The 121,896-nt window shown below is 40.3% G+C and overlaps 3 protein-coding genes, 1 long non-coding RNA gene and 1 pseudogene across 11 annotated transcripts; 4 read left to right on the top strand and 1 right to left on the bottom strand.

Moving 5' to 3' along the window:
- Positions 1 to 2,895: 2,895 nt before the first annotated feature.
- On the bottom strand, positions 2,896 to 73,867 carry LOC134068923 (complement factor H-like). 8 transcript variants are annotated; one of them, XR_009936736.1, is made up of 11 exons: positions 73,668 to 73,866; positions 73,203 to 73,394; positions 73,012 to 73,120; positions 72,820 to 72,890; positions 72,492 to 72,689; positions 50,794 to 50,856; positions 42,314 to 42,370; positions 27,284 to 27,314; positions 10,466 to 10,723; positions 8,797 to 8,867; positions 2,896 to 7,750 (listed from the first exon to the last, which is right to left on the bottom strand). XR_009936736.1 is itself a non-coding variant. In XM_062524739.1 (10 exons), the coding sequence occupies exons 1-10, from the start codon at positions 73,804 to 73,806 to the stop codon at positions 7,740 to 7,742; spliced, it is 942 nt and encodes a 313-aa protein (XP_062380723.1). In that variant the 5' UTR covers positions 73,807 to 73,865; the 3' UTR covers positions 2,896 to 7,739. The 8 variants fall into 8 exon arrangements, 5 of the variants coding, with proteins under 5 accessions (XP_062380723.1, XP_062380721.1, XP_062380722.1 ...); XR_009936737.1 differs by lacking the exon at positions 50,794 to 50,856 and having other exon boundaries at positions 73,668 to 73,867; XM_062524739.1 differs by lacking the exon at positions 10,466 to 10,723 and having other exon boundaries at positions 73,668 to 73,865.
- LOC134069046 (uncharacterized) lies at positions 22,361 to 25,321 on the top strand. Its single transcript, XR_009936758.1, has 5 exons — positions 22,361 to 22,793; positions 23,369 to 23,457; positions 23,593 to 23,674; positions 24,022 to 24,096; positions 25,086 to 25,321. It is a non-coding gene; the product is annotated as an uncharacterized LOC134069046 (long non-coding RNA).
- On the top strand, positions 36,758 to 38,622 carry LOC134069439 (E3 SUMO-protein ligase ZBED1-like). Its single transcript, XM_062525404.1, has 2 exons — positions 36,758 to 37,602; positions 38,115 to 38,622. The coding sequence occupies exons 1-2, from the start codon at positions 36,758 to 36,760 to the stop codon at positions 38,620 to 38,622; spliced, it is 1,353 nt and encodes a 450-aa protein (XP_062381388.1).
- On the top strand, positions 72,549 to 95,952 carry LOC134068922 (uncharacterized protein K02A2.6-like; annotated as a pseudogene).
- On the top strand, positions 80,964 to 82,652 carry LOC134068644 (piggyBac transposable element-derived protein 4-like). The gene has a single exon (XM_062524330.1). The coding sequence runs from the start codon at positions 80,964 to 80,966 to the stop codon at positions 82,650 to 82,652; it is 1,689 nt and encodes a 562-aa protein (XP_062380314.1).
- Positions 95,953 to 121,896: the final 25,944 nt, after the last annotated feature.

Below are 121,896 nucleotides of genomic sequence, written 5' to 3'. Positions count from 1 at the left end.
AATGTTCTTCAAATGAGTAATAACATACATATATAACATTAACATAGTATTTCTTACTCATTTACAAATATTTGTACATGTTTTGTTCATGATTAGTTCATTATTTACTAAGTGTTACTAATGCTTTATAAGCGACCGTTATTCTAAAGTGTTACCCTTCAATTAATACTTGTAATGTGGACAACTGCCTGATCATGTTTTCATTGCAATCTAATGTATGTATACATAATTGTGGAGTAAGAACTGCACGGGAGAACTTCAGGTGGTAGACACACCCACACCAAACCCACAGAGTTGGGGGTGACCTGCATGACAGTTAAAGTTGAGATGTTTCTCACCTCTGCCCCTCTTCCTTCTCTCTCAGCTCTGGGCAAGGAGGTCACTCTGATCTCTGGTTCCTCTCTCTAGCCCCTTTCACATTCAGAAACGATACATTAGCGTTTAAGAAATAGCGGGTTCAGGGGATATCGCAATGTGAAAGGTAGACGTGTTGTGAAGCCGGTTTCAGAGGCGAGTTATGGGAGGCGTTGCCTAGCAGCACGTCACACGCAATTTGGGAGTGAACAATGACGTTAAGCATGCCTTGGACCTCGGAGATAAACTGATAAACACAACTGTCATGCTAGTTCTACGTGGTTTAGCTTCCAAATGATGGCGGGCCACTTGTTATGTTATTTGAATGCCAAATGAGGTCCTTTTGTCTGTCGAAGTCATATTTCAGTGTGCTGAGTCCGCTGAACAACTTCTGCTCTGACAGTTAGCTCGTTGGCTAGTTAGCTATCATTAGGCAAACTTTCTAAAAAGACGTGCTGCTGCTGGCAGCAGACGGTTTTGGTAACCTAGCAACAATAAACACTTGACCGAAGTGCTGAGAAAAGGAGGTTCAGGGCACTCTCAGCATAAAAAACGTGATTGTTGGACACACATATATATCTATGGACACAGCAGCTAAAGTTATCCTAGTCTCTTGTGTGTTTCCTGTATTTTAACCTCCTGCCTGGCCAAATACGTCATCAGTCACACACCCCTAATAGCGGGGTTGACCTCTGTCCCTTTCATATTCAACACGGCTCGGCTCTGATACTACCCCCCGAGATGGGTTGGATTGCCGAGGCGGGTTGACTCCCCACCCCGTGTCGTCATGTGAAAGGAACAGCCTTAACGTTAAATTCGGCTGATTTAGCGTTAAATTCGGTGAATGTGAAAGGGGCTTCTCTCTCTCTCTCTTTCTCTCCCTATCTTTTGATTTCCTTATGGTTTGTTATTTTCATTATTTGATATATTGTTTTATCTGGTGCATTGTAACTTGGTAACTTGTTAAGGTTTAAGTCCAAGTGTATTGTTTGTTTTGAGGTTAAGTTACTTTCTCATTTTAGTCCAGGGCTCTATGTTCAGACCAATTCATTCGTTAAATTTTTTTGGGGATTATGAAAACTATATATTTTTGCAATCCTTAGAACCTGAAGAATCAGGAAATCTTTGTTTGACAATTTTCAGAAGTCAATAGGGTAACATTTTAAACTTTTATGTATCACCACAAAACTTTCCCAGTTATTCACTTACATTAAGACAAGATTTTTTTGTATTACAAGTTTTCTGAAATGTAATGTTTAAATATGCAAATGAATATGCAAATGAGGCTTATACTGAAATAGGCGTTAATTTGCCAAACTTCCAAACCTGACATGTACATGGAGGTGGAGACCGTTTTTATCGCGTTTAACCCCTTCCTTCAGTTGCAGTGTTCCCCTTTGCTAACACTGGTTCTGAGCTAACGCATTTCAACGGTAACATCCAAAACTTACCAAAACCGTCTTACTCACTCCACAGCACACCCGAGACAAGTCAATGAAAACATCAGACTATCGATATACATGTCCGTGTTGATAGTTTTATTTCTAAAATTATTCTAACCTTGCAACTCAATGATTTATTACATTTTGAGGGACAAGTTTCTCAATATTAATCCGCCACTGCCATACAGGGAACAAAGTAGGCTATTGCAATGCGATGCAAGGTTAGTTTTATTTCTAACATTGTTCTATCAACACAGGCATGTGCATCGATAGTCTGACGTTATAATTTATTTGTTTCGGGTGTTCTGAGGAGTGTTTTTAGTGGCAGGCTGGATGTTACCATTGACTTGCGTTATCTCAGCACCAGGTTAGCACGAGATGAAGGCTGCAACTCAAGGAAGGGCAGAAATTCACTGAAAATGGTCTTCACCGACCTATATCACCCCGACTAAGTTGGAAATGAGGTCCTATGTCCAAAATTCCGAACTATTCCTTTAACCCTCTAACCGCCCAAGGCGCCGTACGGCGACAAGCAACATCACTGATTAAAACAGACGGTAGATCCGAGTAGGGTGACAAATCGCCTTTGTACTCTCCACCACTAGTTGGCAGACATCCAGAGCTTCGATTCAAGCCCAAATTCGAGTAAGAAAGTTTTCAGGAAGTGCCTGTATTACTCGCGAGAAACAAAAAAAAAAGACGCATTTCCTGTTTATAACGCGGAAGTGAAATGCGCGATCGCTATGCACAAATTGAAGCAGAAAAACGGCAAATGTTAAAAAACAAAGTCGTGTGTTATGAAGTCTTGGGTCTGCCATTCACCTACTCTGATTCTGAAGGAGAATATCTGCCTTTTGGAGATTATGATCGGTCGTTCATTGGCAGTGACAGTCAAGATGCGTCTGTGAATGGAGGTGGGTCTTTGCGTGTGTACGTCAATGTTTACCTGCAGCAATGTTGACCAAAGGGTTCAAATAAGCATGGTGTGCTTGGTGCCAGTGATAATCATGATGATAGTGTCTGTAATTGACATGGTACAGACAGCAGGTCTAGTAAAAATAGGGCTCTGAAGAACTACAAAGTCATCCGCGATAGGAACTGATTTGACCAGGCTACTTTATTATATAGTAACATAGGGATTGTGGTAATACTAATAGTTTACTATTGTTGGTTTACATGTGGCTGTGGTCCTGTTTGTTTGTTATGTCGGAGAAATTACAAAAATCAAAGTAAAACTGCTCAAATGTGTTCAACAATCAGTATTTACTGAAATGTGCATAATTTGACGCTATTGCCAATCTGTGACGTCATAATATGCAAATTAGATGAGTAAATTTACTCCCTTTATAAACTTTAGTTCATACTCAATGATTTTCACATTTACAGTAGGACTTTATCTCTGACCACTTTTAAGCCATGGCCTTTTGAATTTTTTATGCAAAAATCCAAAAAAACCCGGGCGGTTAGAGGGTTAAGATATCATTTTTTACAAATAGTCAGATAATTTAAATTCTGAGTCCATCTTACAAATGGAAATGAAAAGAAGGTTAAAAAAAAACCTATTGTGCAGCCACATGCTGCTAATGATATTCAGTTCAGCTCATGTATTGTTCTGAACCACTCTGCAATGTGACAAATGGACCGAATAGAGTCTACCCGATCCTTACAGGTAGGTGTAGATAATAACTGTCCAAATCTCGGTAGTTGAATTCACTTCTTATACCCTTACACACCAGAGATGGGGGACTCGAGTCTAGTGGCTTGACTGGAGTCAGACTTAAATCGCCAGATTGAGGACTTGTGACTTGCTTGATCAACAGTGAGAAAAGACTTTACTTGGACTTGCTACTCATGACTTGAGACTTGACTTGCATGCAATGACTCGACAAGTCATTGCTGTCTTGGTTAATTGGTGAATAATAATAATAAAAAATATTTTCGATTGGATGTTTCCTGTTGCATGTTATTTTACACACACACACACACACACACACACTCCAACACTACTCTTCTAATCTCATACACTAATGCTGACAGACTTGGTTGTCTATCAGCCATTTTTATTATTATTATTTTAAATGAACTATAAGAACTGGACTCTCTTATGTTTTGTGGGATTGCATTCCACTCACCAGCTGCTTTATAAGGAAAAACTGACTGTCCAAAGGTTGTTTTCTTGTAAGGCACTGCACAATCACCTCTAGCAGCCCCTCTAGTAACACTGGTTACAGAAGATCTAAATTGCAGTAGATGGTGTGGTGGTGGAGCTAAGCTGTTTCAGATTTTATATACAGTGTAAGACAACAATTTCTAAACATAACATTCCAACTTAGAAGCCTATATTTGTTAAGTATTAGACAGTGATGAAAAGATCTTGTTTTTTTATCTAAAATCTTGACAGCTTGTTTATATAAGGATTTTAACAGCTTTAATGTCATGAAGTTTGCAGTGGCCCCTGTTTGTAGACAGTAGTTGATATGTGACATTATGAGAGAGACCATGTATGTTTTTGCAGCCTCTGTTGACATATAATTTCTAAGATGCCTACAATTTTGAAGTGTAAAGTTTGTGATCCTTCTCAACATGTTGCTTGGAAGTCAGGTTACTGCATTTCCAAAATAATTCCTAAATATTTATATTTATTTACAATTTGGAATTATCTGCCCTGAAATAAAAACATCAGGCTCTGTATATTTTTTTTTTTTGTTTTAGCAAAGAACATGGCAACAGTTTTAGAAGTGTTAAGTTGTAAATGACAGTTATTCAACCAATTTGAAACATTAATCATAACTTCCAAGCTGTACTGCAACCTCAGAATGATTTTTACCTTTAATAAAAATGACAGTATCATCTGCATATATAAGGATCTCACTGCCTTGGCACACAGATGGAAGGTCATTTATATAAAGACTGAAAAGAATTGGGCCCAAAATTGAACCTTGGGGTACTCATGTTACAAGATCTTTAAAGGAGGATCTTGTATTTTGTATTTTAACACATTGAGAGTGGTTAAGTAAGATATTTAAACCAGTTAGATGTATACTGAGAAAAATCAAGTTGAACAAATTTTGACTGAAGAATATTATGATTAACTGTATCAAATGCTTTTCTTAAATCCAGAAATATCGCCCCAACTACACTCCCTGTGTCTAATAAAGACTTAACTCTTTCAATAAAAGAAACAGTTGTCCAACGACAGCTGCAGGCTTCCAATATTGGGGGAGGCTCCCTCGACCTTGAGTCAGAGATATTTACAATATACGTGATTGGTTTAATCAATGAGCCTGCACACTCCCTGATCATAGCAGAGTCCATTTCATAAACATCTTTTGAAGATTTAGGTTTGAGTGAATCAATCACTTTTAATACTTGCGCTTCAGAGACTCTTTCAAAATTAAAAATGGATCCTGGTAAAGGTTCTTTGATATCATATTGCTGGAGCAAGGAAAAACTGTTGGCAATAGTAGCTACCGAATCTACAGAATAATGATTTAATGCTTCAGCTATCTATTGCCTCATTTGTTAGTGTGTCATTAATCCTCAGTTCGATCTGTTTTCTAGCATTGTTTTGTCCAGATAGTTTCTTTATTTGCTGCCATGTCATTTTAGAGTTTCCCTTATTACTTACTATTATTTCAAGGAAGTAATTTGCCTTGGCTTTTCTAAGTTCTTTTGCAACCTTATTCATTATGGATGTAAATTTAAGCCTGCCAGTTGTCAATTTAGACTTCAGTGATGCTCTTAGGATATGATCTCGTTCTTTCATCATTTGAAGTACTTTCATTTATCCACGGGAGGGAAGCCCTTTTGTTTTTATTTCTAGACATTTTTTTTAAAGTCTTTGATAAGTTTGCAGTTTATCCACAAAATACTGGGTAGTCCAGATTATCTGATTTCATAATTTTTAAAATCTTCCTTTTTATTCTTTGGCATTTTCATATAATCCATGCTCTGCGCAGAAACAGAGCCTTTCTTTCCATTTACTTTCTAGCCATTAGTATAAGATTATGATCAGAGTCCAGTCAAAGTTATACGATTTTATTATTCTTTCAGGTTTATTTAAAAAGTAGATCAATCTGTGTACTAGAGGAATTGGTCATTCTGGTTGCTCCGCTTGATAAATACACTTAAGGGTGCCTTCCTCAGCTACCTTAGCAGGTAGCTATCACCTCTCTATTGAAGTCACACTATTGCAACATTTCTCTAAATTGGTCATAGAAACCGACATTTGATGAGGGCGGACGGTAGATTACAATTAAGGTTAATGACATTTCTGGCGAGAGTACAATATTTAAACCCAGACATTCTAGTTCACATGCCATGTCTTTGATTACATTACATCTAATTGTGTCCTTTACGTAACACATAACTCCCCCACCTTTTCCATGTTTACTATCATTCCTAAAAAATGTAAAACCAGGCACATTTATAGCCGTATGTGGCGAGTTTGCATTTAACCATGTTTCTGACATTGCTAGGAAATCCACATTTTATTCTTGTAAAATATGTTGTACTTGTTCACATTTAGAAAGAGAATGCACCTTTTCCCGCGGAACTCCCGAAGAGATCCCGCAGGCTGTCAAGCCGATTTTTTTCGAGGCTAAGGCAATGTACCCAAACAACCACCAGGTGGCAGAAAGTTTCAACCCGCATTTCAACTGCATTTAATGATGAAGACCGCATATCCGTCAATTGTCGACTCCTTAATCTCATTTAATCATTAAAATGAAGGTGATGACTGGCGAAATTAATCAAACGACGTTTCAATAAACCATTGTTGAAATGAATAAAAATGGTTACAGAAAATCGCCTGCCTAAAGCCGACACAGCTGATTCTTTGATTGATTCTAAGCTGTTTTGATGTAGGGGATGGATAAACTGGCGCGATACAAACATGCTACCAATCAAATGTAATATTAGTAGGACTAGCCTACTTATACACTTTAGTCATAGGCAACGTTGCCATGTTAATTTGGGCTAGAAGTGCTTGCTTGTGGTGGCGCTCCTGTCCGCTGCTTCTCACGAATTGTGTTTGGCAAATTTGACAATCAGCTTAAATGTCAAATCATATTTATTTATCTTTGTCGCCATGGTATTGGGGAAACGCGGAGAAACGAAATGGTCAGTCCTCGTATTTTTTCTTCACGTTTCGTTATAAGAAATATATAGGCAAAGTAATATGTTAATGTCTTCTTCCGTATTGAACAGACGCTCGGCATGTCAGATTGCAGTTGCAGAGTTTTCAAAGCTGGTATCTGCTGTTCATTCTGACATATCCCCAATCGGCGGTATTTTTTTTTTTTTTTTCAAACAACGTGCCATTCCGACATGAGGTCATTAATAGGCTATTAATGTCATAACTATTAGGCTATCATTAGGCTTACTATGCATGGCTGTAGGCAGCTATGAGGCCACTGAGATCTGGACCTCATCGGTTTTGAGAGCTGGAAATACATGTGTTTGCTAAATATCGGTATATTGTTGTGCATGTTGCGTTCGCGACTCGGGGAAGTGAAAGCAGTTCTGTATAGACATTCTCATGGCGCTTTACAGATTGTTAAACCTTCAAAGAGAGCCCATGAGCAACAGGGGCAAGGAAAAACTCCCTAGAATTGGAGATACATATAGGAAGAAACCTCAGACAGATCCACAACTCAAGGGCCCAACCCATCTGCCTAGGGTCAGTTAAGTAGAGTAAAGTCATTTGTAGTATCAGAAGGTTCAAACAGTCCAGTATAGGGAATAAATAGTCCATCAGCAATCCATTAGTAATTTTGGAGGGTAATGGGTCGCTGGGATGCGTGGGCCGGGGGTCCTGGCAGGGAACCACAGCAGGTAATGGTAGGGCAGTCATAGGGATGATGATGGCAATGGCACTCAGGGGGATGGGACTTCAGGTGTGATGAGGGCCAGGCATAAAGATGGCTGATGACTGGTAATGGTTCACCTCACAACTGAGGTATCGGGGAAAGGGAAGAGAAATAAAGTGTGTTAGTATTACTATAAGTCATGATTGCTCAAGATCACTTCAGCCGTGGATGTGGGCGTGGGAGAGCAGTGCTCAACCAGAGAGGGTTAAAGTGGAGCAATGAAGGATCTTTGGCTCAACTACTCAAATTAAATAAATGTAATTGGCAGATTTAAATTCTGCAGAATAAAGTTGAGAAATTGGGCCACCCTAGCACCTTGCCATATCCAGCCATGCTGTGACTACTGATTTGCCTTCCTCCTCTTTGGGTGGAAGAAAGTAGTGATGTCCCCATTTCTTTTCACTTTGTATAGCCAACCTCTCAATAGTTTCTGAAACGCCGATTTTACAGGGCCATGCAGAGACCTTTTGAGGGGCAGGGGCTCAAATTCATAAAAGGGCTCACGGAATATGTGTTGACAATATATGGCATCTTTATTTTAAATACTGAATCACCCTTGTTCGAACAAAATGCATTGTGTAATCTTATGGCTCATTCTGTAAATTGTTAAATGTGGGAATTGGAATATACGGGCTATCAAACAATGTAATCACAATATCAGACCATGAGTCACTTAATACTAATGAATATTAAATTGTTAAAACGGGAGTGGTATTATTTGCTAAAATTAAGAAACACTTTAATTAGGCAGTCTTTGACAGAGCTTACATACTGGAGTCCCCTCCCATCAGAACAGGCAAGCAGCAGATAGATAAACACTTTTGCTACAAAAATGCAATATAAATAAATAAAAAAACATATACATTTAAAGTCTTACTCTAAATAATCTTATTTCATTGTACAATAATTTGAAAAGCAATTGATAATGGTCACTGTTAGTCAGAATAATGTGTGATGGCCCTGAGGTTTCCCCCTATAAAGGATGTGTGCACATTTTCAAACAGCAACCAAGTAACCTGCCAATAAGAAAGAGGGCACACACATTTATGGTAATGTATTTCCAGACTGACATGTGTATGTTTCAAGACAACAATCAGGAAAAATACTGAAATTATCCAACATAATAGTACCTTGGAGGGAGTCCAACTTTCTTTCAGTGACATCACCCATCTTGTGTCTCTCCTCTTGTGTTTCATAAGAACTGTGCAGCATTACAGAATGAAACACTACATTATGATCTTCAAAATGCACAATTCCCTTTTGCAGTGTCTTCAGACTTCTTAAAATGTAAGCATATATTAGATGGTACAACACTGCTCCTTGCACTAGAAAATGCACTGAAAATGGCATACACTATATTGCCAAAAGTCACCTGCCATGGGGGTCACCTGCCTTGACCCCCATATGAACTTCAGTCACATCCTGTTCTTAATCCATACGGTTTGATAGATAGATAGATAAATAGATAGATACTTTATTGATCCCCAAGGGAAAATTCAAGAATTTGGTATGACCAGAACCCATTTATGGAGAGCCGGTCCACTCGCTATTAACTCCATTGTACCTGTATTGTACCTGCAGTTCCTGTTGCAGTTCCACTAGGGGCGATCACGAGCAAGTGATCAAACAATGGTGGTCTATGGTAGCCTGACGACGTCATACTCAATTCTTGTCAGAATATGAGTCTGAAACTGCTCCATTCAGCTGTGATTATGGGGCGTGATTCAACCGATACAGGGCGGGGGGGATAGCTCTGCACTCATTGGATAGATCAAACCAAACAGAGCAAGTTATTGGCTGTCAGTATCTATCTTGTACAACCCCTGATAGCGAAATTTAAGACAACGAAATATGTAGCAGGGAAGGCTATATGAAAAACATCCTCCTTCGTTTTTAAAAATAATTCCTTCAAACTTTATGCAATGAACAGCTGGGGAAGTGTGTTGTTAACCCAACGAGCAAACAGACATTTTTAAACAAACGGGAACAACATCACTCACCCATGCTGTTTTAACTTGGTGAAAGGGAAACCAAAGTTTTCCCACATATCCACGTTGGTCTAAGTGTTCAGAAATAGTTGTGTGAATCCGTGATAAAACCTCCGTTTCAAAACCTCCGTTTCAATAGCTAAGCTAAACGAAAGGCCAAACTGCATGAACAAATTATGCATTCATAGCCATAGCGTTTCTGTTGCAATCAAAAAAAACCTAAGCCAACATGGTCTCACACCCAACTCGTCGAACGAGGACGCATGCAGCCGTGAACGTCAGTGCTGTTCATCTGTCAATCATCACGTAAAGCCCGCCCTGACAATGTGATTGGTCCGAACAGATCTGTATCTCGAATAGTAGCAGCCGAACGGAGCAGTGCCAGACCGAAGTTCCCTGCAGAAAAAGAATGTAGGCGGGGCTAAACTTCGGTCTGGCATCCAGGCTAGGTCTATGGGGCTAGACGGCTAAATTGGTCTGTTTCACCTGACTGTCATTAAAAAATAGAAGATTGGATTTTAGTTTCTGCAAGCTCAATATGGGCTATAGGTCGAAAAGTGAATGAACAATTACTTATGGCCCTTTGGTTTCTCACAGGCTTGGTCGTTGTTGCCCATAACACACTAGCACCCTGCTAATGAATGACGTCATTGACACATTTGAAAGGCTTTTTAGAGCAATTAAGGGACTTAAAAAATCTAATACTCAGCCGTGTGTATTTTCCTTGACCCCCCTTTCACATGCAATATTCCGATTTCTACACAAAAAATATATCCAGAGAAAAGTGGATTTTAGGAGAAACTCAATTCACCTCCATTCATTCTCCACTTGCTCGCGATCGCCCTCTAGTTGCAGTACCATGCGGAAGTATTCAGCGAGTGGTCGTTCTCCCCTTATTAGACATTCTCTGGTATGACGTTGGTCCACTCCTTGTAGCTATAACAGCTTCAACTCTTCTGGGAAGTCTTTCCACAATGGGAAACGATGGGTTCATCCTTGCCTTTGTGGACCTTGTGTAGATGAACTTGACTGGCCTGCACAGGGTCCTGACCTCAACCCAACAGAACACCTTTGGGATGAATTAGAGCAGATCCTGAGAGCCAGTCGCCTCGTCCAAAAAAGGGTGGACCAACGTCGTCATAAACCCAATGGATTAAGGATGGGGTGTGACCGAAGTTTTGGCAATGTAGTGTAAGCTTGCAGCTACCTCAAATATTACTTTGAGTTTTGGAAAACGCTATACAGCGCCCTCCACAATTATTGGCACCCCTGGTTAAGATGTGTTAAAAGCCTTAAAATAAATAATTTTTTTTATTGTATTAGCATACTCTCACACTGAAAGTTGTAGAAAAATGTAACCTTCAACTCAGGTGAATTCTAAGGTGGGAAAAAAATCCCTGACTGAGAAATAATTATTCTTCATAAAATCACCTGTTCCACAATTATTGGTACCCCTAACAATTCCTAGGAAATAAATGTAATTTAAGTATTTCTGTCATTTCTACAGTAGTTTACAAAGTCAATCAGAGTATGTAGGAACATTTAATTGGTAATTCTTAACATCCTGTTTCTCTGGGCTATAAATATGACGTGACATAGAGGCCATTTCTCTTCAACATGGAAAAGACAAAGGAACACACTGTTCAAGTAAGGCAGATGTGTGTCGACCTTCACAAGTAAGGCAATGGCTACAAGAAAATAGCCACTCGCACACCTGCCCATATCTATGGTCAGAGGAATCGTTAAGAAATTTAAACAAAGCCAATTTAAACAAGCCTGGAAGAGGACGCAAGTTTATTTTGCCACCATGCACAGTGAGGAGGATGGTAAGAGAAATAAAAAAATCTCCAAAACTCACTGTTACAGAATTGCATCAAATGGTTGCATCTTGGGGTCACAAAGTCTCCAAAACAACCATCAGGCACCATCTACATACCAACAAGTTGTTTGAGAGGCATGCACGGAAAAAAACCTTTCTCACTCAAAATCATAAGCACAAACGTCTAAAGCGGTACTGGGCCTTCAACTGGGACCGTATGCTTTGGTCAGATGAGACAAAGTTAGAGCTTTTTGGCAACAAACAGTCTAAGTGGGTCTGGCGTAACAAAAAGATGAGTATGCAGAACAGCACCTCATGCCCACTGTGAAGTATGGGGGAGGATCGGTGATGCTGTGGGCCTGTTTCTCTTCCAAAGGGCCTGGGAACCTTGTTAGGGTGCATGGCATCATGAATGCTTTGAAATACCAGGACATTTTAAATCAAAATCTAGTGGCCTCTGCCCGAAAGCTGAAGATGGGTCGTCACTGGGTCTTTCAGCAAGATAATGACCCTAAACATATGGCCAAGTCTACACAGAAATGGTTCACCAGACACCGTATCAAGCTCCTACCATGGCCATCTCAGTTCCCAGACCTCAACCCCATTGAAAACCTGTGGGGTGAGCTGAAGAGGAGAGTGCAGAGGAGAGAACCCAGATCGTTTGATGATTTGGAGATTTTGTGCGAAGAGGAATGGTCGAAGATCCCTCTTTCTGTTTTCTCTAATCTTGTGAAACATTATAAGACAAGATTAGGTGCTGTTGTATTAGCAAAAGGGGGTTGTACAAAGCATTAACATCAGGGGTGCCAATAATTGTGGCACACATGATTTGATGTATAATAACTATTTCTTAATGTGGGATTTGTTTCCTTCTAAATAAATGCACTTGTATTAAAGGTTGTTTTTTTCATTGTGGTCTTATATTATTTGGAAAAAAAATGAATTTATTAGAAGCTAAAGAACACATCTTAACCAGGGGTGCCAATAATTATGGAGGGCACTGTAAATCCATTTATATCAAATCCATTTATATCCAATTATATATTGTTATGGTTGTGTTTACTGCACAAGACTGAAAGATTAAAGGCTCAGGAAAACTGACATTTGTGTGTTACAACCTCTTTATTCTAATATCTTAAGATACACATGTCTTTGCATGAGCTGTAATCCATAATCATCAATATTAAAACAATTTGAATAAATAGGCTATTTAAACTCAAAACATTTTTGGCATAAGCTATTCAACATTAAAGTGTTTGTGAAATATAATTATCTGAAATGTACAGTGGCCCTGAAGTGCAAAACACAACTGCAAATCACACAACACAACACAAATAAGACGACACAAAAAGACAAATCACGGCCCCGAAGTGCACAACACAACGGCAAATTACACAACACAACACAAATAAGACAACACAACACAAAAAGAGAAAACACGGCCACAGCACAAAAAGAAACAAGACAACGACATTAACCAAACGGAAAAGGTATACCCTTGGACGACATGAATCATCGCTGATTGGACAAAAGAACTGCTCTTAAATAAGCAAATTAATGTGTGAAGTTATCATTTTTCTTTGATTCTATGACAGTCAGTGTCATGCAAGTGTGGATATCAATAAAATCTCCAGAACGTTAGCTTTCATTTGACACCAATATTATGCTTCTACTCAAAGGGGTTCTTGTGTAATAAGAGTTTTATTGTCAGTATGCACCATTAAATCTTCAAATTATTTCAGCCTGCATGTCTCTTTAAATCTTTTAATGAATGTTACGGGGACTTTACTAGGGTTTATAAAGTAAAGTCGCATATCACTGAAATCGTCTACCCCTTGGCTTCATTATCCGGTTTTCAATGACGAGGCATGTGGCTGACTAGTGCTGTCGTCATTCAAAGCTTGGGAGCCTGATTGACAGCTCTCTTGCCCAATCTCTCTTGCCCAGCGAACTTTCTGTGCTAGCCTTGCTGACTCTGTGTCATCCACCGCTCCCCTGTCACAGGGGATGCCACAGGGCTCTGTGCTTGGCCCTCTCTTATTTTCCCTCTATCTACTCCCACTTGGTTCAATTCTCAGGAAGCATGGTATCTCTTTTCATTGCTATGCAGATGGCAGTCAGATCTATGTCCCTCTTAAAAAGGCAGACTCCTACAGTGTAAAGCCATTGCTAGAGTGTTTACATGACATTAAGACCTGGATGTCCCTTAACTTTTTAAATTTTAATGAAAAGAAGACAGAAGTCATGGTCTTTAGTGGCACTTCTGTGACCCCCCTGGTTGATCTGGGCTACCTAGCACAGTATCGCAGGCCAATCATTAAAAATCTGGGGGTAAAGGTGGACACTGACCTTAAATTTGACACCCAGATTAAACCTGTGGTGAAGTCCAGCTTTTTTCAATTAAGGCAGCTGGCAAAAATTAAACCAGTCCTTCAGAGACAGGACTTTGAAACAGTAATCCACGCCTTTGTGACCACTCGTCTGGATTACTGCAATGCACTTTATATGGGGGTTAGTGGGTCCTCCATTGCCCGTCTGCAACTTGTCCAAAATGCTGCTGCTCGTCTCCTAACAAACACTAGAAAGTATGAACATATAACACCTATTTTAGCCTCCCTTCATTGGCTGCCTATTCAGTTTAGGATTCATTTTAAAATTCTTTTGTTTGCATTTAAAGCCTTGAATGGCCTTGCCCCACCGTATCTCTCCGAGCTGCTATACCCCTACACTCCCAGCCGCTCTCTCAGGTCAGCTGACCAGCTGCTTTTGACTGTGCCTAAAACTAGGCTAAAACTCAGAGGAGAACGAGCTTTTGCTGTTGCAGCTCCAAAACTGTGGAATGTATTGCCACTCCACATCAGACAAGCCCCTTCACTAGCTGCGTTTCCATTACAAATATGCGCAAAAACTTTGTCGATATTGTCTTAATGTCGAATATCACAATTTTCGCAATTGCGGTGTTTCCATTACATTCGGCTAACTAAATTAAAATCTTGTGTATTCTCGCGTGCTGTAAGTCATTAGGAGACATGGTGGTTATCAACATTACCCAGATTTACACTAAATGCATTCAAATTGCCACCACGGCACGCTGATTATCAGTCATTAGGCTATAAGCCATCAGCGGAGGAGGCATACGTTTTGGTGGGGCAGAAACATAAAATTAAAAATGACATATTTCACAGGAGTTTGTTGTAGTAGGCCTATGCTTAAATCATGTCACACCCATGTCAGTGGAATATTTCATAGATCAGCTAGTTGATTAGTTTCTAAAACTAGAATCTAGAATCTAGATTTCTTTCAGCACCGTTCTCATCACGTTAAACCCAAGGGGGCAGGCATATTCCCGGAAGTAGAAACACGAAATGAGCTGGTGATCAACACTCTGCTAACTCCCTTGGACGGCCATAGATTTCAGATTTTTTTGCGATCCCATAACTTCATGTAGCATGTGCCCTTTGTCTCCCTTATAGCTTCTGTGTATTCTATATAGGGTATCGAAGGCAAAATTAATTCACTTCTTCCCCGTATATTACGTTGGTTTCCCGTAAAGAAGTATTTTAGCATGTCTGTTGTAGGGAAGCTAACGTTCGCCCGTAATGTTTGGATAAGAAGCTGAGTGAGCCTGCACGAAAACCATGACGGAGAGTCATTCGCAAGATCAGTGAAAATGCGTGTAGCCTACGGTAGCCTACTGTTTTATATGGTAAAGCATTACCTAGAGGCAAGTACACATAATAATAATATTAAAAAACGAACGTTAACAATTTCAGTGGTTTTCGATCTATCAGACGAGTTACAGCAGGCTAATGAGTTTGAGTCTGCGCAGTACGATGAACAGGAAACGAATTTTTGTTTCAGCCCCCTCTCATTGAGAACGACGGAGTCTGTTTGTCCATTTCTTTTAGGTCTATGGTTAAACCAGCAAAGCATAGCAACGTTGTTGCTATGGGTAAACAAAACTAGTTGAGCGGTTGCGTAGCCTATGCAGCGTTTTTGAGAAAGTGTTGTCGGCGAGTTCACAGCTGTGGATTCAACATTTTAGAATGACACGAGCCACTTTTAATGAAAAAAATATTATTTTTTTACATTATTCTCCCGGTGCCACTTCCTGTCGACAGTCTTCTTCGTCGGCTTCGTTCCTCCTAACATCCGGTTGTTGGATCACGTGACTCGTCAGATGCGAAAAAAGTGTTTCCATTGCAGTTTTGCGAAATATACAAATTTCGATACGCTCGAAATACCACCTCACCCAAGCGCAAAAACTTTTTATCGAAACATGTGAGTTTTTTCGAAATGTGTGTGTTTCCATTAAGCACATTTCTTTTCGCAATTCTTAATTTGCGCAATTTAATGGTCAATGGAAACGCAGCTACTGTCTCTTTTTAAATCTCTGCTAAATCTCTGCTAAAGACCCAGCATGCTATTTTCTGCGGGCTGTACATTACGTGTCCCAGTTCTTTTGTCCAATCACTGACGATTCATGTGGCCCGAAGGCACCTACCTCTTCCGTTGTGTTGTCTCTTTTTGTGTTGTGTTGTGTGATTTGCCGTTGTGTTGTGCACTTCGGGGCCGTGGTTTCTCTTATTGTGTTTTGTTGTCTCTTTTTGTGTTGTGTTTTGTGATTTGCCGTTGTGTTGTGCACTTCGGGCCGTGTTTTCTCTTTTTGTGTTATGTTTTGTGATTTGCTGTTGTGTTGTGCACTTCGGGGTCGTGTTTTCTCTTTTTGTGTTGTGTTGTGTGATTTGCCGTTGTGTTTTGCACTTCAGGGCCACCGTAGAAATGCAATTTGCTTTCAATTTGTCATTTCATATTTACTTTGTGTAACACACAGTTGATTTGATATCCATAGCCTATAATCAATAGGCTACATGAAGCGGTTTCAATTAATAGTAACCTATAAAGGGTACAGAATTAGGCTATAGGCTGGCTTGCATCAGATAATATCTATATCTAGATATTATATTATAGCCCACTGACATAGCCTACTGTCACTGAACAAGGTACTAAATGTGCATGACCCTTTATCAATAGTGGACATGCCTTTCATTAAAGAGTAGAACTAAACATGGCATTAATGTGTTAACATATGTTAAATGTAAATTCATCGCATGGGAACCGAACCCGAGAACACGCAAAACATGTTTTCCTTGCTAACCCATCACACTGCGCATGACACCATGGAAGACGCAAATTACGCATGGACCACACACATATCAAGTTCAAACATTTTAAGTTGCATAATTTTCATAAATTCTTTGAAACTAGTGAATAGGTTGCCTAAATCCATGCTTTGTAACACTGTCGGAAAAAGTTTCTCCTTCTATTTTTGAAGTTGTAGGCTACAGGTGATGAAAGCACAGGTTGACGGAATCATCTTTTGGGACTCGTTTTCTGACTGATGGTTTTTTTTTTGCAACACAGATCAATATAGCTCGAGAGTTAGCCTGCCACCGACCAGGTAAGTTCTGTGGCACAAATTCCCATGGTTACCAAGCTGGGATTCACGTAAACCACATTAATGGAACAGAACTCTCACTAAAATGAGTGAGGCTTATCGAAATGAGCCAGGTTTAGCCTTTAGGTTGATGGAATACCCCCCTGGAAGGATCCTATGAGGACAACCCAATCACAAAATACAGTATCAGAACTACGTCAAGAGACATTTAGATAAACAAGGTCATGTGAATGAGAACTGTGAAAAGATAATATTGTGGTGTTTGCCACAATTGCCAAAAGTGTGAGCAGCATTTGATATGATTCTATAAGCCTCTAGCACAGGAAACATACAGATAAAATGGAGAATGGAAACTGAGGCCAACAATATGTTAGTTTCTACAACAGTAAATTGGGTAACACTTTATTTGAAGGGGTCTACATAAGGGTGTCATGTAACCGTCATAAGAATGACATGACACTTGTCATGCACATTAATGGTTATGATTATGGTTATGGTTATGGTTATGGTTATTTAGCAGACGCCTTTGTCCAAAGCGACATACAAATAAATAACAATACAAATTAAATAACAGTGAACAATTACAAAAAGGGGGAATAGCAATATTATCAATAAAACAATCAATTAAGCACTAACCTAATGAGAAGTAAAACAATGAAATGAGAATAGCAATCAAATAAGTCACTCAGTTAATTATATAATAACAATAACTATAGCATGGTAAGGCTAAATTTAAGGACAATAGCAGAATAAATGTCAAATTCTAACAATGGACAAATTATAACAAAACAATACTATTATACAAACCATAACACATAACAAACGCTCAAAAGACTAAGTGCATATTAAACAAATATGCCTTAAGACCCCTCTTGAAAGATCCAAAACTGTTGCTGGAACGGAGAGTACTGGGCAACTCATTCCACCAACACGGAACCACTGAAGAATAGGATCTACAGTTTGACCTAGCATGAATGGTTTGTCGACATAACAGACGCTCCTCAGAAGATCGCAATGGGCGGTTGGGAATGTACATCTTGATCAAAGAACTGAAGTAGCTAGGAGCAGATCCAGTCAGTGTCCTATAGGCCAGAGTGAGAGATTTAAATTTAATTCTGGCTACTATAGGGAGCCAGTGGAGAGTAACTAGGAGAGGGGTTACATGTGTCCTCTTTGGCTGATTGAAGACCAGTCGTGCTGCAGCATTCTGAATCAACTGTAGTGGTCTTAATACGCAAGCAGGTAAGCCAGCTAACAGGGAATTGCAGTAGTCCAGCTTGGAGATAACCATTGCCTGTACAAGAAGCTGAGTGGAATCTTGTGTCAGATAAGGTCTGATCTTCCTAATGTTGTACAGGGTATACCGACATGACTTTGCAATTGAGGCAACATGCTCAGAGAAAGTAAGTTGGTCATCAATTATGACACCCAAGTTACGTGCCGATCTAGTTGGAGTCAATGAGGATGAATCAAGCTGGATGTTCATCTGTTGGGGAATGGCTGTTTTTGCTGGAAACACCAAGAGCTCAGTTTTTGAAAGATTAAGCTGAAGGTGCTGATCCTTCATCCAGATTGAAATATCCTTCAGGCATGCAGAGATCCGATGGGAAACACTAGAGTCCTCAGGTGGGAGGGATAGGAAAAGTTGAGTGTCGTCCGCATAGCAATGATATTCAAATCCATGAGAGCGAATAATCCCACCTAAAGAAGTGGTGTAAATAGAGAAAAGGAGGGGCCCTAATACTGATCCTTGAGGGACTCCTGTAGTGAGGTCATGAGACTTTGATATCTGTCCCTGCCAAGACACGCTGAAAGAACGCCCTTTAAGGTAAGATTTGAACCAGTCAAGAGCTTTCCCAGAAATTCCCAGTTCATATAGTGTAGAAAGGAGAATGTCATGGTTAACCGTATCAAAGGCTGCAGATAAATCTAACAGAATTAACACTGATGACTGAGCAGAGGACTTAGCTACTCTCAATGCTTCAGTCACAGATAGAAGAGCAGTTTCAGTAGAATGACCACTCTTGAAACCAGACTGCATAGGGTCTAGTAGGTTATTCTGATAGAGGAAGTCACACATTTGCTTGAAGACCACTTTCTCCAAAACCTTTGACAAGAAAGGAAGAAGGGAGACAGGTCTGTAGTTCTTCACATCAGTTGAATTAAGTGTACTTTTCTTCAGCAAAGGTGTAATTCTTGCCTGTTTAAAAGAAGAAGGAACTATTCCAGAACTGAGTGAAGTATTAAATACATGTGTGACTGCCGGTATAATAGCGGGTGCTATAGACTGCAGGAGAGTAGACGGGACAGGATCCAAAGGGCATGTTGTTGGACGGCTTCGCTGAAGCAGTTGAGAGACCGCTTCCTCATCAAGAGGAGAGAAAAAGTCCAATGATGGCATCATGTTAACACCAGGCAGAGTCCTTCTTACAGGGTCATCAAACTGAGCACTTATCTTAGCAACTTTCTCAGTGAAAAATGTTGCAAAGTCATCTGCTGACAGTGAAGTAGCTGATGGCGGTGGTGGAGGATTGAGAAGAGACTTGAACGTAGAAAAAAGTTTTCTGCTGTCAGTGGCGTTCTCAATCTTACTCTGATAGTATGTTCTTTTTGCAAGTGTGACAGTGGATGAAAAAGATGAAAGCATAGACTGGTATTTACTAAGATCATTTCTATCTCCAGATTTATGCCATTTCCTTTCAGCAGCTCTAAGTTCCTTGCGAACTGAGCGTATACTGTTTGTCAGCCATGGATGGCGAGGTTTAGAACGAGTGGGTCTTGTGGAAAGAGGACATGCTACATTCAGACAGGATGCCAGTGTAGAGCAAAGAGTTTCTGTAGCGTCATTAACCTCAAGTGATGAGAATGAACTCGGAATAGGTAGAGCAGAAGTTACTAATGTTGCAAAATGTTCACTTGAGAGGCTTCTGAGGTTCCGTCGGAATGACATCGTCGGAGCAGGAACTGTAGGGTTATCAAGGAGACGCACAGAGAATCTAATGAAGTAATGATCTGATACATGTAGAGGATTAACCCAAACGTTGTCTGCAGTACAGTTACGTAGCAGAATCATATCAAGATCCTTACCAGCCTTGTGAGTAGGAGGACTGTGAACACGTGTGATACTAAATGAGGAGAGTAAGGACAGGAAGTCAACTGAAGAGGAATTGTCCACATGACAATAATGACACATTATTGATGTTTATGACTGTTGTCATAATGTGTCATTCGGTTTTTGTTATGTCAAGTTGACATTGTTTGAGCGTCATCATTATGACAACTTGACATTAGGCAAGATGACATTATCTGATGCCGTCTTTGTCATGACAACTTGACATTAGGCAAGAAAATGTAATCCGTTTACAATATTGTCATGACAACTTGACATATAACTGTGTTTGGCCTGACTTATCTTCTAGGTTTTTTTAAGTGATGAGCCTGAACAATTGGCTGTCATGACACCATTATAAATTAGTCATGAATACTTTTCTGACCTCAACTACAGTGGTACAGTTTTGACTTGTCATTAAGCTGTCACAAAGAACTACTACTGACCAAAATAGTTTTTTGACAGTGTCATGAATACTTACCTTTGACCTCAAGTACAGTGAACCATCTGAGATGTTTCCTGAACATGTCATGAAGTGTCATTACACTGTCATGTAGGTTTCATTTCTGTACATTTTACATTCCTGGAACATTGAGTCTAATTTCAAGTATAGCCTAATAAGAACAAACACCATACTCAAGTCATGACTTCAAAGAGTTTATTTCAGCAATGAATTTTGCAAAACATATACATTGTAGCGCCTCGTTGCCATGGGTAGCTATCCTGAGTTCTTTAAAACACCCTTAGCTTAGTGATCCCACAATTATGCAAATTCTATTCACTCTTATTTATACATTCATCACACACGCATTACACTCAATCTTCAATAGTTTTCAATAGGCTAACTTTCAGTTTCAGGTATCAAATATAATACAAACTAACATCCAAGCAAACAATGGTTTTCTCTTTCATTAAGATAAAATACCAAACCCTATACTATGGCCGGCAGTTATTAAGTAAATAAATAAAAAATGAGTAGGCTATCCAACCGGTTGTCAGAGTTCGCGTGGCAGGCCTGTAAACGTTGCTAGTGTGCATTGATGCCTAAAACCAAAACGGCTCTTTAACGCCACTCCAGCAGCGCAACAAAGAAAACTCACAGACGTCTTCAGCGAGGCTCGTGGAGGTTCCGAGGATAAGTAGCCATGCAGGCTATCTCACGCAAAGTCAGTGGCATCGTGTTAGCAGCTAGCTAGGTCTTGCTGACTAGCTGAAGGCTTTATACTCGTGGGAAATTCTCGTCTCGAAGTTTTCACTTTCAACACAACTTCACCGTCTAGCAGTAATGTTTAAGTAAGCGTTTTACCCACTAAACACAAGTAGTGTTCTCTCTTCTTCTCCCTGGTGTTGTTTCTTATTTCCTGATTACCCTTGACCTCTAGCTCAATTCTCATTGGCTCAAAGATAACAAATGTAACATAAACTACACATTTCTATCCTTTTCACTTACTAGAATCAAAAAAAAATATCTTGACAACATTTCAGTAACTAGGAAATTATAAACAAAATATATTAATCTCTAGCCTACTGGAAACGTTGACTCTTGTGCACGCAAGTCATGTTTATTCAATTTCATGGTTATGCATTGCTTTAAATGAATATATTTTGTTTATAATTTCCTTGTACTTGAAATTAGACTTGAAATTAGACTCAATGTTCAAGAAATGTAAAATATACAGAAATGAAACCTACATGACAGTGTAATGACACTTCATGACATGTTCAGGAAACATCTCAGATGGTTCACTGTACTTGAGGTCAAAGGTAAGTATTCATGACACTGTCAGAAAACTATTTTGGTCAGTAATAGTTCTTTGTGACAGCTTAATGACAAGTCAAAACTGTACCACTGTAGTTGAGGTCAAGAAAAGTATTAATGACCAATTTATAATGGTGTCATGACAGCCAATTGTTCAGGCTCATCGCTTAAAAAACCTAGAAGATAAGTTAGGCCAAACACAGTTATATGTCAAGTTGTCATGACAATATTGTAAAAGGATTACATTTTCTTGCCTAATGTCAAGTTGTCATGACAAAGATGGCGTCAAATAATGTCATCTTGCCTAATGTCAAGTTGTCATAATGATGACGCTCAAACAATGTCAACTTGACATATCAAAAACCGAATGACACATTATGACAACAGTCATAAACGTCAATAATGTGTCATTAATGTGCATGACATGTGTCATGTCATTCTTATGACGGTTACATGACACCCTTATGTAGACCCCTTCAAATAAAGTGTTACCGTAAATTGATTCCAACTCTAAAGTACCACATTAATGCAAATAAATAGTGTTGACACCCATACAGAAAAATCCATGGAAAAAATATATGCACATATATGCAGCTGCATCCAGCATATGTTTAAATAGATGGCTAAAATATATTGAATACATATATAGTACCAATATGTATATATGCAAGTATATGTGGAACCAAGCACTGTAACATATATGTGGATATCTTACATGAAAGTCTATGTGCTGAATATATTCACTGAATAGATGCAAGTATATGCGGAACCCAGCACTAACATATATGTGAATATCTTACATGTAAGTCTATGTGCTGAATATATTCACTGAATAGATTTTTTAAAAGTGCATGCGCACACACAGCAATTCCCATCCCCCACCCCAACTGACTTTTCAACTCCAGCCACAAGTCACACTTCAACTGTCACTTTTCTGTCATGAAGCTTGCTGTATGTAAGCTGAACAAACTCTGCCGTCATCATCATATTCAAGGTAAGAATTACAGTACTTTAGTATGCCAATTGAAAACGGGAATCTATTAGAAATGTATTGTTTTCATAATGAAATCTTAACCAAAGTGATTATGATTTGATAGTGTTAGATTAGAATCATAATTAGTTAGCATATAGCTAGCGAGCTAACATCACTAACGTTAGCGATGTTAGCTGTTAATGTTAACGTTTACAGTAACCAACTTCATTATGAGGAATATCTGGAATGGTAGTTAATATATCTAGCAATAATTCAGTCAGAGATGTCTTTATGAATGTACAGCTTTAGTTTGAATTAAATATCAGGCGCAAGTAGCTTAGCCAACAGTACATTTAAAGTGGCTATTACCATGCAGGCTGAAGTATGAAAGTTGTTATATGTTACTTAATAGAGTTACGTTGCAAACTTCCATGGGACATGGGTAGTTAACATTATTTAAAGGTAATACATGTAGTGTTGATGCATAATATACATAGTGTTGCTATACGTTATCTCACCCCCTGATTTCAGGAACTATAGATCTCTGTGTTTGCAACTTATTAATTTTAGCCTCCTTCTGTTCCTTCTGTTTGCAGGCGGTGTGTTGTGTGGAGGACTGCTGCCCTGAGACCGCTGGGTTTATTCTGGAATATTGTCACTTCCAAAGCCCATTACAAGCCTGCAAGTGAGTTCACTCACCAGACACACACACACACACACACATAATTGCATATAGCATTGGTATGTGTGCATATATTTGTGTTTGTAAATGTTTAGTTTAACCCTTCCTTTCATGTGTCTGTTTGTTATGACTTTGTAGTGGGCTCTATGAACTGTCCAGAGCAAAATCAGTCTGTCCTGATGGCACTACCTGCTACTATGGCTGCTGCTCTCAACCTGGTGTAAGTGTTTGTGTTTTTATCCTTTACAACATTAGGAAGATCAGACCTTATCTGACACAAGATTCCACACAGCTTATTGTACAGATTATGGTTATTTCCAAGCTGGACTATTGTACACTGTTACCTGGCCTGCTTGTGCATTAAGATTGTTACAGTTGATTCAGAACGATACTGAATGCTTTATCTGTGTAATTCTCTATGTCTCTCCTGTGTATGAGTTAGTTGTGTTGTCTCATTTAAAAATGTTAGGCTATCTGTGTGGACTGCTTCACATTTTCACCTCACCATCATAGATCTTTTCAGTAGTAAACTATTTGAGGATCTAATTGATTGTGCAATTTTTTCAGGGGGCAAGTCTTAAGAGTTGCAGACGGGGGAGCAAAAGGAGTTCCTGGACCCTTAAAGGGTTAAGGCCATAATGGGTGAGTTTGTTGTATATCTTTCTCTCCAACTCACTTTGTATTTCTATGCAATATTTTTTTGAAGTGAGATAACCTTAAGTGAATATACAGTTATGAACATTATTCATATTCATATCGGCTACAGTCATATGCATAAGTTTGGACCCCCATGCTGAAGTTGAAATCATCTTTTGGAAATTGATCTCAATGCCTTAATTTAGGAAAAGTCCAACCTTTAAAGACACCCCTATGTTAAATTCCCATAGAGACAGGCAGATTTTCCTCATGATTTTGCCTTATTGACTTGCAGTTATGTCATGGATCCTGGATACTGCTCATGGCAAATATCGATTTAATGTTGATTTCCTCTTGACCAATATGTTTGTTCTGACTGAACATGACACTGCCACATGCCATTTATCATCAAAATGTAAAAAAAGTTCCATGTTTCTAGCACATGGTCTTACAACCTTTTGGCATGTGGCAATGTCATTTTCAGTCAGAACAAACATTGGTTAAGGGAAAATCAACATTAAATAAATAATTCCAGGGGTATGAATCATTTTGTTCCCAATTGCGTGTTTATTTGATCTATTATGTGCATATATCAATACATCTTTAGACATTTTTGCACTTGATGTACACTTATTTGACCTTGTTATAAGTGAAAATCTACTTCTATTGGCGAATCCTGCAAATAAAAGTTTCTTGTTTTGTGGAAATACCACTTTTGTAAGATAAACTAAATTATCTTGCAAGATTTGTCAATAGAGCTGATTTTCACTTATAACAAAGTCAAACTAAACTTAAATGTAAAAAGGTATTGCTGTAAGTAAATAATAGAAAAAAGACTATAATGGATGAATTTATTTTATTTTACATAACGTATGTCTTTCTCTCCAACTGGCTTTGTATTTCTCTCCAATTATTGTGATTCTGTACTTTAGCATCTGTGGTTGTCACTAATATTTTGCATGTTCTATTTGTATATGTTCTGTCTTTTCCATAAGCCACCTAGAAGAGATTCAGGCACTCCCTCAAGATTGCTGGGCCATGCAATTAATGCCAAACTTGCAGAACTGTGATGTCAGTACAAAAACAAAAATGGCCATTTTTAAATAAATTCAACAAAAGAAAACAGAAGAGTTGTGTGTTTCTTCCTCTTTATAATGATACTATGGTTAATTTTAAGTAAATACTATAGTGAAAACAATTGTAAATGCAGAAAACATGAAACCATAGTAGAATATGCCCTATAATTGAACAATATATCAGAATATATGTGAGAAATATAAGTCTGAAATATATAGGTCATGTGATCACAACTTTCATCAAGGGTCACGTGATCATTCTTCTTAGTGCAATATATTTAAATATATTTAATTATATGCAGAAAATATAAGAAAGTGGCCAATTTCAAACATGTACTTATATGTTGACATATATTGATACATATATGTAAATATATGTATTTAACATATATGTAAATATATGTATTTAACATAGATGCCCTTATACTGGAATATATTCAAGCTGCATATATGTCAATATGTTATTTTTCTGTATGGGTGAGGGGAGTGTTAATTTATTTTCACTGTGTCCTCTAGGTTATAGTTGTGGCCTGAAATACCTTATGCAATTACAATAAGAATGATTATCTATGGCGGAAGAATGATTATCGTTACTTTTTTGTTGCTGTGCCTTTGTTTCATTAAATCTGGCTAGATTGACGTAGCAACCGTTTTAGAAAAGCAATAAGCCACTCGAGTCTGTGCTTCATACTGTATAATCGAACAGCTAAGGGGGTTTTAGGCACTCCGCTTCGCGTTGTGCCTAACAACGCCCCTTAGCTGTTTAACACTTGACACTTAAACTTGATGAAACAGAAATAATTTTTTTACTAAAATCAGTGTTTTCTGTGGGATTTCTTAAAAAAAAATTTAATCCCACAAATGTAATACTTATTAGGCCTACATTTGAGGGAAATTGTTTTTATCTTTATGGACAACTACTATTACGTTTATGGAAAGTTCTAGAGCTTGTGGAATTATTATATTACATTTCAAAAATGCATCTTTTTATTACTTTTTTGGGGTGTTACAGGGGTGTGCAAAAGTGCATACAACTAAAAGTCTTGATGGTATTTTCTGATTTATTACCTTTTCCATAATATATCATGTTTACGTTTAAAGAGACTCTATAGAGAATGGGAATGTGACGTCGTGGACATTTCGGGGTTGCGCCGCGGTGGCGTCTGGGATACATAAGTGAGGCCACTTGTACGCTGCTGCCAATGCTGTACCATTGTAAACATTGTAAAACATTGCTAACTCGCTGTTTCTAACACTGTTTTTCACACATCATGGGACGAACCTGTTGTGTTGTTGGATGTAACGTCCGTGCCTACGATCGTCAAGTAAAAAAAATCAACAACGGAGTGTCTTTGTATTACTTTCAGGGTCTCACGTCCACTCTCCAGACAGTCCGTCATAGGGATCCATGTTACCGATCAAAGACATCTTTTCTATATAACGTTTCCTCGCGTCCGGCAGGAGCTTGTCTCTGTACGGTCCATTACTACTTCTACTACTAGTTTTTAGCATAGTAGCCTAAATGTTTACATCTAGTGTTACTGTTTTGGCTAGCCGATCTTGTTCGAAATACCATAGGTTTCTTGTTTATAATTCGCGCCGCGGCCTCACCTAATGGAGGAAAACGCCCCTTTTGTCCCAGAATGCATTGCGCCGCTGACTTCCATTCCCATTCTCTATGCAACTTTCTGCAGGAGACGATCGCTCCTTGTTTACATCTGGAAGTCTGAGACGAAGAACCACGCTTGCAATTTATATATTTAAATATAGCCTATACATGTATAAATATACACGCTAAAGCTGTCCGGAAAGCTCTGCAGAGAAAATGCAAGCATAAAACGAGCAAAAATGAAAAACGAAACCGAAACCAGAGATGAAATCGCCAATCCTGCATAGTTCCTCTTTAAGGAAGATATGTTCTTCTGATTAAAATATATTTCATGGGGAATTCAAAGTGGACGGGATCACAACAAGAAGATCTTGACTTGACATGACCAAAACATAAATTAATTGCAATTTATGTATTGTATAAAGATAAAGTGTTTCTCTTAGTTGTGAATTGTAGACATACTAACTTGTGTAATGTGATGAATGACATAAATGTTCATTGCACTCACCCTTTGTTCTTTGCATAATGCCATATAAGACCTGAAAAATAAACACCAAGTAATTACATCAACAGACAAACGTATGTTTGTTTGTAACAATAATGGTCAAAGGAATATTTGGTAAAGTTTTCCACTACCAAATGCCTATAGGTACATCCAAAAGACAAAATACATTTCTATTTTGTAGTTTCAACCTTAAACTAGAAAATGTAATTCCATGGAAGGAATTACCATTGCATGTAATTGATGTAAATGTAAAAAGGTTGCTGTGTCAAACATTGTATTCGTTAAAAAGACAACATATGACACAGTAGGCTAGAATAGATAAATAACTAGATGTACCGCAAAGCGATACACAATATGACTGCCACTCAGTCCTGCACATTCTCTCCGCAAATATCAATCACGCTTTTGTTTCCATCGCCTACTCCATCCCCTATTGCAACTTTTATGTATGTTAATGAGTGTGTGCATGTGCGCTTGCTTTTGTGTATGAGTGCTTCTCTGTCTATGAGTGTGTGTGTGTGTGTGTGTTTTATGTGTCTCTATGTGTATATGTTCACTGTGTTCTCTGCCGTCACTGTCACTCCAATATCAGATCACACACACACACACACACACAGGCACACACTCACACACAGGCACACACACAGATACACCCATACACACACACACACAAATGCGCACGAGTGCACATACACACACACACACACACACATACGCAGGCACACACTCACACACACATACACACACACACCCACACACACACACACACACACACACACACACACAGGCTATAGTACATCACACACACTTCTCAGCTTCGGTGGTCTCACAAAACTTACTCAAAGATGTGTGTGTGTGTGTGTGTGTGTGTGTCAGCCACGGCGCCAGGATTTTCATTTTGGGTGGGCCTGACCAAATATGGCTGGGCCAGGTAATGAGAAAACCTGTCGTGCGTTTTTACGCACAGAGGCATCTTACTGGCAGGAGTTTGGACGGCCTATCAAATCGTTCAGCGCGAATGCAAGACAAACCTGATATCATAAGTAATCTGTGAACTATGTCGCAGCTAAATGTTATACGTTTGAATAACCTGGCGATGATTTGCACGCCTATATAAGCAAAGGCCACTTTAGAAATTCTGTCAGAATTACCTGCCTATTTCTTCCTGTCTCTTTCGTTCTTCGTTATTAATGTTGGCTCATGCAGCATGAGCTCCATCTGAACAGCCTAGCATTTTTAATCTATTTCTGTATTTACAACTAAAGCCATAATGTTTTGGTTTTTACAGATGGCTACTTTACATAAAAATAGGAGAGGCTTATATAATTTCAATTATTTTTTTCTGTGTCCCAGTGTCATAAGAATTTGCGCAAAATAGCTATAAGCCCAACATTCCTCGACAAGATAGACAGAAAGATTAATGAACATGGAGCTTGTTTTTATTTGTTTCAAATCATGTCAAAGGCTATTTCGTGAAAACTGTGTCATAAGCTACTGACAAGAACATTGCCATGACATTTCCAACAGGGTAGGCTACTGATTTTCTTTTCGCTTCAAATGCAGACTGAACTCGGTTTACGGTCATGCTAAGCTGTAAAATACTATAGATAAGATGTGCATGAATGTACTGAGGATTGGTACTGTGATTTAGTATGAGGTGTGTGTCAAGTTGGTAGTGCAAATAAGTCCAACAGTGCAAGATTAAATTCTAGTGACGAGCAATAAATATGTACAGTGCAAAATGTAAGCATAGTAATAATAATAACATTACTGGTATAAATATATGGACAATTAAAATAAACTTAACATAGTAATAATATAAGAGTTAGACATGAGGGTAGACATGTAAGCCATGCCATGTAAGTGTAAGTGTATAAGAGGGTGGAGGTGCAGATATACTATGCATAAAAGTCCAACTCTCCTTTTCCCTTCAGTGAAGCATTGTACAGTTGTATGGCCCTGGGTACAAAATGACTTCCTCAGTCTGTCTGTTGTGCATGTCATGGAGCGTAGTCTCCAGCTGATCAAGCTCTTCTGCTGTATGATAGTGCTGTAGAGTGGATGACAGTCATTGTCCAGGATGCTGTGTAGCTTGTTCAGGGTCCTTTTGTCTGATACTGAAGTGATGCACTCCAGATCAGCTCCCACAACAGAGCCAGCCTTCCTTACCAGCCTGGGGTGCGTTTCCCAAAAGCATAGTTGCTAACTAACATAGCAACTAACATAGTTGAAACTATGTAAGTACGACACAACTGTTTCCCAAAACGTTAGTCTGAACTATGTTGGTGGAACTTACATAGTACGATGCATCGTTGACCTACGTGGGTGTTTCCCAAAAGCATAGTAGCAACGAACGTTCGTGACCACCATCGTAAAGTTGTGTAGTTCCAACTTCACCTCTCGACCTGTGGTAAGTCGGCCCTTGTGGTTAGTAAGTACATGACATGCAGCGGACAGATGGACATGTAGCCATCGTGGTAGCCAACGATCCCACTAACATTTACTGTGGTAGGATATATTGCCGGAGGCTATACGCGCACAACATCACTGGAGAACATTATGGGGTACAGTGGAAAGTGAAATGTTGTGGAGTTAGCCTACTACACGACAACAGTGCGTGGTGAGGTACTGCGACCGCAGTTAGCTAACTGTGTTGTTGTTATTCGTGAATTGGTATGTAGCCTAATGCTAATGTGTTAGCGTGGTTTCTTTCGAACATCTTACGTTATCTTACTGTCTATGAGTGATAGACCTTTTGAATGCTAACGTAAATGTCATGTGAGCCTGTAATTGTTATGAACAGTCAACGTTACATTGTAATCGTATGTTAACGTTACATTGTAGTGTCTTTGGCACATAATAACGGTCTGTGTAATGTACGATGGATGCCTCTCATGCAGCGTACGTCCTCCCTCACTCCTCGATGCCTCGATCCTCATGGATCTACATAAAGAATGATGGGGGGGAAACAATGGGATAGTCTATCCAGTGTTAGTTATAGATCAGTGGGAACGCCCCTCGAGGATCGAGCATCGAGGATCGAGGAGGCATGTTGAGAGGCACCCATAGTCTATCTTCTAGGACAAAGACCGTGCAGTGGCGTAGTGAGTAGTGCGTGAGACTGGCGTGTTCGAGGCTGCAGGATCAAGACCCAAGCGGAGGGTGCTGGTGGAGTACGTCTGTGAAGTAATAGTGATTTATTGGTGTCTTGTTATCCACTAAGAGTGTCTCTTAATCACTGAAGCCTACGTTTTTGACCTTTGAACATAGGTAAATTATTTTAAATTTTTAAATGATGTAGCTACACAGCTGTCAACTTGAGTAGCCTCTTGCTTGGAGAACTTTAAAGAGCAACTTTCAAGTAATTGTACAGTATATACTTGTACATTTATACCTATGAGGCTCGTTGGATAAGCATATTGTGTATAGTTGTGTGTAACAGTTTGCAGTGGTTAGTGTGAAAACATGACATGAATTTCACTAATTTAACTAATTGCTTTTGCTTTGTGACCTATGTATTTTGATGTCATGCCTCATGAGGAACATATGTGAAACAGGGGTCCAAACATGTAAGCAACTATTTCCCGGCATGCTTCCAGGCCATCAGGAAGGTTTGCACTATAGCTGCTGGAATGACCTCTTCCACCAACATCATCATCTGGCAATGGGACGTCATCCTGAAGGGCCATGTCGTGCAGTAATGGCATAAAACCCACCACTGACTTGGGTGATGTCGTCTGGTGTAGTCGGGAAGGTCATCCTGTCAGTGAGCTGCAACAGGATCTGTGTGACCACTGTCACAGCTCTACTGACTGATGCCTTGCTTAGCCCAAGGCCATGCCCTAACACCTCCAAAAAGCTGCCAGTAGCATAATGTACATAATGATCAACATGTATTGCACTGTATTGCAATTACCCTTCATTGATTTCACACACCTGTTCTAAAAAGAAAGGCATGACTTGTCATGTCATATGTATGTAGTCCATACATTAATGTCTCAGGACTGTGAATGATCATTATGAGCTATATGGAGGAGGCAAGGGACATCAGAGATGTTTCATTACAGGAGTAACATCATCCATTTCTTAAACACTGTTGTGTTGTTTTCTGGGGGCCCATTATGTTGTACTACATGGCTTATTCTACTTCAAACAATATGCAGTATCCTCATAGTTACATGTCTAGGTTTCAGAATTCAGGACTATTTAGTTAACATGCTTGTGTTATCATAGGAGGTTGATGGAATAAAGTAGGTGTTGAAATGTCAGTCCACCCAGGGAATATAGATATGCTTTACAGTAACAGTAGCCTAACAGTAACAGCAGAGAGGGTTAAAGCGGAAAGTAATGAAGGATCTTTGGTAACAGTATAGACTTTACTACTATCTCAGCAGCAGAAAGGCAACAACAGCAACACATATAGTAACACTGTGTGTGTGTGTGTGTGTGTGTGTGTGTGTGTGTGTGTGTGTGTGTGTGTGTGTGTGTGTGTGTGTGTGTGTGTGTGTGTGTGTGTGTGTGTGTGTGTGTGTGTGTGTATGTGTGTGGCTATGTTGGTACAGCTGATATAGCTCCTTCAACGCTTTGAGCAATAGTATGCCTAATATTTGTGAGATATATATATATATATATATATATATATATATATAACTTCATAACTGAATGAATAATAATCATACAACATTGTGTCTGTTCATTTCAAATACTTGTGTGTGATCACATGCTCAACATTCTATATTTATTCTGCTCTACTGCTAATACACTGCACATATTATTTTCTTTTATATTAGTCTAATCCACCTTCTGTAAACCAATTATATACTGTCTACACTGCACTATATTTCTTGTTCTGTCTATGCACCACCTACACTATGTCTATGACACTATATTTTCTTCTTTTCCCCCCACTTCTGGTTAGATGCAAACTGCATTTGGTTGTCTTTGTACTTGTGCTCGGCTCAACGACAATAAAATTGAATTGAATCTAATCTACTCCAACCATGGTAGTTTTAATAGAACATAATGTAATTTTTTTTATTTAGCCAAGGCCCTGAACAACAGACCTAGGCTCATGTTGGCCTATAAGGTAGGTAGTAGGCATATGGTTAGGGCTCCAATTATTAGTTAACACCAGGACTATAGTTTGCAATCAATAGACCTTTTTAATTATTGAATGAAAATCAAAATTCCAACATCATAGCAGTGAGCATTGTCCAGGATTGAACCCACGATCATCGGACTCGTAGTATTAGTGTCTATCCTTTTACGCCACCGTATGGAACTTATTGGCGTGGAATCGGCTAATTATTTATAGGCCAATGTATTCGGTGTGTTTCAATAAATGCGTAACTTATTTGTTTACATTTCCTCTGTTTGGCGATTTGAAGGCGTCACTGATTAATTAGCTTAACCTAAGCTAGGCTACTTTAAATAAGATACACGCTGGGGTTATTATTATTTATTTTAGCCCATGACTATTGGCGATTATTAATTATCATCATCATCCATAATAATAATGAAAACGTAGCATAGGCCTATTAAAAATACTAGCTCTTATAATAGCCTACAAATTATTTTAATGATTATTATTAATAATAGACCTATGATAGGCCTATCATAAGGCTGGGCCCAGGAGTGTAGGCTACAGAAATCATAACTCATGTCAGGCAGTGTTAGCCTACAATTTAGACTTCATATGCGTTCGGCTCTAGCCGACAGGACCCGACATGCTCCGAAAACATCTGCTACTATTGTAGTCCGAACTATGTTGGTAGCAACCAACTTGGTTCAAACTAACAAAGTACTATGTTGGTAGAGCAGTTTTGGGAAACAGTCGTAACTTGGATGTTGGTTAGTTGAACGATGCATCGTACCATGTTGGTAGAAAGCTAACCTACGTAGTTGTACGGGAAACGCACCCCTGTCTAGTCGCCCAGCATCCCTCTTCCTAGTGCTTCCTCCCCAGCATGCCACAGCATACAAGAGGACGCTGGCAACAACATTCTGGTAAAACATCCAGAGGAGCTTGCTGCAGACATTGAAGGACTGCAGCCTCCTGTGCATCTGTGTGTGTGTGTGTGTGTGTGTGTGTGTGTGTTTGTGTACTGTGCATCTGTGTGTGTGCATGCGTGTGGGCGTGTTTGTGCATGTGTTTGTGTAATTTGTTATGTACATGTGTGTACTGGTGCGTGTGTGTGTAGGTATGTGTCTGTGTGTGTGTATTTATGTGTGTGTGTGTGTGTGTGTGTGTGTTTGTGTGTGTGTGTGTGTGTGTGTGTTCCTGCATGTGTGTGTGTGTGTGTGTGTGTGTGTGTGTGTATGACCGTAGCATCCAGCACCCAGAGCAACCATTCTCCTTTAAAACATATTTGGAAACTAGTTCATTAAAGGTTTCTAATGGTGTCACTTATATGTTTCTAGGACAAAAACTAGCAGAGATTGAGATGTGTGTTTGGAACAGTTTTTCCAATCCCCAGCGGGGGATTTAGACTCCAGAGGGTTAATACCACCATCTACAGGCCGATGGGTATACAGTCCTGAATGTACACATAAATCCATTTATTTTATAGCCCCCCATGGATGAAATTCCACAAAACTTATTCCCAGGGGGTGTCAGGTTCATCATACACATGAAATTTGGTGCAGTTCACAACATTTCATCTGAAGATAGGCGCAATAATATCCTGCACTTTCAGTTTCACTTTGGAGTGAGGATATTACTGCACAGAGTCTAAGTGCTCCCAATGTTATTGCGCCACACAATATAGTTATCCCTCTTACCTGCTTACAAATGCACCATGTTTTATTTTGTCTCACCATACTTGGTCGTGTGACTAGTGACTACTCGTGTAACTGTATTTTAAAAGGGAAAACATGGAGGTGTTTGGTCGCTTCTAACTTCATCTCTGTTTGGATCCTAATGAATGCATTGGGCTAGCTAAGTGCTATCAAAGTTGCGCCGTGCACCAGAGCCAGTGAGTGCACGCATTGAAACGTGAGAGGTATGTATCAACTCATCTTAGTTAAGGGAATAATGTAGCTTAATATGAAAAAACGGTGAAGTGTTTCTTTAATCCCAAAGTAGGTAAAACCAAATGAGAATTCGTTCCATCATTATTGTAAAGATACTGTATGCACGACAATCTAAACATCAAATCAAAACAACACACCTGTCTATATTGACTGTCTGCAGGCAAACTTGAGCCAACATCCTCATTTGTTCAAGATCAAAATTGATGTTTCAGGGGTGGAGCGATGGAGCAGCATATTGAGAAAAGACTCCTTGTTTCCTTTCTGTTTTAGCCATGTGGGAACAGAGACGTCTGCTTGACCTCAGTGGTTTAAACAGTCCATGCGTCGGGACAAAGCCTACTGTTTCGAAGTTTTTACCTCCACTACGCACCTTAACAATTTCGCCATCTGACATAGCTTCTTTGCTTTGGCAAGCTCAAGCGAAACAGCAAAAGATGGATTCCTGTGTAGTTCTGGCTGTTGTTGGTGTAGGCTAGCCTACTTTTGATTTGAGGTCGGCTATGACAGCGGCCCTATAATCTCTGTGTGTGTAGGCTACTTCTGATATTCAACTTATTTGCGCAAGGTGTTGTAGTGGCGACTGAAGTTTAAGTCTTTCATGGCTGATATAGTTTCTAAGCTAAACTTGACACATGGGTTTGCCTTACCATTCTATGAAGAGACACTCTGCTTCCGATTTTGACTGAAAGGTAGCCTACAGTTTTATTAATGGAGTTTTCTTTAATTTTTGCACTGTTTTCCCATGGCGATGGTAAAGGTCCGTGGCCCCGAGATTGTTTGCATAGGAAGCGCTATCTATCGGTGAACAGTATAATTACAATGACGGGTGCGGTTAAAAAAAAAACACATTTTTATCACAGTAAAAATTATTATCTGCGGGCCGCACTGAGTGAGGAGGAGGGCCGCATGCGAACTACAGAACTTCAGCCATGAACAGGTCAGGGATCGAACCGGTCGGGAATCGAACCAGCAACCCTTCGGTTCTGAGACTGAAGCCCTAACCAGTAGGCTACAGCTCTGCCCCACCAATATGAGAAAATGTGTGTCTCAATGCTGAATCACGAATTCACATAGAAGTTAGCTTAAAATGTAGAAACAATATAGCTCTTTTCAGCAGACATCGCAAACATAATCTACAACATTCGCAAAACGGAGAACATATTTCACTCATCATTTGTAATTACTTCTCGCGCCTATGCCTGCTCAGCATAGCTGCTCTCTCTATCTCCCTCCCTCCGAGGTAGACCCTACAAGATGCTTCTCCCTAAATGAATGAAAATTATTTTAGAAAGTAGCTGCGGAAGCCTGTAAAATGTGGCATGAAATCCTGGCTACTGTGTAATTGAAACCAGACAAGGTTAGGCTCTTTGTTCCAGGTCCGATCATTTTCGGCTGCGCGAACATAGGCTACCTATTAAATGAATAGAAGTGAATTTGGGGAGTGAATTAGAACTAGCCACCCATTCATTTTAGAGCTTAGATTATCTGCACAAACCCGAACTGCGGGCCGGTGTTACGGATCTCGAGATCCAACAACACCGGTTAAGCCTACTATGAAGAAGTTGAAAGTCAAGTTTGCTTAAGGTTTGTTCAAGAACTCTTCCAGAGTTTTTACCTCAAACAACACAAATCAACACAAATAAATGAACAGATAACTCCAACGTGCTGTAGCCTATGTCATAATGAAACAACCACAGACTATCAACACGGTCTGACACGAATGACACATGGCTTTGTGCAAATTGAATTTATGACCAAACGATTTGATTCGTGCACGAAGCGCCATCTAGCTATCATTATGTGTAAGTAACAGCGTCCCAGTCTGAAGACTCAGTGGTCTTTTGACCACCTCAGCCGCGCTTTAAGTAGTTCACACCAGCACGGCGCTTCTAGTAGGACGTCAAAGCGGATGACAGATGACCGGGGCGCGGCGCTTCTAGGTATAAGTGGGTCAGAACGGCACGGCTCTTCTAGTCTTAAAACTAGGGCTGTCAAAATTAGCGCGTTATTAACGCGTTAACGCAATCTAATTTTAATTTGATTAAAAAAAATTAACGCATTAACGCACCTTCTCTTTGACCCCTTGAATGACCCGTATTGAGGTGTTGCGCGCAGGATGCGCCACACTGACGAACAAGAAAATAAGCTTTGCCGCCAAGTGGGCGTTCAGGTTCATTCAACAGTAGGCTATCAGCACAGCAGTTGTGCATCATCATGGAGACTAAAGGGCTCATGGGTGGGAAGTTTAATTTCAAAACATTGCCAGATGGTTCACTTGACAAAACGAAAGTTGTGTGTAGTTTGTGTCGAGCTGAGTTCAGTTATCACCGAAGTACATCCAGCATGAAGTATCACTTGCAATGCAAACACACGTCTTCCAGGTCAAGCTTGGCTTCTGGTAACGTACGACAAACCACACTTGACAGCAGTTTTAAAAACAGACCGATGGATGCGTCGACGTCCAGTAAACTGACACAAGCAATCGCTAAATGGATAGCCACATCATGCAGACCGGTGTATGTAGTGGAGGACGAAGGTCTCTGCGATATTATCCGGATTGCCTCCGGTGACCTAACGTACGAGTTGCCATCCAGGGCCACAGTCATGTCCAGGATACACGAGTGGTATGACACAGAGAAGGCAAAATTAGCTACGAATTTGGAAAACACAACTTCTATCGCGCTCACGGGTGACTATTGGACATCGCTAGGTAATCACAGTTATCTTGGAGTCACAGCTCATTTCATTGATCAGGAGTGGAAACTGCATTCACATGCATTGACTGTGATGAGAACTGATGACAGACATACGGCTAATGCATGCGCGGATCATTTTATGGATGTGGCCGGCCAATGGAACATTCAAGAGAGAGTGAGCACGCTGAATACCGACAGTGCTAGAAATATGATTGCCGCTTCGAAACAGCTACCATTCGAACATCTGCCGTGTACCGCTCATAGTATCCAACGCTCAGTCACAGTGTCTCTACAGAATAGCACATTTGAGGGTGTACTGGCTAAATGTCGCAAAGTGGTAGGCCACTTCAAACATAGCCCACCAAATACTGCTGAACTTCAGAAACAGCAAGTTGCTCATGGGCTAAAGGCTGAGACACTCGCTCAGGATGTCCCAACAAGATGGAACTCGACTCTAGAGATGATTAAGAGAGTGCAAAGAAATCAGGAGCCGCTGAGAGATGTCCTAGCCCAGCAAAAAAACAACGTGACCATGCCAACAAAGGCGGAGCTGGAGAAACTTCAGAAGCTGGAGTTATTGCTGGAACCATGCAGGTAGGCTACGTTCTTTTCTGATCAAATGCCATTGTAAGACTAGATAAATGCAATAATTTACCATTTACATAAAACAGTGTTCCACTTTTTTTTTTTATTAGACTGACTACATTCTCTTGAGCACTGCAGTGTGCACTCACCTCTGTGTAACAGCTAAGGCCCTATGAGTGTATAAGGGGAAGTTTAGTGATACTTGACCCATAGCCCTGTTGGCCAAGATCAGCTTGTGCTGTCCATAGGGAAATTACTAGTAGCCTAATTTTGGCATAATGTTGACAGAATATGGACTGCTAAAACTGGCCTAATGGGGCATATAGCCTTATGTTTCTGTCTATTTCATAGCACCCCATTGGTTTAGGTTTAGCTGCCTTATAGTTTGTTGTGCCAAATGTTTTTTCTTTTTCCTATGTACAACACAATGGACTAAAACAATACCTGTAGGTCTACAAGTCAACTACAGTAATACCAAACTTTCAGCTTGAAGTCCCTCAATTATATTTTCAATTTTGCAGATACTTTACAGAACTCCTTGGAGGTGAAAAGTTTGTGTCCTGTTCAGTCGTGCTGCCTGCATTATGCCACCTGTCTCGGGTGATGGAGACTTCTGAGGATGATCCAACCTATGTTATCAAGTTCAAGCAAACCTTCAGTGCAGACATGACAACCCGCAAAGACAAAACCAATCTTACATGGCTGAAGATTTCAACTGCCCTCGACCCAAGGTCAGATGAGGAGGAGGATGGTGTTGAAAACTGCCTAGCACGCTATAGGGCTGAGCCAGTCATCTGCAAGGATGAGTGTCCCTTAGAATGGTGGTCCAAACATGCTTGTGTTTACAACAAGATAGCATGTCTTGCCCAGAAATACTTGGCAACACCTGCCACATCTGTACCCTGTGAGAGGCTATTTTCCCTCTCAGGTCATGTTGTTCAGAAAAAGCGAGCTGCCTTGTCATCTGGAAATGTGACCAAACTAGTGTGTCTTAGCAGCTGGCTTTGGTCAACTAAAGAGAAAGTTTAGAGAAATAACAATCTGTAATTCAAAATAATGCGAATTGGTCCCATTTAACTAGTCTCTCAAAGTTCTTCTCACTGTGATATTGAAATGTCTACTTTCAGTTTTAGTTTTTTCTTCAACTTTTACTTTACATTAAATTACACATGCAGTAAGGGACTACAATTACAATTGCAGTAAGTGAGAGCCTGTTCATCATTTACAAGTCTGTGGTCCAACTTATTTGGATTTAACTGTACACTTTGTTGGTTTACAATTGTACTAAGTAACTGCCTGTTTACAATTCCCAAATCTGTGGTGTTCTGTAAGTTTCATATTCAACCTGCACTGAGTGAGTCAATAAAACTCCTTCAAGATCACTTGGTCTATTTTTTTTTTTTTTTTTAAGTATATTTTTTGGGCTTTTGTGCCTTTAATTATGACAGGACAGTAGAGAGAGACAGGAAGCGAATGGGTGAGAGAGTCGGGGTGGGATCCGGAAAGGACCTCGGGGCGGGAATCGAACCCGGGTCGCCGGCGTGTGGTGCAGGTGCCCCAGCCAGTTGTGCCATGGCTGGGGCCTTGGTCTAGTTTTTTATTTTTAAAATGTGATTAATCACGAGTTAACTCACCAATACTATGCAATTAATCGTGATTAAAAATTTTAATCGCTTGACAGCCCTAGTTAAAACATATCTCTTTAGTGCTTCCCATAGTTAGGTATGGTGCAGTGTGGAACTTCAACCACTTCAAGGTCTTATTGGAACGGACCACCTCTGCTGTGGGCTTGTGTGACTGGTGCCCCAGTCATGCGTCCCATGGTGGCTACTGACCACACCTGTGCTGGTGCTGACTACCCTCCACCATGCCTCAGTTATGCTGCTTTAGCATAGCGCTGTCATGGACTTCTCATGTGTCATGCCGTACAACTCTTCTTCTCCCCTCTCCCTCTCTCCCTGTCCTGTCTTTCAACTCCCTCTACTTCCCTCTCCCCCTCTGCCTTTTCCCTCTATAGTATAATAATTTATATCCCCATTGATATGCTCATTAATACCAACCATCATGACTTATAGTAATACTAACCCACTTTATTTCTCTTCCCTTTCCCCTATACCTCACCTATACCTCACCATTACCAGTCATCAGCCATCTTTGTGCCTGGCCCTCATCACACCTGAAGTCCCATCCCTCTGAGTGACATTGGCATCGTCATTCCTATGACTGCCCTACCATCGCCTGCTGTGGTTCCCTGCCCGGATCCCTGGCCCACACATCCTAGCGACCCATTACCTTCCGAAATTACTAATGGATTACTAATGGACAATTTATTCCCTACACTGGACTATTTTAACCTTCTGATACTACAAATGACTTTACTCTATTGTAACTGACCCTAGGCAGATGGGTTGGGCCCTTGAGTCGTGGATCTGTCTGAGGTTTCTTCCTATATGTACTGTATATCCAATTCTAGGGAGTTTTTCCTTGCCCCTGTTACTCATGGGCTCTCTTTGAATGTTTAACACTCTGTAAAGCGCCATGAGACATGTGTAATGTTTTGGCACTCTATAAGTAAAATTAAATTGAAATTGAAATTGAAATTATGTTGCAGGCTAAGGTTCAGTCTGTAACACCTTGTTTAAAGCAATTCTATTCAATAGCGTTTTACATACAGGCTGGGCACTGGTCATCGTAGACTGCCGAGATAGCACTGCTCCAGTCTTCAACTGAACGCCAAGTTAATGAAGTCACTCTATTCAAAATGTGATGACCAGAGAACTCATTTTGAATCATAGTGTTGTGGCATTGTTCCAAAAAATAACTTAAGCCAATTATTGGGCGACATGAGCATTGTTGAAGTTCTACATGTATTCGTGCAAAGCGCACAAGCCCGTTCATGTCGATATTCAGCCATTCTAGTATACGAAAACTGTCACTGAGCTAGACAAATTCTGTGGGCAAGGCCTCAACTGGGCGAGCTCATGAATAGTAAGTAAGCAGTGTGAGACTGCAAACACTCAGCATGAGACTTACATCACACCTTCAGCGCTTTATTTGAAAAGAACTGACCCTTACTTTCTTTTTTTTCTCCATTTCCATGTCTGATCTCTGAATCCACTACAGCACATGCACTCACACACATACACTCACACACTCACAGGCACACACACACACACACACACAGTGTTGGTCATCTTACTTTAAAAAAGTAATTAGTTACCGTTACAAATTACTTCTGCCAAAAAGTAATTGAGTTAGTAACTCAGTTACCACACTGTAAAAGTAATTAGTTACTCAGCAAAGTAACTGACGTGAATTTTTATGTTCTATAACGCTATTACGTTCTATAACATCTTTTTATTCTGACTGAAGAATAAAAACAATTATTCGGTACAATTAGTGGGTGGAAGTCAGAACGTGCGCATGGCATCCGCCCACCCAGCCCAGGCCTGGGGTGGCTATCGGGAGATGCGGGAGGATTCCTGGTGGGCCGTTAACGTTTTGGGCCGGTCTGATTATTGTGAGCTTAAATATATTGTTTCTGACGATTTGCTGCGCTCTCGCGGCACTTCAGCAGCCAGGGCTGTGCGGTCGCGGCCCCTTACTCGCAGTTTCTGAAATATTAACAAAGTGCACTCACAAAACTGTTCGGAAGTCGCAACCAAGTCTATATTTGCAATCTACAGGAGTAAATGAACAACCCCTTCTCTAGTTGAACGGCCCTGACGAAATGTAGGCTATGCAGCAGAGACGTGTAATAGGCTAATAATTGATTTTACTGTAAGGTAACCCCCGATATCAAAAGCCCTCAAAAATAAAATAGGCTATCTTTAAAATGTATAGGGTCCTCCTTTGAAGATAACGTTCAGTTTCAGTGAAGTAGCCCTGTGAGAAACTATAGAAATCCAACAGACAGAGAAAGTGCACATTTACTTGTCACTATTATGCCTATAAGCTATCGTGGCAAGTTCGCTACATATGTGCAAATGAAATGGCGTGGATTTGGTGAGTAGCCTATTCAAGTCTTTTTTCCCCTCCTGAAGTTGGAAGTGGGCCTATAATGAAATTATTTCCAGATTCCACTCTGATGTACAGTATCTTGGTAGCTAGTCTGCCTAGTCTGTCAAGGGTGATTAGGCTAATATACATTTATTTATTAGCTCAGGGGAGGGTAATCCATCCTATATGATCCTATCCAGTGAACGCGCTTCATTCAGCCAAATTGTAGTAACGCGACGCTTTAAATTCTCAGTAACGATAACGGCGTTGCAACGATGAGAAAAGTAATTAATTAGATTGTTTCGTTACTGACAAATTAACGCCGTTAGTAACGCCGTTATACTTAAATGCCGTTACTACCAACACTGCACACACACACACTATACATGCATGCACATGCACACATGTACGCACAGACTCATAGGCATGTACACATGCACGCACACACACACACGCGCGCACAAATACATAAAAACAGGCAAGCAGGCACACACACACACACATACACACAAGTGCGCACACATAGACACACCCATGTGCATGCACACGCGCATACACACGTAAGCATGCACACACACACACATTTTTTACTTGTTTATAAGGTTTATGACACGTTCATGACAGTGTCATGTCACTCTTATGTACAGTAGATACCTTCAAGTAAAGGGTAACCCAAAGGTCAGTGAATTATGAGAGGAAGTTAAACACCCTGATAACTTACCAAAGACAATGACAAGTACAGACACTGCAAGGGCACCTATGATGGCTCCAGTTGACACTGAGGAAGAAAAAAATATATCTGTAGACATGATATTTAGGGTGCAGTAATGAAGAAACACTATACCTGTCAATTAAACTGTGGATTCCACTAGTGGCTAAATTGCACACAGGATTTCTAAGCTGTTATGACTGAATTACAAGATCTATTTCATTTCACAGTGACATTACAGTTTTTGCCTATTGCTTACACACGTTTTGCAGCATTTGGCTCATTACCGTAAAACTCCAAACAATAGCCCGGGCTTTTATTTTGCCAAATTGCCAAAATGCACCGGCGTGTATTTGAGACAGGCGTCTATATGAGACAGGCGTTTAATTTAGTGTTGTTAGTTGAGTGTAGGTTTATTGTAGGATTAGAAATAACTACCCAATAGCATAAGCAGACGGAAAGCATGACAACAGGAGGTTACCACATTATATTACGGTAGGCTACTTTATTTAGCCTATAATTCGAATGTGTTTCACAAATCAGATCATATTAGAATTAGCCTACTATATTAGATATGTCTTAAATTATTGGCAGCTTAAAATAACGAAACTATGTGACAGCGGGCTGAACAATTCAAGTTACCATCGAGCCTGTGAACTTGTTGCCCCTGATAACACATCAACAATAAAGACTGAATGCTACCCTGTAAAACAACTGCAATCGTGTGATTAAAAATGATCCTATTAATCGCTATCACCGTGATCCTCAACTAGACTACTACAAGTTGATTTGCGAATTCCTCCTCCTCGTCGCTCTCCTCCATTTGCCTGCCTTGCTTGCGTAGCTCCCGATGCGCAGGTCTCTCCCTCTTTCGAGACAGACGTTACAGCTCAGCCTTTACGCACCCTCTTTGGATCAACCGAGAAATATCTTGCCGCTGCTTCTCCCGAATTTTGTTAGGCACATTTGACAACTATCAGCTTAAATGTCATTTAAATCAAGTCTTTTTCTTTTCCGCCACGGTATTGAGAGAAATGCGGAGAAATGCGGAGAAACGAGAGAAAGTGAAACTAAACAAAGAAAGTTCGTGATAAAATATGTTGTCTAGTGCGCAAATTAAAAAAATGGCATTAATTAAGTAATGCAGGACATAGGAAAAAAGTTAAGCATTTGGAACTCTGGCTTTCACCTCCGCAGTCATGCAATTATAAATTTAGTGTGCGCAATCTGCACCATGCTGGCGATCTGACGGGTATAAGAAGAATATATACAACCCGAAACTAAAAAAACAGACCAGGCTTCTGTTGGAGACCGGCCTTTACCCCAAATCTGTAGCCACACCGGGCGTTTAAAAGAGACATGCGTCTATTTGGGACTCGGCTATTGTTTGAAGTTTTACGGTATGTCAAAACTCTACACACAGCTATAAGACATAGCACTTGGGGATAAACAACTCACATCTATGCCAAAATGAAACACTGCAATCAAAACATAACACTCCTTTCTGAAAACTAAATTCTTGCAACAAAACTAAACACACAAGCACCATTTCAATTACCCTACATATCACCAGTAACACACTGATGCACTATATAAAACACCGCCGTCTTTGTGTTTCTATTTTTTTCTCTCAAACTCTCTCTCATTTGTGATTGAAAAAAAGCAACATATATATTTGTTTTGTGTGTATCTGTGTGTGTGTGCATGTGTCTGTGAGTGTGTTTACTGTACGTGCATGTGTGTGTGTGTGTGTGTGTCTGTGAGTGTGTATATGTGCAGGTGAGTGTGTATGTGGTGGGGGCTGGGGGGGGGGGGTGCAATACTGTATCACACACACAAACAATGGGTGGGTGTGCAGAAAATAATTCCTTGCAATGCAGAAAATACTGTAATTCCTCGATTGCATTTAGAAAGGGGCTGTAAGAGGGTTGATATGGTTGTTGAACCAATCTGAGACCAGAGCAGCCCTGATGTCATCTGAGACACATCTCTGCACTGGTCCTCGTCCTTGTCCTTGTCCACGTCCGACAGCTCTGTCCTTGTCCTTCTATAACTCTTACTCTCATTGGGTGCATATAATTTGCTCTTTTATACACCCTCCTTCCTTCCTCGATCATTGTCCTCACAGATCTAGATAAAGAATGATGGGGCGGCAACTACGGGATAGTCTATCCAGTGCTAGTTATAGATCAGTGGGAACGCCCCTCGAGGATCGAGCATCAAGGATCGAGGAGAGATGTTGAGAGGCATCCATAGTCTCCATGCTTGCAAAGTTCTCAAAATGGCTTACTGACATACTACCTACCTTGTTCACAGAGAAAGCAAAAGCCAGATGTGTCTTGTATTCATACCATCAGTGTGTAGTTGACACATTGTGTGCTTAGTAGATGATGGCATGTGTTTACTGTTTGATACAGAAACACCATTTTTACAAAGGAGTGGAGAGTAAATCAAGCTGTGATTGCTTTTGCAAGAGAACTACAATGTTTTGATAATTTGGTGAAAGGTTTTGTTATTTGTGTGTAGAGTTTTCCAAAAATAGCTAATAGTTACAAAAAAATGTGTTTAAAGGTATACTATGCAACGTTTTTCAGTTAATCAATTCGTTCCATACTGTTATATGATTAAATGAGTCATTCGAACAATGTTATTTTCGGCCGCCCTAGTGGTCTGTAGCGGTAGAACCACGCTTGCAACTTCAGGAGTCCTCGGGCACGCACCCATGCTCTACTCCAGGAAGTGTCATGTAAAGTCTCATGAAAAGGCACGGCAGACTGACCGATTGAGGAGTTTTGTAAAATATACACGCTAAAGCTGTAGGGGAAGCTCTGCTCTCAAACGACGTTTCAATAAACCATTGTTGAAATGAACGAAAATGGTTTTAGAAAATCGCCTATTAGGCCTATCAGAAGGAAATAGCCTTCAATTCAACCTGAAATACTCGAAAGGCAACCTTACAGTAGATTAATTCATGAATTCATTACGGTTACAAGACCGCATTTCCGTGAATAGGCTATTATTGTCAATGTCAAGGCGAAGACGAAAGAGATGGACAAGATGGACATTTTGGCTACATTTACATGCTAGGAATACTTAGAAATGTGTATAGGCTATTTTAAAACGGAGGCATGTTCATTTTAACCGGCGACGCTGGGTAGCCTACAGTACATGTACCCAGCACTTGTTATCACAGATTTTGTCCCCACCACTTTTGGCAACACTGCGACCATGAAAACAGAAAATGTCGGAGTGGTGGGACCTTTTTCCATAAGGAGAAATGCCTACACTACGACAATTGGACGTCAATGTCGGAGTGGGGATATGTCGGAATGAACGGCAGATACTGAGAAGCATATTGGTAGCGCACTAGTCTCCCCATCCCACATATCGGAGAGGCGCAGGTTCTAATCTATAGAGTGGGTTTTTTTGCCAAAGGCTCATGTTGCCTGTTGTTTATGGACAGTCAAAAAAGTGCACAGAAGTACTGTAGGTTCAATTGGCTCAACGCAAAGTTAGTGTGGTTAACGTTACCATTTCTAGAATCGGAGTCACATCTGCAGTAAATTAGGTAAAACTGCCTGCTCGTGATGAAGTACTAATTGTTTATCCCCAGGAAACAGGATCCCATCGATCGAGATCCTTAACACTGGTCCGCAGTTCAGGTTTGGGCAGAGAATCTAAGCTCTAAAATGAATGGGTGGCTAGTTGTAATTCACTCCCCAAATTCACTTCTGTTCATTTAATAGGTAGCCTATGTTCAGGCTTCGAATTATGACTTTGACCCTAATATAAGGGGGTCTCTTTTTTTTTTGTTGAATATTTTTAAAAAATAGGTAAAATAAATAATAGGTCAAATAATAATAAGTACTAAATAAATACTACCAAACTAGCCTAAAAAAGACATAGGCGCTCAAGTTCAAGAGGGGGAGGTTTTTTTTGCGCACGGCACAACTTCGTGCATGCAAATACACAGCAGACAGAGAGGCTACATATATATTATTAATAATAATTTGCTATTGAAAGTATTGTTTTCCATTTGCACTGGGTTAGAATTCTCAATAGGGGGTCCATTCAAGTCGATGAACAACAAGGCAGTGAGGCTCCGAGCACGCAGTCTATTTCTAGTTTTATCGTCTGTGTCATTGCAAGCGGGGGAGCGTACCTATGTTCCCCAGGTCCTATGTTCCCCGGGTCCTATGTTCCCCACTTTCTATGGAACCGGGGAACATAGGACCCTTTTTTTCTTTAAGTTTATAAAGGGTCCTATGTTCCCCGCTTTTCCCAAAAAGGGTCCTATGTTCCCCGGTATGTATTGCAACCGGGGAACATAGGACCCTTTTGGGAAAAAACGGGGAACATAGGACCCGGGGAACATAGGGATGACCCCGCAAGAAGGGGAGTCCACAGACGTCGGAAGAACAGTGATGCTTAATTAGCTCTTTTCACGTGATGTCAGACGAAGCGTTGCTGGGTATCCTCCGGCATGTCCAACCGCCAAATACTACAGAAGAAGAAGAAGAAGTAATCATGGGTTTCATCAGGTCCCTTTCCACAGGTGTATACAATCAAGCACCATGCAGTCTGCATTGATAATCAAGGTGCTTGATTGTAATATTGGCCAGAGGGTTCATAAGCATGGTGTGCTAGGTGCCAGTGATAATCATGATGATTGTACCATGTCAATTACAGACACTGACAGCAGGGCTAGTAAAAATAGGGCTCTGGAGAACTACAAAATCACCCGCAATAGGAACTGATTTGACCAGGCTACTTTATTGTATAGTAACATAGGGATTGTGGTAATACTAGGGTGACCAGACGTCCCGGTTTTCCTGCGACAGTCCCGATTTTGAGTGGCGTGTCCCGAGTCCCAACAAAAGCCCGTCGGGACGCTAATATGTCCCGGTTTTCACCAACCACAGTTGAAGTGTGGTTTTAATATAGCCCGATCACTACCTAAACCCATGTAGAAACTAGCATAAAGTGTCCGACTTATGATTTGTGTGTGTGTGATCGTGTGCCAGTCAATCGCAGTCTGCACAATCTTTGCAGTCAACGTTACATTGTTTCATTGCCTCGTTTTAATGGCTAGCAGTACGCTACGACAATGCTGAAGAGAAAGTCATCATTCTCAATAACCTAGTCCGTGAGCCAGAGGGGTTGGTCGTTATCAAAAAGGGGGCAAACCATACCTTTACTGAACGCCTGGAATCTCCGCTTTTCAGTGATGTATAATGGCCATCTGACAAGAGTAGCTGTTTAGAGTTATCATGTAAACTAAGGTTGAGAAAATATTAGTTTCGTTTTCAAAAAATCTTTTCATGCATAGGCTATAGGCTATAATGTTTAGGAGTCAGACAGTGCATGCCCTAATCTCTGACTGAAAGTGCACAGAATTTGTGCATTTACACAGCAATATTTAAGAAATTTTCTCGGGGGTGACACCCGAACCCCCACTACCGTTTGGGCTTAAGGACGGCTACGAAAAAAAAGTTTAATCTGTCGCATGTTGACGTTACATTTGATAACGCACAAAAGTGTCCCGGTTTTGGTTCAGAGAAATCTGGTCACCCTAGGTAATACTAATAGTTTACTATTGTTGGTTTAAATGTGACTGTGGTCCTGTTCATTTTTTATGTAGGAGAAATTACAAAAATCAAAGTAAAACTGCTCAAATGTGTTCAACAACCAGTATTTACTAAAAGGTGCATAATTTGACGTTATTGCCATCCTGTGACGTCATAATATGCAAATTAGATGAGTAAATTGACCCCCTTTCATAAACTTTAGTTCATACTCAATGATTTTCACATTTACAGTAGGACTTTATCTCTGACCACTTTCAAGCCATGGCCTTTTGAAATTTTTATGCAAAAATAAAAAAAAACCTGGGCGGTTAGAGGGTTAACAGTCAGCGACTGAATTTCCAAAATTGGAAGTCATGGGAGTTGTACTGGAATCGCAGAACGCTCCCGTCAACCAAGTAGTTTAGTGTAAGGTGCCAATCTTAGCAGTTTTAAGTCCGTCGGAGTCAGTCTTTTTCTTGTTTTGCCGTTACGACAATATCAAACATGTTTGATATTATTGGAAGTCTTTTCAGTCGTGGCTCATGCAAATGGTGACGTGAACATTAACAACCAATAGTGAACTCGCTCCAACACGAAACAGGAAGGGGCAAAATAGGCGACAGCTGTAGCTTATATGATTATTTGTTATTTCATTTCTTATAAATTATTAGTCTAATTATTCTACGTGACAGAACAGCTCTATATCTGTTAGGGATGTCACACATGAAACATCATCAAGCCAAGAAATTAATAATAATAATAATAATAATAATAATAATAAATATAGCTGCAAGCAGCAATGTGGGGGCCAAGCAAGCAGGTCAAAAGGCCAGAGTTGCCATGGTAACTCAATGCTGTTACGTTAGGTATGTAGTTTTAAGCAGTCACTAGAATTTTGATGTCAAACAACCCAAGATTGGCCGAGATGTGAGCTCACTTCCTGTTCGGCGGCTTCGCCGAAGACTTATGTTACACTCGGGCTGAAGATCATCCGTGTGAAGTTTCGTTCAGATCGGATAAATTTTGCGACCTGTGGAAATGTTTGAGGGGTTTTGATTAAATCCAATATGGCAGCCGAATCAAATAATTTCAAACACATGAACAGCTACAGGCCAAAATGCCTTTTTGCTAATTGCAGCGCCCCCTAGAGGTCAAAGGTCACCAAATTTCTTGTGTCTCCTCCTGATGGGGTCCAGAGTCCATGTACTAAGTTTGGCTTCGATGTGTGCAAGGGTTGCTGAGATATGAGCCCACTTCCTGTTTGGCGGCTTCGCCACGAGTTTTGATTGGCTGTTATGGGCCAACGGTAAAAGTTCCGAAGACGAAAAGCACGAGCTGAATTAGTCTTGGTCTGAAGATGCTCTTTGTCAAATTTGGTGAAAATCAGAGAAAAATTGTGACCTCCAATACATTTTAAGTGTTTTTAATAAAATCCAAAATTACATGATTACAAAGATACCTGGTTTTTGAAAATTGGCCCAAGGGTTCAAAAGTTACGTGCGTGAACGCACATCCAACTTTGACCTGTTGGTGGCGCTAGAGGGCTTGAGTTGCCGACATGAAACTTGGTCACATGAATCATCAGACTGTCCCTAATCAGTGTGCCAAATTTCACATCTTTTCACCAGTCGGTTCTATGGGCTGCCATAGACTCCAATGGCAGAGGAATAACAATAATAATAGTTTATAATAATAATAATAAGAAGAAAACTAACAAACACAATGATATAATAATAAAGTAAAACGAGTAGAAATAAGAGTAACCTGAACAGCTAATTGCCTCTTGTTAGGATCAGTCGTCAGTCGCCATCAAAGATCCGGATATCTGGTGTGATGCCAAGAACCGCTGGGCTTCCTTCACCGAAAAGAGGCACTGTCTCTCCCCGTGGTCAGTCCTGATGAACAGTCGTGCTGGATACAGTAGAGAGGGCTTGAACTTGAAAGTGAACAGCTGGCGCATGACTTCCTTATATTCAGCTCGCTGGTCCATCACTTCAGGAGAGTATTCATCGTATAGGTACACCGACTTGCCATCATATTTTAGGTAATCTCGCTTCTTGCGAGCAGCACGAATCACTAAATCCTTAGTTTGAAATTTGTGGTGGCAAATGATCACTGCCCTAGGTTTACCCCCCTCTGCTGGTTTGGGTCTCAGCACACGGTGAGCCCTGTCGAGCTCTGGGGGAGAAGTCAGCACATCTTTGCCCAGTATATCCACCAACAAATTAGAGACAAATATTGTTGGTCATGTTTCCTCGACAGATTCGGGTACTCCAATAAGACGCACATTGCACCGCCTCCCCTCCAAGTCAGTTATCTTGGCTTTCGGTTCAGCGTTGTCATCAGCAATGTTGGTTAGCTCAGATTCCAATGACTGCAGTTCATTCAGCCCAGATTCCAGGTCGGAAATGTGTTGGTCATGATTAGTAACTGTAGTCTGTATACCGTCCAACTTGGCGTCAATGGCAGCGAGTTTATTTTCAAATCTGACGGACAGTGAGTCAGGCTTTGTTAGCAAGTCTGCCCGAGTTCAGCTAGCATGCTAGCTAAAGTAGCATTGTCGATAGCAGAGTCCGGTGAAAGTTCTTTCTTTGATTGTTTAGTGGTGTTAGACATATTGGCTGGCTAGAACTGTCAAGCAGATGTTTAAAATGCTGTTAAGATTAAACCGACTAAATAATACTGGAAATAGAGACTGTGTGGCAGGAGCCTGGAAAAAATGCCACTACTCCATTCCGCTCACCAACCGGAAGTCCACCCACCTCTTCACCACACCCCTGCCACCAGACAACAGTCATCAAACATTTTGAGTGGGGTAACAAGCCCTAGCCATTGTAATACTTGAATTTCCCCTTGGGGATCAATAAAGTATCTATCTATCTATCTAATATTCACTAAATATACAAGGATTCATTAAAAACATACCAGAAACTGATGACTCAATTTGCTCTTTCATGGGTGTCTTGCTTGGATGCTGAAATCTCTGTCCTGTTACCAGAGAGGAAAATATGCACATTAATTACACTGAAATATTAATTTCACACATATGTGTTTGTGTTTGGAATGCTTTTATAGAATGCATATGATTAAGCCTAATGCATTTAAAGTGGGTTAAAACTATAAACCTACAACAGTCTGGAGAAAGAAATACTTTGATTTCTTATTCTCTGGTACATCTTCCACCGCTACTGTGTTGATGTTTACAAGACATTCTGGTCAATTTCTTTACTACAGGATTTCTGCCTCTGAAAACCCTCAGTTTGGGAGGCTATGTAGCCCTACCACTTTGCCAGACCTCTCAATCCTAAATCGGACAACCCATTTTCCAGTATTTGTCATTTCAGGTGTTTTTAATAAAGAAAGAAACATCTGAGAGCCTAATGAATTACATGTCCTTTTACAGAACTACTCCTAGAAATCAATCATCTAGTCAGTTTATGACATTTTTGGATTATACAAGTTATACAAGAATGTCTTTTTAAGTGTTAGTGTGTTACAAACACTCCAAATCTGAGTGAACATCGATGGTTACGTCAATTACAGTTTTTTTCAACTGTTTACACACTAAAATTAAAAATTTCAGACAGTTAGCAAAACTTAAAGAGACCCTATGCAACTTTTTCATAGTCATAAAATCGCTTAGAAATCGTTGTTTTGCTTGACTGACCAGTTTTATCGAAAACAGTAATATTTCCTCCCCCCAGTGTCCCTATCCGCTATTGCAACCTTGCAGTTTGTTCAGGAGGCAATCGCTCCTTGTTTACATCTAGAAGGCTGAGACGGGTAAGGAACAAGAAGAACCACGCTTGCAATTTATATATTTATGTATAGCCTATATATGTATAAATATACACGCTAAAGCTGTCGGGGAAGCTCTGTAGAGAAATATGCAAGCATAAAACGAGCGAAAACGAAAAACGAAACCGAAACCGGAGATGAAATCGCCAATCCTGCATAGTTTCTCTTTAACACTCAAGAAGCAAAACACCTGTGCAGAGTAGTACAACAGTAAGCACAAATTCAGCTTCACACTTTTGCAAAACATTACAGTGAATGTCAAAACGTAAAACACATTTTAACAGATAAAGATTGTAAGGTTACTAAGGCCCTGGCTTGCCAATGACCACACTAAAGAACAAATTGAATAATCACATCCACCAGGTGTGTAAGCACACGTGCAAAACGCAGCACTCAGATGTGTTATACAGTCTTGCCTTGCCAATGAAGACATAAGGGGCTTCTCAACATGTCTCCTCGATCCTCGATGATCAATCCTCGAGGGGCGTTCCCACTGATCTATAAATAACACTGGATAGACTATCCCATTGTTTTCACCCCATCATTCTTTATGTCGATCAGTGAGGATCGAATCCCGAGGAGCGAGGGAGGACGTATAAAAGCCCAAATGAGAATCACCCATAGCCTGTGATGTGGATTAACTCTTATGGCCTGATCCAGCTAGACAGAGAGATGATTAGAGTATTACGTATTGTTGTTACTTGTATGTATTGTTGTTTTAGTTTTTCTTCAGTGACTGTAAGTGTACAGTACTTTTTATTTGTGTAGGCCTACAGATTTTTATTTTTCTACACTTTACAGTAGTAAGAACTATAATTTTGCCAGTTTCTGTTGATTGACTTGTCACTGTAACTGAACATATGTTACAGTGAAATAAATAAATATTGTCTGCAGCATCAGTTTTGAGCATTGCTTGATGAGTTTATTGTATATTTTCTCTATATCTCAAAAGTAATCATGAAGAAAGTCTTGGGTTCATCAAAATATTTTCGTCATCTAAATTATCCTAATGCTCTCAAACAATATGTCTGAATAAGATCCATATATTGGAAGAGGGATTTTACAGATGTGTTTTGAATTTATTGTGTTGGTGTGTATAATATGGAGACAGTGTAGAATCGCTGAAAGAATGTGTAAGTGATATGAGAACAGTATAAGGTTTTTATCACTTTGTTTATTGTTTTGACTGAAATATTCCATTTTGCTAACCACCTTTTGTGTTCTGCTAATTTGGTGTGGTTTTTGGTTAATTGTGTGAGGTGTTTAGACAAAAAGAGCCCTGTTTTCAAAATTGTGTGTAAACGATTGGATAAAACTGTAATGCCACATGTCATGGAGAATGCTTCATACAAACGTGATTTCCATGTGAGTACACCTGTAACCATGGTACAACATGGTTATGTCAGATCCTGTTTCTGCTAGGGAGAGGGAAATCCAGCCCAAAACTGAATGTGGTACCCTACGCCTGAATCAATTCGGAATTCGGTTTAGCTGTGAGGGTGTTACCCATTTGAGTGCACTCTGTAATTGAGGATGAGTCGGTAGGGACTGGTGTCTACTGTCTGGAGTCTGGAACCATCAAGCCTTCTCTGTCCAAAAATCCCCTGTGTCACCAATATATGTCTCTGAGCACTGAATACTGGAATGGTAATGGTAACTAGAAATGCAATTCCAAGGAATTACCAGTGCATGAAAATGCAAAAAAATTATAGATAGATAATGTAGATATGGCTACTAAGGTGTAGCTAGGGTAAACATGGTGGTTGCATAGTTTAAACAGAGTTGATAGTGTTTAGGTAGACATTTTAAAGCTTAAACATTCCTGTTCTAACTTAACTAATGATTTCTAACAGGTATTCTAAAATGTTAACTATGCTAACAATGATAACCAGGTTGATTGGTTTACTTGGCTAATGATTTCTAGCAGTAATGCTAAAAATGCTAACTATGTTAACAATGCTAACTATGCTAACAATGCTAACCACGTTGATTAGCTAACTTAGCTAATCATTTTTAACAGTTATGCTAAAAATGCTAACAATGCTAATAATGTTAACTATGCTAACAATGCTAACCAGGTTGATTAGCTAACTTAGCTAATCATTTTTAGCAGTTATGTTAAAAATGCTAACTATGCTAATAATGTTAACTATGCTAACCATGCTAACTAGCTAACTTGGTACTGAGGACTTTTATTTTGAAACATTTGTTGATGGGGTATCCATGGCTGCCACTATCAGGAATAAAGAAGTTACTGTAGTAAAATCAGGTTGGTTGCTATGGAAACGGTCATAAACGCTTAATTTTGATGGTTGCTATGTTGGTTGCTAGGTGCATGGAGGTCTCATGTAGTTGACTGGAGGCATAGTTGATGATAACTGACAGTTGGAATGGTTGAACAGTTAAATAGTTGAGTAGTTTCAATGGTTAAATGATTTAATAGTGTATTATTGCAGTGAGGACTTTTATTTTGAAACAGTTGTGGACAGAGGAAACAGTTAACAGGATATGTAGTCTTCTGAGAGACTGTATGCTTAAAGCCAGAGAAACTGACAGTTGGTGCCCAGGTGGCCGGCCACCTGGCCTAAGATTCTAATTGCTGCCGTGATGTCATAATGAGCAATGTTAAGTCTATGGGGGGAATTGTAATAGTTTTTAACTAATAGTTTAAAAAGTATAAAAGTTACAAAGTTGAAAAATACAAAGCAGGCATGGCATAAGCAAGACCTACGCAACAACGTTTGAATGAAGTTTCTACGTTAAACGGTTGAAGCTGAATTGCGTGCGTTAGAAGAAGAATAATAACTAGAAATGCAATTCCAAGGAATTACCAGTGCATGAAAATGCAGAAATAGATAATGTAGATATGGTTACTTAGGTGTAGCTAGGGTAAACATGGTGGTTGCATAGTTTACAGAGAGTTGATAGTGTGAAGGTAGACTGTTTAAAGATGAAGCATTCCAGTTCTAACTTAACTAATGATTTCTATTCATGTTAAAATGTTGATTAGCTAACTTAGCTAATGATTTCTAGCAGTTACGCTAAAAATGTTAATTATGCTAGCAATGCTAACTTTATTAACAATGCTAACCAGGTTGATTAGCTAACTTAACCAATGATTTCTAGCAGCAATGCTAAAAATGCTAACTATGCTAACAATGCTAAATTTGCTAACAATGCTAACCAGGTTGATTAGCTAACTTATTTGATGATTTTTTGCAGTTATGCTAAAAATGCTAACTATGCTAACAATGCTAACCATGCTAACTAGCTAACTTGCTAGTGAGGACTTTTATTTTGAAACATTTGTTGCTAGGGTATCCATGGTGGCCACTATCAGGAAACAAGAAGTTACTGCAGTATAATCATGTTGGTTGCTATGGAAACGGTCATAAACGCTTAATTTTAATGGTTGCTATGTTGGTTGCTAGGTACATGGAGGTTTCATGTAGTTGACTGGAGGCATAGTGGATGATAACTGAGAGTTGGAATGGTTGAACAGTTCAATAGTTGAGTATTTTCAATGGTTAAATGATTTAATAGTGTATTATTGCAGTGAGGACTTTTATTTTGAAACAGTTGTGGACAGAGGAAACAGTTAACAGGATATGTAGTCTTCTGAGAGACTGTATGCTTAAAGCCAGAGAAACTGACAGTTGGTGCCCAGGTGGCCGGCCACCTGGCGTAACATTCTAATTGCTGCCGTGATGTCATAATGAGCAATGTTAAGTCTATGGGGGAAATTGTAATAGTTTTTAACTAATAGTTTAAAAAGTATAAAAGTTACAAAGTTGAAAAATACAAAGCAGGCATGGCATAAGCAAGACCTACGCAACAACGTTTGAATGAAGTTTCTACGTTAAACGGTTGAAGCTGAATTGGGTGCGTTAGAAGAAGAAGTTTAATAACTAGAAATGCAATTCCAAGGAATTACCAGTGCATGAAAATGCAAAAATAGATAGATAATGTAGATATGGTTACTAAGGTGTAGCTAGGGTAAACATGGTGGTTGCATAGTTTACAGAGAGTTGATAGTGTGAAGGTAGACGTTTTAAAGATGAAACGTTACAGTTCTAACTTAACTAATGATTTCTATTCATGTTAAAATGTTGTTTAGCTAACTTAGCTAATGATTTCTAGCAGTTACGCTAAAAATGCTTATTATGCTAGCAATGCTAACTTTACTAACAATGCTAACCAGGTTGATTAGCTAACTTAACCGATGATTTCTAGCAGTATTGCTAAAAATGCTAACTATGCTAACAATGCTAAATTTGCTAACAATGCTAACCAGGTTGATTAGCTAACTTAGTTGATGATATGTTGCAGTTCTACTAAAAATGCTAACTATGCTAACAATGCTAACTATGCTAACTACCTAACTTGCTAGTGAGGACTTTTATTTTGAAAAATTTGTTGCTAGGGTATCCATGGTGGCCACTATCAGGAAACAAGAAGTTACTGCAGTATAATCATGTTGGTTGCTATGGAAACGGTCATAAACACTTAATTTTAATGGTTGCTCTGTTGGTTGCTAGGTACATGGAGGTTTCATGTAGTTGACTGGAGGCATAGTGGATGATAACTGACAGTTGGAATGGTTGAACAGTTCAATAGTTGAGTAGTTTAAATGGTTAAATGATTTTAATAGTGTATTATTGCAGTGAGGACCTTTATTTTGAAACAGTTGTGGACAGAGGACGTAGTGAAACAGGATCTGTAGTCTTAATGAGATTGTATGCTTAAAGCCTGAGACAGAAGGTGCCTCTCATATAGCGTTTACGCGTCCTCTCTCGCTCCTCACTGATCTACATAAAGAATGATGGAGCGGCAACAATGGGATAGTCTAGCCCTTCTTCTCTCTTTCTTTATGTAGATCATTGAGGATCGAGGAGCGAGGGAGGACATATAAACGCTGCTTGAGAGGGACCCACAGTAAATACTTTAAAAGTTGTATGTAGATAGTCTAATTAATGTTGATAGACAGAATGTTTAATGGATGTTGATAGGCAGATTGTTTAATAGATATTGATTGACAGTTTAATGGGTGGATGAGTGAATGGTCTGAAGAAGATGAATGGATAGAAGGTTGGATGGAATGTGCCTTATATTCTTGTTAAGAGAGACACTGATACAGCTCTCTGAGAGTAGTTGACACAGGTGTAATCAATTTAACTGGCTAGTCTTAAGAGAGCCAGCCTGAGAAAGAGTAGATTGTTTAAAAGTTGAATGTAGAGCGTCTTATTGATGTTGATAGGCAGACTGTTTAGAATGGGTGGATGAGTGAATGGTTTGAAGAAGATGAATGGATATAAAGTTGAATGGAATTAGGAGGACTTATTTTGATACTTTTGTGCGCAGAGGATACAGGGGAACAGAATATGTAGTCTTCAGAGAGATTGTAAAGCCTGAGAGAAACTGACAGTTGGTGCCCAGGTGGCTGACCAGCTGGGGTAACATTCTAATTGCTGCAGTGATGTCATAATGAGCCATGTTAAGTCTATGGGGGAAATTGTAATAGTTTTTAACTAATAGTTTAAAAAGTATAAAAGTTACAAAGTTGAAAAATACAAAGCCCACATCGCGTAAGTAAGACCTACGCGTCAAAATTTGAACGGAGTTTCTACGTTAAGCGGTTGAAGCTGAATTGCGTGCGTTAGAAGAAGAACTAGAAATGCAATTCCAAGGAATTACCAGTGCATGAAAATGCAAAAATAGATAGATAATGTAGATATGGTTACTAAGGTGTAGCTAGGGTAAACATGGTGGTTGCATAGTTTACAGAGAGTTGATAGTGTGAAGGTAGACAGTTAAAAGATGAAACATTCCAGTTCTAACTTAACTAATGATTTCTATTCATGTTAAAATGTTGATTAGCTAACTTAGCTAATGATTTCTAGCAGTTACGTTAAAAATGCTAATAATGTTAGCAATGCTAACTTTATTAACAATGCTAACCAGGTTGATTAGCTAACTTAACCGATGATTTCTAGCAGTAATGCTAAAAATGCTAACAATGCTAAATTTGCTAACAATGCTAACCAGGTTGATTAGCTAACTTAGTTGATGATTTTTTGCATTTATGCTAAAAATGCTAACTATGCTAACAATGCTAACTATGCTAACCATGCTAACTAGCTAACTTGCTAGTGAGGACTTTTATTTTGAAACATTTGTTGCTAGGGTTTCCATGGTGGCCACTATCAGGAAACAAGAAGTTACTGCAGTATAATCATGTTGGTTGCTATGGAAACGGTCATAAACACTTAATTTGAATGGTTGCTATGTTGGTTGCTAGGTACATGGAGGTTTCATGTAGTTGACTGGAGGCATAGTGGATGATAACTGACAGTTGGAATGGTTGAACAGTTCAATAGTTGAGTAGTTTCAATGGTTAAATTATTTAATAGTGTATTATTGCAGTGAGGACTTTTATTTTGAAACAGTTGTGGACAGAGGAAACAGTTAACAGGATATGTAGTCTTCTGAGAGACTGTATGCTTAAAGCCAGAGAAACTGACAGTTGGTGCCCAGGTGGCCGGCCACCTGGCCTAAGATTCTAATTGCTGCCGTGATGTCATAATGAGCAATGTTAAGTCTATGGGGGAAATTGTAATAGTTTTTAACTAATAGTTTAAAAAGTATAAAAGTTACAAAGTTGAAAAATACAAAGCAGGCATGGCATAAGCAAGACCTACGCAACAACGTTTGAATGAAGTTTCTACGTTAAACGGTTGAAGCTGAATTGCGTGCGTTAGAAGAAGAATAATAATAACTAGAAATGCAATTCCAAGGAATTACCAGTGCATGAAAATGCAGATATAGATAGATAATGTAGATATGGTAGATAAGGTGTAGCTAGGGTAAACATGGCAGTTGCATAGTTTACAGAGAGTTGATAGTGTGAAGGTAGACGTTTTAAAGATGAAACGTTCCAGTTCTAACTTAACTAATGATTTCTATTCATGTTAAAATGTTGATTAGCTAGCTTAGCTAATGATTTCTAGCAGTTACGCTAAAAATGCTTATTATGCTAGCAATGCTAACTTTACTAACAATGCTAACCAGGTTGATTAGCTAACTTAACCGATGATTTCTAGCAGTAATGCTAAAAATGCTAACTATGCTAACAATGCTAAATTTGCTAACAATGCTAACCAGGTTGATTAGCTAACTTAGTTGATGATTTTTTGCAGTTATACTAAAAATGCTAACTATGCTAACAATGCTAACTATGTCAACCATGCTAACTAGCTAACTTGCTATTGAGGACTTTTATTTTGAAACATTTGTTGCTAGGGTATCCATGGTGGCCACTATCAGGAAACAAGAAGTTACTGCGGTATAATCATGTTGGTTGCTATGGAAACGGCCATAAACACTTAATTTTAATGGTTGCTATGTTGGTTGCTAGGTACATGGAGGTTTCATGTAGTTGACTGGAGGCATAGTGGATGATAACTGACATTTGGAATGGTTGAACAGTTCAATAGTTGAGTAGTTTTTAATGGTTAAATGATTTAATAGTGTATTATTGCAGTGAGGACCTTTATTTTGAAACAGTTGTGGACAGAGGACGTAGTGAAACAGGATCTGTAGTCTTAATGAGATTGTATGCTTAAAGCCTGAGACAGAAGGTGCCTCTCATATAGCGTTTACGCGTCCTCTCTCGCTCCTCACTGATCTACATAAAGAATGATGGAGCGGCAACAATGGGATAGTCTAGCCCTTCTTCTATCTTTCTTTATGTAGATCATTGTGGATCGAGGAGCGAGGGAGGACATATAAACGCTGCTTGAGAGGGACCCACAGTAAATACTTTAAAAGTTGTATGTAGATAGTCTAATTAATGTTGATAGACAGACTGTTTAATGGATGTTGATAGGCAGATTGTTTAATAGATATTGATTGACAGTTTAATGGGTGGATGAGTGAATGGTCTGAAGAAGATGAATGGATAGAATGTTGGATGGAATGTGCCTTATATTCTTGTAGAATGGAGAGACACAGCTCTCTACTGAGAGTAGTGGATACAGATACAGGTGTAATCAATTTAACTGGCTAGTCTTAAGAGAGCCAGCCTGAGACAGAGTAGATTGTTTAAAAGTTGAATGTAGATCGTCTAATTGATGTTGATAGGCAGACTGTTTAGAATGGGTGGATGAGTGAATGGTTTGAAGAAGATGAATGGATATAAAGTTGAATGGAATTAGGAGGACTTATTTTGATACTGTTGTGCGCAGAGGATACAGGGGAACAGAATATGTAGTCTTCAGAGAGGAGCCTGAGAGAAACTGACAGTTGGTGCCCAGGTGGCCGGCCACCTGGTGTAAGATTCTAATTGCTGCCGTGATGTCATAATGAGCAATGTTAAGTCTATGGGGGAAATTGTAATAGTTTTTAACTAATAGTTTAAAAAGTATAAAAGTTACAAAGTTGAAAAATATAAAGCAGGCATGGCATAAGCAAGACCTACGCAACAACGTTTGAATGAAGTTTCTACGTTAAACGGTTGAAGCTGAATTGGCTGCGTTAGAAGAAGAAGTTTAATAATAACTAGAAATGCAATTCCAAGGAATTACCAGTGCATGAAAATGCAGAAAAAGATAGATAATGTAGATATGGTTACTAAGGTGTAGCTAGGGTAAACATGGTGGTTGCATAGTTTACAGAGAGTTGATAGTGTGAAGGTAGACTGTTTAAAGATGAAACATTCCAGTTCTAACTTAACTAATGATTTCTATTCATGTTAAAATGTTGATTAGCTAACTTAGCTAATGATTTCTAGCAGTTACGCTAAAAATGCTAATTATGCTAGCAATGCTAACCAGGTTGATTAGCTAACTTGACCAATGATTTCTAGCAGCAATGCTAAAAATGCTAACTATGTTAACAATGCTAAATTTGCTAACAATGCTAACCAGGTTGATTAGCTAACTTAGTTGATGATTTTTTGCAGTTATGCTAAAAATAATAACTATGCTAACAATGCTAACTATGCTAACCATGCTAACTAGCTAACTTGCTAGTGAGGACTTTTATTTTGAAACATTTGTTGCTAGGGTATCCATGGTGGCCACTATCAGGAAACAAGAAGTTACTGCAGTATAATCATGTTGGTTGCTATGGAAACGGTCATAAACGCTTAATTTTAATGGTTGCTATGTTGGTTGCTAGGTACATGGAGGTTTCATGTAGTTGACTGGAGGCATAGTGGATGATAACTGACAGTTGGAATGGTTGAACAGTTCAATAGTTGAGTAGTTTCAATGGTTAAATGATTTAATAGTGTATTATTACAGTGAGGACTTTTATTTTGAAACAGTTGTGGACAGAGGAAACAGTAACAGGATATGTAGTCTTCAGAGAGACTGTATGCTTAAAGCCTGAGAGAAACTGACAGTTGGTGCCCAGGTGGCCGGCCACCTGGCCTAAGATTCTAATTGCTGCCGTGATGTCATAATGAGCAATGTTAAGTCTATGGGGGGAATTGTAATAGTTTTTAACTAATAGTTTAAAAAGTATAAAAGTTACAAAGTTGAAAAATACAAAGCAGGCATGGCATAAGCAAGACCTACGCAACAACGTTTGAATGAAGTTTCTACGTTAAACGGTTGAAGCTGAATTGCGTGCGTTAGAAGAAGAATAATAACTAGAAATGTAATTCCAAGGAATTACCAGTGCATGAAAATGCAAAAAAAATTAGATATAGCTACTAAGGTGTAGCTAGGGTAAACATGGTGGTTGCATAGTTTAAAGAGAGTTGATAGTGTTAAGGTAGACATTTTAAAGCTTAAACATTCCTGTTCTAACTTAACTAATGATTTCTAACAGGTATTCTAAAATGTTGACTATGCTAACAATGCTAACCAGGTTGATAAGTTAACTTAGCTGATGATTTCTAGCAGTAATGCTAAAAATGCTAACTATGCTAACATTGCTAACTATGTTAACAATGCTAACCATGTTGATTAGCTAACTTAGCTAATCATTTTAGCAGTTGTGCTAAAAATGCTAACTATGCTAACAATGCTAACCAGGTTGATTAGCTAACTTAGCTAATCATTTTTAGCAGTTATGCTAACAGTGCTAACTATGCTAACAATGCTAACTATGCTAACCATGCTAACAATGTTAACTTGCTAGTGAGGACTTTTATTTTGAAACAGTAGTTGCTAGGGTATCCATGGTGCCCACTATCAGGAATAAAGAAGTTACTGTAGTATAATCATGTTGGTTGCTATGGAAACTGTCAAAAACGCTTAGTTTTAATGGTTGCATGTTGGTTGCTAGGTACATGGAGGTTTCATTTAGTTGACTGGAGGCATAGTTGATGATAACTGACAGTTGGAATGGTTGAACAGTTAAATAGTTGATTAGTTTCAGTGGTTAAATGATTTAATAGTGTATTATTGCAGTGAGGACTTTTATTTTGAAACAGTTGTGGAAAGAGGAAACAGTTAACAGGATATGTAGTCTTCACAGAGAGATTGTATGCTTAAAGCCTGAGAGAGAGAGAGGGCTGCTGCAGGTGGGGCTGGCCACCTGGCATTAGATTTGAATTGCTTAACGACCCGATTGTGATGTCATAGAGGCCAATGTTAAGTCTATGGGGAAATTTTTAATAGTTTTTATTTAATAGCTCAAAAAGTATAAAAGTTACAAAGTTGAAAAGTCATAGCAACCCGATCCATTAGAATACCTACGTTATGAAGTTTGAATGAAGTTGCTAAGTTAAACGGTTGAAGAGAAATTGCGGTTAGAAAAATCGGTCAGCGGAATAATAATAACTATAAGAAGCCTAGGAAGAACAGTACAGTGCATTTGCATGCACTGTAATAAGAAGAAGAAGAAGAAGACCGAGGGAGAACAGTACAGTGCATTTTCATGCACTGTAATAATAATAAGAAGACTTGGAATAACAGTACAGTGCATTTTCATGCACTGTAATAAGAAGAAGAAGACCGAGGAAGAACAGTACAGTGCATTTTCATGCACTGTAATAATAAGAAGACTTGGAATAACAGTACAGTGCATTTTCATGCACTGTAATAAGAAGAAGACCGAGGAAGAACAGTACAGTGCATTTTCATGCACTGTAATAAGAAGACTTGGAATAACAGTATAGTGCATTTTCATGCACTATAATAATAAGAAGAAGAAGAAGACCGAGGAAGAACAGTACAGTGCATTTTCATGCACTGTAATAACTAGAAAATGTAATTCCACGGAAGGAATTACCATTGCATGTAAATGTAAAAAGGTTGCTGTGTAAAACATTGTAGGCTATTAGTTAAAAAGACAACATAGGCTACTGTATGACACAATAAGAATAGATGAATAACAATAACCCAATTACAGTTCCACTGAAATTACTTGGAAACCCACATTTAAAAAGTGATTCATGAAAATGGATTAAAATTGTGGATAGTATTTTGGAAAATAAATCTTCATTTATTAAAATAATAGACTGAAATAAAGTTGCCAACTTCAAACGAGTTGCAAGCGCTGACACTTTGTTTAGTAGGCCTACTGAAGTTCACCAACGTATGATGTATGCAGCAACAGGTAGGCTGAGGAAATGATTTAGCAATAACGTTAGCTAGCTTGCTAACAACAAACATTATGATGGCAATGATGAGATCAATGTAGCTTGTAGCCTACTGTACAAACGACTGTGAGAAGAAGGCTTAAACCTAAATGGTAGCCTACAACTGGCATGTCTATCAGGTTGGACGCTGAGTTAAGACTGGCGTGGCTAGAAGCTAACATTAAATTTGATTGTCGTTAGCTAATAGTGCTTACGTTAGGGTTTGATTGTCTAACTATGGTCCCAACGTCACCTAGAGCTAACCGGTTACTGTAACGAAGCAAGATAGGAGTGGGCTACTGTAGGAGACAAGACGAAGACGATAACGTTCCGTGGCATGGTATCAACGTTAGATTGCTTCTTCTAGTCACTAGTGTTTACAGCCAGAGAGGGTTAAAGCGGAGCAGATGGCTAATGAAGGATTCTTTGCTACAGCTGTAGCTTAATGAGCACTACGTAACAATCCATTTCTGCCGCCAAAGCGTCTCAATGTTAAGTCTATGGGATTTTTGAACTCTTTTATCGTAAATATCTCAAAAAGTATAAAGTTCACAAATGTGAAAAATACATTTAACAAATCTCCGTTACAAGACCTGTGTAGGAGTGTTTGAATGACGTTAAACGGTTCAGTGGTTTTAGAGCCTTTGATCATTGATTTTGGTCGGAAGAAGAATAACTATTTTAAGAAGAACAGTGATAACAGTACATTGCATTGACATGCAATGTAATGATAAAGCAATGAGCAGTCTTTGAAATCCTTTCCAAATATGTATCCAACATTTGTCAAAATGTAATTTCATTCACATAAAAAATCATTTTTAGCATATTTCTCTACAAGATAGAGAAAAATATAGAGTGTATGACATGTTCAGAAAGTTGTGGGCTATATAACAGAAAAAAAAACAGAATTGGAATATCCTTAACCTTTCAAAAGTTATGGTAAATTTCAATTAAATTCAATTCAATTCAATTTTATTTATAGAGCGCCAAAACATTACACATGTCTCATGGCGCTTTACAGAGTGTTAAACCTTCAAAGAGAGCCCATGAGCAACAGGGGCAAGGAAAAACTCCCTAGAATTGGAGATACATACAGGAAGAAACCTCAGACAGATCCACGACTCAAGGGCCCAACCCATCTGCCTAGGGTCAGTTACAGTAAAGTCATTTGTAGTATCAGAAGGTTCGAACAGTCCAGTATAGAATTTAGTGATCAGTGTAAAAAAAATGCTGGAAACGGGATTTAGAATGTTTACAGAATTCACATTTTCTTTCTCACCAACAACATAAAAGTATAGATAAAAACTAATAATGAAGTTAGACACAATGGTTTAGATTTATGTGGTCTATTAGAATAAACCATTTATTTGTATAAAAGCAAATGATACAGTCAATAGGAATGACTTAAGAAAAAATAGAACATTGCCAGTAGTACAGGAAGTAAATCTATATATTTTTAAGAACATTTAGGAATAGATACATACAATTAATGTGAACTTTCTTATGTAAATCAGTATATTATGAAAACTATATACATATATAAAGTAATATTATTTAATCAAAAGCTAGGAATACAATCAACTTCAATATGACTCAACAATCAATGTGGTCTTAACATTTGAAAGTAGATTAGATAGGACATATTGTGTACTTCAAAAAACACAGAAGTGGTTGAAAACGTTTTTCCTCCACTTCGGGGACATTGCCGTCGTCAATAGTTTCTTATTATTTCAAGATTGGCAATGCAGAATCTGGTGTTGAACCTAGGCTAGGTAGCTACAACCAGATACACTTTAGAGAAAATCTAACACGACAACTGGCAGGCATTTCCGTCGATACAGTTTTTCAACCTCGGCCTTCAGCTCCTCCAACAACTACTCCGTCTTCTTTTCATCAGGTACATGTTCCTGTACAGCAGGAGCCACAGAGAAATTGTTGGCTATGTTATAAAAAAATTAAAAAGGAGCATAAAACAAAAGTAGCTTGTGCGGCCCCTGAGTGTAATGGTGGGCGGCTTTGTTTTACTAGTAAACAACATTGCTTTCAGATTTAGCATTCAGCAGAAGCTGAGCTGCCCTGTCCTACCCTACCCTCTGTGTGTGTGTGTGTGTGTGTGTGCGTGCGTGCGTGCGTGCGTGCGTGCGTGTGTTTGTGTATGTGTTTGAACAATTTGGCCCACAATCCCTGGAGAGACTTGGTTCCCCAGTAACGATGGATAATAGGGAGGGAAGTGAAGCCCATGTAAATGATCAGCCCCAGAAGCCTGCGAAACTCCTCTTGGGTCACTTCGTCCCATGCTCCTGCACTATTTGCATATGACGGCCTACTGAGCACAAGCTCCCACCCCCTCTGCTTTGTAAAACCGCATAAGTATGACACAACAGCGTGAGTAAAAAACAACATGAAGAAGTCTATTTCACGCAGTGTTTTTGTGGCAGTCTGCACCGCCCTACGTACACCACCAAAATCTACACCTAAGGGACGACGCGGACTAAATGGTATCGGAACTGGTGCTTCTGTGTCCCTATCAGTATAAGTAGGAAAAGGGTCAGAGAAGCGTGTACGCTTCCTCCCAGACACAGGACCTTCAGGAGAATGACTAATCCACCCCAAACCCACCAAATAAAATTAATTAATATAAATGTTGCCATGTTTTACATATGAAGTACTGTATAATACATGAAATAAAATACATGCTACTTACCAAACTGAGGATGATGGCAGGTTTTCCTCCTTCTCCTCCTCATCCTGCCCCCTGTCACTCAGCAGGTCCTGGTCCAGTAGGTCCTCTTCTTCTTCCTCCATCCGCTCATGGCTTTCACCTTGATGAGCTACTATGAGTTCAAGCTCATCAGCTGTCAGCCTCTTCTTGGCATCCTCCATCTGAAGCAACAACAAAACCATACAAATGTAATACTGTACCAAAAAAATCCTAAACCTAAACACCTGTGTGTGTGTGTGCGCGTGTGTGTGTGTGTTTGGGTGTGTGTGCACGCACGCATGCATGCATGCACATGCGCGCGCGCGCACACACACACACACACACAAAGAGGTAGACTAAATTATTGACACAATCTGGGTGACTCAAAATAGCACAACTTGAAAATGCAATGAAATGTAATGTTATTACACACTTTCCACAAGGGTTTAGCTACCCTAAATCTGATTGCCTGGCTGGCATCAAGACAAAGATTATATTTCACATGATTACATTTCACCTAGTGACTAACTGACTAAATGCAATAATGACATTTATGACAAATATGAGTTCACATCATACTTTCTATAACTATATTGAGGAGTGAAAATAGCTTCTTAATCATGTCATGTCAACTTAGAAAATCTTAGCACATCTGATGTTTGTCATTTTGGCAGAGGATAGCATCAAGCAAGCTAGTTCACTACTACTGATAAAACTGCCTGGTGACAACCTGACAAAAGGTAATACAAACATTTCTGACAGAATCTGTGATTTCACATCATGATTTCTATAACTATGCCAGGAGTAAACAATATCAATCAACTTGTTTCATGTCTAACGTTACTGTAGATGGAACGTAAACACGCAGCTCACGGTATTTTCTCAGCTTACTTCTGTAGCAGTACTTACCTGTCAACATTATGCTTAGCTAACATGTAAATTGGTACTAGAACACGAACTTCCTTACATGTTATATAGGCTACTTACAGGTTCCTAAATGAAATTGTTAAATGAAAATAACTGACATCAAAAGCAAACGAAAATATGACATGCAGTTCAGAGTAATGCAGCTAGCTAAAACTGACGTGCCTGGTGGCTAACACTAGCCAAACTATGCCATAATGTTGACGCTAATGAGAAAGCATATTACTGTCAAATAACATGATTTTAGGACTATAAATTAAGATTGACCATAAGTAGAACTGATTTGAAATATATCTTACCTCAATTTATCCAGCAGTATGGCTATCAGTTGATGTAATCTCCCGAAGTGCAGACGGTCTCCGGCTGCCCCACGTCAAATGCACTGACTGAAGAGACATATTTTTTCACGACTCATCTTCAAGTATCCTAACATTTTCGCACCATAAACCCCTTAACCAATGATATCAAATTGAAGCTTATGTTGTCAGGATTACGGGGAAGATTTCAGAAATAAAATCAGTCATTGGACAGCTGAGAAATAAGACAATTGGTCATCTTTAAAATTTTAACGATATTAGAATGGTCGGGCTCATAAGGGTTAAGAATACAATCTCTCTGTGAAGACTACATATCCATATAAAAGTCCTCACTGCAATAATACACTATTAATTCATTTAACCATTAAAACTACTCAACTATTTAACTGTTCAACCATTCCAACCGTCAGTTATCATCAACTATGCCTCCAATCAACTATGTGAAACATCCACATACCTAGCAACCAACATAGCAACCATTAAAATTAAGTGTTTATGACAGTTACCATAGCAACCAACATGATTATACTGCAGTAACTTCTTTATTCCTGATAGTGGCCACCATGGATACCCTAACAACAAATGTTTCAAAATAAAAGTCCTCACTAGAAAGTTAGCATGGTTAGCATAATTAAAATTGTTAGCATTTTTAACATAACTGCTAGAAATGATTAGCTAAGTTAGCTAATCAACCTGGTTAGCATTGTTAGCATAGTTAGCATTTTTAGTATAACTGTAAGAAATACTCAACTAAGTTAGCTAATCAACCTGGTTAGCATTGTTAGCAAATTTAGCATTGTTAGCATTACTGCTAGAAATCATCAGCTAAGTTAGCTAATCAACCTGGTTAGCATGGTTAGCATAGTTAACATTTTTACCATAACTGCAAGAAATCAGTAGCTAAGTTAACCAATCAACCTGGTTATCATTGTTACCATAGTTAACATTTTAACATGAATAGAAATCATTAGTTAAGTTAGAACTGGAATGTTTCAGCTTTAAACTGTCTACATTCACACTATCAACTTTCTTTAAACTATGCAATCACCATCTTTACCCTAGCTACACCTTAGTAGCCATACCTACACAATCTATGCATTTTTGCATTTTCATGCACTGGTAATTCCTTGGAATTGCATTTCTAGTTGGACAATAAAAACTCTGTATATCTACTTCTAATTGAGTAATGAATGTGAATACTTTTGACACCTTTGATCATTGAAATTCTGGTATGTTATTAGAGTGCATGAAAATGCACTCTACTGTTATCCCAAGTATTCTTATTATTTTTCTTCAACGCTTTTTGTGCGTCGAATTCAGCTTCAACCGTTTAACGTAGAAACTTCATTCAAACTGCGCTGCGTAGGTCTTACTTAAGTGACTTCAGCTATGTTTTTTTCAACTTTGTGACTTTTATACTTTTTGAACTATTAAATAAAAACTATTAAAATTTCCCCATAGACTTAACATTACATTATGACATCATAATAGGGCAATTAGAATCTTACGCCAGGTGGCCAGGCCAGCTGCAGCAGCTCTCTCTCTCTCAGGCTTTAAGCATACAATCTCTCTGTGAAGACTACATATCCTGTTAAACTGTTTCCTCTGTCCACAACTGTTTCAAAATAAAAGTCCTCACTGCAATAATACACTATTAAATCATTTACCCATTGAAACTACTCAACTATTTAACTGTTCAACCATTCCAACTGTCAATTATCATCAACTAAGCCTCCAGTCAACCATATGAAACCTTCATGTACCTAGCAACCAACATAGCAACCATTAAAGTTAAGCATTTATGACAGCTTCCATAGCAACCGACATGATTATACTGCAGTAACTTCTTTATTCCTGATAGTGGCCACCATAGATACCCTAGCAACAAATGTTTCAAAATAAAAGTCCTCACTAGCAAGTTAGCATTGTTAGCATAGTTAGCATTTTTAGCATAACTGCTAGAAATCATCAACTAAGTTAGCTAATCAACCTGGTTAGCATTGTTAGCATAGTTAGCATTTTTTGTATAACTGCTAAAAATCATAAGCCAAGTTAGCTAATCACCTTCGTTAGCATTATTAGCATAGTAAGTATTGTTAGCATGGTAAGCATTGTTAGCAAAACTGCTAGCAAACATGAGCTAAGTTAGCTCAGCAATCTGATTAGCATATTAGCATTATTAACATAACTGCTAGAAAACATTAGTGAAACATTAAACATCCATTAAACTATACCTATTGACATCCATTTAAAATAATTTACCTATCAACATCAATTAAACTATTAGTCTGTCAACATTCATTAAATTATCTTTTGATCAACAGCTTTTAAGCTATCCACATTCAATTTTAAACAGTCTGTCTTCGCACTTTCAACTTTCATAAACTATGAAACCACCATGTCTACCCTAGCAACACCTAAGCAACCATATCTACATGATTTATCTGGACATTTTTGCATTTTCATGCACTCGTAATTTCCCTGGAATTACATTCTCTAGTTACAGTGCATGAAAATGCACTGTACCGTTCTTCCTAGGCTTCTTATTATTCCGCTTACCAAATTCATTTTTTCTATTCAGCTTGAACCGTTTAAATTAGAAACTTCATTCAAACGTCGCAACGTAGGTCTTAAATAGGGGAATGCTGCTATGTATTTTTCAACTTTGTAACTTTTATACTTTTTAAACTATGAATTAAAAACTATTAAAAATGTCCCCATAGACTTAACATTGGCCTCTATGACATCACAATCGGATCATTAAGCAATTAGAATCTTATGCCAGGTGGCCAGCCCCACCTGCAGCAGCCCTCTCTCTCTCAGGCTTTAAGCCTACAATCTCTCTGTGAAGACTACATATCCTGTTAAACTCTCTTTCCACAACTGTTTCAAAATAAAAGTCCTCACTGCAATAATACACTATTAAATCATTTAACCATTGAAACTACTCAACTATTTAACTGTTCAACCATTCCAACTGTCAGTTATCTTCAACTATGCCTCCAGTCAACTACATGAGACCTCCATGTACCTAGCAACCAACATAGCAACCATTAAAATGAAGTGTTTATGACCGTTTCCATAGCAACCAACATGATTTTACTACAGTAACTTCTTTATTCCTGATAGTGGCAGCCATGGATACCCTATCAACAAATGTTTCAAAATAGAAGTCCTCAGTAGCAAGTTAGCTAGTTAGCATAGTTAGCATTTTTAGCATAGCTGCTAGAAATTCTTAGTTAAGTTAGCTAATCAACCTAGTTAGCATTGTTAAAATAGTTAGCATTGTTAGCATAGTTAGCATTTTTAACATAACTGCTAAAAATGATTAGCTAAGTTAGCTAATCAACCTGGTTAGCATTGTTACCATAGTTAACATGGTTAGCATAGTTAGCATTTTTAACATAACTGCTAAAAATGATTAGCTAAGTTAGCTAATCAACTTGGTTGGCATTGTTAGCATAGTTAGCATTTTTAGCATTACTGCTAGAAATCATCAGCTAAGTTAGCTTATCAACCTGGTTAGCACTGTTAACATAGCTAGCATTTTTACAATAACTGTTAGAAATCATTAGCCAAGTAAACCAATCAACCTGGTTATCATTGTTAGCATAGTTAACATTTTAGAATACCTGTGAGAAATCATTAGTTCATTAGTTAAGTTAGAACAGGAATGTTTAAGCTTTTAAATGTCTACCTTAAAGCAATAGTTCGGAATTTTGGACATAGGACCTCATTTCCAACTCAGTCTGGGTGATCTAGGTCGGTGAAGACCATTTTCAGTGAATTTCTGCCCTTCCTATGAGTTGCAGCGTTCATCTCGTGCTAATCTGGTGCCAAGATAACGCAAGTCAACGGTAACATCCAGCCTGCCACTGAAAACACTCCACAGAACACCCGAAACAAATACATTTTAACGTCAGACTATCGATGCACATGCCTGACTGTGTTGATAGAACCATGTTAGAAATAAAACGAACCTTGCATCGCATTGCAATAGCCTACTTTGTTCCCTGTATGGCAGTGGCGGATTGATATTGAGAAACTAGTCCCTCAAAATGTAATAAATCATTGAGTTGCAAGGTTAGTTTTATTTCTAAAATTATTCTATCAACACGGACATGTATATCGATAGTCCGACGATTTAATTGACTTGTCTCGGGTGTGCGGTGGAGTGAGCAAGACTGTTGTTGATGTCAGACTGATGTTACCGTAGAAATGCAAGCGTTAGCAAAGGGGGACGCTGCAACTGAAGGAAGGGGCTAAACGCAATAAAAACGGTCTCCACCGACCTATATCACCTCGGTAAAGTTGGAAATGAGGTCCTATGTCCAAAATTCCGAACTATTCCTTTAACACTATCAACTCTCTTTAAACTATGCAACCACCATGTTTACCCTAGCTACACCTTAGTAACCATATCTACATAATCTATCTATACATTTTTTTTGCATTTTCATGCACTGGTAATTCCTTGGAATTACATTTCTAGTTTTGCTAATGTCATACCATAGTGTTAACCAAAGATTCTAGAGTGTCAATGTCAATGTCAAATTTATTTGTATAGCACGATTTACAGACGGCTGAGCCACACCAAAGTGCTTCACAGTAAAGTGCAAAAATGCAGAGAGTGAGTAAAAAGAGACACACATTTAGTTAAAAAGTGCTATGCTCAATCTTAAAAGTCATGTCTAGTATGACAGCTCTCTATTTAGGCAGCAGGCAACTGTCTCATTTCGAGTCTGAGAGACTACAGCACCAATTGGCTGTTCATTTAGGTCAGTCACTGTAAGGTGGGGTGAATATTTACACAACTGCTTATTATCAGCTTCAGAGTTATTAGAATGGTTATACAGTATGTCTTTTTCCGGGTTGAATGGTGGCCGTTTTGCTTCCACCAAGCGTCTGTGAACACCCTTGCAACTTTGGGCCGGCGGGCCGGTGCACTGACAAACAGAAAGTCTCCCAGCCTCGCAATCATGCTCATGAAAAGGCAGACTGACCGATTGAGGAGTGATGTAAAACACGCTAAAGCTGTAGGGGAAGCTCTGCAGTGAAACCGGTAAGTGTAAAACTAGACAATGCCCCTTGTGATATACTGTAGTTGAATGTAATGTAAATGATATTGATGTGACAATGCAGTGATTGTTGATATTTTACATGAGTGAGTGAGTTGAATAAATGGAGTAAGGTCACACCACAGCTCTGTATGTCGTGTCAGTTATTCCCTCCACCCATGTGCATTTCAGATTAAAGTAGAAGCCTATATCTCTGTGAAACAGACACAACTCACTTTCACATTTGGGCAGCTCGCTGTAGCCATTCTCAGTGCATGTGATGGTATCATTTCCAGTGAGATGGTAGTCATCATTACAGCTATACTGAATGGAGTCACCCATCTTAATGTGTTCTTCGTGAAGAGGAGCATTGACGATACGTCCATTTTCCAGAACAGGTAAAGTGTCCAGCTGAGCCTCACCACACACAATCTCTACATGAGAATGAATAAATGGCATCGAGGGAATTTCAGCTAATTACAGAAATGCACTAATAACAACATATCAGATTAAACTATACAAAACAGCCAATGACATGTGGTAAACATAATCAGTGAGGCCTACCTAAACAGGTTGACTTCCCTTTCCATCCATGGTTTAGACACTGCCAGTGACTTGATCCCACAAGCTGGAAACTGATAGGAAAGAATCAGCGTATAGGCTAATGTCTAACGTAAAATCACATAAAATATGTAGCAGACTTGTCAAACTGGACATGACTCTGGAGTAGATTATCCTACAACATAGCCTACTTACCCCTGCTCACAAACTGCTGTTATTCGATCCCTAAAATATGTAGCATTCTCTCCATTCTTATATATAAATGTCAGATGTGGAATCACTTTGGGGGGTCCACAATCTTTCCCTGAAAGACAAATAGGCCTATCAGACGATGTTTGGATGACTTGAGGTAGCCTATTCAAATTTCAGAGTGTGAATCAGCCTACTTTTACATATCAACTTCACTTCAGTCCAGTTGCCGCTCATACAGGTAATTGTTTGGGATCCTTCCCGTCGAACATATCCGTTGTCGCACTCCAGTGTGATTTGGGATCCCTCTGAGAATTCATTCCGTAGAACTGCCTCACTTGACAAAATAACGCTCTGTCCAAGGTCCAATGGAATTGGGCATTCCGCTGCTAGGAAGTAAAAGCTTGGTTAAATTAACCTAAACATTGTAGGTAAGAAAGTTAGGCTGTTTTGTTTGTGAATAATTTAAAGCACGCAGGCAATTAAAATCTACCGGGTAGAGAACACTAGCCAACGAACCAGAAAAGACAAAGAGCAAAACATTCAGTATGCAAGCCTACGTTAAAGGAATATTTTGTTTACATTCTGACAGTTTATTAACACACACACACACACACACACACACACACACACACACACTGTGTCATTAAGCGAAACATTACCTTTAACTATACGAAGAAAAAAAAGACCCAGTGTTATCAGTGACTGCAGCATGCTTCTCTCCCCAAGCTGTTCCACGCCCTGTCTAAAATTCTGATTCATGTTTTTCATAATTTTAGCTGTGCCGCGTAGCAGATTCATTGTTGGTCTGATAGTCTGCAAACATTAAATAGGCTACCTCGCCCAAGTTGGTTTAGAGCTGCGCCTCTTTCGTTCACATGTTATGACGAATATTTCCCGTTATCATGCAGTGTTCGAGACCACGCGCATCTCGTTTATCCCCACTTGGAATTTTACATTGTTTTCTTGCGATATCGTGGTGTAAAATAGTCTGTGTAACACTGATTTAATAATACCGCCTTCATTTTTGACATCAGGACTGACACATGTTTGAGAACTTCGAAACGCATTCTTCAACTTCAAATGGCGTCAGGCAATTTCCCGAGTCGTTTCGCACACACCACAGGGTGGCACCCTTTAAAACTTCGTCACCTTGACTACACAATAAAAAACATGCTGTGAACATCATGCATTTCGCAGCTCCTCCCTTCGAGATGTCTCTAGTCCGCATCTTAACCTAAAGCCCAATAAATGAAAGTAGCCTGCCAAAGACTATTTGGGAAAAGATCGGGACTGAAACGGGACGACCATTTTCTGTTCGATTCAAGATGTCTGGAAATTACCCGAACAGGTGAAATAGGGGTCCTAATTAGGCATACTATTAGACATGCAGTTTCTTTGGTAGGCTACATTTCGCAGATCAGAATTGAAATTCTCAAAACTACCTGTTCAGTCTTCACATAGACAGCTCATCCATGTAAAGATTAAATAAAACAGGGGACAGAATGCCACCCTGCCTAACCCCATTGGTCACACTAAAAGGGTCCGAAATACTACCCCCCATTTGATGTGCATTTTCTGGTGAGCGTACCAATAGGCAAGTACCCTCACAATGTAGCCAGGCACTCCTCCTTGTCTTAACTTAATAAAAAGTTTTTTGTGATTCACACGGTCAAACGCTTTAGAAGCATCTATAAAACACATTAAAACAGTAGAATTTTTGGATTTATGCAAGTTCACTATCTCTTTAAGGGCATAAATACACATATCTGTGCCATGCTTTGGCTTGAACCCAAACTGATTGTCAAGGGAAGAGACATATATACATTTACTCTGTCAAGGAGGATTCTTTCCATAACTTTTGACAGAATACTGGCCAGTGCAATAGGTCGATAATTGTCCAGGCAGCCGATCTTTCCAGTTTTGTCCTTGATGACTGGCACAAGCAGAATGGATAACATGGAATCTGGCAATATGCCGTGTATCATCAGTCCAGTGAAGTTGATAGCAAGGAGAAGAGAGAGCCTCTGACTGGCATGTTTCAGGTGTTCTGCACTTATGAAATCCATGCCACATGCTTTACTGTTGGACAATTTTTGTATTGCCTCATACACCTCATGTGCCAGTATTGTCATTGATTCATCTTGGGAAACAGAATCCTCTACATACGGGTCGTGTTGTAAGCAATTAAAAAGAGAACTGAAATGTTTTCTCCATAGTTCAGCAATGTTCTCTTCACCAGAGACTCCTTCAATAGTACAGGGGAGGGAAGATTTACAGTTATTGAGGGACCGCACCTCTTTCCAAAAGCCATTGATATTGTTTTCCATCATTTTACTAGCCAAAGAGTCAGCCCTCATGGCTTGCTCATTTCTAGATATAAAACGAATAGCATACTTGTATCTGGCATTAGCCTGTTTTTTACACTCAAGCTCTGGGCCCTGCCGAGGCCTCCCAGCCAGGACCCAGAGATTATACTTTTCCCGGGCTTCAGTCTGGTATGGGGCCACATGTTCAAGCCATCCAGGTCTTATATGTTATTTGCCCTGGTTCTCTTGTTTTTAGCAAGTGGTTTTCCACCCTCATACAGAGCTGCTACTACAGCATCATACATTTTACAAAGGTCAGCCTTGTGGTTTTCATTTCGAAAGTGAACGTCCTTACATAAAATGGCTTCTCTGGGGAGATAGACATTATTCAGGTGTTGGTCTGTGTTTGCATAGTATGTTACCAGGTCATCACCAGAAAGAGTTGACCAGTCTATTTTAGTAGAGACATTACCCCCAACATCATTAATATTGATATTTATAGATGGCAATTCTGCAACATTAATAGTGTTTTGTAGTACAACATTTATGTGTATTTATAGTTATTGTTGTACTAGCTGTTGAGTGATGTTAGCAAATCCATGACCTAGCATCTTTTTCCCTGAAAAAAACTAAAAATGTCATTACCGCAACACGTCACTACCAACACAAAACTAGTTGTGTTGGTAATGACAGGTGATGGTGGTCACTGATTCTTGAGAATTTGCCTAAAACATGTCTCACTAAGAAAAGTGCTGATACTGTTGGAAATTAATACCATTTCCATGAACAAAAAGAATCAAGGTTATAATCAGGGGGTCCTTTGCACAAATGTAAGGTTCTTTTAAAGGTTTATTTTATTTTTGTATTAATTTAATGATTATATGCTGGCCCATACCCTACAAAATCAGTTGTCCTCGAATAGGAGATAATCATTTTGACTTGATTAAAAACACTAAAAGCAATCATTTAATTTAATGATATCTTTACCACATGAAAGAGTACATTGTATTATTTATTAGAAACTCCAAACAGTACGTTTTGAGCAATATTTACTATTATTTCGTGGCTGCTCAAAATGTGTCCCACATTTTCGTCACCACCGTCAGATATTTATAAAAGGCAATAAAATCAGGCAACTACAAGGTCAACTACATTCTTGAGGACCTCATTTTCAAACCTTCAGCCGTACTGCATGCTTTAAGATCACTCAAGCTCCCATTAGTTTGCTATTTTCTCTTAAAGTTGTTCATATTTTTGGACACTGCTACTGTCACAACCATAACATGTCAACACCGTCTCTTTTGTATACAAAATATTAGATTAGATTATAAAATAAATGTTTACTTTTTAAGAAGAGGTTTGAAGTAGCCAGCAATAGGATGCAAACAGGGTGGATAATGTGAACAATTCATGCATATCATGTGAAAGAGTAGATTTTTGTCACCACCGTCAGATGTCACCCACCGTCAGGTTTTCTGCTTAACGGTGGTGAAAAAAGCCTCCAAATGGTCCTCAACGGAGGCTTTTTGGACCAAATAGTTAAATAAAGTTGTCAAGCAAGACTTGAGTGGTATTTATTTTAGAAGTTTATGTTGTAATGAAACCACTGTCAACACCGTCAGATTAGTGTCACACCGTCAGATTCATTTTTTATTTGTTTTAAATAAATATGCTTACAATATGTTTCTTCAGTAGTGTAGTTATTAAAGTAATAGTCTGTTTTAATTCAAAAATATGGTTGTTGGATTAAAAAAAGCATACTTTTTCTATTTAGGCCTAAAAAAACCTTGTATAAGTACTGGAAAAATGCCTATTTTATGAAAAAAAATACAAAAAGGGGAGGTTGCACCGGTACATTGCTGAACAGCTAAGACCTTGGTCTATAATGACATACCTTCAGATTTTGTAATTTAACGAACTTTTTTTTTCAAAATTAAAACCTGTTTTAGGCAAATTCTCAAGAATCAGTGTGGTAATGACATGTTCTGTGTCACTGTCTACACTGCACAAAAAAAAATAAAGGAATTGCTTGGTATTTTACACTTTAAGCCCGTTTTCTGTATTGCCTAGGATGCAAATGACTGTTTGACATCAAAATGTTCTCTGTATGGCTTCAGCATTGCTCGCTATGCAAGATTTCGGTGTCAAACACTCGTTTGCACCTTAGGCAATACAGAAAACAGAAAATTGTAAAATACCGAACTTCCTTTAAGGGAACACTGATTCATAGGAGTATAGCATCAAGTCAGTCACACTTGTGGGATATTGATCTGGCCAGATATGTAACAGAGGTGGTTGTGAATCAGGTTCATCTGCTCTGATTTTCTACAGGTGTACTAGAGGGCCAACTGTGAGACGACCCCCAAAACAGGAATGGTTTTACAGGTGGTGGCAACTGGTAATTTTTCCATCTTCATCCTTCTTGACTGTTTTTTCACTAGTTTTGCATTTGGATAGGGTCAGTGTTACTACTGGTAGCATAAGCCAGTATTCTGGAGCCTACAGAGGTTGCACAAGTAGTCCAGAATGCCTGAAAGATTGTGTCACCCATACAAAGACTTATTATAGAAAGACTGCACTATAGGCTAATTCCTATAGCTAGCCTACTGCATACAGTGTTCCCTATAAGGAGATTGTCCTTGGTCAGATTTCTACTTTATTTCCTTTTATTCTTTGTACTGTGCAGTGCTGTCTTCTTTCTGTATCACAATGACAGGTCTGTCATCAAATTACAGTAAAAAACAGTAAAAGGGTGATTCTTTAACTATGGTACTTTTCTTGTCCCTGGATGAAATAGTAAAAACTAAAAAACATTTCTTCTGAAGTGGAACTTATAAAAAATATATCATGGTTCAATCATTCTTTTTGTTATATAATATAAGGCCTTTTATGTATGGTTTCTACCGTTTAACCTCTGTCCCTAGGCCAGACTTTGTATCTTCAACCTTGCTTAATTCTAAATTGAATATTTAAATAATGGAGATTTCAAGTACAAGCAGCGATGGCGGGCCCGAGCACCTGTGGTGCGGACCCGTGACATTTGCGGAATCTAACAAAGCAACACGTACTTGTTGGTGGGCATGTGCATGAGCAACACACATGCCCACCAAATTTGGTTAATTTTCATCAATGTATGTGTCAACCACAACAGACAACAAGATAGGTGGCGCTATAGAGTCCCAAAGCCACACCCAAGGCCAAAGCTCTGTCTCTGACTAGTGGCAGCAATAACACACAAGCGTACCTAATTGTCGTGTATGTATGTGTCAACAATAATAGACAATGTGCTAGGTGGCGCTATAGAGTCCCTAAGCCTCACCCTAGGCCAGAGCTCTATCCCTGACTAGCAGTAGCAATAACACACATGCCCACCAAATGTGGTTCATTTTCATGAATGTATCAACCACAACAGACAATGCGCTAGGTGGCGCTATAGAGTCCCTAAGCCACACCCTAGGCCAGAGCTCTGTTTCTGACTTGCGGCAGTAATAACACACAAGCTCACCAAATTTGATTCATTTTCGTGAATGTATATGTCAACCACAACAGGTAACACACTAGGTGGCGCTATAGAGTCCCTAGCCACACCCTCGGAGCTATAGCAAAACACATACCCACCAAATTTGGTTCATTTTCGTGAATGTACATGTCAACCACAACAGACAATGCGGTAGGTGGCGCTATAGAGTCCCTAAGCCACACCCCAGGCCAGAGCTCTGTCTCTGACTAGCAGTAGCAATAACACACAAGCCCACCAAATTTGGTTAATTTTTGTGAATGAATGTGTCAACCACAACAGATAACAAGACAGAGCATTCTTAAGCCTTCGTTAATCATTATCTCATATTAAGGATAGTTTCAGATCTATTAACCAAGGTGTTGTCATGCATACACATTGCAAATAAGCTACAGGATTGTGGTGCCTTCACTCATCCTCAAATTGAGTTATTCTGTTGGTCTCCTTACCTCCACTGCACAACATACAATACGATACACCTACACACCTACAATATATAACCCGAATAAAACCATTATACACATGATATTTTCTTTACCTTTTACTTTGCATCACACTGTCATTCCTGACTCATTTCAATTTTGGTCACTCATTTTCATGATGTTTACTGAGGAAGGGAGAGAATGGGGCTTAGATACAGAGAGGCATGGGGGATGGGGAGTGTGCCTAAGAGAGAGAGAGAGAGAGAGACAAGGGAGAGGGGGGGGGGGGCTGGGGGAAGGGGGATGGAGCCTGCGTGCGTGTCTCTGGGAAAGGAAGGAGCGGATGTGAAAGAAGCGGATATGAGACACATACTCATGAAAACATAAATAACTCACTTTCTGTTAATGTGGTTAATGTCAAAATTTCAGCATAGGTTCATATGAGTATAAATATTTTGTAAACTAGTTTCATAATATATTAGGTAAAACTATGCATCAGCCACGTTTATTAATGTGCTATTGAGTGACAGAATTAACGCCACATCAAACAACATCAAAACTTGTATGTGACTGTCACTACAAACACACTAGCTAATACTCAATTTAATTTCATCCAAATTAGTCACTGTTTTCTGCCTATAACGCCAACTTCCTGTTTCTTTTATAAGACGCCTGGATTCAAACCTTCGCCATTTCAATATACATTTGAAATTCAAAAATCTGGTCGCAATATATGACATGATTTCGATAAACCATCTAGGAGAAGTATTTCAAAATACATGATGTGCAAAAATCAGAAAATCGCACATAATTCAAATTATTTTAATATTTACTATATAGTTTAACCTGTTGACGAGTACGATCACAAATATGTGATGAGCCGCGGCTGGTCCCCTGGGAGTACGATCACAAATATGTGATTAGAACGTTCCTGAACGGAGAGTTCCGCATTGTGACGCGACAATTAAACTCAGGGATTTTTCTGCCTTGAAATCATTTTTCCCAAATAATTCAACAAGACATGTTCACTTAACATCGTTTTTATTGAATAAAAGTTACATGTGATGCAGTTATGTATGGACTCACATCTTCAACCGTCTGTGATTATGCAATCCAATATTAGCATTGAGGTAGGCTACCGTCACTGTCCAGCCAAAACGGAGAAACCTAACAGTTTGTAAGATCAAAATAAAACATTGACAGCTAAAATACAGTGTCGCGTTGTAAGTGATTATATACAAAACATCACTGATACAAGAACATAAGCAAGCTTCAGTTTACGGTTTGCGTTCACTGAAAGGCGAACACCGACCGAAAGGCTCATAGGGCGCCGCCATGTTTGTTTACATGTCGTTCAAAGAAAGATGGCTGCGCCCATGTCAAAATATTGTCTTATATTTCAGTAACAACCCGAGACCTTTTTGCTTATATCCTGCGCTTACATGCACATCTTGTGCCTACGTTTGGAGGTATAATAACCGGAATACTTGTACATTTATTGACCGCAAATGTTGTGACTAATAAAATAACCAATAAAGCATTATTCCCACAATACTCTTGTATGTCATATTGTAATCGTTAGCAAATCCAAGTTAGCAACATGTTCATTCATTTACCTCAGAGCCTTTAGAACGAAATCATTCACTTCGCGGGCAAGATATTGTTTTACAAGACACATCGGTACTAGCACTCTGAAAGATTAGATTAAAAATGGCAAATAGGGGACTCACCGAAGCTGAGGTCATGAACATGATCTTTTCCGACGATGTCCCAGACCTGGATATGAGCTCAGAGAGCGAGTCGGACTCAGATGAGGAATTAATCCCTCAGTTTGTAGAGGAGATAGAGGTGCCCATTCCAATGGATGAGGTACCACCAACCGATGAGCTGAGGTGGGAGGGAGCCGGCGCCTATGCCCCAGACGAGTTCACTTTTGATGGCTCTAGGAGTGGCGTGCAGTCACACCTGCCTCGGACTGTATCCGAGGCAGATTGCTTCAAACTGTTAATGACAGAAGAGTTGGTGGGCCGCATCACTGAGCAGACAAACACCTTTGCTGAGCAGCTGAAGGAGACGGCTGATGTGCAGGGTAAGCTCCAGAAATGGGTGAACACAACTGTACCAGAGCTCTACACATTTTTTGTGGCCATCCTGCTCATGGCAACAGTGAAAAAGAGGGCCCTGAAGGACTACTGGGGTACGAACATCATGTACTCCACACCCTTTTTCTTCACCCTCTTTTCTCAAGATCGGTTCCTAATTCTTCTGCGTTCCCTTCACTTTGCAGACAACACCACCTTGAACACTGCTGACCTCCTTAGCAAAATCATTCCGGTGTTCTCCTATCTAACCACACAGTTCAAAAAAGTATTCACACCATTCCAAAACCTCTGCATAGATGAGTCACTGATGCTGTGGAAGGGTAGGCTCAGATTTCGGCAGTATATCCCATCAAAACGACACCGATTTGGCATCAAATTCTTTATCCTCTGTGATGTGAAGACTAGCTATGTGCAAGACCTGATCATATATACTGGCTCTCCAACCGACATTGTGAACATTGATGGCCTGGGTGTGTCTGGCTCTGTGGTGATTTCAATGCTGGGAGACTATCTAGGGAAGGGACATGTCTTATATGTGGACAACTGGTACAGCAGTCCAACGCTGTTTCTGTACTTGATGAAACGCAGAACAGGGGCCTGTGGGACTGTAAGGGCAAATAGGAAGGGAATGCCGACTTTCCCCAGCAAAATGAGAAAGAGTGATGTGGAGTTCAAAAGGGCTGGGCAGCTTTTAGCTGTTAAGTGGCATGACAAAAGAGATGTCCATGTCCTCTCCACGGTCAGTAAAGCTGTGATGGCTGATTCAGACAAGGTGGACTACATGACAGGCCAGAGGAAATCAAAGCCCTCCTGTGTCCTTGACTATAATAAGCACATGGGGGCAGTGGACCGCTTTGACATGCGCAACAGTTTTGTGGAATGTACAAGAAAGTCTCTGAAGTGGTACAAAAAAGTGTTTTTTCATTTGATTGACTGTTGCGTCCACAATGCGCAAATTGTATACCAGCAGGCCCTTGGTAAGGTCATCCGGCCTCAAGCGTTCAGAGACAATCTGATGCGTCAGCTGCTGGAGCAGTACCACACTCCACGGCATGCCTCCACCGCTGGGCGCCCATCAATGGACCATCCACTCCGCCTCACAGCACGACATTTCCCTTCTGATGTGCTGCAGACAGATGCCCAAGGAAAGAGCACAAGAAGGCACTGCAAGGTCTGCCTTCACGGCACACGAAGGCCCCGGCAGAGGAAGCTCACCCGTGTCTTCTGTGCTCCGTGTAACACAGCATTGTGCGCAACTCCATGCTTCGCCGAGTTTCACAGCCTGAAACATTATTGAAAAATACAGTTATTATTCATGAGGCATTATCATTAACATCAGTTGCTGTGTTTTAGTTTATTTTTTTAATACAACAATATGAAATCAATTCTATATATAATCCTGTATATCTAAATATAGCCTACCATAAGTCATATGTGTTTTGTTGCTGATTAAAAAGTTTCCCCGAGTTCGGACTTTAAAATGTATCTCTGTGTGTCCATAAATACATTTCCACCAGTGAAGAAGACAATGTTACATGTAGGCCTACTACATTATCCTACGTTGTATTGCTTTCGTCTACATTTATCAATATTGAACTTCGAAAATAAGGGATTTTTTGTTATCCCGGTAAGAATTCACATTCTTCTTTTTGCTGGTATCCTTCAGCTGACACCAATTAATTAAGACTACAGAACGAAAGTTCAAATAGCCTACATGAGAAAATGAGAGACTTGATAAATTACTACAGCACAGTACAACATTAACGTTAGCCATCAGAAATAGGCTATGTGGGACAAAATATGGAAATAGACTTACCATTTTATCAGCTATGCCTGCTGTAACATTGGATTTTGAGAGTTGACGATGATACTCCACGATTTTCGATGAGGAAAGTCTTCCCGAAATGCTAAGCTAAACAACACGTGTGAGAAAAATGTGTCTGTGATGTTAGACGCTAAAACGCGTGCAGCTGATGAAGCAAAACAAAGTCGTGAGTGGTCACGTGCTTGATGTCAAGTCTTGATCAGAGATTACAGCATTTTGCAATTATATTATTTTACATTAGAAGATTAAAATATTATGTGCGTGTTCTTCAAAAACAAAAATGATAACAGTATTGACATCTCATGAATACGACGGAGAAAATCCATAGACCTAAAAGAAAAAAAAATCTAAGCCGACACTATCACCGTCAGCTGTTTTATACAACATCGCGATATCTTCCAAGTTGCAGGAATGGGTAGCCTGACAGATATTCTTGGTTTGGTCAGTGATGTTGCTGAATGGTGAATTTATTAAGCAAAAATAATTTTGTGAGCCACACTTGTAAAGTGAAACGTGAGAATATTTAATAATTCTCCTACAAAGAACGCTGAAACTATAGAACGTTTGAGTAGAATTCTAAAAGGAGACGGGAAAATAATTCACTCTCAGGGGAACGGCATTGTCTTAAAGAATTCACTCGTCAACAGGTTAAATGTAAAACTTGTTCAGAATAATACAACACACATGTCCACCAAATTTGGTTCATTTTCGTGCATGCACGTGTCAACCACAACAGACAGTGCGGTAGGTGGCGCTATAGAGTCCCTGAGCCACACCCTAGGCCACAGCTCTGTCTCTGAGTATCAAATGCAATTCTACATATGACAGCTAAATTGCAAGAGTTTTAGAGCATGCCAAGTTGGTGAAAAATGTTACCGGTAAGAGGTTTAAACTATAATAATAATAATAATAATAATAATAATAATAATAATCTGAGCAAAAACAATAGGGCCTTGCACCTACGGTGCAGCCGCTGCTACAGCGGCCGCACCTCGGTGCTCGGGCCCTAATAATCTGAGCAAAAACATTAGGGCCTTGCACCTACGGTGCAGCCACTTCAGTGGCCACACCTCGGTGCTCGGGCCCTAAATATGGTCTATTCCAATTATACATATTATGTATTGCAATATTTATTCACATTTTCATATATTGTTCATAAGCAGAACCCTTGTCCCTTGGGTTCACCGTCATTTCCACCACACAGTACAAAATAGATTTTTTTTTTTTTTTTTATTGGATCAATTTAAGTATACAAACAGTATACAAATGGTATACATTACACAGTTCAACTACGCCAGGGGAATGTACAATGCAAAAATAATAAAGACAATATAAAATAATATTAAAATAAAATTTAGAAAAAATCATAAAAACACATTGTCCCTTGGGTTCACCGTCATTTCCACCACACAGTACAAAATAGATTTTTTTTTTTTTTTTTATTGGATCAATTTAAGTATACAAACAGTATACAAATGGTATACATTACACAGTTCAACTACGCCAGGGGAATGCACAATGCAAAAATAATAAAGACAATATAAAATAATATTAAAATAAAATTTAGAAAAAAACATAAAAACACATTGTAAAGCACAAAGAATGTTAGCGTTTTAATAGCCTTCTTCCCTGCTGAAAAAACCAGCCTGACCAGCTAAAGGTGGTTTGCTGGTTGACCAGCTTGTTAACCAGCTTATTTGACCACCCTTTGATGGTTAACCAGCTAGACCAGCAAAACTCTCGCGAAAACACACCTTCAGCTGGTTTACCCAGTTTATGATGGTAATTCAGCTGGTTTTGATTGTCATACCACCTTAAGCTGGTCATTTTAGTTGGTGTTGCTGGTCCACATTGCTGGTTTTTACTGGCCACGCCAGCTTATGTTGGTTATTCTAGAAAACCAGCTTGACCATCTTTGTCAAGCTTGACAGGCTGGTCACCAGCATGACCATCTTAAACCAGTTGTATCCCAAATGACAGGCTGGTCACACCAGCACGACCAGCTTCCTCAGATGGTCACGCCAGCATGTCTAGCTGGTGGCCTAACCAGCTACACCAGCAAAGACCAGCAATAATAACTGTGTTTTGGGCAAAGACCAGCAAAGACCAGCTAAAACCAGCTACCAGCCTAAGCTGGTTTCTTGCTGTTTTTTTCAGCAGGGTTATTATTACTGCAAGAGATTGTTGTTATATATTGTTTCACATACTAAATTCTATAAAATTGGGTTTTTTTTTCTGAAATTTAGACTTATGCATGTAGTATTTCATCAGCATTATTAGCAAATTAATCAGGTAGAAATGAGAGGGAAGATTTCTGTTTTCATAAAAACCAAACAAGACATTTTCCCATTTCAAACTAAATGAGGGCAAAGCCAAAATAAATGAATGATGGTTTCTCTGTCAACCCCACAAAAAGAACAATTGACATTGATGTCTTTTTTAAAGCAACACCATGTAAGTTTTGCTCTTGGGGTCCCCCTACAGTTGGGAAACGGTGATTTCTTCTACTTATGTCGTAAAATCTGTCACGGTTACACCAGAAGCAAGTTAGACATAGCGTATAGGCTAGACTTGAGGCTGCACATTAAATATTAAATTATGTGGTAGCCTACTACAATACCAGTTGTGATACATTTGTAAAACTAGGCTTTCAGCTCAGGTCTGTGCGCGTTCTCGGTATTGGGATGATGTTGGTCATTGTTGGTCATTACTTATTTAAAAAAAAAAAAAAAAAAAAAAAAACATTACGATATTTATGAGCAATAGCGTAGCCTAATCTAGGGTGGTCATTTTAAGTGTCATAACATACAAAAAAAATCGATGGTCACCAGATATTGTTTTCTATGGTAGGCTATTCACGTCCATAGTGGCATATATTTGCACGCCCAAAATGTTTGGAGAGGCAGAGCTCTTATAATATGATGAAGGAATCTTACATGTGATAACTTTGTTTTTCAAGATAATTGTTTGGTCAGTAGCCTATATATAGGCGGTAGATTTACATGTTGAGCTAGGCTATAACTAGCACACATAACCAGCTCCCGTGCAGTTTGGTTGGCAGCATGATGACACTAGAATCTAGTGACTAGATGATACACGTGCTTTTGTTGATAAGCCGATTTCTGCAGGAGGAGTTCTCACGTCTTGGGCAAACTCGGACTGCCTGCGTTGCGTGTGAAATGTATAGCTATTCCAGGTAGCCTAGCCCATAGCATGCATTTCAGCATATCATCATATGAATATAATTCCATGGGTTTTATTTTTTTCAAACGCCAAAAGATCGCGTAGCTCATGTTTATAAGGCATATAAGTTGGAAAAACTCCATGGTGTTGCTTTAAATTTCTCCATATAAAAATTGGTAGGATAAAATCTATGTAGCAATTTGAAAGATATTTCTTTAACTTTATTGGTCAAGAAGAATTTCTGTGGCAAAAGCCAAACTTTATCCCAACAGATATCCCCTACCCAATTGGACCAGTGTGATAAAGAACACGGAGTAGTAATGAGATCTTGTTGGAAAAGTGTACGAATAGCTCTGTTTATATTCCCTTGTGGTGAAAGACAAACCTTTCCAATACTAGTGTTACACACACTGCCCAATGTAGGGAGATGTTGACTCACCCCCACTCCTCTAAAGAGTGAAATAATGCCTGATGGTATTGTATCAAACACAATAGAGAAGTCCCTTGGAAGAATGGGGATTCCATACCTGTGTAAAAATTGAGTATGAATATAGTTGGCCATGCTGGTTAAACAACTGATTAATCAAAATAATATCATTATCAAACCATGTCTTAAAGAAAATAGATCTATTTTTGTAGAGAACACATCTGTTATTCCATATATAGAATGTATGGGGGCTGAAGTTATGCTTGTAAAGTAAGGACCAAGCCAACAACATTTGCTTGTGGAAAGAAGCCAATTTAAGAGGTATTTTGTCAATACTATAGCTGCATTGTAAAATAAAGTTAAGACCACCAAGGGAAGAAAAAACATAATGAGGAATGAAGTTCCATAATGAAGTAGGACATCGGAAAAAACGTCTGATCCAGTTGATTTTAAATGTATAATTCAGCGTAGTGAAGTCTAAAACACTTAAGCCACCTTTGCTGTATTGATTCATTAAGACTGACTTTCTCACATAATGGCGATTCTTCCAAACAAAGTTAAATATCATTTTATCTATAACATCACAAATTTGCTTGTTAGCACTGAGAGAGAGTGCAGCATAAGTTAATCTAGAAATCCCTTCTGCTTTTGATAGCAGGACTCTACCTTTTAATGAGAGGTCTCTAGGCAACCATTGATTCAATTTCTTCCTATTTTTTTCAATAATAGGGTCATTTTTATCTATGGTAATACCTAAGTATACAACAGAGTCTTTAACAGGAATATTTGAAATAGAGTCATCATTACAGTCTTTTATCGCCAACAATTCACATTTTTTTAAGTTCAGACGAAGACCTGAAGCCTTGGTGAATAATTGTATTATATCAATGGCAAGAGGAACTTGCGAGCTGTCCTTTAAGAACAACATTGTATCGTCAGCTAACTGACTAACCATGATAGTTCGATCGGCAATGGAGATATACAAAAATAATCCCCAAAACCAAATTTCTTCAGAGAATGAAAAAGAAAACTATGTTCCACGGTGTCAAAGGCCTTAAAAAAGTCTAACAAAAAAATAAGACTATCATCTGAAACTAAGTGAGAATAATCAAGTCAATCTAAGACCAACCTTATATTATCAACAATATTATCTATTGGGCATGGACCCAGATTGCTCTTCATCAATAATAGAGAGCAGAACTCCTTTAATCCTCTTAGCAAAAATAATAGCCAGTATCTTATAATCATTGTTTAATAGGCAGATAGGCCGCCAATTATCAATACAGTATAAAGCAAGTCCTTACGAGGTTTTGGTATGAGAGTTATTATTCCCTGAGTCATGCTCCAAGGCAGAGTGTTGCCTGAAATACTCTCATTAAATACCTGCAATAAGAAAGGAGCCAACTCCAAAGAAAAGGTTTTGTAAAATGTTAGACCATCTGTTCCAGGTGATTTATTGTCTTTGAGAAGGCTTATGCAATTACTGACTTCTGTAAGAGATAAAGGAGAATCACAAGTATCTCTGTCTGACTCCTTCAGCAGGGGGATATTCTTTAGTAACCTAACAAAAATGTAAAGTATCTGTTTCAGAGTAAGCTGTGGTATATAAGTTCTGGTAGAACGAGGATCAAAACTTAGAGATGCGTTTTGGGTCATCAGTTACTACACCATCAATGTTAATTTGATCGATGGTGCCTATAGAAAGTCATCATACCCTTTTGAAATAGTTACTTTTTTTGTCTTACAGCCTGAAATCAAAACCCATTTTAAAAACAATCTTTTCCAGTTTTATTTACAAATTTATCTGCACAACATCAAAATAACAAAAAAAGGTCAACCGTTGTGAAAATTAATAAAAAAAATTAAAGACTAGAATAACAGGGTTGGAAAAGTTATCATACCCCTGACTTAATACTTTGTAGAGCTTCCTTTTGCTTTCATTACAGCCATCAATCTGTTTGGATATGTCTATTATAGCTTTGCACACCTAGATTGGGGAATATTTGCCCAATCCTCCGTGCAGAATTGTTAAAATCCAGTCAAATTCTGTAAAGAACGGCGATGGACTTCTCTCTTTAAGTCAATCCACAGATTTTCTATAGGATTTAAGTCAGGGCTCTGACTTTGCCCCTCAAGGCTAGTCACCATCCTATACTTAAGCCACTGCTTTGTTCTTTGGCAGTATGTTTAGGATCATTGTCGTGTTGGAAGGCGAATTACCTGCCCATCTTTAGCTGTCTAGCAGAGGGACACAGGTTTTCCTCAAGAATTTGGGTGCACTTGGCAGCATCCATTTTCCCTTCTATCCTGACCAATTGCCCAGTCCCTGCTGAAGAGAAACATCCCCACAACATAATGTTGCCTCAACCATGCTTCACACTAGGTATGGTGTGTTTTGGGTGGTGTACTGTGTTTGGTTTTCACCAAACATAGCGCTTGGAGTTCAGTGCAAAAACACATCTGGAATATTCTGCTACCATCTGGAAAAAGCTTTTATGGTCAGATGAGACTAAGATTGAACTTTTTGGAGACTAAGATTGACCTTTTTGGACTGAGCTCCAGGCGCTTACCAAACACAGTATACACACCCAAACACACCCAAAACACACCATACCTAGTGTGAAGCATGGTGGGGGCAACAATATGTTGTGGGGATGTTTCTCTTCAGTGGGGACTGGGCAATTGGTCAGGATAGGAGGGAAAATGGATGCTGCCAAGTACACCCAAATGATTGAGGAAAACCTGCGTCCCTCTGCTAGACAGCTGAATATGGGCAGGTCATTCGCCTTCCAACACGGCAAAGATCCCAAACATACTGCCAAAAGAACAAAGTAGTGGCTTAAGGATAGGATGGTGACTAGCCTTGAGTGGCAAAGTCAGAGCCCTGACTTAAATCCTATAGAAAATCTGTGGATTGACTTGAAGAGAGCAGTCCATCGCCATTCCCTACAGAATTTGACTGAATTTGAACAATTCTGCACGGAAGATTGGGCAAATATTCCCCAATCTAGGAGTGGAAAGCTATAATAGACATATCTAAACAGATTGAGGGCTGTAATGAAAGCAAAAGGAAGCTATACAAAGTATTAAGTCAGGGGTATGATGACTTTTCCAACCCTGTTATTCTAGTCTTTAATTTTTTATTAATTTTCAGAACTGTTGACTTTCTTTTCATTATTTTGATGTTGTACAGCTAAATTTGTGAATAAAACTGAAAAGATTGTTTTTAAAATGGGTTTTGATTTCAGGCTGTAAGACAAAAAAAGTAACTATTTCAAAAGGGTATGATGACTTTCTATAGGCACTGTAGCACGGTATTTTTCAAGCTTAAAAAAATAAGCAGAATTTTGTTCTCCTTCCTCAAGCCATCATCTTCGTGATCTAATGAAAGCACCTTCTGCCCTTCTTTTGTATACTTCATCCAAGCTCTTTTGCAATCTGATCAAGTCTACCTTGTCATCCTCTGTTAAGGCATCTGGAGATAGTTGAGAAAGCAAAGAAATATTATTTATGATGTTTTTTTCTTCTAGCGATCTAATTTTGGCCAGGTCACTCCCAAATTTCCTTAAATACTTGGATGACTCATATTTAAATAATTCCCAATTAAGATTAAAAGAGTTTTCAATGGTGGCCTTACTAAAAAAATGTGAAATTAAACCAGAGATCTCAGATTTCACTTGTTCATAACCCAAAAGAGAGTTGCTGAGTTTCCAGTAACTGGCTCTCTTATAGACATCTGAGGAAAGCAACTTAATGGATATAGAAATCGCCTTATGGTCACTTAAAGGACAAGGTGAGATATTTACTTGAATATTCTCTGCTAGAGACCAACCAAAAGTCTATGCGGGAAAGTCTAGAATTATCTTTGTTGTTCCAGGTGAATACAGCTGCATCAGGAAACTTATTTCTCCATACATCAACCAAATTCAATGTGTCCATGAACCGTTTAAGATAGGAATTTCGAGTGTGACAGCTAGGTGGAAATCTATCAATAGCAGGGTTGAGGATTTCATTTAAATCTCCTCCCATTACTATGTGGGCATTTGGGAATTTAGCTAACCAAAATTTAAGTTTATTTTCCAGTTCCATGAATAAATGCCCATTTTCTGTATTACCATTGTACCCATATGTGACCCTGTAAAGCGGAACCAGTCGTTTCGGTAAAATTTAGTAAATTAAGTTATTGTGCTCACGTGAACGGCCATAAACTAAGCTTTCCAACGATATGTATATCAAGGGTATTACACAAACTATCGCTAAGATAACCGCATCTAAAGTTGGCATGGTTCTCCTGTCACGATATGCCAGAAGAGGAGAAATCACCTGTTTAAGCGGCGCGTGCACAACGGGAATGACAGCAAATGTGTTGAATCTTCGCCGGGTTTAACAGTCAAAACGTAGGTTTTTCAGTGAAATGCGTTCACGATATGAAACTGTAGACTGTATACAGCCGAATTATGCGAAAACGTGAAATTCAACATTTTAACCCGGAAGTTTGTTATTGTTGATTTTCTCAAAATAACGATGTGCGCAAAACGACTGATTTCGCTGTGAATGGTCACATATACATTCAAAATAATGAAAACAACCTTGTTACAGCTAGTAACTTGACAAATAAAATGTCCATTAGGATCCGAGTCTGTGTGTAGAATATCACCATTAAATTTATGCTTTAAGGTCAAAACCCCTGCAGACCTCTCACTTCAGTTAGCAAACCACATATCATTATCCCATTGGCATCGTTTAACCGAGTGAGATTCCTGACAAAAACAAAAATCTGTATTCTGCTGTTCAGCAAACAAAAATAAGGCTTTATGCTTAGTTATATTTCTTAACCCCCTGGCGTTAAAGGAAACTATACACAATGAAATGTTTTAAGAGATAAAACTCCTTGGAATATGAGAATATGAGAAACTGTTACTTTGAGCAAACTGCACAAACGATCTCACTATGAGAAAACCCTTAGTCTACAAATATGTTACCTGTAAATCAGCACACACGTGTGCAACCTCACGTCACTATTTCAGAGGAGAAACAAACAGACAGTTTAACAGTTCAACACAGTTAGGCCTCCTCTTTACTGTAGCCTATAGCAAAACCTACACGCAGCCACAGGCGAACTCGTGTGACGCAGCACTGCGTTATGTATTGTGGACACACCATTGATGCGAATGGGCTACACAAGTGTCAAGAGAAGGTCCAGGCAGTGTTAAAGGCCCCTCGACCCTAGCCTGGCACGCCCTCCCAGTGACGCAACGCCTTCAGGCTTTTGCTGCTGGTCTGGTCAACTGCTCATTGAGAAGGATTTCTGAGTTCCTGAAATCTGCGGAACTGCCCCCTTTGGTCGAGAACCAATCAACTTTGAGCAGCTCCAACGGCTCTGGGTAGAGGCGTGTTCAAGGCAGCGGAAAGAGTGTTGTTATTGGTTTAAACTCGGCAATCCGCTTTCTGACATCTACCAGTAGCAAACCGAGGCACTTAAAGGAGGCGGGTCAACCAGCGCTTGGAGAAACCGTGTTAGCACAGGCTGTTGGTCAGACTAAAGTCTCGCAGAGCCTTTGAAAGTCGATGGTAATCAGGCTACCTCGACCCCAAGATGTTTCGCAGTTGAGATCCTTTCCGGGGTTTGTGAACTATTATCACAGATTCTTGCCCAACCTGGCAATGGTGCTCCATCCCCTGAACGAGCTGCTCCAGGCTGGACGGAAGTGGGTGTGGACCAGAGACTGTGAGCATGCTTTCAAAGAAGCAAAGAACCTTGTGACATCAGACACAGTCCTGACCCACTACAACCCTTCTGTACCAGTTAAGCTAGCCTGCGATGCTTCACCATACGGCATCGGGGCAGTAATGTCTCACATAATGGATGACTGTAGTGAACGGCCAATAGCTTTCGCATCGCGATCGCTAACGAAAGCAGAGAAAAACTATGCCCAGATTGACAAAGAGGCACTGAGTCTGGTGTGGGGCGTGAAAAGATTTAATCAGTATCTGTTTGGCAGGGAATTTACTCTCATTACTGACCATCAGCCACTCATGTCCATCTTCAGTCCTCAAAAAGGGGTTCCAGTGACTGCTGCTGCCCGTATGCAACGCTGGGCATTGTTTCTTGGGGGTCACCAGTACAAGATAGAGTTCCGAAGGACTGGGGACCACGCCAACGCAGACGGACTGTCACGTTTGCCTCTGGAGGATATCAACAACAAACAGGACGACTGCAATGCATTAGATATGTTCACCCTCAGCCAAATTGAAAGCCCACCCGTCACAGCAGAAATGGTACAGGCTGAGACTAGACGTGACAAGGCATTGTCTCAGGTTTACGCAGCCACACAAGCTGGCTGGACTGCAGCCCACAAAACCACCATAGCTCCATTCTATCAGCATAGAAATGAACTTACCTTGAATGCTGGCTGTGTCATGTGGAGCGTAAGAGTTATCATACCTAGTAGCCTCAGAACACAGGTTTTAGAAGAACTCGATTCTGGCCATCTGGGAGTGTAGAAAATGAAGGCGCTAGCAAGGAGCTTTATGTGGTGGCCCGGGATTGACCAAGATATTGAGCGTGTAGCAATGCAATGCCTGGGATGCCAACAGGTGCAAAATGAACCAGCACGTGCCCCACTTCACCAGTGGGAATGGCCCGCATCCCCATGGCAACGCATTCATGTTGACTTTGCAGGGCACTTCATGGGCACGAGCTTCCTAGTGGTGGTGGATGCATGCTCCAAATGGCCAGAAGTTTTTACTATGAACTCCACCACAACAAGTCAAACTATCACAGTGCTGAGGGATCTCTTTGCCAGAACTGGAGTTCCAGAGCAACTCGTCAGTGATAACAGGCCCCAATTCACAAGTGACGACTTCCAGAGATTTTTGAGGAGAAATGGGATCCGACACATCACCTCAGCCCCCTGGCACCCGGCGACCAATGGTCAGGCAGAAAGGTTCGTTCAAACCTTAAAACAAGCCCTCAGAGCAATGCAGAATGACAATATCGCTCTCCACCATAAACTGAGTAACTTCTTGTTCGCCTACAGAAATGCTACACATGCCACCACCAACCAGACACCAGCCATGCTGTTCCTGGGGCGTCCTCTTCGTTCCAGATTGGATCTACTCCAGCCAAATAGCAGACGCACTGTCCAAGACAGACAACTGCAACAGGCTCAGAGGGTCTGTGAAGGGAAACTGCGACACTTTGCCATTGGACAGAGCGTATTGGCAAGGAGCTACAAAGGAGACCACAAATGGGTCCTGGCTGTAGTAAAAGAACGACATGGCCCCCTGTCCTATACCGTTGAAGTAGCATCAGTACGGTGGCCCTGAAGTGCAAAACACAACACAAATAAGACAACACAACACAAAGAGAGAAATCACGGGCCCGAAGTGCACAACAACAGAAAAAGAGACAGCACAACACAAAAAAGAGAAAAAACGGCCTCGAAGTGCACAACACAACGGCAAATCACACAACACAACACAAAAAGAGACAACACAACACAAAAAGAGAAAACACAACACAAAAAGAGACAACACAACACAAAAAGAGACAACACAACACAAAAAGAGAAAACACGGCCCCGAAGTGCACAACACAACGGCAAATCACACAACACAACACAAAAAGAGACAACACAACACAAAAAGAGAAAACACAACGGCAAATCACACAACACAACACAAAGAGACAACACAACACAAATAAGACAACACAACACAAAAAGAGAAAACACAACGGCAAATCACACAACACAACACAAAAAGAGAAAACACAACGGCAAATCACACAACACAACACAAAAAGAGACAACACAACACAAAAAGAGACAACACAACACAAAAAGAGAAAACACAACGGCAAATCACACAACACAACACAATTAAGAGACCACACAATGGAAGAGGTAGGTACCTTCGGGCCACATGAATCGTCGCTGATTGGACAAAAGAACCTGGACACGACAGCATGCCGAAAATCACAAGAACCCAGCGCGTCAGATCCGGTCTATGGCCAGATCATGTACAGGACGGCTAGCCAAGCCAAGGGAAAGGAAATGTTTTGTCCAAATTGTGGACAATCATATAGTGCTACTCAAAAGCCAAACTATTGCAGCGAATGTGGTCGAAAGCTGCAAGAGGACGGCGGCGACATCCATGCACGACCATCAAGTAAGTAAACTGATGTGACGTTAACGTTTATGTTAGGCTACTTTTGGATGGCGTTACGTTAGCTTAGCAGAGCAAGTAGAAGACGGATGAAGCATCTTTAGGGTTTATTTTAGAATTTTGCTGGCCAGAAAGAAAAGATTGTGTGTTGCTTGCGTCAAATCAAATAGTTGAGCACCGATTGCCTGATCAGATACACTACAACTACTGCTGTATTTAGCCAAAGATACTCAAATACAACCGTCTCTGATTTAGCCTATGTGCAGGGATGCAAAGGACACGCGTTTTGGCGAATGCCGCCTTTTTCACGGCTGTCTGGGGGGACTTGTGTGAATCGTAATTCTGTATGGAAATGACCGAATAATTAAATGTACAGTCTATGAGACAGTACTGTCTCATATGACCGAATAACCGAATCAATGACCGAATAATTAAATGTACGGTCTATGAGACAGTGTCTCATAGACCGTACATTTAATTATTCGGTCATTGATTCGGTTATTCGGTCATATGAGACAGTACTGTCTCATAGACCGTACTGTGTTGTGTGATTTGCCGTTGTGTTTTCTCTTTTTGTGTTGTGTTGTCTCTTTTTGTGTTGTGTTGTGTGATTTGCCGTTGTGTTGTGCACTTCGGGGCCGTGTTTTCTCTTTTTTGTGTTGTGTTGTCTCTTTTTGTGTTGTGTTGTGCACTTCGGGACCGTGATTTCTCTCTTTGTGTTGTGTTGTCTTATTTGTGTTGTGTTTTGCACTTCAGGGCCACCGTACATCAGGCATCGTTTGGCGGCGCCATGTTGACCAGCTTAGAAAATCGGGACTGACTCCGGATGAAGATTTGTCTATGGTGTCTGCCGCTGCTGAAACAGGAGGGCCTGCAACACCCCCAGAGCCCTCTCCACCAATGGACTGTCAGCCTGCCAGTGGTGCCAGCCTCCACTAGCACCAGTGTTCCTGTGGGAACCCGGGTGGACACACCCAGCGATGAGGGACGTGGTTACATGCTGCCACTCAGACATGCCACCACTACGACATGCTACCACTCAGACATGCCTCTATTTCGACATGCTGCTATTTAGACATGCTGCCAATCCGACACATTTTAGTACCCCCATTCCGACAGTTTACAAATCCTATTTTTTTCCAAGTCAATTTAACGGACCCTATGAGCCCGACGGACGCAAAGTGCGTCAAAAAACACACCCATTTTTCTCTGTACATTGCTCCGCGATTATTAGTCATAGCGAGATGAGACCTATATTGCATGAAAGAGCAGAACCGGGGCTTTAACGAGACTAGACAGTGTCTGTACGATCAAGTATGAAAATAAAATAAAATCATGAATTTAAATCAAAGTATAGGCCTATCATATTTACAGTCTATATTGCTCTGCGTTCACCCACGCAGCCACTGCTCTCGCTTGGATTACTCCGGGACCAGGCATCGCAGGCAACAGACACGCATATCAAATGAAAGAGGAGAAACAGAGCTTTCCATTGATACCAAACACATCGATCCTTTTGTGTTATAAAAACGGACGAAGTGACAAACAAATAAGAATGTCATATAGCTTCGGCTACCGCTACTTTCGTTTGATTTAGGCTACTCGTGAAACCATGGTAAAAAATATATGGCTTGCATGTCAGATAAAAGAGGAGAGCTAGAGCTATCCACAGATGCCAAATACAACCTTCTAGGCCATAAAACAGACGAAGTGACAGGAAAATAATAACTGTAACATTAATAGCCTATTAATTACCTCATGTCGGAATGGCACGTTGTTTGAAAAAAAAAGTTAAATACCGCCACTGCGACCATGAAAAAAAAAAATGTCGGAGTGGTGGGACTTTTTCCCATAAGGAGACATGCCTCCACTACGACAATTGGACGTCAATGTCGGAGTGCTGGTATGTCGGAATGAATGGCGGATACCGAGGGACGTAACCCCACTCGGCTACCGCCGTTCATTCCGACATACCAGCACTCCGACATTGATGTCCAATTGTCGTCATGTCTCTTTATGGGAGAAAGTCCCACCACTCCGAAAAAAAAAAAAATCATGGTCTCAGTGGCGGTATTTAACTATTTTTTCAAACAATGTGCCATTCCGACATGAGGTCATTAATAGGCTATAATGTCATGACTATATCCAATTGTGTAAAATAATAAAGATTCACATTTAAAATGTCATTGTGAAGACTTCTTGATATGGTTATTTGTCTGTTGCGTGCACGATTAGGGGAAGTTCTATAGACATGGCAAGTTTTCTTCTCTGTCTCATTATTCGCGGACTAAGTGGAGTCACTTACTTACTTGCTGTCACTTCGTCTGTTTTATGGCCTAGAAGGTTGTATTTGGTATCTGTGGATAGCTCTAGCTCTCCTCTTTTATCTGACATGCAAGCCGTATCTTTTTAACCACGGTTTCACGAGTAAATCAAACGAAATAGCGGTAGCCGAAGCTATATGATTCTTATTTGTTTGTCACTTCGTCTGTTTCTATAACACAAAAGGATCGATGTGTTTGGTATCAATGGAAAGCTCTGTTTCTCCTCTCTCATTTGATATGCGTGTTATGTCTGTGCGATGCCTGGTCCCGGAGTAGGCCTAATTCAAGCGAGAGCAGTGGCTGCGTGGGTGAACGCAGAGCAATATAGACTGTAAATATGATAGGCTACTTTCATTTAAATGATTTTATTTTTATTTGCATACTTGATCGTACAGACACGTGTCTAGTCTCGTTAGAAAGCCCCGGTTCTGAGCTCTTTCATGCAATATAGGTCTCATCTCGCTGTGACTAATAATCGCGGAGCAATGTACAGAGAAGAATGGGTGTGTTTTTTGACGCACTTTGCGTCCGTCGGGCTCATAGGGTCCGTTAAATTGACGTGGAAAAAAATAGGATTTGTAAACTGTCGGAATGGGGGTACTAAAATGTGTCGGATTGGCAGCATGTCGGAATAACACCATGTCTGAATAGCGGCATGTCGGACTGGCAGGATGTCGGACTGCCGACATGTAACCACCCCACTCGTGTCCATAAGCCCCCTCAGAGACTGATAGCAGAATAGTTGTTTCGCTACATCTCTAATTTCAATTCCTAACATTGAACAATGTTCTTTACAGTTGTTTTTCAGGAAAAAAAGGGTGTAATGTTAGGACTTAGCTTGTGATGTCAGCACAAATACTAGTTTGTATCTAAGAGGGAGGAATTGTAGTGTTTGGAGTAACCTGATGGTGTCGCTATACTATAGTGAGTTCTGTAGGAGTGTTGATTGGTAATGCCTGTTTGCTTCCACCGCTCTGCTCTTATTAAATGAAGTTACTAGTTACAAGCAAGCCGTGCCTCTATGCATCTTATTGATCAAATAGTAACAAACACAACAACCAGAAAAAAACGTTGTATTTTCGTCAAGAAAACTTTCCTGGGGAACCTTGTGGCAACTTTTGCAACTTTCAGGCAACGTTCCCCTAACCAGGAAAAAAACGTTCCAAAAACGTTCTCCTAACCAGAAATTGTTAGCTGGGTATAAAGTTTTAGCTTTTATGTTGAAGGCTAGCGTGGTAGCTACACCACATTGTTTACCTGACTCCAGCCTTCACTGTTCCCTGTATTGGCTTCTCCTCTGGCCGGTTCTGTGTGTCCACCGACGTCTTGGTAGGTGATTGTTGCATTGTGTTTGTAGTGACGTTTATGTATTTATCAGAAGTAAGTAGGCTAACTCAAACTTGGTATCCGCCGTTCATTCCGACATACCAGCACTCCGACATTGACGTCCAATTGTCGTAGTGGAGGCATGTCTCCTTATGGGAAAAAGTCCCACCACTCCGACATATTTTTTTTTCATGGTCGCAGTGGCGGTATTTAACTTTTTTTTTCGAACAACGTGCCATTCCGACATGAGGTAATTAATAGGCTATTAATGTTACAGTTATTATTTTCCTGTCACTTCGTCTGTTTTATGACCTAGAAGGTTGTATTTGGCATCTGTGGATAGCTCTAGCTCTCTTTTATCTGACATGCAAGCCATATATTTTTTACCATGGTTTCACGAGTAGCCTAAATCAAACGAAAGTAGCGGTAGCCGAAGCTATATGACATTCTTATTTGTTTGTCACTTCGTCTGTTTTTATAACACAAAAGGATCGATGTGTTTGGTATCAATGGAAAGCTCTGTTTCTCCTCTTTCATTTGATATGCGTGTCTGTTGCCTGCGATGCCTGGTCCCGGAGTAATCCAAGCGAGAGCAGTGGCTGCGTGGAGCAATATAGACTGTAAAAAATGGGTGTGTTTTTTGACGCACTTTGCGTCCGTCGGGCTCATAGGGTCCGTTAAATTGTCTTGGAAAAAAATAGGATTTGTAAATTGTCGGAATGGGGGTACTAAAATGTGTCGGATTGGCAGCATGTCTAAATAGCAGCATGTCGAAATAGAGGCAGGTCTAAATGGAAGCCTGTCGTAGTGGTGGCATGTCTGAGTGGCAGCATGTAACCCTCAAACTTTGGGGTTTTAGGACTGCAGCTAGTCACAGAACATGGGCTTATAACTGACCACAGCTGAGCGGTAGGTCACGTTAACTGTTTTAAACTAATATGTAGCTTGCATGGGTTTTAATTGCACATTCTTTGTGTAGCAGATCTCGGCGGTAACAGAGAACGGCAACATCAAGGCATCTTGGTTCCAGTTCCGAACGAACGCTGCTGTTTTGTTCTGTTTTGTTTTGTGTTTGTGTGTTTCATTCCGTTTGTTGCGTCGGCTGTGTTTAGCCACCATGAAGTTGAGTGACGACAGGTGTGTTACGGTTTGCTTACCAAGTGATTACGAATTCAGTCTGGTTACGGAGGCTATTCCTTATCTTGTGTACACTGCGTGTCATGATTATGTGTGGAGTGATTGTGCCAATTAACACTGTTTGCCGTGAGTGCATTTGGAGTGCTTTATTCACGAGTGTTTCATTCCCTGAATAGTCACCTCTACTGACTTTAGCGAACTCACTCTGGAGAGTAGGCCTACTACTACTGCTGTTAGCGAACCCACACTGGAGAGTATTAATACTGACTTGAGCGAACCCACACTGGAGAGAACTCACTCCCGCTGTTTTAATGATGATTATAAAAAAAGTTTATTTTTGGACACACGCTTCTCTGGTTTTCTGTGACCCCGAACCTGTGTTGCCTGGTAGCTTAAATCCATTAACCAGTCTTAAGGAATTCATATTCTGAGGGGAAGGGCCTCAGATGGCGTAGTCGTCATGTTGCAAAATATAGCAAACCATCCACTTTGCCACAGTAGGATATTTAATGTCGGCTATATTACAGGATGAGCTAGTATGCTCTTCGAAGTGTCTCCAGGTGTGTGATTGTCTTAATAGGAATGTACAAGCTGTTAACAAAGGTTTTTAATTTGTGAATGATACCGGAAGCTTTCAATGATTGCCTGGCTGGCAAGTCCCTATAGCTGAAACGACTAGCTTGCTAACAAATGTAACCTAGACACACTAGTACTACCACTAGGGGCTAGATTCTAAGAGATGATATGTAAGCCCATTCCCCACTATTAGGTATTCAATTAAATGAATGAAGGGAGGAGACGGTGTACAAAAATAATGCACTTCAGTTTTATTTATAGTAGAAATGTATAAATATGAATAAATACTTTGATAGAGAGAGTTGTTCTTTTCATAATAGTAGTCTGTCTGTAAACATTTCCACAAAGGCTACACAGTGCAATATCAATGTGCATACATTGCAAGTAGACTCACTATGCCTGCTACCAAATAAAGAAAAACTAAATACATAAACACCCCAAAAGAGGGCAAAATCACACCAGTAAGGGCAAGGGAAAAAGAGGCGCCAGCCGAGAGCAGAATAGCTCAGAGGGATGAGACCGCTACAATAGCATGCCACAGGAGTTGGCTATAGCCTATACTATACTCTAAGAGTGCTACAATTGGAATAGCCACACACAAATAGCTATGTACTATACTCTAAGAGTGCTACAATTAGAATAGCCACACACAAATAGCTATATACTATACTCTAAGAGTGCTACAATTGGAATAGCCACACACAAATAGCTATATACTATACTCTAAGAGTGCTACAATTAAGTCACGCATAGGCAATCCTCCACTACAAAGTGCAACACAAGATCACTGCACACGCATGCAATACAGGCCTCCTGAAGCGGCGACTGAGCTGTAGCCTATGCTACCATCTGTGTTCTCCCAGCCCCGGCTGACAAAGGAAAGAAAGGAAGGAAAGCCTCGCCATACACATCAAAAAAAAGGAAATACATAACACGCAAAACTTGGAGGTGGTTTTACAACTGGCATATAGCTACCTACAACATAGCCTTGACCCACTGACTTCAAGTTTAGATATTTTACAAAAAGGGAAAAACAGTGGCTACAACTGGCTCCTGGAAATGACAAAAGACCACATTAATCACATGCCCACCCAATCGACAGAGCTAACATGGTATCTGGTTAACATAATCAGTCAATACCTGATAACGTCTGCACTGATTTTACTGCAGGTGGACTGGACACAACATTTGCGAATAGACATCTATGAAGACAATAAACGCATATTCAATACACAGCAGTACACACATTTGTTATTTTGCAATTCATAATTCACACTTCAATACCGTAACATTTACCTTGATAAAATCTTCATACATTCATACAGCTAGTCATCCATTCCATTTGAACACGAACACGGAAACCGGCATGTATTTGTCAATAATGGCGACCAGGCAACCGATGACAAACGCTGTAATGTTAAGCACATCAGGGTTCGTAAGCTTAGGCTACAACCAGTATGAATGCTCTATGCCTAAACAGTTCGGTCAAAAATGCTTCCCTTACCGCTTAGATCACCACCGGCAGAATAATTGCGATAACAGTGCTCTCACCACGTTAGTCGCGCCATCTGATTTCAAAAGAACGAGTGACTGTGAGGCATACCATTTTACCTGCGCTACATCCGGTCACCTGAGAAGAATGTCAGGTGACTCGCTAGATCTAGTCATGTGTAGTGTAACGTGCATCACCGGCTCATCCCCCTCCCATCCGTCACATATTCCCCCCACTTTAGAAGGCCACCGTCCCGGTGGCAATAATAGCTATTCTTTAATGCCATGGCCTAAAATAATAGCTGGGGTTAACACTAACTGATTGAATGGCATTTGGTTGGCCCTCCAGATGCTGGATAGCTGATTGTGGCAACCGGAAAGGGTTGGAGTGGTGGCCCGCCCGTTCTCGTCGTGGGCGGCTGTTTGGGTCTTCTCCCACGGCCAACATGTCGTCAGAGGATTCTGACTCTGCTTCTATAGAGGGACTAGTTGGGCTACCAACTAACATCACTGGGGCGGCCTGGTCACATTGTGTATCACCTCCTGATGGACTTGGGCTGGGTAGCTGTTCAGTCGCAGGATCTTGTCTTGTTTCACCAAGGGGGCTCCTCTCTGGCTGGTGAGATAGGACTTGAAACCACGCATCCATCTCATCCTCCTCAATGGGCTCCGGCCCCCCCCTTCCCTTTTCTGGGTCACATGGAATGTTCACAGGGATGTTGAGAGGTGGTTCATCCTGGTCTGGCAGAGCTTTTAATTCAGACCGGTGGACATTCATGTCTGGGCCCAGCCCATCTTCAGGGGTGATGTGGTACACCAAGCCCTTCTCGTCTCGGCATTTGACTACCTGGTGTATTCTCGGGTCCCAGAGATCTTGGATTTTATGCCGCCCGAGAGGATGGCTCCTACGGTACACCCTGGTGCCCACTGGCAGGAGAGATGGAGGCAAATTGTGACGCTCTCTAGAGGCTGCGGCTGCCTCCAGACGGTTCCTGGCATCAGTGTAGACTACGGCCAAATACTCTTTGTGAGTAGTAACCCAGTCAGATGGATGGGTGCTATCAGACTCCGCTCTCGCCAGCCCCAGTAGCGAGTCTACCGGGAGATGGGGCTTTTGTCCAAACATGAGTTCGTATGGAGAATGGTTTGTGGATTGATGGACAGATGTATTGTAGGCAAACAGCAAATGGGGAAGTGCTTGTGGCCACTTTTTCTTTTTCTCAGGGGGGAGGGTCCGTAACAGGTCATGGAGTGTACGATTAAAACGTTCACATTGTCCGTTTCCTTCTGGGTGATATGGTGTAGTTCGGCTTTTATCAATCCCATACAACCTGCACAGTCGTTTCAGTAGCTGTCCTTCAAAGGCCCGGCCTTGATCTGAATGAAGCCTCTTTGGCACTCCGAAGGAATAAAACCATTTTTCTGTGAGGACTTTTGCCACAGTATCAGCTTGCTGGTTAATGGTGGGGTACGCCTGTGTAAATTTAGAAAAGACATCTGTGACAATGAAGACATTTTCGTAGCCATTACTGGCTTTCTCCATGACTGTAAAATCAATGGCGATGACTTCTAGGGGCTTGGCGGCCAACAAGTGACCAGCATAGGTGCGGGCAGTAGGGACCATTCCTTTGGCCAGGGTGCACCGCTCGCACTGTTTGCACCACTGCTCAATCTCCTGACGCATTTTCGGCCAGTAACATCTCTGACGAATGAGTTCAGTGGTTCTTTCCACTCCCTGGTGGCCATGGTTGTCATGCAAATTCACTAGTACTTCCTTGTGCAGTACCTTTGGCAGTAGAAGCTGTAGTGTGAAGTCCCGTGCTGGAGGTAGTTGTACTTCTCGATACAGGATGCCTTCTAGTTCTTGGATTCGGCGCCACTGGCGGGCTAGCTCCAATACTGCCTGTGCCTCCTGTGTTCGCTCCTGTCTATTAGGTGGACGAGCCCTCCTCCAATACACCAAGAATGCACCGAGCACTGGATCTTTTGCCTGCAGCGTTCGTAGATCTGCTTGCTGCCGGGCAGGAGCTGCATCTATTATAGAAATTTCTGCTGCTTGCGCTTGTTGTTGTGCTAGCACTCTGGGCACCCTGAGCTCCGCCGGAACAGTAATGCCAGATACCATAGCTGAAATAGACGGTGTGGGTGACTCACTATTATGGCGGGACAGAGCATCGGCATTCCGGTTGGCAGTCCCAGGACGATACTTCAACTCAAAATCAAAAACCGCCAACTGGGAGGCCCACCTCTGCTCCACGGCAGCCAACTTGGCAGTTTGTAGGTGGCTTAAGGGATTATTGTCAGTATAGACAATAAATTTGGCTCCCAGCAAATATTCCCTGAAGCGCTCGGTCACTGCCCATTTCAATGCCAGGAACTCCAGCTTCATTGAGCTATAGTTGGACATATTTCGTTCGGGTGGTCTGAGAGTCCTACTGGCGAAGGCAATGGGTCTTACTCTGCCGTCTACATCCTGAGATAGGACAGCCCCCAGGCCTTGATGGCTGGCATCAATTTCGAGGATAAAGGGCTTTGAGAAGTCAGCATACTTTAGTACAGGGGCACTTACAAGTTCTTGTTTCAGTGTCTGAAAAGCTTGCTCGCAGTGGTCATCCCAAAGATTCCCTAGCTTAGCATTAGATCCTCCACACTTTTTCCCTCCACTTTGAACTTTGGCTACGAGCTGGTGTAAGGGACCCGCATGCTTGGCAAAATTTGCCACAAACCTGCGGTAATAGGAGGCAAACCCCAGAAATGAGCGTAGGTGGGTCAGAGTGGTTGGTTGCTTCCACTGCAGAACAGTCTGGATTTTCTCGGGATCTGTCGCCACTCCACTAGCCGATATGACATGGCCTAGGTACTGCACTTTTTCCTTGAAAAAATGACATTTGCTTAATTTGAGTTTTAAGTTGTATTCTTTCAGCCTGTTCAAAACTAGTTCTAGCCGTTGTACATGCTGTTGAAAAGAAGCTGAAAAGATAACTATATCATCAAGGTACAACAGCAAGGATTGAAAACTTTGATCGCCAAAGATTCTTTCCATCAGGCGTTGGAATGTACTTGGTGCATTACAAAGCCCAAAGGGCATACGATTGAACTCAAATAAGCCGAAAGGTGTACAGAAAGCTGTTTTTTCCTTATCCTGTTCTGCCATGGGCACTTGATTGTATCCAGCAGCCAAATCGAGTGTAGAGAACAGTGTTACACCAGTCAGCGCATCCAAGGATTCCTCTATTCTTGGGAGAGGATACGCGTCCTTCCTGGTTTTGGCGTTAAGCTGCCTGTAATCTACACAAAGACGAATAGCACCATCTTTCTTCTGCACCACTACAATCGGGGAAGCATATGGACTACTGCTAGGCCGGGCTACACCTTTTTCTACTAGCTCTTGAACATGAGCTTTGACTTGTGCAAACTGTGATGGGGGTAGCCGACGGTAACGCTGGCGTACTGGGGCTGTATCCATTAAAGGAATCTCATGCTGGACTAATGACGTACAACCCAAGTCTCCATCATGCTCACTAAAGACCCCTTTATACTTTTCTAGGAGCTCCGTAGCTTCCTGTCGTTGTGAGAAAGAGAGGTTTGGCCATTGTGACCCTGAGAAATCTACAGAGGCTGAGGTGCTAGCTGATGCTGATTGCACAAGGACTACCTGGTCATCACAGGGGGTTGGATCTACAATATGAAGGGTTCCAAGTGTAATGCGGGGCTGGAGCCACTGATCTTCTGTCCCCACGTTAACTACTGGCACATTCACTTTACCTTGGGTAATTGGCAATAGGGCTGACGAAATAAGGAGGTTCACTGGCAGTCGGCCCTCACCATACGGTAGGGGCTCCAAGAAGCAGGATGTAATAGCACCTGGGACAAGAGAGCAAGTTGCATGCACGAACTTAAGGCACCCAGCTGGTATGCGAAGCGCTGGGCCTGGTTGCACTACCGCTTTTCCAATGCAGCCAGAGCCAGAGAGGTGTTCTAAGGTTTGGCATTCGGACAGAGCTCGTTTCCATCCATTCTCTGCGGTCTGTACTGGCGGACAGTGGAACAGACCCTGGCCATGTTCCTCAAAAAGTTCTTGGTAACAGCGGCTGATGGCATTCATTCCCAACAAGCCTGGCACAGTCATTTTCTGGTGTCGAGTGGTGGGGTCTCGTGCATCTGTAACCACCAACACTCCTATCTTTGGGAGTACTTTGCCCAGCACCTCCAATTCCAGCTCAATATACCCCAAATAGGGGATGGCTAGTCCATTAGCTGCTTTAAGCTGTAGCCAATCACACGGCTGCATCTTCTCGTTGGTCTGAGGCTGTACATGCTGCCGGAAGAAGCTCTCAGTCACTGTCGTCACCATGGAACCGGTGTCGAGAAGGCATCGTGTAAGTACTCCTCCAAGACGGATGTCGATGACTGGACAACTTCCAATAAGATGTGCATTGGTCGGGAGTCTCTTATTCTGTTCTGAGCCCAACAAACCCCCTCCTGGTGCCGAGCTCCCAACACCGGAGGGCGCTAGTTTCCCTGCTGCATGGCACTATTTGTGGCTACCCCAGTTTGCCCTCTACTAGGAAAATCACTCCGTGCTGCAACCCCCTGACCTCCTGGGAATATGGCCCTGCACATCCTTGCTATGTGACCAGCTTGGTTACAACGTAAGCAGATAGGCTTCCCATCAGCTTGAAATTTGTATGGCCTAGACTGAGCCACCCCCGGTCTATTGGTGGAACTGGGCGAGCTATGCGACTGTCCCATTTGAGATAAAATTGCATCTAACTGAGCCTGCTGTTTGCGGAGACACTCCTTTAGCTCTATAAACTCTGAGGAAGGGCTAGCTGTCACGGCATTGGTATCTGCCTCATAGGAATTGCATGAGTAGGCCCGAGCCCGGGGTGTGGTTTGTGCACGTCTGTTAAGCCAGTCAAGGGCCTCATTGCGTATATCTCTAAAAGTTAGATGATGGTTTACTGCAATTTGATCTAGCAAGTCGCCTTGCAGTTTCTCATTACGAAGGCCCTCTACGAACTGGTCACGAAGCATACGATCAGAGTGCTCTAGATCGTCGGCTTTTTCTCTAATCTGTTCCATCAACTCCATTAAAACATGTGAATACTCTCTCACAGATTCACTTTCGAACTGCCGGCGATGATAAAACTGACGGTACAATGCATTAAGAGATTTAGAGCAACGGAAGTTATTTTTCAAAATCTCAAAAATCTTCTGTGGGTCATTTCGATCAGTTGCTGGACTAAACTTTATCTCCCGCTTTGCTTCCCCATCCAACAAATCATAAATAAACAGAGCCTGTTCAAGTCTAGACATACGTCGGGTTGTTAATGACCTGCCTGCCTCCTCAATCCAGTCTTGTACAGACATATTGTCCACAGACATTTTACCCGAGAACCGGGGACATTTTCTTTCTCGTGGTACACATACAAGACGCTCAACAGGAGTGTTAGGGATAGGATTGTTGGGAGAGTCAGAGTCTAAGTCTGATGCATTAGAAGGACCTGCCTGCCCTCTAAGCCGCTGATTGTCAGCTTTAAGCTGGTTAACCATCTCAGTCAAACTCCTAACCTGCTCCTCCAGGCCGTCCAGAGACATGCTGATGACGAGGCAGCCCAACTTGAGAGCGATGAGTGAGGGACCTTCCTTGAAGTAACCACTGTTTTTCCCAAATACCTAATGCTTTTTAAACAACCACCTCCAAAAGAAAATAGAACAAGAAAACAAAAGAGAAGAGAAATACAAGTAGCCAGACAATGTTACACACCGACTCTACACCCTTGCTCGCAGCGCCAAATGTAACCTAGACACACTAGTACTACCACTAGGGGCTAGATTCTAAGAGATGATATGTAAGCCCATTCCCCACTATTAGGTATTCAATTAAATGAATGAAGGGAGGAGACGGTGTACAAAAATAATGCACTTCAGTTTTATTTATAGTAGAAATGTATAAATATGAATAAATACTTTGATAGAGAGAGTTGTTCTTTTCACAATAGTAGTCTGTCTGTAAACATTTCCACAAAGGCTACACAGTGCAATATCAATGTGCATACATTGCAAGTAGACTCACTATGCCTGCTACCAAATAAAGAAAAACTAAATACATAAACACCCCAAAAGAGGGCAAAATCACACCAGTAAGGGCAAGGGAAAAAGAGGCGCCAGCCGAGAGCAGAATAGCTCAGAGGGATGAGACCGCTACAATAGCATGCCACAGGAGTTGGCTATAGCCTATACTATACTCTAAGAGTGCTACAATTGGAATAGCCACACACAAATAGCTATGTACTATACTCTAAGAGTGCTACAATTAGAATAGCCACACACAAATAGCTATATACTATACTCTAAGAGTGCTACAATTGGAATAGCCACACACCAATAGCTATATACTATACTCTAAGAGTGCTACAATTAAGTCACGCATAGGCAATCCTCCACTACAAAGTGCAACACAAGATCACTGCACACGCATGCAATACAGGCCTCCTGAAGCGGCGACTGAGCTGTAGCCTATGCTACCATCTGTGTTCTCCCAGCCCCGGCTGACAAAGGAAAGAAAGGAAGGAAAGCCTCGCCATACACATCAAAAAAAAGGAAATACATAACACGCAAAACTTGGAGGTGGTTTTACAACTGGCATATAGCTACCTACAACATAGCCTTGACCCACTGACTTCAAGTTTAGATATTTTACAAAAAGGGAAAAACAGTGGCTACAACTGGCTCCTAGAAATGACAAAAGACCACATTAATCACATGCCCACCCAATCGACAGAGCTAACATGGTATCTGGTTAACATAATCAGTCAATACCTGATAACGTCTGCACTGATTTTACTGCAGGTGGACTGGACACAACATTTGCGAATAGACATCTATGAAGACAATAAACGCATATTCAATACACAGCAGTACACACATTTGTTATTTTGCAATTCATAATTCACACTTCAATACCGTAACATTTACCTTGATAAAATCTTCATACATTCATACAGCTAGTCATCCATTCCATTTGAACACGAACACGGAAACCGGCATGTATTTGTCAATAATGGCGACCAGGTAACCGATGACAAACGCTGTAATGTTAAGCACATCAGGGTTCGTAAGCTTAGGCTACAACCAGTATGAATGCTCTATGCCTAAACAGTTCGGTCAAAAATGCTTCCCTTACCGCTTAGATCACCACCGGCAGAATAATTGCGATAACAGTGCTCTCACCACGTTAGTCGCGCCATCTGATTTCAAAAGAACGAGTGACTGTGAGGCATACCATTTTACCTGCGCTACATCCGGTCACCTGAGAAGAATGTCAGGTGACTCGCTAGATCTAGTCATGTGTAGTGTAACGTGCATCACCGGCTCATCCCCCTCCCATCCGTCACACAAACAAACGTGAAAATTATCAGTTTGTGCTAGAAACGACTGTGAGAAGAAGGCTTAAAGGGATAGTTCGGGTTTTAAGACACAAAGTTATATGGGTTCCCTGTCAGCAACGTTGTGCATCAGCACTGACTTACCCCCCGACAGCGTCCTGTGAGCCGAGATCCAGCCGGTTTTTGATCGTTTTTGATGCTGAAGAAAGTAGTCTGGCAAGTTTCTGGGGTCACGAAAGTAAAGTGTTTTTCTTCTCAAAACCATATGCGTTCAACAGAGTGATATATTTGCATCACAAAAACGTTGTCCAGCTGTCAGTAGCGCGCAGTGATAGGAATCGCGAAAAATAAGTAAGTGATAACGAGGTTTGAATTTTTCCTGGACAACGTTTTTGTGGTGCAAATATATCACTCTTTTGAACGCATATGGTTTTGAGAAGAAAAACACTTTACTTTCGTGACCCCAGAAACTTGCCGGACTACTTTCTTCAGCATCAAAAACCGGCTGGATCTCGGCTCACAGGACGCTGTTGCGGGGTAAGTCAGTGCTGATGCACAACGTTGCTGACAGGGAACCCATATAACTTCGTGTCTTAAAACCCAAACTATCCCTTTAAACCTAAATGTCTATCAGGTTGGACTTCACTTAAAACGTGGGTGAAGATCGGTGTCGTGTAGGCTGCTCTGTCGAGATGGCTAAAAGCCCTTGCAGCCTACCCGACGTTAAACCTAGCCTGGAGCATGTTTGGTTGTCATTAGCAAAATAAAGTGTTAGATTTACGTTGACGTTAGGTTAGATTGTCTTTAGCTGTTGATAACGTTACTGAGAGCAAACCGGTAACTGTAACAATATAAACAAATCAAGTAAGGAGTAGCCTAACAGGAGACAAGACGATAACGTCCTGGTTTACAGCAGCTATGGCTAGGGTGACCAACGGCATGACACTGAAAAGTAGGACACTTGTACCCAAAAGGGAGGACAAATGCCCAAAAGGGAGGACACCCCTAAATTCGAAGAAAATAAATCAATAAAATAAAATAAAAACGTGTGTGGTGTGTATTTGGACTTGTAACCAGTTACAATTACAATTATTATGAGAAAAATATCCAACATGAAACGTATTAAACCAACCCAGATAGCAAGGTGACATTGATATGATGTTGATTTTCCATCTTCTAAATCATCATTTTGGTTGAGATTGAAATCTCAATGGTGAAATAGACATTGAAACGGCATTACAATCCTGACAAAAACCCGAGAGTGCAAGAGCATTGATAACAGATGCATTGAAACAACATTGGTTTATAGTTCATATTGCCATAATCGATAGAGCATCGATATAACGTTCACGAAAAGACATTGAAAAGTCATGAATTTATGATTGACTGGGAAATCTTGACGTGGTGATTGAAAAGTGGTGGGTTTATAGGTGACCGTGCGACGACGTTTAAACTGTCTGCGGGTCAGGAGATCATTGGGAGCAACAGTTAAGTCAGACCAGGTGTTCAACTCTCTCTCAAGTTCGCCGCTCCTAAAGGTAAGCAAGCAGCATTTATTTATCTAACGTTAATGTTTCATTGTGAAATTGTCCTAGGCTACATTAAATGTTCACAGTTTATCTGCATCGCACTGTTACGACTTACAAACACACTCATGCTTGTTTAACTAAATATTAGCCAGCTAGCCTACTTGTTTAAGTTACGGCAGATCATCATAATGTAAACGTTACTCGGCAGTCTAGTTTTTAATTAGGCCTAGCATCTACCTAAGTTCTCTGTAAGTTATTATTCATACGACTTACATAAAATATTTGCTATGTTACTGTCAAAATGTTAGGCTGAAGATGATGTCCTGGTTAACGTTAACGTGGAGGTTTGCGAACTGTGTAACTGTGAGTTGAATAGGCTGCAAACTGAGACACCATCTTCGGACAGGCATTTTGACAGTAAACTCAACAAACATGATATAAACTGAGTATATTCTATGATTATTCTTAAGTTTCACTTGTAAGTAGCCATCAATTTCAGTTGAACACATTTCTCTAACACTGTCTCTTTTCCCCTTCTATTTCTGCCGTCTCACTGCAGCTGGATGGTGGAGGATGACTGCAACCGGGAGGTTTGGATATGGATGGCAGTGAAGCACAGCACACGTGGATTTCTAAATGAAGAAGCTTGTCCAAGTTCTCAGTAAGTTATTATATTCGTATGATTTACATAAAATATTTACTATCGCTGTCAACATTTTAGGCTGAAGATGTGATGTCCTGGTTAACGTTACGTGGAGGTTTACGAGCTAACGTAACTCATGGTATCGAGTTTATCAGCAATACTGATATAAGATACTTTTAAGTCATATATGACTATTAACCGGCATTGAGCAGCAAAATTGTTCGGTCTAAGTTCACTTGTAGGTAGCCATCAGTTTCAGTTGAACACATTTCTCTAACACTGTCTCAATTTTTTCTTCTATAGACCTCTGAAGTTCGCCTACAAAAAGGATCCAAAGCTGCCATCTTTGCCCATATAAGGAGATCCGGGAGTTAATTGAAGCTAACTGCCTATGGCAAGTTGCATGGTAAGTTAGCTCTGGGGTAGCAAAGATCAAAGTGTGCCGTCTTCACCTACCGAAGATCACAGTATCCACTAGACGGCAGTGGACAAAACTATGTAGTGAAAAACGTCTGCATTTCCAATGTCATCATCCCCGCTAGAGTTTAACAGGTGCGATAATTGAAAATCCCCATGTTATTTTCCCATAGAAAAAATCTTAAGATACCGGATCTCCTTATTTGGGCAAAGATGGTGGCTTTTTTGTAGGCGAACTTCAGAGGTCTATTTCTGCCGTCTCACTGCAGCTGGATGGTGGACGATGACTGCAACCGAGGTGTATGCATGGATGCTATTAGGAATGAGCGACCACGTGACGATTTGGGAGGGGGCTGAGCCTATCGTCCATCTTGGAAGGATGTATCATTGGTTGCCAGGGGCAACGCCTTCCGAAGAGTCGCGTCAAGAGACACATCAAAACCATAGTCTAGATTCTAGTCTACAAGGACCGTAAGGACAAGCTTATACCAAGCGCAAAGCAGCGATATTTGGAGAAGCTCTCCAGCATCCAAAGTTACTACACTATGCAAGAGTTCAAAAGCCACAAGTCGTTAGAAAGTTATGAGACTTTCTGCTGTGGTTGGGTGCAGGATTTGGCCATCTACAAGTCTCCAGGTGGTGAAAACAGCGTTGTTCTGGCAAAGGTAAGACTTCTCATGCATTTTAGGGCGCTTTCACACCACTAATTCGATTATTTGGTCTGCTTCAGGCAGTAAAATTGTTATTATGTAGCACATAGACTCCAGTGAGGTCCGCTTTCACACCAGAAAACAAACCAAAATTGGCCTGATAGAGTTTTCCTCAATATTTATCTTCCGGTAGAAATCGGCGCCAATTTTGACTCACTATTTTGACCTACAGTCTATGGTTTGGACCCCAGTTCGCGTTCTCACCAGAGGGACCGCAAAAGAGGTCGACTTTTGGTGCGGAGTCAAGCGGACCGAGACCTCCTCTTTTTGGAGGTCTCGGTCCGCTTGTTTTGGTGCGCACCCGAGTGCGATTAATGCTTTCACACCAACGAAAACGAACCAAACTAAGAGGTTTTGGTACGAATGGACCGTTTGGTGCGCACCAAACGATGTTGGTGTGAAAGCACCCTTAGCGTGTTGTACTTGCACTGCATTTAACAGACACGTCTTGACCAAAATGACAAAGAAATCGACTGTTTTGTAAACACTAGATTAACGAGATGTTCAATGTACACAAACGTTTCCAATGTTATGATGTAGGCTAGCTTATGCTATGTATTTAGTTGTCGTTTGATTTTAGCCCAATGACATACTGTAGGTTACTGTGTGTAGGTTACTGCTACAAACCAATTATGGGTTGGCTAGGGTAGTGAAATGGGGGTAGCCTAGTTAAATGTGTGATTGCAAGAAGTAAATGCCCAGGTTAGAATAAGCCATTAACAGTGTGATGCAAGGTGTACATGTCCTGATTAGATTAAGGCCATTAACAGTGTGAATGCAAAGTGTATGAGACGTAGGTTAAAGTGTAGACTGTAACTTGAAATACTAACACTTTCTGTCTTATGCATAGGTCCTGCATTCACGGAGACTCGGTGAGCCCCCTCTTGCTCCATGGGTAATCTTCACACCGTGGGGGCAAGTGTGTTCGGCCCACTGCACCTGTATGTTTTTGCCTTGCACTACCTGTGCCTGTTGGTGTCCACGACCATGGTATACTTGACAGGCACAACAAGGCATCTATTAATGTACATTAATGCATCTGTAAATGTACATATTGTATTTATTCCTTTATTCTTATATCGATACATAGCTTAATGCCCTTATTCCTCTTTTTAATGTGTGTGTGTGTGTGTGTGTGTGTGTGTGTGCATTGTTATAAGTTATATTCAGTTCTCAATAAATATTGTTAAGTCATATCAAGTTGTTTCAAGCATTTATTTCAAACAAATTAAGGCAGATATGGAGTGAGGGTGAGTAGAAGCGTCTGGAACAATGCAAAGTTTGGAAGCCCTGGGTAATACTTAACTGTGTTATCATCACCACTCAGAAAGCTTTGCTTGCCGCTGATATCTGGCTTCATCTGTCTCTTTAACATCATTGTGGCCTAACAGCAAGGATGGTTTCCAGTCAGGGTGGTTCTCCAACATCACATATGATGGCTTACCTACAACAGAATTGTAAATAGATTATGAAAAAATATATGCAATCAATGCTTTACACTGGGAAAACCCACCACTTAACACATGCAAAATAAAGGGGTACACAAGACAAAAGAGGTTGGGAACCATTAGCAGAATCTCTACTCTGTAGTTAACATTAATGGTTGGCCATTGAGCATTTTCGAAGAGACAAAAGTTTGCTAGCTAGCTAAGCAGAAACTCATGCACATAAGACAAATGGGGTTGGGAACCACTGGTGTTAAAGAACAAAGAGAGAGAGATACGCACTACAGTGACCACCCAGCTAACAATTTCTGATTAAGAGAGCGTTTTTAGAACGTTTTTTTCCTGGTTAGGGGAACGTTGCCTGAAAGTTGCGAAAGTTGCCACAAGGTTCCCCAGGAAAGTTTTCTTGACGAAAATACAACGTTTTTTTCTGGTTATTTATTTTGGTTAGCAGAACATTCTCCTACCCTTTAGGGAACACTACAATATTTGGTTGCATTAACGTTCCCCTAACCTCCCAGCAACAAAGTGTACAGGGGAAAAAAATATGTGGATTTATCGTGACATCCAGACACGGCTCCGCTGTAGGCTACACTCGCCGTCTGCGACGATAGACTATCTGTGACCTGGGCGAGCGACCGTCTCTGATGATTAAGGCAATGACAATTCACTACATGTAGGCCTATAGGCTATTTTTATTCACTTACCGTTAGCTGCTTGCTGAACTGCGACGAATACGACCCGTTGACTCCCATTTGTGTCAGCTAAATATTTAAATGCGGTTATGTCTAATACTTTCTTGTCTACGGTGTCTTTTTTCCTATAATAAACGATTAGTCAGATCAAAACATCAGCAGAGCAGGCGCTAGCCTAACACATTGTTTCAAAATTCAAAACTGACTGCTTTTATTGCATCGTATTCCATTAAAAGTCCTCGGTTCAGAATTATGATGGATTTTGGTTTAATTTGTTTTAAATTGGAACTGGGAATTGTGGGATAGGCTGAGTGAACAACAGTAAACAGGCTATAACTTGGACTACGTGTTAATAGAAAACCATTCTCCCCCGGGAACATTGTGCTGTTTAAGATGCAGTCTCAACGTTTGAGAAAGAATTCGTTGGAGTCGTCATCATCATATTTTCACAACAAATAAAGCTTTAAAAACATGAATGCATTTCAGGTGCCACTCTAATCGAGAATGGATTAATCCAACACTATTCGTCAGATTTACAGTTAGCATGAAATCGTTGTGTGCCTGCCTGGGACTATGGCTAGCTAGCTCTTCCACCCGGTTTACCCTGTACAGTGTTTTTTAAAAGCCTGTTGACTGTTGGACTTATGGAACAAGTGCATGGAGAACGATGTGAAGAATGTGATCGATACCATACAGCCAGTAGCCTACGTGAGTTACTTTATCTCTGTGTTATCCAAATGTCTTCAAGTTAACGAGGTTGAGTCTGCTTAACACACCAACACACCAGAGCTGGCTGTTTTTTTCACGGACCCGAGATGATGGAAGTAGTCTAGCATTTCTCAACCTCTTCTCGCGCTGGCCCCTTCTTAGCTAGACGGGCTGGCTCTGGTCGGCCTAATATCAATCCAACAGAGGGGGGAAGAATAGAATAGGCCTATATGTCGATTTTGCAACAAATTATTCCGACTAAGTTGCAGTGTGGCTGCTGGCCGTGTTCAATTGGAAACTCATACTCTGGGACGATTTTCATCAACAATAATCAACCCCACGCACATAACCAGAAAATACCGATATGGTTATACAAATAAGATACCAAAAAACAACTAAGTACCAACGAATATAACGTTTCTTTTTTTAGTTGTAATAACGTTCGGGGAACTTTGATAACCTGGAGCTAACGTTCTCTCCAGGGTATTAGAAGGTTACTGATAAACTAACCACAGGAGAACCAACGGCTAACGTTATTTTCTTGCTGGGATTCAACCAAAAGATAACGTTTCTTATTTTAGTTGCAAAAACGTTAGGGGAACGTTATTTGTTTTGACAACCTGGAGATAACGTTCTCTAAACGTTATTAGTAGGTTGCTGAGAAACGAACCATAGGGGAACCAAAAGCTAACGTTACTCAAAGTTAGCAGAACGTTATTGGCTTGCTGGGAAGATGGATCACTTTTGACAAGCTCAGGTGTCGTCCCAGACGCTGGCTACAGGGCTGTCCTAAAATGTTAGCTGATCCATCTTCCTCCGCTATAGAATCTTTGGTAAGGAGGCAGAACGAGACCCCTGTCATAATCGTCATGGGGAGATTCCTTCCAAACCTGTTCCAAACGGCCCTATCACGTCTTTGAACTGACGTCATGGGGTGGGATCCAGCCGGTTGCAGGCGTTTGAAACCAGATGCGGAGAATTGCGCAAAGTGACTATACGCGTCTTCATCCCGCGAGTTTTGAGTGACGTGACATGGTCGCATTTTTGTGACATGATCACAACATTTCTTCAAGTCGAACAACACGTCTAACCAGCATGCACTGCATATGACGGAAATTAAGTTTCTGTTTGCATTCGACTGCATGCGTTTGCAGCCGACTTGACATGGCGGGTGAGCCTAATGATTCAAGTGTTGACGAGGTAATGTTGATTTAACGTAGATGCAATGACTAATTGCTATCTGGGAATGTAGGCCTACATTTAACTTTTGCCTGATGTGGAATCATTTCATGTAGAAATCTGAAATCAGTGTTCATCCATGGAACTGCCAAACATTCCCAAACATGGAACAGCAGTATTCAATAGAGAAAAGCAAAACAAAACAAAAAACCTTATGTTTTCAGTCAGGCTAATTATAGGCCTACCGGAAGAAATGAATTGTGTGATCTCGAGCCACAGTGACGTCCAGCTGAACCTTGTTAATTTTGACAGCAAGAAGTGTCATCAAGGAATGCAGGAAAGAGCGATTTAAGCGCAACAGACTTTATTTTCGCAGAGAGAACGCATCATAGGCTTAATATATTTGTTACAACACCATACGACACTGCATTTGCCCACTGAAATAATTAACACATTATATATACAGTGTGGAGCACAAGTATTTGATACCATGCTAAAACAGGAATATAAAATCATCATTTGACAATTGATCCTAATGCCTTAATTAAAAAAAATGAGTAAAAATCAAACCGCCAAGGACACCAATTTTCTTTGTGATTGAAGAATGTATCGTAAATAAATAAATGTTTTCCTTAAATGCTAAGGGAAGGAAGTATTTGAACCCCTATGTAACCCTATACATAGGGTTAACATAGGGGCAGGCACATTTTTATTTTTAAAGGCCAGCTATTTCATGGATCCAGGATATTATGCATCCTGATAAAGTTCCCTTGGCCTTTGGAATTAAAATAGCCCCACAACATCACATACCGTTCAACATAGCTAAAGATTGGCATGGTGCTTCTCCCAGTTGGCCTATTAGCCTGTTTGATTTGCATTGAGCTCAATGAGCATCAAACAGGCTAATAGGCCTACTGGAAAAAGCACCATGCCAATCTCTCAGTATGGTGAAGGGTATGTGATGATGTGGGGCTATTTTAATTCCAAAGGCCAAGAGAACTTTATCAGGGTGCATAATATCCTGGATCCATGAAATAGCTGGCCTTAAAAAATGTAAATCTGCCTGCCCCTATGTTAACCCTATGTGTTAAAATTCCCATAGGGTTACATAGGGGTTCAAATACTTCCTTCCCCCTAGCATTTAGGAAGAACATTTATTTATTTACGACACATTCTTCAATCACAAAGCAAATTGGTGTACTTAGCGGTTTTATTTTTACTCATTTTTTGAATTAAGACATTAAGATCAATTGTCAAATGATGATTTTCTATTCCTCTTTTTAGGCAACTTTAGCATGGTATCAAATACTTGTGCTCCTCACTGTATATATATATATATATATATATATATATATATATATATATATCTATATATATATATATATATCATGAATGTTGCGTTTGCCAAAGAGAAAGTAATCATCTATATCCTAAGCCATCAAATGTGGCAACAAAATAGACTACACTACACAAATGCAGGAAGAGTGTTATGTCCGAGATATTCCATGTATTCAGCTCTTAAACTTTCTAATCCTCCGCCGATTCACTGCTGCGCGGTGCTATGCCGCCTGAAAAACTTGAGTAGCCTGTAGTTGAGACTAGACGTGAGATTCGAGCATAGCCACTGATCACGTTCAAATTGATAAATACCATGCTTTGGGTGGAAACAAGAGTGCGCCTGTTTTAGGTCGTAGCCTACACACGTTTGATAAATGAGGACCAATAATATGGACGGGGTTTTGAGATGATGCGTGCAACGGTGGCTGCCAGGGGTCCGAAATGAGGACAAAGGGGCAAAAAGGAGGACACACGAGAGAGGTCCGGACAAAGGGCTCCAAAGGAGGACTGTCCTCCCAAAAGCCGGACGTATGGTCACCCTAGCTATGGCATGGTCATGGGGCATGGTAGAATGTTTTCATAGCTGTTAGCAGCTAGCTTAATGAGTAGACAAAACATTCAGGTTGCAGCGGTGGCATGCTTTAGTTTGGATCTAAGATCCTTGATTACTGACAGCTGAGCACGGACGTAACAATTAATCTTTGCCGCCAAAGGGTCTCAATGTAAACTCTACATTTTTACAATTTACTTTACTTTAATTTACTTACTTTACATTTTTACTCTACAAATTTTAAACTCTTTTATCGTAAATATCTCAAAAAGTATGAAGTTCACAAATGTCAAAAGTACAATCGTCAAATCTCCGTTACAAGATCTTTGTAGGAGTGCTTGAATGATGTCAAACGGTTAAGTAGTTTTAGCGTTATTATTGGTCGGAAGAAGAATAATTATCCCGATAATAATAAAAAGAACAGGGATAACAGTACATTGCATTTACAAGCAATGTAATTACCCTGTGTTTTTCGATCAATTTCAATCGATACAATGACAACCGGTGATTAATTGCATTGACACAAAGGGTCCTTAATAATATATCCTTAATAGCCGGTGTCATACAAATTATAGTTACAGAAAACGTAATAGCAGCTACGTCAAATACCGACAGCTGTAGGCCTACAGATAGCTAGCCAAATCATAATACAGATAGCAGCTACTATGGCTAATAACTGATGTTAACGACACACAACCACGCGGAATCCTAGCGTTATACTTACTGATGTCGGTTGTGGTGAGAGAATCGTTGGTACAGCTCCTGGGTTTAGTTTTAGGCGCTGTGCATATCCGGCTTGATGCTGTCCGAGGTTGGAGAAACAATCCTGGGTGAAGTGGCTCGAACAAACTACCAACCTCGGATTGAAGTTTTGTGGAACACTTTTATATATAAACGTCAACCATTCCCACTGACAGTTTGCTTCTTGGGGAAGTCTGTGTAACGTCTTGGCTTGCCCAATACATCCTGGGACATTACACGCGGAGTCTGACATTTCTTGGCTCTCGTTAGGAACTGCTGCTGTTAGCGGTCGCTGAAGCTAGCTAACGTTTCCGTAGGCTTATATACTGCCCACATTACAGGGGGTTGGAACATGCAAATGAGAGGGGGTGTATCTAAAGGGGGATGGGCGCCTATAGAGCTCCACAGTGCCGCCCACAGCCTTGCCCGGAATAAAAAATCCAATACAATTTCTCCATTGACAACTGGAGAATAAGCCATAAAATCGTAACCGTCCATGGTAGACTTAAAACCAGCTACGATGTGACTAAGCGATTATACCTGCATATATAGATGTCAAAAGTTGATGGGGCATCAACCTTGTTTTGAGAAAACAATGCTTTATTCACGATTTAACGAGAGAGTGCACTACCCGACACCCTAATGCAGGGGTGTCAAACTCATTTTCACCGAGGGCCACATCAGCCCAATGGTTGCCCTCAAAGGGCCAGATGTAACTTCTAAGATTTGTAGCACCAGCCACAAAATCTTTACCATCGGTAAAACTTCTAAAATCGAGAAGAGCAAAAGGTATCAGCATGACATGTAGGGTTGGGTATCGAGAATCGAGAATCGATTGGAACCGGAACCGGCTTTCTGATATACCCGGAATTGTTCAAAAGTTTAAATTTCAATACCTAGTATCCGATTCTCAGCACGCTGACCGGAAGAAGAAACCGCTGAACACCAACAAAGAAGCATCCACCGGAAGTGTTCGCACAACTGTAACTATATAGCCAATGGACCTTGCCCAAAACTTGTGACAACAGGCCTTACCCTCATAAGTTGCTTTTTATTGTTTATTTGCTATTCTGCACCAGGTTAGCCGAGTGGGAGCAAGACAACATGTTTAACCCTCTATGGTACGGTGTTGCCTGTAGGCAACATAGCCTATTTTGCCTTGTTGTAATAAAATGAGGCATCCCTTAAATAAGTTAATACCACTTTAAGAACTGGACAACTCAATACTAACCAATGGAAATGCAAAATAATGGTCACATGACTCACAGGCTGCTAGTTTGACACTTCTTTCAGCACATGCACACGTGTGGCTGGGTGTCATATTTTCACCCGAGAAAAGTGTGAATTTCACTAATTTCCCTCAAGTTTGCATCCTTCAAAAAAATGTACAGCCTTCATTGAAGCATAGATTTTTTAACTGAACGCAGTTTTTATAGCCTAATGATTAAACGAAGTTCTAGCCGTGAACGGTCATTCAAACACAGTTGTTTTCTATTCAAGCAGCTGTTTTTTTCTCTTGCGGGACGGGAGAAGATACAAAATCAATGCATGTCTATTACAGTGCGGGCATAAATTATCAGAATTTCGCGGGAGCGGGCAGGACTAAACATAAACATTGCGGGTGCGGGCGGGACTGTAACACACACTCCGCGGGTGCGGGCGGTAATGGTCAGAATTTCTGATTATGCGGGCGGGATTGGGATGAAGAAAACAGTCCCGCGCAGGGCTCTAGTAGACACCTAGAGCAAGCTGCTGACGAGGTTTGCCGCTGTTTTGAGCAATGTTAGTGGTTTAAAAATGCGAGTTTGAAAGCGTGTGGCTGTAGGCCCTATGTTAACCCACTGTTTGCGGTTTTGGACTATAGCTCCTGCCCGTGCTAGCTCTGTACTGCGTGATGAGCGAAAATTACTTCCTCCATGGCTTAGTTGATGTATTTTCATTCAGAAAATAGCCTTATTTTCATTTTCCGCCAAACTTACGCTTTAAGGATCCTACTCTGATAACCCCACTAGGTCCAATCCTAGGATGACCCAGAGCGGTCAAAGGGAGGTCTGTAAGGATCCCAATTCTCAGGCGGATGACATTTCTTTCGATCATAATGTGGACTCTTGATTAGCTATGAAAAATGTCACTACTACAGCAACTTTGAGTAACCTTTTACCTCGACAGGAGAAACTGACTGGGAAGCAGGAAATGTTATACAGTGTACATTGTCATGTCTTAATTGAACACACTGGGGAAAACAATGGTCTCTCTCTCACCAACCATATACAGTGTACAATTGTGATCGTCTTATTTGATTAGCACTGAAGCAAACAATGACCTCTGTAAAAGCAGCATCCCCCCTAAACAAATTACCCCTAACCTGTCGACCTCCAAACATGTGACTACTCTCAAATGTCCTTAACCTGTCACGAACTTAGTAAGCTATAAAAGGGAAATCTACCCATCAATTTAGGAGTTATTCTGTAGCCAGATTCTCCCACACCACCTCGGTGTGTAGCCTAATCTTCAATCCTCTGAGCTGGTAATGTATGTTTCATTCTGTCTGTTTTCTATCTTAGTCTGAGTATTTATTGAACCTGTTGAAGTAACTTTCACACTTTGCATTTAGATGTACTTCTGTAATGTATTGGATGACTAACTTGTACCTGACAAATAAATTGCTATGCTGATCCGCATAGCCACTATGTACTTATATGGCTGTGTCCGGTCCTAGGTAACGTGCTAGCGTAAT

Source organism: Sardina pilchardus, chromosome 21 (genome assembly GCF_963854185.1).
Source record: "Sardina pilchardus chromosome 21, fSarPil1.1, whole genome shotgun sequence".
In the NCBI taxonomy this organism is placed as follows: Eukaryota; Metazoa; Chordata; class Actinopteri; order Clupeiformes; family Clupeidae; genus Sardina; species Sardina pilchardus.
The sequence above is the reverse complement of the archived record's forward strand: the minus strand, read 5'-3'. Positions and strand labels throughout refer to the sequence as shown.

Bases quoted from the DNA above. Each gene is read 5' to 3' on its own strand.
- LOC134069439 (XM_062525404.1), top strand. From the start codon at position 36,758: ATGGATGCGTCGACGTCCAGTAAACTGACACAAGCAATCGCTAAATGG. The intron at 37,603-38,114 runs GTAGGCTACGTT...TCAATTTTGCAG, and splicing joins TTATTGCTGGAACCATGCAG to ATACTTTACAGAACTCCTTG.
- LOC134068644 (XM_062524330.1), top strand. From the start codon at position 80,964: ATGGCAAATAGGGGACTCACCGAAGCTGAGGTCATGAACATGATCTTT.
- LOC134068923 (XM_062524737.1), bottom strand. From the start codon at position 73,806: ATGAATCTGCTACGCGGCACAGCTAAAATTATGAAAAACATGAATCAG. The intron at 72,690-72,819 runs GTAGGCCTCACT...ATTCTCATGTAG, and splicing joins AGGGAAGTCAACCTGTTTAG to AGATTGTGTGTGGTGAGGCT. The intron at 27,315-42,313 runs GTAAGTTATCAG...TTTATTTTTCAG, and splicing joins TGTACTTGTCATTGTCTTTG to GTCTTATATGGCATTATGCA.